We start from the raw sequence: 144,179 nt of genomic DNA, 5'->3' as shown, positions 1-144,179 counted from the left end.
TGAAAGCAAGTTGGCCAGAGACCAAGCAATCTGACCAAGAGTGACTTAATAGAATTTGCAAGAAACAACAGACAAAATCATCCAAGAAGGAGAGAAAATCACTTCCAATTTACAAACAAGGGAGAATCAGAACATGTTTATTTCAGATTTACTGAATAATGCAGCTTCTAAAGAAGATTGTCGATTATCTTTTGGTTTCCTTTTATCACTATATAGCAACAACCAATACTGTCAAAGCGTCTTCTGTATTTTTGTTGTAGAAAGCATAAAATGCCCCCAATTTATTGCTTAAGAAGGGTTTGCTCCTTTACCCTTTCACCAAACAATGTTTTGTTTATATTACCACCAGAGTGATAGGCAGTGCTGCTTTTGCTGGGGCTTGGAGCTTTCTGGGAGCAATGTGGAGTTACGGAAGCTGAGGGCACCTCTCTGACCTCAGTGTAGCAGCAGGGAGTCCTCAGCAGCTTGTTGGCTGAAAGCAAAAGATGAGCAGGGTGAAGAATGGCACAGGGAGAAGGCACCTCTGTGGCTGAGAGAGCAGTCAGGTGAGAGGGCGGGACCAGAGAGGGCTCAGCCAACAGTGGTCGTGACCGGGAAGCACATACGGCTGTGTAGGGCCATCCAAATATTTGGTGCCCCAGGATATGTCTACACTAGCCCCCTAGTTGGAACTAGGGTGTCTAATGTAGGCATTCGAACTTGTAAATGAAGCCCGGGATTTAAACATCCCGGGCTTCATTTGCATGTTCCCACGTGGGCGCCATTTTAAAATCCCATTAGTTCGAACTGACTGCCTGCAGCTACACGCGGCAGTCAGAAGTTAATCCGAACTAAATCCTTAGTTTGGATTAACTGTTACTCCTCCTGCAATGAGGTGTAACAGTTAATCCGAACTAAAGATTTAGTTCGGATTAACTTCTGACTGCCGCGTGTAGCCGCAGGCAGTCAGTTCGAACTAAGGGGATTTAAAAATGGCACCTGTCTGGGAACATGCAAATGAAACCTGGGATATTTAAATCCCGGGCTTCATTTACAAATACGAATGCCTACATTAGCCACCCTAGTTCGAACTAGGGGGCTAGTGTAGACATACCCCCAGAGTTTTGGATGCACTATGAAACTGTATATGCCTAATGATGACCCTGAATACAAGGTATTGCTCCAAATTCAGTTCTTAACATTGCAAACAGTAATCCTATCTTGCTGGTGTTTGCAATAGGAACCTGCTTTTTAAAAAGTTCGAACTAGGAGGGTAATGTAAGCATACCGCACTTGCAAATGAAGCCCGGGATTTGAATTTCCTGGGCTTCATTTGCATAAGCGGGGAGCCGCCATTTTTAAAACCCCGCTGGTTTGAACCCCGTGCAGCGCAGCTACATGGGGCACGAACTAGGTAGTTCGAACTAGGCTTCCTAGTTCGAACTACCGTTACTCCTCATTTCACAAACTTCCTAGTTTGAACTACCTAGTTCGTGCCCCGTGTAGCCGCGCTGCACGGGGTTCGAACCAGTGGGGTTTTAAAAATGGCGGCTCCCCGCTTATGCAAATGAAGCCCGGGAAATTCAAATCCCGGGCTTCATTTGCAAGTGCGGTATGCCTACATTACCCCGCTAGTTCGAACGAGCAGGGTAGTGTAGACATACCCACAGTGACATGGAAAACTGTAATACCTACCAAATTAATACAAGCCTCCACATGAATTCTATATACACTTTTACACAAGCCTCTTATTCAGTGGTGGGCAACCTGTGGCCCATTAGGGTTGTATGATGCCCACTAATCATTTTATTTACCATTGTCCATGCACCAACTTGCAAGATTCCACTGGTTTACATCAGTGTAGTTTAGTTCTTTCCAGTATCATTAAAGAAACATGTACATAAAATAGGTGCACAGGAATGAGGTGTGAGCTGACTGCCACCACCTTGATTGTAAGAGCCAGGTACTCCCTCTGCATACAATCAAAACACTGTTAGAATTCACTTGGCACACCCCAATGAATTACACTTGAACTTCTTTAATCAGGCAACCCTGGGAAACAGGGTTTGCCAGATTAAAGATTTTGCAGGGCCCAAAAGGGAGTGATGGGGATGAGGGTAGGGTGCTTTAACTGGCACTCTGCCTCCCCCGCCAGTCCCAGGCACTGCCCACCACTGCTATTGGAACAGTGGAAAAAAGCCTCCAGCAAAGTGCATTGCTGCATTGTCATTCCCCCAGCTAGAGGCTATGAGGAGCAGCAGCACACACAGCTGTTTCTGCCTCTGCCTGCCAGGGTCTGTACTACAGGTGCTCCTGAATTGGGAGCACCCAGAGTAGGGAGGTTATAGTGTATTGTGTTCAACTATTTGTTTTGTAAAGTACTACAACACACTGCAAAACTGTAACTTAATACTTGTAACTAACAAAACATTATGGGTATGTCTACACTACAAAGTTAATTCGAACTAACAGACGCTAGTTCGAATTAACTTTGATAGGCGCTAGACAGGCAAACAGCTAGTTCGAACTTAATTCGAACTAGCGGAGCGCTTAGTTCGAACTAGGTAAACCTCATTCTATGAGGACTAACACCTAGTTCGAATTAAGTAGTTCGAATTAAGGGCTGTTTAGCCACTTAATTCGAACTAGTGGGAGGCTAGCCCTCCCCAGCTTGCCTTGGTGGCCACTTAGCCCTTAAAGGGGCATCGTCTGGCTAAGGAGTTCCACAGGTTGACTATTTGCTTTGTGAAGAAGAACTTTCTGTTATTAGTTTGAAGCCTGCTACCCATTAATTTCATTTGGTATCCTCTAGTCCTTCTATTATGGGAACTAATGAAGAACTTTTCTTTATGCACCCTCTCCACACCACTCATGCTTTTATAGACCTCTATCATATCCCCCCTCAGTCTCCTCTTTTCTAAGATGAAAAGTCCCAGTCTCTTTAGCCTCTCTTCATATGGGACCTGTTCCAAACCCCTGATCATTTTAGTTGCCCTCCCCTCTTCCACCCTCTCTCTTCCCCTCTCCCACCTCCTTTTCCCAGTCTCCCCCAGTTTTGTTCAATACAGAGAGTTTCTATTTTTGAACACACGTGTCCTTTATTTTGTACATCAGGAAGGGGGGCTAGGGAGGGGTAAGTGGAAGGAGGGGAGGGAGGAATGGGGTACCGAGGGGGAGGACTGGGGTGGCTCTGTGGGCTCCTCAGGGTGGAAACTCTCCTGCAGCTCCCTGATTGACCCCCCTCACGGAAGGCAGCCTGCGGCAAGTGCAGCCGGGCTGATGGCCGAGTGCTGTGATGTGTCGAGTGTGGGCACTCAGGGCACTCCAAGCCAGGACTGCTTTGCTGTCCCTCATCGAGTTAGACAAGCGAGCGCGGAACCCCTGAGAACTGTCTGTCCGGGGTGGGGGTCGGGTCCCTTTAAGCGCAGTCCTCGGCTAGCCTGAGACAGCATCTCCACACTCTAAGTCCTAATCTGATGCCCTGCCGGCACTGCTTCCGGCCATCCTTAACCTCGGTTCAGGGTCCACTCAATGTGGACATGCTAGTTCGAATTAGCAAAATGCTAATTTGAACTAGTTTTTAGGTCTAGATGCACTAGTTCGAATTAGCTTAGTTCGAATTAACTAATTCGAATTAAGTTAGTTCGAATTAGTGCTGTAGTGTAGACATACCCTATGTCTCTCCATATTTATATCTTTATATACTTTGAATTCAACTAAACATTGTCAATTATAATTATTGCTCTCATAAAGTAGCATAATGCAGGTATTTGATTTTTAAAAATTTCTGTAGGAAAAGAGAGTATCAGAGATCCCGGCCACATCTAGAGCCACCATTTCGCAAACACTGGCCCCCAGTCTGACGCTGACTGTGTACAGTTGTATCTGCACCTGCACAGTCACACAGGCTTTATTGGTGCAGAGAGCACACATAGGACTGGGGATTGTAACGAGGTCAGCTCTTCCTCTCATGATTGCCCCTTCTTCTTTCCATTTTGTTTACACCTTTCAGTGGCTCTCAGGTGTTTTTTTTTTTCCAGCCAAGAAGCAGACAGTGTCTGCATGCGAGCAAGAACAGATCGCTTCTCAGGTATGCAGTCCAACAAGGTCTGTCTAAGTACCCCTCTGGTGGTGTCTCTCTACTCCCGCAGGAGCTATGGTCTTTAAGAAATCCAGCCATGATTTGAGTCCATATTCTCAGGAATTGCGTGCTTTAGTCAATATCTTTCTGTTGCCCTACCCATGCTCAGTCCCTTCTCAGTCCTAGCAGCCAGCCAAAAGTGCCTCCATGGTTCCTCAGGGTCCTGCTAGCAAAATGTCTTTGCTCAGTCTTAGCAGCCAGCCAAGAGCCTCTCATTCCCCTAAGCCCTGCCCCCATTAGCTGTCCATAGTCCTGCTGCTCTTCCATCCAGGCACACAGTCATTTCTTCTCCAGCTTCATGCAACTAACTACTCCTCTCTCCCGCAGACCCTTTTATATGCCCCTCCTAGCCCCTGATGGGACATTCCAGAAGCCCTCTGGAATTCTGCCTCCTCACACCCATTCTAGGATACTTGGAGGATCTCTCCACTGCTCCTTTCATGGGATAGATGTGGCAGAACTTTGAGGCCTCCACCTGGGGTTCTTGAGGCCTTGTCCAGCCTATCACACTTCATCCTTCCCAAATAGGATTGACATAGTTCTGAGTTCTACTGTGGTGACTTTATTAGTTTAGCAGGATCTTCTCTTTCTCCAAACTCTCTGGAGAGTGTTTTGCTCTGTTATCTTGACCACTCTATTCAGGTTCTACTCTCCAAGGGTATGTCTACACTACCACCCTAGTTCGAACTAGGGTGGTTAATGTAGGCAACCGAAGTTGCAAAAGAAGCCCGGGATTTAAATATCCCGGGCTTCATTTGCATCTTGCCGGGCGCCGCCATTTTTAAAGCCCCGGTAGTTCGGACTCCGTGCCCGCGGCTACACGCGGCACGGAGTAAGTAGTTCGGATTAGGCTCTCTAATCCGAACTACCGGTACACCTCATTCCACATGGGCTGCATATTTCTTGGGGCCCTACTATCCTGTTGCCCAGAGTCACACATTCCCTGGTTCCCCTGTCAGCTCTGGAGCAATGATACCTAATTTATAGGGATTTACACCCCAAATTTCCAATTTGTTGGTCCTATTCTTGGGGCCCCTTCCTTTTCTCTTGAAGTGAGCCCAGCTCTTTAAAGGGCAAAATCTTTTTATGTGGCTTGCCTTTCCACAATAAAAGCAGTTAATCATTGTGCTTCCTCTCTTCTTCTTGCCAGGCCAAGCCCTTCTTAAACACCCCAACTGTCCACATCCATAGCATCTCCCCTGGATGATCTTCAGGCCTTTGCCAGCTAAACCAAGTGTCACCAAGTGTGATGTGGCTCAAGCATATTTCTGTCCACTCCTGATCCTTGGAGTGGATCTCTCGCCACTTCTGTTGCATTGCAAACTGGCTCTCCTCTTGTTTCCATGGCTCTCTATCAGTTGAATCAGTGGGGTCTGGGTGTGCTGGGTGTGCATCACAGATAATTGCTGCTGTTGGCCTGCCATCACCTTCTCCATAATCATGCCTTTTCTTAATCATTGATCAGTCTGAAAATCCCACTTCTAGTACCAGTAACTGAGTCATCGCCTTCATTGCTCCCCCAGTCTCTGCCAGCAGATTGTCTTTGGCTCAGTCCTATCAGCTAGCTCCCCAGACCCAGTCCCTACCCCTATTTAGCTGTCCACTTTCCTTCTACTCCTCCTCCCAGGCATCTAGTGATTCCCCCTCCAGCTCCAAGCAGCAAGTAACTTCAGCATCTCCTTATATAGCCTACCTGTTCCCTGATTGGCCATTTCAGCAACCCTTCTGATTGGCTGCTTCTTTCCAATCATTCTAGGCCACTTGGAGGACCTCTCCACTTCTCCTTTCCTAGGATGGGTGTGGCAGAACCCTGACATCTCCAGCAGGGGTCTTTGGGCCTAGTCCACTTGATCAAAGGGCAATCTATGTCCTTCCACTGCTCCCTTTGTCCTACCACATCTTCACCCTCATGCCAAGCTACATGGATCCCAAATTGCAGTGGCCATTGTTAGATGTGCATGAAAGGGCAGCCCAATGGAGGCCAGAGAAATGAGATCTGTGAACAGAAGTTCTCCATTCATATCTGTCAATGGGGATTAAGCATCTGACTGCCATTTGTATCTTGGAAAAACTCCTACTACCTTCTGTTGCACGCCCTTTGGGGTAAAGTGTATAAATGCTATATAGGAATGTAGTGAGGCCTACAAATAAGTAAAGGCATTCTGAGATAACTGTATCTAAATGTAAATAAATAATGGAGTCAGGACACAAAGGATAAATGCAACCTAACCACAGCTATGTTCACTGTTACTACAACAATCCTGCAGGAACAGGCTACTATAAACATTAAAGGAACTGGCACATGAACTTGCAAGTCCATTAGCAAAATTTTTTAATAAATCTCTAAACTCAGGGGTTGTACCATTTGACTGGAGAATTGCTAATATAGTCCCAATTTTTAAGAAACGGAAAAAAAGCGACCCGGGTAACTATAGGCCTGTTAGTTTGACATCTGTAGTATGTAAGATCCTGGAAAAATTTTTGAAGGAGAAAGTAGTTAGAGAGATTGAGGCTAATGACAATTGGGACAAATTACAACATGGTTTTACAAAAGGTAGATCATGCCAAACCAACCTGATCTCCTTTTTCGAGAAAGTAACAGATTTTTTAGATAAAGGAAATGCAGTGGATCTAATCTACCTCGACTTTAGTAAGGCATTTGATACAGTACCGCATGGGGAACTATTGGTTAAACTGGAAAAGTTAGGGATTAATATGAAAGTTGAGAGATGGATAAGCAACTGATTAAAGGGGAGACTACAGCGGGTCATACTGAAAGGTGATCTGTCAGGTTGGAGGAAGGTTACTAGTGGAGTTCCTCAGGGATCAGTTTTGGGACCAATTTATTTAATCTTTTTATTGCTGACCTTGGCACCAAAAGTGGAAGTGTCCTGATAAAATTTGCGATGACACAAAGTTGGGAGGTCTTGCCAATTCAGAAAAGGATCGGGATATCATACAGGAAGATCTGGATGATCTTGTAAATTGGAGTGATAGCAATAGGATGAAATGTAATAGTGAGAAGTGTAAGGTTATGCATTTAGGGATTAATAACAAGAATTTTAGTTATAAGCTGGGGACACATCAGTTGGAAGTAACGGAGGAGGAGAAGGACCTCGGAGTCCTGGTTGATTATAGAATGACTATGAGCCGCCATTGTGACATGGCCGTGAAAAAGGCTAATATGGTCTTGGGATGTATTAGGTGAGGTATTTCCAGTAGGGATAAGGAGGTTTAGTGCCATTATACAAGGCATTGGTGAGACCCCATTTGGAATACTGTGTGCAGTTCTGGTCCCCCATGTTTAAGAAGGATGAATTCAAACTGGAACAGGTACAAAGAAGGGCCACTAGGATGATCCGAGGAATGGAAAACCTGTCTTATGAAAGGAGACTCAAGGAGCTTGGCTTGTTTACTTTAACCAAAAGAAGGCTGAGAGGGGACATGATTGCACTCTTTAAATATATTAGAGGGATAAATACCAGGGAGGGAGAGGAATTATTTAAGCTTAATACCAATGTGGACACAAGAACAAATGGATATAAGCTGGCTAGTAGGAAGTTTAGACTTGAGATTAGACAAGGTTTCTAACCATTAGAGGAGTGAGGTTCTGGAACAGCCTTCCAAGGGAAGTAGTGGGGGCAAATGATCTATCTGGTTTCAAGATTAAACTAGATGGGTTTATGAAGGGGATGGTTTGATGAGATAACATGATCTTGGTAAGTAATTGACCATTCATTATCAGTGGTAAATAGGTCAATGGAGGGATGATAGGAGTTACTCTAGAGAACTTTCTGGGTGTCTGGCTGGTGAGTCTTGCCCACATGCTCAGGTTTTAGCTGATCACTATATTTGGGGTCGGGAAGGAATTTTCCTCCAGGGTAGATTGGCAGAGGCCCTGGAGGTTTTTTGCCTTCCTCTGTAGCATGGGGCACAGATCACAGCTGGAGGATTCTCTGCATCTTGGGGTCTTCAATGTATTTGAAGGCTTCAATATCTGAGATATAGGTGAGAGGATTATTCTAGGAGGGAGTGGGTGAGATTCTGTGGCCTGCATTGTGCAGGGGGTCAGACTAGATGATCATAATGGTCCCTTCTGACCTTAAAGTCTATGAGTCTGAGTCTATTATTTGCTCTGCCGGACCATCAGACAAAAATGTCAGTAAATTGTCCCCAGTGGTCAACAAGGGCCTGCAGGACAATGGAAAAGTAGCCCTTTTGGTTAATATATTGAGCTGCTCAATGATCTGGTGCTTGGATGGGGATATGGGTCCCAGATATAGCTTCCCCGCAATTTGGGAACCCCTAGGGTGGCAAATCCAACCATGGTCGCATCCAGGTCTCTGATACAGATGACCCACTGCATCAGGAGGGAATTGACGGCCCTCACAACATGCACAAGGAGACAAAGTAACACAAAAAACAGAGAATGAGAGGGGGGTGCCTGAAGCCCTTGGGAAGTGCCTGCCCTTCTCCCCTCTCCTACCCCCCCCAAACAGCCCAGGAGACATCCCCTATGAGACCACCCCCCCAGCAGCAGGGCTGTGTGAGGGCAGGACAGCACAAGCCCCAAGGGACAGGGTTTCCCCCCAATCACCACTCCATCCCCACACCTGCAACCCCCCTTTCCTGAGGGGCCACCTTATGCAACACTCTCCCCCCCCACATGCAGGACTGTGGCCCCAGAGTGCCTTACCTCCATGAGGAGGGCCCCAACAGTGGACTTCCCCACACCGAACTGGTTACCCACCGACCAGTAGCTGTCCAGGGTGGCAAACTTCCATATGGCAAATGGCAACCCACTTCCCCACGGGCATGGCAGGCCGCAGGTGGGTATCACATCTTCAGAGGGCAGGAACGAGCCAGGCACACATGCCCAAAAAGGTGGCCTTCCGTGTGCGGTAGTTTTGGAGCCATTGCTGGTCGTCCCACCGCTCCATGACCAGCTCGGCCCACCAGTCTGAACTGGTGTTGAGCCTCCAAAATTGCCTCTCCACAGTGGGGTATGGTTTCTAGAGTGGAACAGCCGCAGCCATGGAGAGGGACCCCAGAATGAGCTTGGGGTCCAGGTCCTGCAGAACCAGGAAGGCAGCAGACCCAAATTGCTGCAAAAACTGCAGCTTGTCCATGTGGGGTCATCGTGTGCCCTGGGCAACCACAGCAGGCACTGCTGAAGGTTTGCTGTCCTTTGAAGAGGTAGGCAAGCACACAGAAGAAGCAGAGAAACAGCTGCCTAGGGGGATCTCTTTAAGCGCATGTGTCTGCAGGGCTCCGGAACAGCACTCCAAAGCAACTGGTTACCAGCTTAAACTGGTTCCAGGTGGCCTTTTTTGCAAGAGAGTGTTCAATCAGTCAGGACACTCTCTTGAGCAAAAGCGCATCGCTTTTTCGATGCTTTTTTGTGTGTGGATGCGTTCTTGTGCAAGAAGTTTTTTTGGAAGATCTCTTCTGATAAAAGGTTATTGTGCAAGAAGCCTGCAGTCTAGATATAGCCTAGCAGAATGGTTTTGATCACCTTGGCTACTTGTATGACAACATCCCCCAGAATAGATTTCTCCACTCTGAATTGATTCCCCACTGAACGCTAGCTGTCTGGCATTGCAAGTTTCCAGAGGGCTAGTTTCCAAGTTTGCCACATGCTCGTCCAGTATCAGAGCGGGTCTCATTTGGGTATTCAGATGCCTCAGTGCAGAAGCAAACTGTTCAGAAAGTTCAAAGAAAGTGGCCTTACACATTTGCAAGTTTTGCAGCCACTGCTGTTAGTCCCATCTCTGCATCGCAATTCAGTCCCACCAGTCTGTGTTTGTCTCACAGTGCCATAACCAGCATTTCTCTATGTCCACAGAAATGACTGGCAGCTGTGCTTGCATCAGCACTAGGGCTTGTTTGAAAAGTGACTCCATGCCAAGTCAAGATTTGTCTTCTTTCTGGCAGGGCGATATGCATATGGTCTTGAAATTCTGTGCCATTAGGCATACCACAGCACACTTCAGCATCAGTATGGCTTGCTGCAAACCAGGCTCCATGCTCGCAATGCTATGGTATCTGCATGGGAAACCAGGGCACAAAAAGGCATGAGCAGACTGTTTCCCATTGATCTCACTCAAGAGGGGAGGGACTAGACAAGTACATTATGGAACACTGATGACATGAGCCCATAACCACCTGATGCAGAGTTTTGGTCCCAGTGCATCACTCTCTGAGTCGACAGTAGGCTCCCTAATGGGGACACACTTCAGGCTTTATTAGATTCTTCACCACAGTGAGGACGGGGACCTTTGACTTTGCAACATTGGGTACTCAGAAATTGATCATAATAGATTCGACCTTATCTCGTAGTGTAGACATGGCCTCATTTGTCCAGGTATCTGGAAGAAAAGGAATATTATCGCTGTAAGGGATCTCTTTAATGGGGGTGGGGAAGCAATAGGGAAGTAGGGATGGTTTGAAAGGAAAGGAAGACTTTGGAAGTATATTTTTGTAGGAATTTTATAGTGGGAAGAATTGTTAGCATGGCACAATTGTATGATAGCATTATTAGCATCTAGAGTACTGATTGGTTAAAGTCAAAGTGTCACAGTGGTAGTTTTAATGGGTTCACAGCTCTGAGAGGTTGATGGACTGTAAGTTCAACTTGAACTAGCCATCTGAAAAGTAATTATTAATCTATCATATTTGTGATATTTTGAGTTCTTAGTATTAAAGTGCCAATGTAAGATTCAGGATTTCTTGTGGAAGTCCATAACCTACGAAAAATAGGTCACAGTAGCAGCCTACTTGGAGCAGTTTGTCACAACAACTTTTAGCTAGTTCCAAGATAGAATCCATTTAGTCATTTGACCAGTAAGCCAAAGTCTCTCTCTCTCTCTCTCTCTCAAACACACACACACACACACACACACACACACACACAAAATCAAACTTGCATAAATAGAATTTCAGTGTATAGTTTGTCAAAATAAACTTAAGGGCAGCTGCCAAACCATAAATTTGTAATATAGAAGATGAACTATTGATTGTGGATTGTGATGAATTTAACACGATTTATATATGTCAAATAATTAGAATAAAAGGAAAAATAAAGTGTGGCAAAGATAACTATCATGAGGCATTTTTTGTATAATGCTTCCTTTGTCATGACTCACTCTGATGTTGCTTAGCACAGATTGGGATTTAAAAAGCAACAATGAAGTGGTGTCCTCTAAAATAGCACTACTAATTTATTTTTATGCCATTCTACAGAATACTTGCAAAAAGTTATGAAAACTATCTTTAGTAACAGAGCAAAAATCAGATTTATTCACCCCTTTTCCAGCAAGAGGTAGAGAAAAATTAAGACATTTCAGTTCCCTAACAAAAAAAAATTACTTGCCCTAGGTGAACAAGTACAATTTTACAAGTCTGGTGTAAAAGAAAAATAACTGCTATATAACTGTATATAAGTAGTAATTACAAGTGTAATTCACCCTTTTATTAAACCTGCCTGATGGCTATCAAGTTCTACAATAGAGATTGATTCAAAAGTTTTTCTTTACAAAGCACACAGTCAAACTGTCGAATTCCTTGCCAGAGGAGGTTGTGAAGACCAGGACTTTAACAGGGTTCAAGAAAGAACTAGATGGATTCATGGAGGTTAGGTCCATCAAAGACTATTAGCCAGGATGGGTAAGAATGGTATCCTTAACCTCTGTCAGAGGTTGGGAATGGGTGACGGGAGAGGGATTACTTGAAGATTCCCTTTTCGGTTCACTCCTTCTGGGTCATCTAGCATTGGCCGCTGTTGGAATACAGGATACTGGGCTAGATGGACCTTGGTCTGACCCAGAATGGCCGTTCTTACGTTCTTGACACATGAATCATTTGAATCACAAACATGATTTTTATAACTTTGCAACCTTAATCAATATTTTTTTCCTAGGGTAGTCTCCATATAAAGTGAACATTTTATTAATATGGGAAAACCTTTTCTGCCACATGCATACACCTATTTATTATGTGGGCGAGAGGTCAGCAATCCAAGCTGATGAAACTGAGTCAGACAGAAAAAATGAGAAAAACAACAAATGGTCTGGTAGCAGTTTATAGACTAACAAAACATGTAGATGGTATCATGAGCTTTCGTGGGCACTGTGCCCACAAAAGCTCATGATACCATCTACATGTTTTGTTAGTCTATAAACTGCTACCAGACCATTTGTTGTTTTTTTTTCTGTAAGGGTATGTCTACACAGCCAAAACACTATTTTGAAATTAATTTGAAATAGCGGAGAGCTTATTTCAAATTTGGTAAACCTCTTTCCATGAGGAATAATGCCAAATTCGAAATAGCTAAATCGAAATAAGTGCTGTGTAGACACTTATTTCAAAATAGGGGGCCTCCAGGCTTCCCAGGGTGCCCTGGTGGCCACTCCAGCCTCAGCCAAGAACACTCCTCTCCCTCCCCCGTCCCCAGAACCCTTAAAGGGGTTGACTCTAGCCACAGTGCCTGTGCCAGCTTCAAGCCTGCCAGCCCAGAGCCAGCAGTCACTACCCCTTGCCCAGTGGCTCCAAAACATGAGCCAGCAAGACACTGCCAGCCAGCCCTCCACCACTCCCCAGGAGCAGTCTGTCTGCTCCCAGGAGCCTGACAGGGCCCGGAGAAGGCAGGCGCCTTCCTGGTCCAGGGTGGAGATCATGGACTTTATTCAGGTTTGTGGGGGGGATGCCCCCAACGTCCATGATCTCTGCACTAGATGGAAGAACGTGGCCATCTATGGAAGGATAGCTGATAGCCTGGCCACCAAAGGCCATATGCGAACCCAGGAGCAGGTTTGCATGACAATCAAGTTGGTCCAGCGAGACCCCCAACCCTAAGCTTCCCCTCTCTCTTCTTCCCTTTGCTTCCTCCTTTCAGCTCCCTCCTCCCAGGTTTCCCCCTCCTCTCTCCCACCCTCTCTTCTCCCCTCTCCTGCCTCCTTTTCCCAGTCTCACCAGAGTTCCAGTCCCTCCCCACCCCCAGTTTTGTTAAATAAGAGAGTTTGTGTTCATGAAAATACATGTATTTTAATTGACATCAGGAAGGGGGGTTAGAGATGGGTAAATGGAAGGTTGTGAGGGAGGAATGAGGCCCAAGCCCCCAGTAGGGCAGACGAGGGAGGCTCTTAGTGCTCCTCAGGGTGGAAGCTTTCCCGCAGGGCCTCCTGGACCTTGACAGCCCCCCGATGGACCTCCCAGATGACAGCCTGCAGAAAGTGCAGCCAAGCTCGCAGCAATGCATCCATGAGAAGCACCAGAGTACGCAGGGGCAGCTCTGGCTCCCTGTTTCAGAGTGCTGTGGTGTCCTGAGTGAGGGCAACCAGAGCATACAGAGGCAAAATGCTTTGCTGTCCCTCATCGAGGTAGGCAAGCAAGCAGGGAAACCTGAGAACTGGCTGTCTGGGGGAGGGAGGGTCCCTTTAAGTACAGGCCTCAGATAGCCTCAGGCAGCAGCCACACAAAGTAACTCCTGAACTGATTCCCTGCCAGACCTGGTACCAGCCGGCCTTAAATGCGATCCAATGTCCATTCAGTGTGGATGAGCTATTTCAAAATATCAAAACGCTATTTCGAAATGCATTTTGTGTGTAGACGCGTTATTTTGAAATAACTTATTTTGAATTAACTATTCGAAATAAGATATTTTGAAATAACACTGTAGTGTAGACATACCCTAACAGACTAACTCGGCTACACCATGAAGCTCCGGAAAAAATGAGCTCTGCTTCAGCATGCAGAAGGCAATTTTACAGAGAGGAAAAATATCCAGAGGAATCAGTGAAAAAGAGTTTATAAGATACACAAATACCGCAGTTTTGATTTGGCACTGGAATATTTCACACCTTTTTTCATAATTACACAATGAAATCATGGAACAGACGGTATATCATATGACCCACAGCAGCTAAAAGTGGTTACAAAGCAAACACCTTTTAAACATCAACCATTATTTGCCTATTTCATTTATAATGGGAGAAGAAATGTTGTAATGGTGCACTTTTCCTCACCTTGAATGCCATCACCACAAAGGAAATAGAACTAATGAACCTTTTCTTCAAGGTCAACTGAGTCTTTACTTAGAGTTACTGAAGATACCCACCTACTTACAGAACTTCAAGGTCTCCAAAGAGCATTGGGTACAGTAAATCAAGAACGGTATAATCAGCTTGGGGATAAATACCAAGAAGTCCAAAAGTCCAATATTTTCTACAACTAGTGATTTAAACTGAGATTAAAAAGGCTTAATATAGCCTGGCTTCCCAATTAATTTAATCAGCAAAGGGCAGATCCCTGTGTTGGTAGCCACCGCCTGAAATAAACCACTGACAACCTATATATCTTCCTTCCTTCAAGGTGATTCTGTTAAATTTCAACCAGACTGAGCATTCCCAAGCACTAGCACTCGTGTACTAGGGAAATGACAATCTATCGCAGCTGATCTATCTTTGAGACACTGACAATCAGTGCAATTATGGGAGGCAGCTTTGGCATCCCCTTTAGTCAGAATGAAACATTATTAAGCTATTAGGAAAAAAACATTTTAGTGGGACAGTGGCGAGGCTCTGCAATGGATTACATAGGAATGCAGTGTAGATGTACCCATACATGGGTAGTGGAATCTCCATCCCTAGAAGTTTTTAAATCCTTGCTTGACAAAGCCCTCGCTGAGATGATTTAATTGGGGTTGTTCCTGCTTTTTGCAAGATGTTGGGCTTGATGATCTCCTGAGGTCTCTTCCAACCCTATGGGTAAGTCTACACTCCTCTTTCGAGAGAGGAATGCAAATGCAGGTGAGAGATATTGCAAATGAAGTGCGGATTTGAATTTCCCAGGCTTCATTTGCATAATGACATCCGGGTGCTTTATCAAAATACCCTATTAAAAAATAACACAGTCTACACAGGGTTATTTTGAAAAAAAAACCCTTCTTTTTAAATAACCCTTAAACCTCATTTTTTAAGGAGTACGGGGAATGCAGTGTAGACATACCCTTTGATTCAATGGGTATGTCTACACTACAAAGTTAATTCGAACTAACAGCCGTTAGTTCGAATTAACTTTGACAGGCGTTACATATGCGAACCTCTAGTTTGAACTTAATTCGAACTAGCGGAGTACTTAATTTGAACTAGGTAAACCTCATTCCACGAGGACTAACGCCTAGTTCGAATTAAGTAGTTCGAATTAAGGGCTGTGTAACCACTTATGTCGAACTAGTGGGAAGCTAGCCCGCCTCAGTTTTCCCTGGTGGCCACTCTAGGCACCACCAGGGAAACTCGTCTGCCCCCCTCCCGGCCCCAAAGCCCTTAAAGGGGCACGGACTGGCTACGGTGCCCGTGCCAGGTGCAAGCCTGCCAACACCCAGCCAGCAGACCCTGCACCTGGCACGGCACGAACCAGCCACCCGCTGCCATCCAGCCCTCTGCCTTTTCCCAGGACCAGGCTGGCGGCTCCTGGGAGCCTGCCCAGGTCAGCAAGAGGCGGGCGCCCGCCTGGTCTAGTGTGGACATCGTGGACCTTGTCCATGACCTCTGCACTAGGCACAGGAAAGTGGCCATCTAGGGCAGGATAGCTGCCAGCCTGGTCACCCAGGAGCAGGTTTGCATGAAAATCAAGGTGGTCCAGTGAGACCCCCGACCCTGAGCCCTGAGCTTAGAATGGCCGTACTGGGTCAGACCAAAGGTCCATCTAGCCCAGTAGCCTGTCTGCCGACAGTGGCCAGCACTAGGTACCCTGGAGGGGATGGACTGAAGACAATGACCAAGCCATTTGTCTCATGCCATCCATCTCCAGCCTTCCACAAACAGAGGCCAGGGACACCATTTCTACCCCCTCGCTAATACCACTCCATGGACCCAACCTCCATGACTTGATCTCACTTCTCTTTAAACTCTGTTCTAGTTCTAGCCTTCACAGCCTTCTGCAGCAAGGAGTTCCACAGGCTGACTATTTGCTTTGTGAAGAAGTACTTTCTGTTGTTAATTTGAAGCCTGCTACCCATTCATTTCATTTGGTGTCCTCTAGTCCTTCTATTATGGGAACTAATGAAGAACTTTTCTTTATGCACCCTCTCCACACTACTCATGCTTTTATCAACCTCTATCATATACCCCCTCAGTCTCGTTTTTTCTAAGCTGAAAAGTCCCAGTCTCTTTAGCCTCTCTTCATATGGGACCTGTTCCAAACCCCTGATCATTTTAGTTGCCCCCCCTTCCACCCTCTCTCTTCCCCTCTCCCATCTCCTTTTCCCAGTCTCCCCGAGTTTTGTTCAATAAATAGAGTTTCTATTTTTGAACACACGTGTCCTTTATTTTGTACATGAGGAAGGGGGGCTAGGGATGTGTAAGTGGAAGGAGGTGAGGGAGGAATGGGGTACGAGCCCCCAGTGGGGAGGACTGAGCTGGCTCTGTGGGCTCCTCAGGGTGGAAGCTCTCCTGAAGCCCCTCGATTGACCCCCCCCCCCTCCAGATGGCAGCCTGCGGCAAGTGCAGCCGGGCTGATGGCCGAGTGCTGTGATGTGCCGAGTGTGGGCATTCAGGGCACTCCAACCCAGGACTGCTTTGCTGTCCCTCATCGAGTTAGACAAGAGAGCAGGGAACCCCTGAGAACTGTCTGTTTGGGGTGGGGGTCAGGTCCCTTTAAGCACAGCCCTCGGCTAGCCTGAAGCAGGAGCTCCACGCTCTAAGTCCTAATCTGATGCCCTGCCGGCACTGCTTCCTCCCATCCTTAACCCCGGTTCAGGGTCTATTCAATGTGGACATGCTAGTTCAAATTAGCAAAATGCTGATTCGAACTAGTTTTTAGGTCCAGATGCACTAGTTCGAATTAGCTTAGTTCGAATTAACTAATTTGAATTAAGTTAGTTCGAATTAGTGCTGTAGTGTAGACATACCCTTTGAGGGTCTTGACACAAGGCCTGTGTCAAAAGGCTCATGAGTGTCCAAACCAATGTTGATGGAGTGTGATGGGGTGTCTGCTCCACACTGGCCTAGCCATAGTTAAATCCAGCCCTGGAAGGAGTATCCTTGGCCTATCATTGATGGGCACTTATGCACATCATCTCTTTCTACAGTATCTGTATATCAGTGTCAGAAAATGGACATTGGACTACTGGACTATGGAAAATGGGCACTGGACTACTGGAAGTAATCATACAGCTAGAATTACTGACTTCTTGATATTCATATACATATTACACCCAATAGTTTCAAAAAGGGCAGTGGCACACAGCTGAACCCAGGCTCTATGCTGCGCTGCCGCTTTGAAATGCTACACGTAGCCCGGGTCAGCAGGGGACTCCCCAGCTGACCTTGGGCTCCATGCGGCATTCACTGGAACCGGAAGCTGTGCAGCACCATCTGGGAGCAGTTGCCCTGGCAGCACGATAGCATGTGACTGACTGTGCACATCTGATTGCTCTTGATGCTAGTAGTGGCTTTAGATAGTTTCTGAGTGTGGTTTTTAGACAGACAAAGTGATTACTGATTTGTTATTTTCTGTTTGCTTATTTTGGATAAGGGAAATAGAGGCAGGACTACGAGTGACAGTGAGGTTCAGAAGGAACTGGAGCTGTACAGAATCCAAGCAGCAGACATGGAGGCAGAACATAAGAGACAAATGGAGTGAAAAAGACTTGAGATAGAAGTGCAGTCAGCCCAGGAGAAAGCTGCCCATGAAGAAACCCTAAAACTAATACAACTTGAAAGAACTCAAAAAGAGTTCGCTAATGAGAGAGCTTTGGAACTGAAACAGTTTGAACTTGAATCCCTAAAAGCTGCTTGAGAGAAGAATTAAAAAGAGAGAGTGCATGAACTGGCTGTATTTGACTTCAAAAGTAAAAATCCCAATGCTGCAGAACCCTCCTTTCCCAAAAACCCAAGAGTGGCATTGACTGTATCCCACTTATGACATGTCCAGGGTTCTCACTCAATATTTCATCACCTGCAAAAGACTGTGCACCATCTATTCAATTCCTGAGAATATTGTGCCACGCATTTTGGGAAATGACGTTTTTAACGTGGATGCGTGTATCCCACGGATTGTTAGCAGTGGTAAGGAATCTTGTACTGAAATCCCAGAGTGGAAGGGAAGTGCCACAGGGGCTGTGGAGGGAGAATCTCTCTGATTCAACTCCAGCTGAACTGGACAATTTGCAACAAGAGGGAGGGGTGGAGGAAGCTATCCTTGACCCTGAATTACTGCCCAGTGTATGTGGTTTGTCCAAGCTGTGGTATGTTCATGAGGGGCATGGGAACAGCAGGAGGCAGGTCCAACCCTGGGAGACACAGAGGTGTGTGTCTTAAAGCAGGGCCTTCAGACAAGGGCTGGAGACCAAAAAGCTACTGTGGGAGCTGACGAATCGTTGGGCCTGGTGGCCGAGAAAAAGGAAAGAGTGCAGGGTTTTCCAAGAAATGTCAGGGCTGAGAGCTGTGTGCCTACAGCTGGACACGTGGCAGATGGCCCGGAGGAGAGGGAACAAGATGGTTCCTCATATTTGGCAGAGGGTGGGGGCTGGGAGATTAATTCTGGGTGTGTATCTGTAAACCCAAGCTGCCTGCCTGTCAGTCACACTTCAAGGGGGAGTGGTGAGTCTTGCCAGCCAAGGGCAACTCTGCCATTAACCTCTTGGAAGCAGAATCTGGAGGATCAGTGGAAACCACATTGATCCAAAACACTAATGTCAGACACTGAATAGGCATTTGTTTGGAGACAGAAGGGTAGAAAACACTTGGGCTGCATCTAGACTAGCATGATTTTCTGCAAATGCTTTTAATGGAAAAGGTTTTCCTTTAAAAGCATTTGCGGAAAAGAGCATCTAGATTGGCACGGATGCTTTTGTGCAAAAGCACTTTTTGCGGAAAAGCGTGCATGCCAATCTAGATGCGGTTTTGTGCAAGAAAGCCCCGATCGTCATTTTCGCCATTGGGGCTTTTTTGCACAAAACTGTTTTTACCTGTCTACACGGGCCCTCATGCGCAAAAGCATTTGCTCAAGAGGACTTATCTTATCCCTGAGCGGGAGCATCATATTATTTGCGCAAGAACACTGACAATCTTACATTAGATCGTCAGTGTTCTTGCGCAAATTCAAGAGGCCAGTGTAGACAGCTGGCAAGTTTTTCCGCAAAAGCAGCCACTTTTGTGGAAAAACTTGCCAGTCTAGACGCAGTCTTGATGTCTGTAAATGCATGGGAGTATGTGAATGGTCCGCCTGAGGGAAGAGGTGAGGAGATAGCCTCAGATAGCCTCAACAGGGGCAAGAGAACATCTTTCCATTGGGAATCCATTCCTTCCCAGAGCCTTAGGGTAGTACTTCATATTGCATACTTAGGGTATGTCTACACTACCCCGCTAGTTCGAACTAGCGGGGTAATGTATGCATACCAAACTTGCTAATGAAGCCCGGGATTTGAATTTCCCGGGCTTCATTAGCATAAAGCCGGCTCCGCCATTTTTAAAAGCCGGCTAGTGTGAACCCCGTGCCGTGCGGCTACACGCGGCACGGGCTAGATAGTTCGAACTAGGTAGTTATTCCGAACTATCTGTATGCCTCGTGGAACGATGTACACCAGGTGGTGCCAGGCAGCTTGCACCCATTGCTGGCAGGCTTGCAGCAGCAAGTCCAAAAACTGCACCAAAAAGCACAGAGTGAGCTCTGGCTCCATGGTGCCAACTGCGGCGGCATCCCCAATGGGAACCACTGACACAGACAAAAACACTTTGCTGTCCTTCGGCGAGGTAGGCAAGCAAGCAGAAAATATGAGAACCGGCTGTCCAGAGGGGTCCCTTTAAGCACGAGCCTCAGATAGCCTCAGACAGCAGCCACACAAAGCAACTACTGACCTGATGCCCTGCCAGAACCGGTTTCAGCTGCCCTTAAATGCTATCTAGCGTCCAATCAGTGTGGACGCGCTAGTTCGAATTAGCAAAATTTGAACTAGTTTTTAAGTCTAGATGCACTAATTAGAATTAGCTTAGTTCGAAATAGTGCTGTAGTGTAGACATACCCATAGCCTCCTACTTCTTTCTTTTACTTTTGGTTTAAAGCTGCATGCCTGAATAGCTATAGCAGGGGTCGGCAGCCTTTGAGAAGTGGCGAGCCAAGATTTAACTTATTCACTTCTATTTCTGAATCTGCCTGGGGGAAGAGAAGGGAGGAGGGGGCAGGAGCAGGCTGGGTATGGTGATCATATTTTCTGAACTGTCTGCAGCTGTGAAGAATGGTTTAATTTAAATTATTAAACAGATTAAGTGTTTTAACTTTCTCATGTTAGTTTATCAAACTTCATTTTATTAATTTATGTCCAGCACAAAAGGTTTCAACGTTTTCTTTATTTATGGCATCGATGGAGAGCCTTTTTTGTGTCGGGGGCCACTGACCCACAGAAAAATCAGTTGGGGAACATACAAGTGAGAAGCAAAAAAAATTTCCAAAATCTCTGAACACTCACCGATGTGGCCCCCAACTGAGACACCTCACTCCATTGGTGTTCTAGTGTGTATTCGCCTTCCTGATAACTCCCCTGCATTTTCGAGCAATATATTTATACTCCTCCCTAGTCATCTGTCCATCTCCAGATGGCCACTTGTTGATACAGCGGGCACCACTGCTGCAGTAGAGGGGGGTTGCCAGGTCCGAGGCAAAACCCAGTAGGGCCACTCCCAGACCTCAGCGCCTTGGAGCTGCCACTTCAGCACTGAGAGGGGCCACACAAAGCCCAACTGGGCGCTACAAGGCAGGGCGCACACAGGCTCCACAGGTGCAGTTTGTACACTGCCCTGTCTCTCTGTCCCCCACCCCTCCCCACTCTGCTGGGGGAGCGGCAGTACATGGAGCTACTCACTCTACCACTCTCCGCCCTGAGCCAGGTCTGGTGGGGATAGTTGGAGCTTTCTACACAGCCCCCCCCCCCCCCCACATGCCCTCCAAGCAGGAAGACAGAGCTGGTGCTGCAGCCTCACGGCTGCACGCTGTCCCCGCTGCATGGAGGTGGCTAAGCTGCCCCCCCTCCACTCTGCTGGTGGAACAGCAACACAATGATGCATGAGGTGGTGGGGCAGCTGCAATGGGTAGTGGGGGCTTTCTGGGACTCCAAAAATGCTCTGGACTCCAGAAATCACATGCCACCAGAAGCCGCCTCACTCCGGCTGCCCACCAGCAAACCACCCAGATTATCCAGCTAATTATGCACTCACTTTATAGTAGCCCCATCTAAGTTGTATTTGCCTACGTTGTGAGGGCCAGGTAGGGAGGCCAGGTATTTGCTGTACTTGTTGGAAAGTACAACAAATACTGCGCCATACTAGCCGGAGCCTGTCCCAGCCAGGGGAAGAGAATTAGCAATGAGTGGAGATGGGGAAGAGACTATTGTTCCCTGCATGCCTGATTGGGCGGGGAGGCTCCATGTGCCAGTGAAAAGCGTCGTGCATGCCACTTATGGCATGCGTGCTGTAGGTTACCAAGCCCTGGGCTATAGCATCTAACTAAGTTGTTTCTAGCAGTGAAAACAGACGGCATAAGTTTCAGACTTTTTCTCCCCCTGCCTGCGATGGTGTACAACTCTGCGTGTCACTCTCTTACTCAGTATACATAGGGGAAATTGAATATGGTCAGTAAGAAGACTTGTTCCAGTTTATGAAATTTCCCAATGCCTGGCTGAGGTAATGACATCAAACCACGTAAAGCACCCCCTCTTAGGCCTGGTTAACACTAGAGCAGGCAGGTTGGTTTATGGCACAGAACTCCAGCTACACAAAATGCATAACTGGAGCTGGCTTACCTTAAACTGAGCTGTGGCAGCACTATTGTCCTTTCAGAACAAGGAGTACTGGATGCTGGCATGGGCTGCCCTTAGCTTTTGATTTAAGGGTCTACATTAGACCCATTAAATGGAACACTGGAAGATCAGCCTCCAGAACTTCAGATACCTCTATGCATCTTGGAACTCAGAGACCTCAATGACTAGAACTTTGAGCTACAGGCTTTTCACATATTTCATTATTATTAATTATTTATTTACAGTATAAATACAGTATAAAATTATTTACAGTATAAAATTTACAGTATAGCACCTTTCAAAAGTGCATTATTATTTAAAAACTGCACAAATATACCAATCATTTCATTTCATCCACCACTGAAACTTGAACACTTTGGAGCATACTCTTTGACAATGAGATATCTACACTTCGCAGCTATTTCTGAATACTGGAGGTATCCCAAAATAGCTACCATGCATCTTAACAAGCTACCCATTATTTTGAAATATTTTCCATGAGGGCTAAAGGATATGTCAAAATACTGCTGTGTAGATTTGTCAAATTTCAGAATAAGCTATTTCAAAATAGAATCGAAATAAGATACGCAATATCTGTAGCACAAATTGTGTATCTGATTTTGAGTTTAGGGTGCTGTTCAAACACACCCTAAGTGACAGTGGATGAAAGCTATTCTATGAGGGTACATCTACTCAGCATGCTTATTTCAAAATAAGCCTTTTCAGATTTTTTTCCCCAAATAGCTTATTTTTAAATAGCATGCCTACACTACAGGGAAGACTCAAAATTACTCAGGGTATGTCTACACTACAAAGTTAGTTCAAACTAACGGACGTTAGTTCGAACTAACTTTCATAGGCGCTACACTAGCGCTCCGTTAGTTCGAATTTAATTCGAACTAACGGAGCGCTTAGTTCGAACTAGGTAATCCTCATTCCACGAGGATTAAGCCTAGTTCGAACTAGCTAGTTCAAATTAAGGGCTGTGTAGACCCTTAATTTGAATTAGCGGGAGGCTAGCCCTCCCCAGGTTTCCCTGGTGGCCACTCTGGCCAACACCAGGGAAACTCGTCTGCCCTCCTCCCGGCCCCGGGCCCCTTAAAGGGGCACGGGCTGGCTACGGTGCCCGTGCCAGGTGCAAGCCTGCCAACACCCAGCCAGCAGACCCTGCACCTGGCACGGATCGAGCCACCCACCCGATGCCCCCCAGCTCTCCCCCTCTTCCCGGGACCAGGCTGGCGGCTCCCGGGAGCTTGCCCGGGACCGCAAGAGGCGGGCACCCACCTGGGCTAGTGCGGACATCGTGGACCTCGTCCACGACCTGCGCACTAGTCACAGGAAAGTGGCCGGCTAGGGCAGGAGAGCTGCCAGCCTGGCCACCCAGGAGCAGGAGTGCATAAAAATCAAGGTGGTCCACTGAGACCCCCGACCCTGAGCCCTGAGCTTAGAATGGCCGTACTGGGTCAGACCAAAGGTCCATCTAGCCCAGTAGCCTGTCTGCCGACAGCAGCCAACCCTAGAGACCCTGGAGGGGATGGACCGAAGACAGTGACCAAGCCATTTGTCTCGTGCCATCCCTCTCCAGTCTTCCACAAATCTTGGGCAGGGACACCATTCCTACCCCCTGGCTAATACCACTCCATGGACCCAACCTCCATGACTTGATCTCACTTCTCTTTAAACTCTGTTCTAGTTCTAGCTTTCACAGCCTCCTGCAGCAAGGAGTTCCACAGGTTGACTCTTTGCTTTGTGAAGAACAACTTTCTGTTACTAGTTTGAAGCCTGCTACCCATTCCTTTCCTTTGGTGTCCTCTAGTCCTTCTTTATGGGAACTAATGAAGAACTTTTCTGTATGCACCCTCTCCACCCCACTCATGCTTTTAGAGACCTCTATCCTGTCCCCCTTCCGTCTCCTCATTTCTAAGCTGAAAAGTCCCAGTCTCTTTAGCCTCTCTTCATATGGGACCTGTTCCCAACCCCTGATCATTGTAGTTGCCCTCCCCTCTCCCACCCTCTCTCTTCCCCTCTCCCACCTCCTTTTCCCAGTCTCCCCCAGTTTTGTTCAGTAAAGACAGATTCCATTTTTTAACACAATTGTCCTTTATTTTGTACATCAAGAAGAGGGGCTAGGGAAGGGTAAGTGGAAGGAGGTGAGGGAGGAATGGGGTACGCGCCCCCGATGGGGAGGACTAGGCTGGCTCTGCGGGCTTCTGGGGGTGGAAGCTCTCCTGCAGCCCCCCAATTGCTCCCTCTCCCCAGATGGCAGCCTGCGGCAAGTGCAGCCGGTCTGATGGCCGAGTGCTGTGATGTGCCCAGTGTGGGTAGTCCGGGCACTCCAAGCCAGGACTGCTTTGCAAGCCGGGAACCCCTGAGAACTGTCTGTCCGGGGTGGGGGTCGGGACCCTTTAAGCACAGCCCTTGGCTAGCCTGAGACAGCATCTCCATGCTCTAAATCCTCCTCCAATGACCTGCCGGCACTGCTTCCGGCCATCCTTAACCCTGGTTCAGGGTCCACTTAATGTGGATGCGCTAGTTCGAATTAGCAAAATGCTAATTCGAACTAGTTTTTACTTCTAGATGTGTTAGTTCGAATTAGCTTAGTTCGAATTAACTAATTCGAACTAAGTTAGTTCGAATTAACTAATTCGAACTAAGTTAGTTCGAATTAGCTCTGTAGTGTAGACATATCCTCAGAGGCACTACCTCACTACCGGGATGTAGTACCTCTAATTAGAGCCCCAGGAGGCACTGGGGAGTAATTAGTTTGAATGGCCCTAGGGAGGAGCTATTTTGAAATAGCTATTTTGAAATAGATGCTATTCCTCATGGAATGGGGTTTTAGAACATGGATTAAACCATTTGTTATTTCAAATGTATTTCAAAACAATGGAATTACTATGTAGACACTTGCATTATTTTGAAATAACTAACTGTGCTGCATAGATGCACTCTGAAAGATGAACATTAGAACTACCAGAGAATGAAAGGTTGATCCAAGGCATAAGTCATTACTCTGTCAGGCACTGAGATGTCATTTAATGAAAATCTATACTGATGAGTCCCAAGACTCATACTATCTGTGTCAAGAGGTATGCCAGCTCTCTCTCATTATTGATTTTGTTGGATGACAGCACTGCATTTGGTGCTACACAGAGGATTTCATTTCTTTTCAGTCTTATTAAGACTGGCAATAGAGAGTGTATTTACCTTACAGTAACTAGAGTTCTTGAAGAAACTTTTCTCGACACAGACCTCACTATAAGTCACAGTATATGCACCTCATTCATATAAGCCTAGAATCTTTTAGTCAGCAATGTCCATTGAGGCTGAGAATGTACTCTAAACACACTTGCACACTCTCTCTAAGGACATAAAAGGTGGAACAGACCTACCTGCCAATCTATTCCTTTTGTAATACAGCTCTCAAAGTAAAGGGCTTTGCATCAGTGGGGAGAAGGGCATGTCATTGAATTCATATAGACAAAGGCATCTATAAAGTTAGTAAACTTTTTTCTTCAACAGTTTGTCTACACAGATCCTAGTGTAGATTTTTAAACCAGAAATTACCTTTCCCTACTACTAATGTGAATTCCTCACCTCTTTACATATGAGCCCAAGTAAGATTTAAGAGATGTTGAATTAACAATATGTCTTTGGAAGTGACAATGGAATGATAGCAAAACATTTAGTGTCTAATTGTGCAAGATAGGTTAACCATCTCTGATGAGAGACCTACTTATTTCAACAGGATCAACATCTTGGGAGGAGGGAAGTTAGCAAAAGAGTTCAATAAAAAGATGAAGTTACTGAATCAGGCACTGAAGTTAAAAAAAAAGAAAGCAAAGTCTGTGGGGCATGGATGTGGGGGAAGCATGAATAGTTGTGGTTCCCTCCTCCCCCTCATCCCCATGCCATGGCTGGAGGAGGGGAAAAGGACTGGAAGCTGGTGGGGTCAGAGTTTTTCCTCTTCTGGCCATGTTGCCCAGCTGCTGCATTGTCCCAGGCAGCTTCTGACCATAAAGCCTGGGAGAGGAGGTGGTGCAGTGACAGAGGGACAGAGAACCCCTCTCAGCCCCCAGGGCCATCCCTATGCATATGCAAAATATGCAGCTGTGTGGGGCACCCAAAAATTTGGAGCAAAACTCTTCAGTACTTCTGCAGCCATGTGCTGTATTTGCCTTGGACTGCTCTGGGACTGAGTGGGAGGGAGGTAGGACTGGGTTGCCACCCCTGCCCCTTCCTCCTTCCACCTCCCGTCCCTTGCCCCGCTTTGATAGTCCTGTGTGGAGAGGAACCCTGTGTAGCCTAGGTGGCTGCTCCAGCTCCAGCTGGCGCTGGGTTGCACATGGTGTTTCAAAGCAGCAGTGCTGTGTAGAGCCTGGGATCTGGCTCCAATCTCCATGTGGCACTGCCACTTTGAAGCACCCCTGCCTCTTTCCCCTCTTTGCTGCCTCTTTCTGATAGAGACTGCCAGGCGGGGGGAAGCGACTAGCGTGTCGACTATCTGATAAGCATTTGCTTACTGTATAGTGGACTACTCGTTCACATCCCTACTTAAAAGTAGAGGAAGAATATTAAAAATCGAATTTTTCCAAGAAGAAAAATCACTATTAAGGAAATTCACATAACTCGCTGAAGTGTAAGTTTAGTGACATATATTGACAAATACCCATCTTTTCCTGGTTCTCATTTTACTGTTCTTTTGTCTGATGAAATTACCAGCCTTTTGTACAACTTTTGTGCTAATATTAATTTCATTTTAATACAATGCACATAATGCATTTGAGAAAGTCAAATCACTCACTGAGGAAAGCAACAGGGAAAAAATTCTAATAGCCCAAGATAATGCAATGTATTATATTTATAATACATTAAAATGTATTATAAAGTGCTGTGAAATATTTATAGTTCATTCTTAAAAAAAAAGGCATTTACTACTCAGAGTTCAACCACTTATTGCATTTATTCTATGTTCTCCATTAATTTAGGGCACTTGAAAGGCACCACAACTGGAAAAATATTTATTTCAAAATTTGTGCCAAATTTCAAAATCAACTATTTTGAAATAGATTAAAAAAAAGATTCACAATTTGTGTAGTGCAAATTGAATATTTTATTTTGAGTGCTGTGCAGATGCACCCTTACAGACCAACGGTATGTCTACATTACCACCCTAGTTCGAACTAGGGTGGTAATATAGGCAACCGGAGTTGCAAATGAAGCCCGGGATTTGAATTTCCTGGGCTTCATTTGCATAAAGCCTGGCGCCGCCATTTTTAAATGTCCGCTAGTGCATTTAAAGCCTAGTCCGAACTACCTAGTCTGTGCCGCGTGTAGCTGCGCGGCACGGAGTCCACACTAGTGGACATTTAAAAATGGCACTTTCCAGAGGTGAAAGGAACTTAAAATTCTCACTGATATTATTGTATTGCGCCCCATGGGGGAGGGTCTGCAAGTAGGGAGTTGGGAGGATTGCAATACAATAGTACCTGTAAGAAATGTAAGGGTTGGGTGGAGTGTGGGGGGTTTAGGGCAGAGGGTTCTGATGAGTGTGTGGGCGGGGTGCAGGAGTCAGGCTTAGAAGGGGCTCACATTAGGGGGATAGAAGTGGGGGGTGCATGTGTCAGGCTTAGGGCATGTGAGAAGGGGCTGAGGGAGGGCATGTAGGGAGGCGCACAGCAGAGGGCTGAGGGTATGAGGATATAGAGTGCAGGAGGGCAAGGGCTCTAGTTAGCCCCCTCCCATGATTCATACTAGGAGGTTCCTTTTCTTCACTCTCAGGGTATGTCTGCACAACAGGTCTAATCTCAAAGTAAGCTACACAGTTTGAGCTACGCTGACTGCATAGCTTAAATCGAAATAGCTTATTTTGAAATTTGGCATATCTACACAGCACTTATTTCAAAATAGAGCACTCTTTCTCCCACGTCCTACTCCTGTACAATGAAGTTTGCAGAGTCAGAGTAAGAAGCCCATTATTCTGAATTTATTTTGAAATAATGGGCTTGCTGTGTAATACATTATTTCAGGATAATGTCCGTTATTCCTAAATAACACTATTGTGTAGATGTACCCTTAGGGGGTAAGAGGGAAACTCACTGTGAGTCACTCACTCCTCTGTCCCCTCCTCTCCCTTCCCCAGCCAGGGGAGAAAGGAATGCACACATGCTTTCCTAAGGGGAAGCGGAACAGCAAGCAACATCCCAATATGAATCTCGGGGGGGGGGGGGGCTTCATCTCCCTCTTCCCTTCCTAAATAGTGCCCTGGGAAGGGGCTCAGGCTGGGGCAGTCCCAGAGTGGTGAGAGAGTGCACACCCAGCCAACCCCTTTAGCCTGCCTGCCTGCTGCTTAGTAGGAAGCCTCAGGAGCCCAGCTATAGTGCCCCAGCCAGCTGGCTCTTTCTTGCCAGGGTGGCACACTGGGGTGCACGAGCTTACTTTCACCTCTGATTTTAATCATCTGTAAAGTGAGTATAAAAAAACCTAATTTCTTCAAAGTGATTTTACAAGACATAATATGTTAGGCCACATCTACACACAAGGGCTAAAGCCAAAATAAGCTACACAACCTGAGCTATGTCAATTGCATAGCTTAAGCTAAAATAGCTTATTTTGGCATTTGGCACTGTATGCACAGCAGGAAGTCTGAGAAAGAGCACTCTTCCTTCATCTTCCCTTGTTTCTCGTTAAATGAGGGTTACAAGAGTAGGAGTAAGAAGTACTCCAGCTGGAAATTATTCTGACTTTATTTCAAAATAACTGTTTGCGGTGTAGATGCTGACTGTGTTATTTTGGAATAACATCAGTTATTTCAAAATAACACTGCTGTATAGATGTACCCTTAGAATGTTTTGAGATTGTTAGATGAAAGAAGCTAAAAATGCAAATATTCAATACAGAAATAACTCTTTATAAGAGCAGAAGAAAACTGTTTGAAAAACGTGAATTTCACAATTCAGTTATCTGTAAACTGTAGGAAGCTCAGACACCTACTGTGCCACCATTTTTCCTTTTCTTTTCTTTTCTTTTCTTTTCTTTTCTTTTCTTTTCTTTTCTTTTCTTTTCTTTTCTTTTCTTTTCTTTTCTTTTCTTTTCTTTTCATGTTTATCCTTACTCTGATTTATACACTTCCTTCTCAGGTAAGATAGAAAAATATTGTAGCTGAAGTACAAAAAGCATGTTAAAAAAACTGTGAAGCATGCTGAATTATGGCTGATTCTTTTTAAGGACACATAGAAGAACATAATTTGTTGGGAAGAGTTTACATGTTTTTTTGTAAAGGAAAATCAAGCCTCACCAATCTACTATGATTTTTTGAGGGAGTCAACAAGCATAGGAACGGAGGGGATCCACTGTATATAGCATATTTAGATTTTCAGAAAGCCTCTGAAAAGGTCCTTCATAAAAGACTCTTAAGTAAAGTAAGCTGTCATGGGTCAAGAAGGAAAGTCCTCTCATGGGTTGGTAACTGCTTAAGTAATAAGAAACAAAGGGTATGAATAAATGGTCAGTTTTCACAATGGAGAGTACTGTCCCTCTGGGGTCTAAAAAAAGAGGTAAACAATGAAATGGGAAAATTTGCTGCTGACACAACACTACTCAAGATATTTAAGTCCCAAGCAGATTACAAAGAGCCACAAAACTGGTTGACTGGGCAACAAAATGGCAGATGGTACAGCCATGTTGCTAAAAGCCATGTTGTGTACCCATATCTGTAACATTACATTGGATAGTTACTGGAACTTGACTGTGTAAATGCTTAACTGTTCTCCCATAATCCAAGTGTCAGTTTTATTTTTATTGACTGTCGCAATTTATCTGTAGACAATCACAATGTCAGAACTGCAATATTATAAAAGAATTGCAAAAGGGAATAATTAAGCATTTAATTTAGTTTACACTGAGAGGATGCTGCTTGTAGACTAAAAATAAAGACTTAACTGAATTTTCTGAGGTTCCCAGTTCTGGTGAGAAGAAAACATATAAAAGCAGAACTTGAGAAACTTTGTATACTATATATGTTTCAATGTCCTACAAGTACAAAGATGTCCATAGATATTAAGGCCAGAGGGAACAATTATAATATTTTTTCTGATGTCCTATATAAACATAGGGCAAAACATTAACGGAATCATAGAATTATAGGGTTGGAAGAGTGCTCAGGAGATCATCGAGTTCAACCCTCTGCAGGATGAACCTGAACTAAATCATCCCACCAGGGCTTTGTCAAACTGGGACATAAAAATCTCTAGGAATGGTGATTCTACCACCTCCCTAGGTAACTCATTCCAGTGCTTCACCACCCTCCTAGTGAAACAGGTATTTCTAATATCAAACCTAGACCTCCCTCACTGTAACTTGAGGCCAATGCTCCTTGTTCTGCCATCTGTCACTACAGAGTACCCCTTTCAAGTACCCCTTTCAGGTACTTAAAGGCTGCTATGAAATCCCCCCTCACCCCCTTACCATGGAGAGGATAAAGGGCCTATCCGCAACAAGGGGGTGGGGCAGGTTCCCACATGGCCTAGGGGCTAGGGCACTCGCCTGTGGAGGACAGGGTCATGAGTTCAGGATGGTATGAGATGAGGGACAGCCGGACAGCCCTGAGGCAGGTGGGATAAGGGACCTCATCATGGTAAGGTGGTGGGGCAGGTTCCCACGTGGCTTAGGGGATAGGGCATTCACCTCTTCTGCAGGAGCCCAAATCCCTCAGCTTCTCCTCATAGGTCATGAGCTCCAGCCCCCTAACCATTTTGGTTACTCTCTCCAATGCTTCCACATTCTTTCTGTAGTGTGGGGCCCACAACTGGACAAGATACTCCAGATGTGATCTCACTAGTGCCAAATAAAGGAGAAGAATCACTTCTCTAGGTCTGGTGGAAATGTGCCTCCTAATGCACCACAATATGCCATTAGCCTTCTTGGCTACAAGAGCACACTGTTGACTCACAAACAGCTTCTCATCCACTGCAATCCTCAGGTCTTTTTCTGCTGAATCACTGCCTAGCCAGTCAGTCCCCAGCCCATAACAATGCTTGGGATTCTTCCATCCCAAGTGCAGGACTCTGCACTTGTCCTTCTTGAATATCATCAGATTTTTTTCCCCAATCCTCCAATTTGTCTAGGACACTTTAGACCCTATCCCTGCCCTCCAATATATCTACCTCTCCCTCTAGTTTATCATCTGCAAACTTGCTGAGAGTGCAATCCATCCCCTCATCCAGGTCGTTAACGAAGATGCTGAATAAAACCAGCCTAAAACCAATCCTCGGGGCACTCCACGTGAAACCAACCTCCAACCAGACACAGGGCCATTGATCACTACCCATTAGGCCCTACAATCTAGCCATCTTTCTATCCTCCTTACAGTCTGTTTATCCAATCCTTACTTCCTTAACTTACTGGCAAGAATATTGTGGGAGAGATATGAGAAGCTTTGCTAAAGTCAAGGTTTGTCACATCCACTGACTTCCCCATATTGAAAGAACCAGTTACTTTATCATGGAAGCTAATCAGATTGGTCAGGCATGACTTGCCCTTGGTGAATCCATGCTGACTGTTCTTGATCTCTTTCCTCCCTTCCAAGTGCATGAAAGTGGATTCCTTGAGGATCCTCTCCATGATTTTTCTGGGGACTAAGGTGAGGCTGACTGAATTGTAGTTCCCTGATTATCGTTCTTCCCTTTTTAAAAGATGGGCACTACATTTGCTTTTTCCAATTGTCTGGGACCTCCCCTGTTTGCCACAAATTTTCAAAGACAATGGCCAATAGCTCTGCAATGACATCATCCAACTCCCTCAGCACCCTCAGATGCATTAGATCTGGTCCCATGGATATGTGTATGACCAACTTTTCTAAATAGTTCTTAACCGGTTCTTTCTCCACTGAGGGCTGCCCACTTCTCCCCATAATTTGTTGCCTAGTACAGTAATCTGAGAGGTGACCTTGTCTGTGAAGACAGAGGCAAAGTAAGCATTGAGTGCTTCAGCTTTTCCCACATCATCTGTCACTAGGTTATCTCCCTCATCTAGTAAGCATCCCACACCTTCATTGGCCACCTTGTTGCTAGTGTGCCTGTAGAAACCTTTCTTGTTACCCTTCACATCCCTTGCTAGCTGCAATTCCAATTGTGCTTTTGCCTTCCTGATAGCTCCCCTGCATTCTCGAACAATATATTTATACTCCTCCCTAGTTATCCTTCCAAGTGTCCACTTCTTGTAAGCTTCCTTTATGTGTTTAAGCTCACCAATGGTTTCCCTGCTAAGCCAAGCTGTTCACCTAACATATTTGCTTTTCTTACTGTGCATTAGGATGGTTAGTTCCTGTGCCTTCAATAAGGTTTCTTTAAAATACAGCCAGGTCTGCTGGACTCCTTTTCCCTTCATAGTAGCATCTGCCCATCAGTTCCCCGAGGGAGTCAAAATCTGCTTTTCTGAAGTCCAGGGTGTGTATTTTGCTGCTCTCCTTTTTTCTTTTTGCCAGAATCCTGAAATCAATCATCTCATGATCACTTGGGAAATCTCCACCCTCAGGTAAAACTCTCCCCCTGCTCCAACCTCTGTTTTGTTTGGCGTTGGGAAAAACAGAGGGGATCAACAGACAACAATGGCATCTGCCCTTGTAACTAGGCTGAGTCCTAAGGACACAACAATCAACCAATCCCGGTTAATTAGAAAAGAAAACAATCCTTTATTATCAAAACAACACTACAGTTGCAAGCATAGTAAAGTAGCGAGATGGGAAGAGCCACCAATTGATATAGATACTCAGGGAAAGTCCCTGGGCTAAAAGCTTAGTTACAAAAGGGAAAAAAAAACACTTAACAAGCTCAGACATTATTTCCACATCCCCAAACAAGGAAAACAATAAATCCTGATGGACTAGCTAAACTTTTCCCTAATTACACCTTGTAAGAAGTCTGGTCTTGGAGACAAAAGTTTCTCCCATCTCCCTTAATACGTGGGAAAAATCGCTCTGCCTCTCAAACAAAGAACAGACAAAAAAAACCCTCTTTTCCAGTTTGAAATTCCTACCTCCATTGTTATTAGCTGACCACTTGATACCTGGCTTGGTACAGAGTTATGTGTAGGTATATTGCTAAGGAAAAATTTCCAGCAATAGAGAACGAGAGGTGCACACGCAGGGCCACTAACTCAGGAGATAAAAGAAGCAGTTGTCTCAGGTCCTGGTGATTCAAAAGGGTCCATGACTCCTTACTGCCATCACTGCTACTACAGTAGCAGTGGCGGATGAAGCCCCAGGCCTTTAATGTTGCTGCCAGGGCAGTACACGTTATGCTCTAGAAAGCACTGAGGTCTGGGGGAGGAGGGGGAGTGCAGAATGCTTTGGGCAGACCTGAAGGCTAACTTCCCCCAGTCCTGACCCTTCTGCTTCTCCTCATTCAGGAGCATGGAGCCAGTCTCTGATTCCTTGCCCAGGGGCCTGGCAATTCTGTGCCCCCACTCCCACCCCAGGCACACACCTAATGTAATGGACATATGCACTCACTGAAACAAGGAACCTTCTTCCTCAGCTCGCCTTCTCTGACCTTGCCTAGTCCGCCCCTTTTCATTTCCTGCCCAAAACTTCCAGTGTGGCTCTCCGACTCCACTCTGAGTCCCTTTTAAACTCCTGCTTTGCCCTCTTTCTCTCATTTGGGATTTTTGCATTTCTGCCCTTCTTTCAAACAAGTTGAGGGAGGTCCCCAGATCTGGCCAGCACATTGTAATTCTGGTGTTTCCATCTGAGTAGGGGTTCCTTAAGTCCTCACAGCATACCATTGCTGTGTAAACAATGTAATGTACCCTTGCCAGCAACTGGACATAGAGACAGAGAGGCATTCCACAATACAAAATGTCATAACAGTGTTGTAATACGAACAACCTAGATTATACAGATAGATTCCCTAAGCACTGCACCTGCAAATAATTTCTTTCCCCACCCACATATACCTAAACCACCCTCTGGTTTATTCATTATTTCACTTCTTCCTTTTCACTCAGACTCTTTTTTCCCTCTGTCTCCTAATTAATCTCAAACTGCTCCATCCCAGGATACTGTCTGTATTTGGCATGGATGATGTGAACAGGTATGAAACCTCAAGCCCAACTTAAATGAAGTCTGGATGGCTCCCTGACTCCAAAGAGGAGAAAGGGAAAATGGATTTGAGAATCTGAGCTTTGTTGGACAGTGGCATTTTGCAGATCAAAACAGAGAAATAGTAGGAAAATGGAGAACAGTAAAGGTAGGTCAGAGGGGAGAGAGCAAAAATACTGGGTATAGGGGAAAATGCTCCATTAACTTTGGATCAGTATCCACATTTTTCAGAACTTATCCAAACTGAACCTCATTCTTTAGAGGTTTGAATTCCACTAACAGTTATTTGAAAGAGTATTTAGAAAACACAGATAACTCTGCATAAGATACTTCCATGACAGACAAACTGAGTGTTTTTTTCTAATACTATTACTTTTTTGTGCTACAACATAATGTGCATTAGTATTCAATATTTATAATACACTTCACTCAGTTCTGTACATTTAATGCTCATCTAATAATCTTGATGATACAATGAATTTTGTTAAAAACATGTTTTGATGCACACTATCAAAAGAATGGTTTAAAAAAAATCCCACTCTTTTGCAGAGACTGTAAAAAGGGCAAGGGCATGTTTACATAGGCACTTAGCCAGGAAGCATTATGTTTTTCACAGATATCATCATTTAGGGAAGGTTTCTACTCTGATTTTTATAACACTCTTTTTTTGAACCCATATTTAGTTAATGATACAAGAAATGCCACCCCTAGTTAAGAAAATATTTCATACACTACAGCACAATGTATTTTAAATGCTTTCATTTTCCTTAGGTAAGCACCTTGAAACGTAAGGCTATTTATAGAAATGTCACATACTAAAGTGAGTTCTACTGCAATAAATGTGGTAAACCTATTAAGGAAAATGGGAGCTACACGATACTTTCACAGTAAATCATTAGCAAAACCCACATAAATAGTTCACCTTTCATAATTTTGTAGTGAAATACAGTATTATTTATTACCAGGCTTCATGCAAAATCTCATAGGAAACAACATTTTACTGCTTTATTTGTATGTGCTTCCCTGAATCTTAAGTTGCTGCCTAAGATCCCCCAGGATCATGTGAGAGTAGGTTATATCTGGGAGGCTGTGCTATAGTGCTGTCAGTATGTAAGCTTAGCAACTGGGTAGTGGTATGGTAGCTGCTTTCCTGTGCTAAGCTGATTTACTTGTTTAAGGTCTGACCTCAGCATCCTGTCAGTATGGATTCCCACCTATACTGTTAGCAGCAGCTTAGCATTGGCTTGAGGTGCTAGCAGTGTATTAGTCAGAAAAAAGAGGGCTACTGGTATTTGTTCTTTTGTTGTCTTTTCTTAAGAAGAGGCACTGGAATACAAGCGATAACAAAGAATCCATTTCCTTTCTAAAAGAATAGGCTTTTGTTCTCTTTTCCTGCAAAAATGTCAGTTTCTGGAAAGAAAGAGTTTGATGTGAAACAGATCCTAAGGCTACGCTGGAGGTGGTTCAGTCACCCCTCACAAGCTTCCACAGGCACTGGAAGCTGCCTTCAGGAAGGATATGAGCATAGAGGCACACCAGTTCAGAATAGGTTGAAGAGCCACTCTCGGGACAGAAATGGACTGAAGAAAAACAACAGCCCTGTCCACCAGAATATACCGGCACCAGTGCCAGGTCCAACCCCTGTGCACCACCGTTCTATTGAAACCTGGCATCAACAAAGCCTGATAGAACAGCTGCAAGCAAATGAGCATATCCCCAAAGCTAGCACGGATGAAAATTGTGTCAAAGAAGATTCAAGTAAAAACATACAGGAATTGCAAATGATCACAGATGAAAATACAGATGAATCCACTGAGAGGTAGGAGTTTTAGATGTCTGCACTATAAAGGATATATTCCTATCCAAATTATTGCTAAATAATGTCTTTTGTTTTTAACTAGAGTTGCCTACTACTTTCTTTGAATGTGCAATGTAAAATATTACTGATAATTGAAAGAGTATTTCTAAACAAAAAAGCATTCAAAATGAATGTGAACCTTGCTCTGCATTTTTATAAATATTTATGCTTCACATTTTTTCACATTTATCCACTAATTAATAAAATCTGCCACAGATTCTTGTTATGAATACAGCAGCTCTGAAAAGCATGTTAATTTGTTGTCCTAATTTCTTATGCATAAACACAACAAAAATAATTCACCACAGTCCACATTCTGATTTTATCAATAAGTACAACTTTGAGAAACAGAAAATGTTGGAAATGTACCACCAATTGGTTGTTCCCATCAATCTGTTAGCATCTCCACTGCCCCTTTTTACTGCCTCCTTGATAAATATAATTAACCTTGAACAATGTGGAAAGAGAGCTACTTGGCCTGGCTTTTAAAAGGTCCATTTCAAATCGTATTACCTTCACAGCTAATTTGCTACAGTGAGAAACTAAATACTCTCTGCAATCTCAGGTAATAAAATGTTACTTACAGCTATGAGATCTTAATACAGAAAGCACAGGGTATGAGTTATTTTTTAAATGTTAGTACCGGAGGCTAAGGTATTTATACAAGTCATTTGAGAGTGACAGGTAATATTATTATTTTATTTTTGTTGATTTTTTCTAAGCACATACCAACATTATTTATATGCATGCAAATAATTTTATCCAGGCTTGGACAATTCCCCATAAAATGAGATTCAATGAAATGTAGATTTTAATGTGGCAATGCATTTGTTGTATTTTGTGTTTTTTATCGCTAACAGGAAAATTGAGGATCTTTACACTGCAATGAAAATGCAAAACTAGTTTACTTATAGACACTTTCTGGCAGGAAGACACAGTTGATAGTTTGTGTGTTTTTAGCAATTATTTGTTCAAATTGTGATATTTGGCATATAGGACGTCTGTGATTCCTTAAATATGTTTGTACAAAAGAAGATGAATTCTGAATTTTCTTATCCTGAAACTTCATTTCAACTAGCATCCTTGCAGGCAGTGTTTATTATAGAAATTAATAACAAAACAAAATCAAATAGGGAATAGTGTATGTAAACAAATTACTGAAATTTCAAGAGCAATCAGGTCAAATAAACTTAGATGAAAACACGTTAGCTTGGTCATTATTTTGTAAAAATTATAATCTTAAACCTAAATTCACAACATGTGTTGCTGAGATAATATTAACTATTTGCAAAAGTTATGTCAAAGTTTCCTAAAAATTTAGTGAAAGTATATATTTGCTGAGAAACTATGTGAATGAAAACATTACCAACAAAACATGTATTTCATCAGAGGAGTGTCCACTGACTTTTATGAAACTACATGGAGCACCATTAAAAAATACATATTTCAGCATTCTGTCCCTATGAAATAAAGAAGAAAATGAATTGATCAAATTCAATTAGAGATGTTATTAAGGATCTGTCTCTCAAAATAATATATTCACAATACTTACCCTTTTGTATATAGAAATTCTATCATTATCTGACAAGGCTCTATGACCTAATTTTTCAATCAATGAGTCATTTCAAGAAATTGTAAAAGTACTAAAGACTACTTTTTACTTTAAAAAAATCCTCTCTCTATAAATATATAGCATATAAATGGGTGCACAAAGTGAAAACAAACCTCTGTCTTGACTCTTTTCCTGTTACAGTCTTTTGGAAATGTTTTATACCGAGACAGCATCATTCTTTTTTCCAAATACTTGGGGGCTGCCTCCTGCTTGCTACGCTCACCACCCCCTGCTCACTATGCTCACCAACCGGAGAGAGCTTGATGTCATGCAGCCAAAGTCAGGAAAAACTTTTCATATAAATATATATATATATATATATATATAAAGAGAGAGAGAGAGAGAATGACTACACTACAACATTAATTCGAACTAACTTAGTTCGAATTAGTTAATTCGAACTAATTGATCCAGACTAGAAAACTAGTTTGAATTAGTGTTTTGCTAATTCGAACTAGCATGTCCACATTAAGTGGACCCTGAACAGGGCTTAAGGATGGCTGGAAGCAGTGCCGGCAGGGCATCAGAGGAGGACTTAGAGCGTGGAGATGCTGTCTCAGGCTTGCCGAGGGCTGTGCTTAAAGGGTCCCGACCCCCACCCCGGACAGACAGTTCTCAGGGGTGCCCCGCTTGCAAAGCAGTCCTGGCTTGGAGTGCCCGGACTACCCACACTGGGCACATCACATCACTCGGCCATCATCCCGGCTGCACTTGCAGCAGGCTGCCATCCGGGGAGAGGGGGCAATTGGGGGTCTGCAGGAGAGCTTCCACCCCCAGAAGCCCACAGAGCCAGCCCAGTCCTCCCCATCAGGGGCTCATGCCCCATTCCTCCCTCACCTCCTTCCACTTACCCTTCCCTAGCCCCCCTTCTTATTGATGTACAAAATAAAGATAACGTGTCTTCCAAAACGGAATCTGTCTTTATTGAACAAAACTGGGGGAGACTGGGAAAAGGAGGTGGGAGAGGGGAGGGCAACTAAAATGATCAGAGGTTGGGAACAGGTCCCATATGAAGAGAGGCTAAAGAGACTGGGACTTTTCAGCTTAGAAAAGAGGAGACGGAGGGGGGACAGGATAGAGGTCTCTAAAAGCAGGAGTTGGGTGGAGAGGATACATACAGAAAAGTTTTTCATTAGTTCCCATAAAGAAGGACTAGAGGACACCAAAGGAAAGGAATGGGTAGCAGGCTTCAAACTAGTAACAGAAAGTTGTTCTTCACAAAGCACAGAGTCAACCTGTGGAACTCCTTGCTGCAGGAGGCTGTGAAGGCTAGAACTAGAACAGAGTTTAAAGGAAAGTGAGATAAAGTCATGGAGGTTGGGTCCATGGAGTACTATTACCCAGAGGTTAGGAGTGGTGTGGAAGGCTGGAGAGGGATGGCACGAGACAAATGGCTTGGTCACTGTTTTCCGTCCATCCCCTCCAGGGTCCCTAGGGTTGGCTGCTGTCAGCAGACAGGCTACTGGGCTAGATGGACCTTTGGTCTGACCCAGGACGGCCATTGTAAGCTCAGGGCTCAGGGTCGGGGGTCTCAGTGGACCCCCTTGATTCTCTTGCACACCTGCTCCTGGGTGGCCAGGCTGGCAGCTCTCCTGCCCTAGATGGCCACTTTCCTGTGCCTAGTGCGGAGATCGTGGACGAGGTCCACGATGTCAGCACTAGCCCAGGCGGGTGCCCGCCTGTTGCGGTCCCGGGCAAGCTCCCAGGAGCCGCCAGCCTGGTCCTGGGAAGAGGGGGAAGGCTGGGGGGCATCGGGTGGGTGGCTCGATCTATGCCAGGTGCAGGGTCTGGCAGGCTTGCACCTGGCAAGGGCACCGTAGCCAGCCCGTGCCCCTTTAAGGGGTCCGGGGCCGGGAGGGGGGCAGACGAGTTTCCCTGGTGTTGGCCAGAGTGGCCACCAGGGAAACCTGGGGAGGGCTAGCCTCCCACTAGTTCGAATTAAGGGGCTACACACCCCTTAATTCGAACTATCTAGTTCGAACTAGGCTTAATCCTCGTAAAATGAGGTTTTTCTAGTTCGAACTAAGCGCTCCGCTAGTTCGAATTAAGTTCGAACTAGCGGAGCGCTAGTGTAGCGCCTATGAAAGTTAGTTCGAACTAACGTCCGTTAGTTCGAATTAACTTTGTAGTGTAGACATACCCAGAGAGATAAGCTTCTGATGAAATATGTAGCTATTCAAGGCAGTGTTTTTTCCAAATACACATTAGAAGAAAGTCTGCTTTGTTTTATATATATATGTATCTTGTTTTATATATATATAATCTTCCGGGGGTGGGTGGGTGAGGGAGGAGGAATACCTTAAAAGAAATTTTAACACATCCAAGCAGTTTAAATTTAGCTCCCACATCTCAATTTACACCATCCAAAAAGCTCTCATATTTCAGTTTACATAATCAAAAAATTCCAAAATATTGTTTCCACTCCATATAACACCATACAGAAACCACAGTAATTCATGTGGTTATTGCAAGAGCAGAAGTCCAGCACTCTTGGGACCTGACCAGTACTGGACAAGGCCGTTGCTGCACAAGGGAAAGTCAGGGAGTAAGGAAGGGGGGGCACCAACCTTCTTGTTGGGTTCCTCCCTGTAGACTCCTAGCCAGATCTCCTGGCTACACAAGCTTTGGCAGCCTTGCCAAAGTTCCTGACCCTGCAAGCTGTAGCAGCCCCTCTGGATTTCCTGGCAGCCCCACCGACCTTGCAATAGCCCCACCAGAGCTTCCAGTAGGCCTGCTGCCCTGCCAGAGCTCCCTGTGGCCCCTCTACCTTTGTGGCTACTTGCCAGCCCATCAGACCTCCTGGGGGTCCCACCAGCTAAGGGTTCCACTGCCCCATAAGCTCTGTCCCCGCCTTCAAGCTCTGGTGCCACATGGGCTGCTGGCCAGCTCTGCTCCAAGCCAGACCACGGGAGGTCAATATTCTTTAGCTGCATTACCAACACTTCCACTGCTTACTGGGCCCTACAAAGACTGGGCTGTTACAGCGAGATAACAGCACAGAACATTGAGAGCTGTAAACAAACCTTATGGGACTGCTGGAAACTTTGACATCTGGCTAAGTACAGTGATGCTGGGCCACAGATGTCTCCAGACCAGATAGTGCCAGACTAGAGAGGTTCAACCTGTACACACATTTTCTGCTTTTTAATGCTCTAGTTATCAAAGTACCTTTGAAATCAGTCATCTTAAACCATACAGAGCCTCATTTTCCCCCAGAGATGCTAGGAAGCCAACATTTCGGTTGAAATCACTGGGAACTGCCATTGCTCAGCACTTCTGAAATATCCAGTCTTCTGGATCTGCATAATACATTTTACTACACTGTTAAAGCTATGGCAGATTGCCTCAACATACCACAACTTTCAGGTTTGTGTCTGAATCCATACAAAAGGTGTAATCAACAATAGTTCTTCTTTTAGAAGGGTACTGCCTCCACAGCAGTGTCTTGCCACTCAGTGTGCAGTCACATAGCTATAGAATTACTATACTAGTAAGTAGCAAACAGAACGAATACAAAATTACTTTAATCTCAGTATTCAAAACACAAAGTATCACGTTGTCTCTAACCATCCCTCCGCTACACTCTAGATTCAGAAGCCCTGTTTGTAGCTGGAGAAATAAAGAAGAGGGGAGGGGGAAGAGATCTTAAGGAACATTTTGACTATACCAGGGACAGTAAGAACTCTATGATAAATGTGAAAGGACAGGAAGCCATGTCAAGACCTTTACCATAAACACTATGTCAAAACCACTTGCATTTGGCAGTGTAATTCTTCCTAATGGAAAGGTTTTGAGACTGTAATATGAGTGTCTTGATCTCAAAAAAGCAAAGATATCTTGTTTTAGAAATCCAGCAGTGGGAGATATCTTTCTGGTAGCTACTCCTGATGGGTTGAACAGGCTGGAAAGGGAACCTTAATTATACCATAGGTGCAATAATACCTAAAGAAATTAATCTGAGCTACGGAGTGTGATATCAAAGGTCTAACAATTATAGTGGAGAAAAAATGTAGAGATGTGTTGAAGATATAAGTTCATTTCACACAAGATTTAAGATTATTTAAGATATTAAAATGTGGCTTCATTACAAACATATATCCCCCAAATTTAGAAGTTTTTTGCAAAGGAATATTCTGTGGAAAAATCAATTTGAGTCAAAATATTTCATTTTCACAAATTCAAAAAGTCGTTTCAGAACAAGAAAACAAAATGTTTAATTTTGAAAGTACAGAAGGGAAGTGAGAAATGGCCATTATACAAAGCCAGCTTCCCTTAGGGTAAGTCTACACAGCATGACTAAAGTCGAATTAAGCTACTCAACTTCATCTAGATCAGTTGTATAGCAGAAATCAAAATAGCACAACTCAGCTTTAGGCACTGTCTATGTAGCAGGAAGTCAAAGAAAGAACACTCTTCCATTGACTTCCCTAACAACTCATGGAATGAGGATTACTATGACTTGGAATAAGAAGTTCTCCAGATTGACAGTATTTTGAAATAAAGGCTTGTAGAATAGACACGCTCTTTGTTATTTTGGAATAAGGTTGCTATATAGATGTACCTTACTTATCTCAGAGAAACAGTGGAAATAGTTGACATAAGGAAGTAGCTTATATGTTTTAGTTCCCCTTGCTCTGGCAGACATGAACAACAAGGAGATCTGCTCTTTTTCTTTCCCCCTATGGGAGCCGTGAAGTACTTAATATTATTTTCTCTCACCAAGATATGATACCTTTGCTAAAATATATGTGCTAAAATATATGTGCATTAAATAAAGAAAAATGTATGGGTGAAATTTTATAAATGGAAAATAAAAATAAAATACATACAGGCAGTCCCCGACTTACGCGGATCCGACTTATGTCGGATCCGCACTTACGAACGGAGCTTTCTCGCCCCGGAAGTCGGGGCGAGAAAGCCCCGTTCGTAAGCTGCTCCGGTGCCCCTGGTCTGCTGGAGACCGTCTCCAGCAGGCCAGGGGCACCGGGCGGGTTCCCGCGCTTCTGAGGCTTTGCCAGAGCAAAGCCTCAGAAGCGCGGGAACCGCTGCTGCTGCCCCTTGAGACCCGGTGAAAGGAGAAAATTTCATCAAACAGTCTTTATTTCTGATTAATAATTCAGTAGAAAGGTAACAGTGGAAGCATGACATTCATGCCATGAGATGGATGAACTTTAAATAGAGAGATGTGTATTACTTATTTATTGACTGCCAATGAGGGATATATACAATAATTAGTATACATACACTTTCTTGTATAAAGTGCAAATCTGTTCTTGAATGCAGATCTTCTACACCCCAAGGTAATGTGCTGCCACTTTATTAAAATAGATGTGCTAATTTGCATCACTATAAAATTGTCAAAATGTGTCTGCAATTAGTTAAAAACATCCTCTTCAGAATCAGTAACTCTGGGACCACTAAGTGATATCAAACATAGGTCTGAAAAACTGAAGAAACTTTGATAAAACAAATGCATCATATGGACCTGAGACGAAAGTTCATTTTAAACATATTAACTGTTGTTTGTAAACAGCAGTTTTCCATTTTGCATGATTCAGATGGAATTCAAGGAAATGTTAGTTTCAATTTTTCCTCTCTAAACAGTATCTGAGATTATATAAACAGAAAATAATTTTAAGATTGGAAAGCCACCACCCATATAGAGCCAAATCCTGGTTCTACTTGGAAGCACGAACACAGCCATTGACTACACTGAGCATGCTGATCTTAATGAGAGTTGTGCCAAGTGCAGAACAGGACTTTTAGGATTTTTAGATCAGAATCTAAGGAACAGATTGAATCATAGAATATTAGAGCTGGAAGATACCTCAGGAGGTCATCGAGTCGAGCCCCGATGGAATGGAAGGGAAACTCTTACTATCTCTCCACATGAGCAATCCTCACAGACTCTGTCCCTTTCTTTTTTAGCATGCTATAGCTTTCAAAACTCCAGTAACCCTGGTAGAATTATCTTGGGGAGAGAGAGAAAAGACCAGGAATCTAGAGTGAGCAAAAGGAGAAAAGAAGAAAATGTTCAGTGGGGAGGAATGAGAGTCTACTGAGGGTTAAGTCTCCTCTAATGTTGCTAGAATCATTGGTGTTACATTTCAATTCCTTCTATAAGAAGGAGACATATCTGACTGAAAGTATGAGCTATGTGTCAGCTGTGGGGGTTGTGAACAGGGTCTTTCTGGAGCATCACCAATGAGTACAGGTCTCGAATGTTTTGCCTCATGGAGGTATAAACATTTTTAAATATGTTAAGCTGTAATAAAGGAGGATTCTGGGGCACTGCTAGGAGGGTCAAATCAGGGTGAATTGCTCACAGAAAGGGCTACTTATAACTCAAGACTGGAGGTTGTTTATTAAAAGGCACAGCAAACCAGTGAAAACCACAGAATCCTAGGGCTGGAAGAGAACTCAGGATGTCATAGAGTCCAATCTCTGCCCAAAGCAGGACCACCCCCAACTAAATCATCCCAGCTAGGGCTTTGACAAAGCTGGGACTTGACCTCTAGGGATGTAGATTCTACTATCTCCCTAGATAACCCATTCCAGTGCTTCACCACCCTGCTAGTGAAATAGGTTTTCCTAATATCCAGCCTAGACCTCCCCCACTGCAACTTGAGAACATTGCTCCTTGTTCTGACATCCATCACTTCTGAGAAGAGCTTTTCTCTGTCCTCTTTGGAACCTCCCTTCAGGTAGTTAAAGACTGCTATGAAATCCTGCCCCCTCCCACACATACTCTCTTCTCATCTGTAGACTAAATAAGCCCAAATCGCTTAGCCTCTCCTCATATGTCATGTGCCCTCTGCTGGACTTTCTCCAATGCATCCACATCCTTTCTGTAATGGGGGCCCCAGAATTGGATGCAACACTCCATGGCTATGTCTGGACTACAAGCCTATTCTGAGAGAGGCTTTTTTGAAATAATCTTTCCAAAAAGCCTCTTTCGAAAGAGAGCATCTAGACTGCAACCACTTCTTTCGAAAGTGAGCCGCTTTTTTGAAGGAGATCACCCAGGCAGTCTGGATGCTCTCTTTTGAAAAAGCCCTGGTTGCATTCAAGAGTGCCTTTTTTCGAAAGAGTACTTTTGAAAAAAGGAGTTCTTCCTCATAAAATGAGGTTTACCACAGTCTAAAAAACCACTGCGTTCTTTCATTTTAATTTCGAAAGAACGTGGCGGCAGTCTAGATGTAGGGGAAGTTTTTTTGAAAAAAGGCTACTTTTTTCAAAAAAAACCCTGTAGTCTAGACACACCGTATGTGGTCTCCAGGTTTCCCTCTAAACTGCAGGGCTGCACAGCTTCACAGGTGATTAATCAGCCTGTGATTGCTCAATCAGTCAGCTCCGTGCATGGAGCCCAGAGCCTCTGACACGGCAAGGCTGATTAATCACCTGTAAAGTTGTGCTGTCCCACAGCTTAGTGGGAACACTGGTGGACTCATGAGTGCCAAATAAATGGGAATAATCACTTCCCTAACTCTGCTGGGAATGTTCCCACTAACGCACACCAATATGCTATTAGATTTCTTGGCTTCAAGAGTACACTATTGACTTGAATCCAGCTTCTCATTCACTCTAATCCCCTGGTTCTTTTTTGCAGATCTGCTATTTAGCCAGCCTGTAACAGTGCTTGGCATTCTTCCGTTCCACGTGAGAGTTAAGACTCTTCACTTGTCCTTGTTGAAACTCATCAGATGTCTTTTGGCCCAATTCTTCAGTTTATCTAGGTCATGGTGGACTCTATTTCTATGCTCCAACGTATCTACCTTTCCTCCTAAATTACTGTCACCCATGAAATTATTGAGGGTGCAATTCATCCCCTCATCCACATCATTAATAAAGACATTGAACAAAACTAGCCATAGAAGCAACCCTTGGGGCACTCTCCTTGATACCAACCACCACCAGAGCTATTGATACCCATTGAGCCCAACAATCTAGCCAGGTTTCTATCGACTTTACAGTCCATTTATCCAATCCATACTTCTTTAACTTGATGGCAAGAATACCGTGGGAAACCATATCCAAAGCTTTGCTCAAGTTAAGATATATCACATCCACTGCCATCCCCATGTCCACAGAAACAGTTTACCTTGCCATAGAAGGCAATCAGGTTAATTAGGCATGACTTGCCCTTGGTGAATCCATGTTGACTGGCTTTTTCTGTTTTGCTTCTGTTGCTGCTTTATTGTGTAATTCTGATTTGAACTGAGGTGTGTGGTTGACTAGTCATTTCATAGCTCTAGGATTCATAACTTTGAGGTTTTATTGTATTTAAAATATTTATCCACAGTGGAACTGACATGAGGCCTCAGAGAGAATACATTCTTTTGCAGATCCCATTCCTTTTGATTTCGATATATTTAGGATTTTAAATGAAGACTATTAGGACACATCTTCTGATTACCAGAAGATTAAAGTTCTGGAGACAGATCTTCTGGAGTTCAATTTAGTGGATCCAGTATAGACCCATAAATCCCACTGGTATCGGGTGCTCCTCCCTTTGTGAGGAGTAAGGGAAGTTGATGGGAGTGTTTGCTCCTATTGGTCTCCCACAGTGTGGATGCTACTAAGGCTTGTCTTAAGATAAACCAGCTCTAGCTATACATTTTATGTAGCTGGAGTTGCTTACTTTAAGCTGACCTTCTTGGTGTAGTGTAGCCAGGCCTTAGGGCCTATTACAAGTTTTATTGTTGACTTCCTCTATAAACTTGAGTGAATAATTCAACTTCTCTGTACCTCAATTTACCCATGTTAAAGGTAACTTTCAAATACCTACCTTTCAAGCACATGGGACAGATTAATCAGTGTTTTCAAACACCCATCTTTAAATGAAAGAAGACACACAGGTGCAAAGTATTTGAATAATATTAATTACTAAACTATGTTGATTTAAAAAAAAACAATAGTCCTGTAGCACCTTAGAAACTAACAAAAATATATAAATCATCTCATGAGATTTCATAGGCATAACTCACTCATGACAAATATTATGGAGCAAGGGGCACAGATTTTGAAATATAAAGCAGAAAAAGAGGGAAGAGCGAGTGGAGAAAGAAAGAGAAAAAAACCCTGTCAATTAAAGTGTCCTTGCTAAATGAGGCTAATAGAATAGGCTGTAAGTGCCTGATACTTAGCCTTTGATGTCATTTTGGTGTTGAATATAATGGCCATGTATTTCTTTAAGCCGTGCGGGAAAACCTCAGATCTGAATATGAAGGCTAGTTCTGCAGATTTTCTCTTTCGTTGATTCCTAAAATTGTTTTGTAATAGAATAACCACCTTAAATCCATTAATGAGTGCCCAGGCAAGATAAAATGTTCTCCAACAGGTTTCTGTGTGTTACCATTTTGAATATCTGATTTGTGTCTATTAATCCTGTGTAGTAAAGACTGTCCAGTTTGGCCAATATACATGGCAGAGGGGTACTGCTGTCACTTGATGGCATATATCACATTAGTGGATATGCAGTTGTATGAGACTCTGATGTGGTGGCTTATGTGGTTAGGTCCTGTGAAGATGTTACTTGTGTAGGTGTGTGGACAGAGCTGGCAGCGTTTTTTTTTTTTTTTTTTGCAGGAGTGGGCTCCTGGATGAGTATGTTTGAGGTATGATTCGTGGTTACTGGAAATAATTTGTTTCATGTTAGGGGGTTGTCTGTAGATGAGGGTTGGCCTGTCCCCCAAGCCTGTGAGAGTGATGAATTATTTTCCGGGATAGGTTGTTAATGATGCGCTGGAGGGGTTTAAGCTGGGGGCTGTATGTGATACCTAGTGGTGTTCTGTTATTTTGTTTGTTGGGCCTATTTTGAAGAAGCTGATGCCTGGGAATTCATCTGGCTCTGTCAATCTGTTTTTTACTTCCTCATATGGGTATTTAAGTTTTAAGAATACCTGATAGAGATCTTGTAGGTGTTTGTCTCTGTGGGATTGGAGCAACTATGCATCACACCTCAAACATACTCACGTAGGTGCCAACTCTGTCCACACATCTACACAAGTGACATAATCACAGGACCTAACCACATAAGCCACCACATCAGAGGCTCATACAACTGCACATCTGCTAATGGGATATGCGCCATCAGGGTGCCCCAATGCCCCACTTCCCTAAAGACACATCTATACAACAGTGTTATTTCAAAATAACAAAGTGAGCCCCTACACAGGAAGCCCATTGTTTCAAAATAATTTCAAAATAATGGACATCTTATTTGGAATACTGTAACCCTTAGTTTGCGAGGAATAACACCTATTCCAAAATAGTTATTTCAAAATAGGGTGTGTGCAAATTGGGCATCTGGAGTTATTTTGAAATAAGTGGCCTCTAGGGCTTCCCACAGATGCCCTGGTGGCCGCTCTGTCCACATTCATCTGAACTCTATAGTTCCTCTCCCCGTGCAGCTCTTAAAGTTGCAGCCACAGGGGAAAAGGTTTGTTGCACAAAGCAGGACCTGCTAGCCCTGTGCCACACAGCAGCACCTAGCTCTGACTTTCCTCCTGCCATAGCAGACCTCAGCATGCCTTCAGAGCCCTCCACAGCAGCCAGCAAAGCTGCAGGCTGCTCCTAATCCCCTGCCCAGGGGAGGAAGTGGCGTGCACCAGCTTGGTCAGGTGCAGAGATCCTAGATCAGAATCATCGCACCAGACATGAATGCCAAGCTCTATAACTGGACGGCCAAGAGCCTGGGCCACATGCTCACTCAGGAGCAGGTGTGCACGAAAATCAAGTTGCTCAGGAAGGCTTACCAAAGGGCCCGGGAGTGCAGCTCCCATTCAGGGAGGGGACCCCAGACCTGCCCCTAATTTGACCAGCTCCACCATATCTTGGAGGGTTGTCAGTCTTGTACCCCCCTTGTTGTGGACTCTGGACCCATCATGACCCTCTGAGAAGGCAAGCCAAGGAGGAGTCAGAGAAGCAGGACCAGGCCAGTGACACCATCATGCCTGCCAGACAGGTGCTCAACCAGTCCCTAGAGCTGGTACTACCCTCCCAGGATGAAGCCGAGGAAGGCTCATCAGGTGAGCTCCACTACTTTCCCTAGACACACATGAGGGGAGGCAGTGGGCAGCGAGGGGCTGTGAGTTCCTCACTTGGCCTTATTGGCCTGGGCATTTTACAGCAGCCTGTGCACATGGTAGCATGTGGAGTGCCAGTCCAGAGCAGACAGTTCCTATGAATCTGCTTCAGAGGACCCTTGTGCTTCTGCTCACAGGGTTGCTGGAGAGGCCTGCTTTACTCCCAACTCTGAGGTGGGACACTTGCCCCCTACAAGCCACCAATAAGACAGATGGGGTCAGGGACACACATATGCACAGCAGTAAGAGACACACATATGCACAGCAGTAAGGGACACACATATGCACTCACGTGGGGCATCATCTGCTGCTCATACACACCTCCCTCACCACCCTTCCCCCCTCTCCTCCAGCAGGCAGGGATAGAAGTCCTCTCCCTGCGGCTTGCTGCCGATGCCAGACCCAGCGTGTGCATAGCATGGAGGGAAGCCAAGCAGCCTGGCCGGCACCTTCCCATGTCTACTTATCCCCGGGATGTGGAAAAAGTGAGGCTCCCCCTGGAAACATCTGTGCCACTGCAGGAAGGGGCCCACTATATAGGTCACAGATGTCCTTGCTCCAATTATATCACCTTTGTCTGACCTTCAGTGTTGCCTCAGAGATGAGGGTTGGCTTCATACACCCTGTTTCCTGGACTGACTACCCTGCTCTTTGTTCTTCACAGCTGGACCAGCTGTGAGTGAGCCACAACACCTCCTGTACCAGTTTTTAGACCCATGGGAGCTACCGCCACAGATGAGCCTGTGTGGACCTGGAGCAGGAACACATTGCCTGCTTGCATGGCCTCCAGGGTCTCTGGAGTGGCAGGACCAGTGGTGGGAAGTGGACCAGGAGCTGGGCCATACCACCTGGCAGGAGCTGGCCCAAGAGATCTGCAGCATGTATGTGGCATACATGGCTGCCATTGACTGCATGTTCACAGCTATTGAGCAGTCCAGCAGCTGCCCCCTCTCCCACTCCTGCTCCTGCCTCAGCTCCCACCCCAGTTCCCGCCTTTCTGGTTTCTCCCCTCAGCCCCCTGCTGTGACCGCTGAGGGCCCACACACAAGGCGGTGGGACCGCCCAAGACAGGCGCAAGTCCCAGCCCCATCTCTGAGCCTCTCCTCGCCCATCCTCTCTCTTCCTCCCTCTTCATCATCCTTCCCAGGTTCTTTCCCTAGTGCCTCCCCAATTTTATTTACCCCAATTAATAGAGTTTACTGGTTAAAAACAAAAGGTCTTGTTTATTTTATCAACAGGGGAAGGGGTGAGGAATGGAGGAAGGGAGGAGGAAGAGGAGAAGGAAGGGCAAGGGAAGGGAGGGGTGTGGGAGGAAAGGCACAGAGAGGCAATGCACAGCCCCCTTGTGGGGAGGCCAACGAGAGAATCTCACAGGTGTCCTTGCACAGTTTCTGAAAGGCCCTTGTGAACTGCTCAGTCTCTGCCCTCAACCCTGGAAGGAACGTCTTCCCCTTGTTCTCACCAATATTATGGACTAGACAACTCACCCCATTTTCCAGCAGAACTTTGTGAAGGTGGAACTGAAAAGTCTGCCAGAGAGGGAACTTCCATACCCCCTAATTCTGGGTCACTGAGAACGGAAACGATGCTTAAAATTGTTGATTGGCTCTAGTTTTCAAGATATGCTATTGGGTCAGTATATACGACCCTTGACTTGCGAATGGCGGAGGATAAGTGAGTTATAAAGGGAAGGGATCTCAATTTAAACCAGAAATGACTAAAATACATCTTTGACTGGATCTATGAATAAATCTATGACTGGGTTTGGACAGTACTTGCTTTTTAGGCAAAACAATGAATGATGCAATCTGAAGCTGGTATTGTGTCATACATGATATGAATTGCATCATGTTATTCCTAGAAGTCATGGATGATGCAATCATAACGAAGCTTACATCACTCTGCTGAACAAATTGCCCTATATCAGCTCTAGAAATCATACAGTGCCGTGCTCTCTTATTTGTCAGTGTTTGATTTTGCAAAGGGACACGTTTCTGTTTAGCCAAAGTGAGCAGAGATGCCTCGTACTTGTGTGAACAGCGCAGATAACTTCTGCTATGTTTGTGGTGAAGTGACTTTTGCATCACAAAACCTCATTGCAGGAGGAATACCAGCTAATTCGAGTTAGGGCTTTATTTTGGAATCCCGTTTCACTGCTGCGTGTAGATGCGGGCAGTTACTTCAGGCTAGTCAATTTCTAAAATGGCGACCGGCCTGGAACATGCAAATCAAGCGCAGGATATTTAAATCCCACGCTTCATTTGCAATTTCAGTTGCCCTCATTAGTCTCCCTAGATCGATCTAGGGGGCTAGTGTAGACATACTCTGAGTGTTTTTAGTGCTTGTTGTTTTTAATGAAAGTTATGAAAATTCAGCACCTTTTAGAATTGGGCAAAACCTACCTGGATGTAAACAAAAACTGATGTGTGAACAACTTAAAAGGTATGAAATCCTAAGTGTGGAAGAACAGCTATTCTCAAATCTTTCATATAGTTTCTGTTGCTAGGGAAACCTTTTCGGGAAAAAAACCCCACACTGTTGTTCAGCAGGCTCTGTGTATCTTATAATATTAGCTTGCACTGACTGATTAATTATATTCTAACCATATCTTGTGTTTGCAGGGATCTCTCTAGAGTTTTGTATCTTTTGCAACATACATTATGATTTTCTGACTTTTAGGACACAAGCTTATTTTAAAAATTGCATTTAAAGCTGTCAGGTTGGAGTTTTATGAGTTGTCACAGTGCAAGTGTTCACTCAAATTTTCTGAAATTCTGATACACATTATCAGGGCTCGACAAATTATGGAAAACCCTACTCACCAGACAAAAAAGGGACTCGCCACCCACCCCCAAAAAAGTGTTTTTTTAATGGCATAAATTCCTAATAATAAGAAGAACAGTAATTACTAATACGTTCTTAATAAATATCACCCAAGTTATTAATAAATATCTTATAAATGTCTACCCTTTTCCCTCTGCTGCCATAATCTCCTCCTCTTGCTCCATCAGCTCCCCTGGTGCCTGCTGCCCCCCCCAACCCCTCACTCTCCTCTGCTCTCCCCACTGCCCTCAGCCCTCCTGAGACCTGCCCCTCTCTGCCAGCCCTTCTCTCCTCCCTGTGCCCACTCCTCCAGTAGCCACACTCTGATCATGTGAGTTACCCCTCCTCATCCCCTCTCCTAACACCTCCCTCTACACCTGCCCTGCCTCTCTCCTCTGGTGCTGGTTCATCCCCTGCAGGTGCCTGCCCTTCTGCTTCACCCCCAGAATCTTCTGGCACCTGCACCCTCCTGGTGCCTCCCCCTTCCCTCACTGCCCCTGCCCCCTTTGCCCTCTTTTTCCCTGATACCCACCCCCTCAGCACCTTCTGCCCCCATTCCCCTCATGCTCCTGTGCCCTCACACATGAATTGCTCCATCTCCACCTTCCTCATGCCCACCCCTTCTTTCAAGCCTTCTCCCAGCACTGTCCCCTTCCCCCTTTAACCCCCAGTGCCCTTACCCTCTCCTCTCCCACTGACACCTTCCCTCCTGCCCTTTTCCTCATTGTCTCCACTTGGCCCCCTGGGATTTGTCTCTCCTGCACCCCTGTCCCTTGGTGCCTCCCCCTTTCCTCGCCTTCTCCTGACCTCCTCTCCTGCCCTCCCCTTCCCTCCCCTCAGTACAAGCTCCTTCCCCATATTTTCCCCTCCCCTCCTCTCCCCAGAGCCCAGCCCAGCCCCTTCCCCTCCCCCAGGGACATCTCTAGGTTTTTTGCTGCCCCAAGCAAAATATCCCCCCCTTTTTTTGTTTTCTTTTATATGTTTGCATTTTGCAATGGTTTTTTTTTTCATTTTTCTCCCAGCATTTTAGCCCTATAAATAGCAAATAGCATTTTCATTCATTTTTTTCCATAAAGGCAAAGGTGCTTCAAGTGAACTCCTCCTTTCACTCCCTGCTGGGTCACAGCAGGCTTTTCCCTGCCCTGTCCAGCCCCTCCCTCTGGAGAAGCACCCCTCACTCCCAACCCACAGGGGAGACAGGGTACAGGGACAGCACAGAGCCAGACGGGTGCAGGGAACAGTGTGCGGGGGGAGGGGACAGAGGTGGCGCGGGGAACAGGAGGCAGATGATGCCAAACTGTTTAGGATAGTCAAGACAGAAGCAGACTGTGAGGGACTCCAAGAAGATCTCACCAAACTGAGTGACTGGGCAACAAAATGGCAAATGAAATTTAATGTGGATAAGTGTAAAGTAATGCACATCGGGAAAAATAACCCCAACTATACGTACAGTAAGATGGGCACTAATTTGGCTACGACAAATCAGGAAAGAGATCTTGGAGTTATCGTGGACAGTTCTCTGAAAACTTCCACACAGAGTGCAGCGGCGGTCAAAAAGGCATATAGGATGCTAGGAATTATTAAGAAAGGGATAGAAAATAAGACCCAGAATATCTTACTGCCCCTGTATAAAACTATGGCACGCCCACATCTTGAATACTGTGTAGAGATGTGGTCTCCTCACCTCAAAAAAGATATTTTGGCCTTGGAAGGGTTCAGAAAAGGGCAACTAAAATGATTAGGGGTTTGGAACGGGTCCCATATGAGGAGAGGTTAAAGCGACTGGGACTTTTCAGTTTAGAAAAGAGGAGCCTGAGGAGGGATATGATAGAGGTCTATAAAATCATGAGTGGTGTGGAGAGGGCCGATAAAGAAAAGTTATTTATTAGTTCCCATAATAGAAGAACTAGAGGACACCAAATGAAATTAATGGGGAGCAGGTTTAAAACTAATAAAAGAAAGTTCTTCTTCACACAGCGTGTAATCAACCTGTGGAACTCCTTGCCAGAGGAGGCTGTGAAGGCTAGGACTATAATAGAATTTAAAGAGAAGCTAGATAATTTCCTGGAGGTTAGGTCCATAAAAGGCTATTAGCCAGGGGATAAAATGATGTCCTTGGCCTCTGTCTGTCAGAGGCTGGAGAGGGATGGCAGGAGACAAATCACTTGATCATTGTCTTCGGTCCACCCTCTCTGGGGCACCTGGTGCTGGCCACTGTTGGCAGACAGGTTACTGGACTAGATGGACCTTTGGTCTGACCCAGTACGGCCGTTCTTATGTTCACAGAGCCAGAGGGATGCAGGGATCGGGCGGGGGGGAGCAGTGTGCAGTGGAGGCACAGGGAATTGGACGTGGGGAATGGGAGGGGCAGAGGGATCAGGGTCTAGGGGCAGTGCAGGGAATGGGCAACACAGAGCTGGGGGGACAGAGATTGGGGGGAGCAGGGTATGGGGTGCAAGGGCAGCACAGAGCCAGAGGGAGAGCAGGGGGTCCAGGGTGGAGGGGCAGCGTAGGTAATGGGTGACAGGAGCCAGATGGGGCGCGGGGCAGGTGCAGCGAGCCGGGCAGTCGGCTGGGAACAGTCTCTCTCTGGCAATGCGGCTGGGGCTGTGGCAGGACTGGAGCCGGTGGGGTGGGGCCCGGCTGCGCTGCGCGCCGCAGCCAACTGCCGGGGACAAGCAGCCAGAGCCGAGCTGCCGCGGCCCTTTAAGATCATCTGCTGGCGCCCCACCTCCTCGCACTGCACCTTCCCCCTCCCTGGCAGTGCTGTGTTCCTCCGCTCGGCCCGCGGATCGGATGGGGCCACGCCACCCGTAGTGCAGGCTTCGGCCAGCCTGTTACAACGACCCCACAATCGAGAATTGCCTCTCCCCTTGTGGGTTCCTGTACCAGCTGCTCCAAGAAGCAGTCATTTAAGCCATTGAGAAATGGGTCATCTATACTGTGCACTTTGGAGGGGAGTGGTTGTGGTTCCTAGTTAAGGGACAAAACAGCTGCTTGTACCCCTTGATGATCCTGCAAGGGATCCTTCACTGATTTGGGATGATAGACAAGAGGTCACTGGGGGCATGTCTACACTCAACATTACTTTGAAATAAGTTATTTCAGAATAATAACTCCTGAAATAACTATTTCAAAACAAAGCATCCACATCAACACTTCCTGTAGCAGCTGCTGGAGACTAGCTGAAGCTCATGCTTAAAGGGACTCCCCTCTACAGCCATGTTTCAGACTCTTCACCTTTACTTACCTGCTTAAGGGACATCAACATCACACTGCATGATCTGGTTATTCCTTGCAGATACCACAGGAGTCTCAAAATGGAGCCAGAGCTGCCACAAAGCAGTCACCAGCTATTATCATTTATTTACAATATTTTTAGCCCGCCTCACTATTTAAAAAAATTGGAGGCAGCTTACAACATTTTTTAAAAACACAATAAATAAATATATATAAAGTAAAATACAAGATCCCAAAGTGGGGAAGGGGACATAAAACCTGCTAAAACACCTTAAGAGGAGGGACACACACACACCTAAACACCAATTTCTCCCAGAATCATGTTTGCTTTTTTTGTCACAGTGTCACACTGTTGACTTGTATTTAACTTGTAGTCCACCGTGACCCCCAGAACCCTTTCTGCCATCCTCCTTCCTAGACAGTCACTTCCCATTCTGTATGTGTGAAATGGATTGTTCTTTCTTAAGTGGAGTACTTTGCATTTGTCCTTATTAAACTTCATCCTGTTTACCTCAGACCATTTGTCCAGTTTGTCCAGATTATTTTATTGGTCCAGACCATTTTGAATTATAACCCTATCCTCTAAAGCAGTTGTAACCCTTCCCAGCTTGGCATCATCTGCAAACTTAATAAGCATACTCTTTATGCCATCGTCTATATAATTGATGAAGGTATTGAACAGAACCAGTCCCAAAACAGACTGCCTTGGAACCCCACTTGTTATGTTGTTATTATTTTGAAATAAGCACAGCTGCGCCATCCACATTCGCCTTATTTCAAAATAGCTGTTTTGAAATAAGCATTAACCCTCATGAAATGAGGGTTTACTATTTCAGTGTAAGAAGCCTGTTATTTCAAAATAATGTTAAAATAATGGGCGTGCTCTTGGATTCTCACCTTGTTATTTCGGAATAATGTGACTTATTTTGAAATAATTCTGTAGTGTAGATATACTCTGGGAGATATCTGGGGAGGAGGCAACTAATTAAATTGCTGGCCCCTCCTTGTGGCAGATATCCAGTATAGATACTCCATAAGGCATACAGAGACGAAATAAGGACTTAAAAATAGGTGCTGGTTAAGAGAACACAGTGGGAGAAGGGGTTTAGAGGGGCAGTGTTCTAACATTTTCCATCCTTGAGTGTGTTGAATTTTCTTTTGGGCAACACCAATATTGAAGTCATATCAGTACAGACAAAAATTCTAGATATCTATGTAGCGCCCCCTCTCCACCTGGTTACCTTCTTTTAAAGCCAATCTCCTTCGGGGTTACACTCTCCCTGTGCGAAAGTTCTTGCCATCCTCGGCAAGGGTAATTTAACCACAACACAAACATGCAAGGTCCTTTCCATCAGGTAATAGTATACATTGTTTAGTTGACAATAAATATTATTAGCCAATAAGTATTGCTGTGTCCACATACAATATTAATTTAAACATTAAATTGTTATTCAATTTACATTAATAACATTCTTACTATATTTAAATAAATGACTTAACCTTGGAGTCTCCATTGTTAACTATCAGACACAAACAATAATAGGCCACCCGCACCCATCTATTTACTAAATGCAGAGGGACAGAGGTGGAGGACCCTGGAACATCATAGGTGAGTTTCTGTACAGGTTTTCGCTCTCGTTCTGAACGTCGAAGTACAGGAGCTTCTTCATTCTCAGGGTTCTCAGCAGTAATGACTGCAGGACAATCAATGATTTCCCTCTCTGCAGGTTGCATGGCTTCTCCCACATCCTCTACAGGTGGAACCATCCTAGCTGGTAAACCACTTGCCTCTTCATGCTGTATTGTTGACTGAGGGGGTACAAAGGGTGCAGCTTCAGGGTTAAGTATTTGAGCTAGAGGAGGCTCAGATTCTCCCTCTCTAACAGTTTCTACCTCACATAGCTGCTCATGAAGCATAGGAGGTATTGGATAATAGGGGAAGAATTCCTCTTCACTGCTACTCTGTGAATGAGGATCATTTTCTCCAGAGGAGGTTAAAGACTCACTGTCTGCCTCCTCAGCAGATTCAAGTTGTGCAGTAAGGGTTCTTTCTGCAGGAACTTTCTTCCTTAGTCTTGAACGAGTAATGGGTCGCCGGGAGGAACCACATTCACTATTTTTCTCTTCACCTATTAACTGTCCCACTGGCAAGAGGTGGTTTCGGTGAATAGTCTTACAAACATTTTTTCCATTTTCCATCCTAAGGCGATATACAGGCAAGTCTGGTAGCTTATCAACCACTATGTAGGTGTCTGCATTCCACCGGTCAGCTAATTTATGCTTTCCAGTGAGACCTAGATTTCGGATTAAGACTCTGTCTCCTACCTGCAGATCCTGTTCACGGACCCGACTATCATATCTCTGCTTGTTAGCAAGGTTGCTTTTTGTGGCTGCTTGGGAGGCCAGTCTGTAAGCTTCCCGCAAGTCATGCCTGAGACTCTGAATGTACTGGAGATAAGTTGTTTCGCTAGCTTCATCAGAGGATATCCCAAAACATAAGTCAATTGGTAGCCTGGCTTCTCTGCCAAACATTAAATAATAAGGCGAAAATCCAGTGGACTCATTTTTAGTGCAGTTATAAGCATGCACAAGGTAACTGACATGCTCACTCCATCTGGTCTTTTGGGATGGATGTAGTGTTCCCAACATGTTTAGCAAAGTCCGGTTGAATCTCTCCGGTTGTGGATCTCCCTGGGGATGGTAAGGAGTGGTTCTGGACTTCCTTATTCCCAGGGTTTTTGTAAGTTCACGAATTAGTCTGCTTTCAAAATCTCTTCCCTGGTCAGAATGGATTCGGGCAGGGAAACCATAATGTACAAAGAATTTGTCCCATAAAATTTTGGCCACTGTACTGGCTTTTTGGTCTTTTGTGGGATATGCTTGGGAATACCTTGTAAAATGGTCAGTAACTACAAGTATACTGGAGTGGTTCTTTCTATCAGGCTCCAATGACAAAAAGTCAATGCACACCAATTGCATGGGTGCATCTGTAGCGATGTTCACCATAGTCGCTGCCTTTTTTGGCAGAGTCTTCCGCTTAACACACCGAGAGCACCATTTGCAGTGGTCTTCCACAGATGCTGTCATTTTGGGCCAATAAAACCGATCTCTGACCAGTTCCAAAGTCTTATCTACCCCCAAGTGACCATGATCATCGTGCAGAGACTTCAACACCATCTCCTGGTATTCTTGGGGTAAGACCAGTTGTTTCCGCACATGGCCCCTTACAGTCTGGATGGTCCGGAATAACAAACCTTTGTTAATCACTAAACGATCCCACTCTTTTAAGAGAAGAATTGTGCCGGGGGAAAAGTTAGCCTTAGAGATGGGGTTTTCACCCTTTTCTACAGCTTCCAGCACAGGTCCAATATTTGAATCTTTCCACTGAGCTCTTCTCAATTCAGTCGGAGTTAACTGGGGCAATTCAAAAGTCTTTAGCCCAACGAGGTTTGCATAAATGGTAGGTATAGCCTTCTCAGACAACCCCAGTGTGTCAGCATATCTTTCCTCATTTACATAAGGGGACTGCACTTTTCCTATTACAGCCTTGCAGGTGGCACGAATAGCAGGAGATGGTATCTCCATCCACTCAGACTCTTCCTCGAGCGGGTTATGAGGGCGACGGGACAATGCATCTGCGTCTGCATTGGTCTGACCCGAACGGTACTGCAGCTTAAAGTCATAAGCAGCCAAGGCAGCCATCCATCACTGACCAGTAGCATCTAGTTTAGCCGTGGTCTGCACATAAGTAAGTGGGTTATTATCTGTTTTTACTACAAAGGTCGCTCCGTATAGATAATCATGAAGTTTGTCCACAACAGCCCATTTGAGAGCTAAAAACTCAAGTTTGTGCACGGGATAGTGTCTTTCAGAGGCAGTCAACCCTCGACTGACAAACGCCACAGGTTTCCATTTATTCTCATAATTCTGATAGAGAACTGCTCCTAATCCATCAAGACTGGCATCTACATGTAGTTCATAGGGCTTGGTAGGGTCTGCAAAGGTTAACACTGGTGCAGTGGTGAGTTTCTCAATAAGGGCATGGAAAGCGCTGTTGCATTCCTCAGTCCAACGGTCTCCAAATGGTTCATTCACCTTGAAATACCTCTCATTAGGACTTGCAAGCTTATGTTGGGGTGATCTCTTCCACATTGGGGGGTATCCCCTTGTCAAATTGGTGAGCGGTCTCACAATGGAGGAGTAATTTTTTACAAATCGGCGGTAATATCCACAGAAGCCTAGGAAAGATTGTAAAGCTTTCAGGTCTTTGGGTACAGGCCAGGTGGTTAATGCCTCAATCTTCTCGGGATCAGTCGCCACACCTTCTTCTGACACAATATGGCCTACATATTTTACTCGGGTCTGACAAAATTGACATTTATCAAGTGACAGTTTCAACCCACTAGCGTCCAGGCGGTCTAACACTTTCATTAGTCGGGCTTCATGCTCTTCCAGAGTTTTCCCAAAAACAATTAAGTCATCCAAATACACCAGCACTTCTAACAAATTCATATCCCCCACTGTCTTCTCCATCAAACGCTGGAATGTAGCAGGAGCTCCCGAGATACCTTGGGGCATCCTCTCAAACTGGTAGAATCCCAAGGGACAAATGAAAGCTGTTTTCTCTTTGTCTTCAGAGCTCATCGGGATCTGGTAGTAGCCGCTTCGTAAATCTAAGACAGAGAACCATCTGCTTCCTGCTAGGCAAGCTAAGGCATCATCTACCCTAGGTACAGTGTATTGATCTGGGATGGTCCTTTTATTCAGTGTGCGATAGTCCACACACATGCGCACAGTCCCATTTTTCTTCCGCACCACCACAATGGGGGATGCATAGGGGCTACGGGATTCAGAAATTATTCCTGCTTCCAATAGTTCTTGGATATGCTTTCTCACATCCTCAATGTCTGCAGGTGCCAGTCTTCGGGACCTCTCCCTGAAAGGCCTGTCATCTGCCAAACGAATGGTGTGTTCCACGTTAAGGGCACACCCCACATCCCATTCTTCAGTGGAGAACACATTAGGTCTCTCGCTTAACTGCTTTTTTAACCGGTCTTTCCAACTGGGAGATACAGGAGAATCACCAAAATTAAAAAGATCAGGATCCAATGCCTTACAGGGCTTTCTGGCTGCAGCTGCAGGGCTCATAACACTCTCTACTCTATACAATCGTGCCAATACCATTCCTCTCCTGATGGCTATGGGATGGTTGGTTTCATTTCGTATTCTGACCATAATGCCAGCTTCTTCCAGCTGTGGTAAGGACAATAAACCTCTCAGAACCATCAGACCACTAGGGAGGTTATCTCCATCAGAGGACTCCATCATTACTGTATGAGGAAGGCTGCTACTGTGCTTCTCAAGTTTTCCCCTCAAGTCAATCATGTGGGGGTATGGACAAAACAGCTTTGGATACTCTTACTACTTTCCCTAGAGATTCATCGTCAGAGCTATCATGGTCAGAAGGCATTGTGGATGAGCCCAGGGTCAGTTCTCTCCATGAAGGGCGAACCACATCTGGGGTCTTCTGGCCCAAACGACCACAAAGTGTGGCCAAAGATTGGAACATGTTGCTGTTGGTTCCAATCAATATGGGAATGCCATCAGAATTTTGTGTCTCAGGACAAATCAAAGCCAGAGTATCACAATCCTGGAGACATCCAGCCAGTTCTGCAGGAAAACATAAAGTCACTAGTACATATCCATCGTATGGGTAACTAGCATTGCTAAGGCCCCATATTGCCAATCCTTCTAGAGGATGGATCTTCACTTGAGGGAGGAATTGCCGATGGAATTCTCTAGTAATGATGGTGACCTGAGATCCACTGTCCAGCAGGGCCCTACAGGGAATCCCTTCTACCATCACATTAACTACCGCTGCTGGGCCTATCAATCCTTCTGGGAATGGGCTCCAGGAAGGCTGTTCATAACACAACTTAGTGGAGCTCTGACTGTAATGGCTCCCAGTATGCTCCATTTTTCGTTGCGCTACCTTCTCTTCATTCCTTGGGTTGTCACACTGGGTGGAAATGTGCCCATCCTCGCCACATCGGTAGCAGAATCTCTTGTTCCTTGGGAGGGTCACCAAGGTTTTCTTTACAGGTTCTCTGTTGGGGTCCCTTCTCCCTGGGTGAAAAGGAGGGTACTTCCTTTCTGTCAAAGTTGGTGGAAGAATATCGCTAGGTGACCTCTGAGGCATCTTACTCGTCATAAATTCAGTGAGCTGTGCTGTCAGGGTTTTGAGCTGTTGATGGAGGTCCTCAGTGGTAGGCAGACAAAGGTCATCCTTCAGTTTCTGAGGACCAACGGTCTGGCTCACTGAGATCTTATTCCTCTCTCTAACTGTTCTCTTTTCCTCCTCCTCCCGGACTTCTCGCAGCAGTTGGTGGAATTCTGGAGGACTGTCCAATCGGTCTGCAAGTTTAAATTTCATAATTAGAAAATCATCATAAATGGCACCTCGTATGACCTGTTCTAGTCGTACTCGGTGTTCCTTGCTCCTTTCAGTGCCTTTACGGCGGATGCACAGTTGAAGGGATGGTTCCAATCTGTGAAGATAGGAAGATAGTTTTTCACCTGAATGTTGGTAACAGGATCGAAACTGAAAGTAGAGGTCTTCCCCAGTCTCTAGGCTCCCAAAGGCATCCTCCATCGCCGAGAGATAGTCATCAACAGTGGCAGCAGGCTTGCTGGCTTTTAATGCACAGATTACATTCCCTGCAGGTCATCGCAGGCTTTCTGCCACACGTTTCCTCTTTTCAGCCTCACTACATTGCCATTCCTGCATCACCTGATTTAGTTGATGCCTCCAAGTGTCATAGTCATCTTCCCCTACAGGCACAGGTTTAATGCCTGAAAAGAACTTCAGTTTTCTGTAAGGGCCTGATTCATATGCTGTCTTTATGGACTCCCCTATTGCTTTTCCCATAGCAAAAATTATTTGGTCTGTAGAACTGGAAGGAGGCACAGGACTACTTCCCAAAAGAGTCCTTAATTCAGTCATGGTCTTCCCTTCCTGCATAAGGAAGTTCCCCAATTTGGACTGAAAACCATTAGTTTCAGATGGTGGGGCAGATGGGGAGGGAAAACGTGATTGTGTTTGAATGGTCACCTTCCATCCGTCCTCCTCTCCATCTGGCAGAATTACATGGGGAGTCGCTACAGTAGACAGTATAATCTTGCTCTCTACAAGAAGAGATAAAGTAGCTTCCCCTTGTGCTTTCATCTGACTCCGAACCACACAGGTTCCCCATTCTCTGACATTAGCAATCTCATCTTCAATTTGTCTAATTTCCCACTCAGTGGGTACATTAGTGAGCAGAAAGTGGCGTTCAGGGTCAGCTCCCTCCAGCTCACACCAAACTATAAGCCTCTTCTGATAATCCATACTGGGAATTTACTTAATATCCCAGGAAGACAGCAGGAGTGTATATAAGGTATGAGTTTAAAAGATGGGATCCCAGCGGTGCCTCCAATGTAGCGCCCCCTCTCCACCTGGTTACCTTCTTTTAAAGCCAATCTCCTTGGGGGTTACATCTATAAACTGCTTAAAATATATAGTTGTATGGAAGATGAAAAATATTAAAACAAAGCATAATTAAACAGGAGCCATAGGCTTCCCCTGTCAACCAATCCGCATCTTGACTCACGCGCTGTGCTGACGATCAGCTGAGCTGGCACAGCATGGCAGCCATTTTTATTTTAATGAAGTGGGGATATTTAAATCCCTGCTTGATTGGATATGTCGGGGAGCCTCTTTTACAGCAGAGGCATGTAGTCTAGATATACCCTAAGAGTCTGGGTATGTCAACACTACCCCCCTAGTTCGAACTAGGGGGGGTAATGTAGTCATACGGAGTTGCAAATGAAGCCCGGGATTTGAATTTCCCGGGCTTCATTTGCATAAAGCCGGCCGGCGCCATTTTTAAATGCCGGCTAGTTCAGACTGCGTGCCTAACCCTAATCCGTGTAGCCGCATGGCACGCAGTCCGAACTAGCTGGCATTTTAAAATTGCGCCGGCCGGCTTTATGCAAATGAAGTCCGGGAAATTCAAATCCCGGGCTTCATTTGCAACGCCATATGACTACATTACCCCCCGTAGTTCGAACTAGGGGGGTAGTGTAGACATACCCTCTGATTCAAATGAAAATATCTTAATTTAATTGTTCTGAGATATATTCTATGCTGTCAATAACTGCAGTGTGGTCCCCCTCCACAACTCCGGTGGTCATTAGTATAAGCTACATATTGAAAAAAATGAAAAAAAATTGTTTGACATGGCCATAAAAATTACATCAAGAAGTCAAATGTACACAGCGTTCAGCAGGGGACTAATGGCAGCACCACACATTACCACAGAGAAGCATGATGACAGTACTAGGTGGAACCACAAGAAAATGCTAATATTAAAATGGAAATTCACAAAATCTCTGGTGTTCTTACTAGTGCCTTTTTGGCTTATGCAAGGTCTTTAATTCTCATCTTCTATTTCATGCAGCCAGAAGTTTGGTGCAAAAAATTTGAATAAGACAACACAGTGTCTCATATGCTTATGGCATTGATCTTTAAATATAAATTCTCTTATCCCATAGGAAGTGAACATATGGCCATTAGAGCATATTGGTGGGTGTGAATCCAGATTTTTATTTATAAACTTCAAGGGAACAGAGCACTGTGTCTCTGCTCTAGAAAACTGCTTAAGAATATAACTAACTTTAAACCCAAAGCCCAGTGAAGTCAATGAGAGACTTTCCATGGACTTTAGGCTCTCGATTAGAATCACAATTTGTTTTAGACAACACAATCACACATATCCTTAATAAAGGAGATAAGTTATTTTAACCAATTCCAACACTGAGAAGTTACAGAAGGAAAGCCCTTTTCGACTGATCCTGTAAACCTCGTTGCACGAAGCATAAGGGATCAGTCGGAAAAGGCTTTCCTTGTCAACCAATCCCCGTCTAGACTGCTCATTTTTGCTGGCAAATTGCCACGTCGACAAAAAGCGGTGGCCATTTTTATTCTAATGAAGCACGGGATATTTAAATCCCCGCTTCATTAGCAATTTCGGTATATCTAATATACATCCCTCTGGTGACAGAGGGATGTAGTCTAGACATACCATTAGGGATAGTTATTTGCAACTTTCCTGACTAAACCCTAAAACAGCAGCAAAAAATCACTTCTGTGTATGTTGATACATGAACAAATAGTTTATTCCATTGGTATTTTATTATTGTTATTAGAGATTTGTAGTTGCCATAGCCAAAGGAGAGCACTTTTCATTTTTTCCCTTTTGCTCAATCAAAACCCAGGATAATTTTACATTGTGTAGTGTCCTAGTTCTATAGTATATCCTAGAAAGCAAACAGTTAGTATAAAACTATAATGCAGGCACAGGATGGCCATACAACCCCCTTCTCCCCACCCCAAACATGCAGGTTTAGATAAAGGACTTCAGGTAATTGTCCATGCCCATATTTGAATATCCACAATCGGAATATCGACAGTCATTAAGAAGCTACATGATCGTCATCCTGAACATTAATTTTTACAATTAATCACACAGTTAGCTTAATCTCATCATAAGAGTTTGGGTACAGATTCCTATGAGTGTTTCAGGTAAAGTTATGTATTTTTGTGTTTTCCTGATAGCTCATAGAATGAACACTCTGTTTATTATTTTGCCTGTTTATCACTTTATGGGAGCTCTAAATGTTTCCTGCTAACGTTTGCAGCTTTTTTGTTTGTCAGTAGACTCACTCCAGAAATGAAATGCACTGGTTAAACCACTTTAGTCCGGCACTCTCTGATCCGGCAACATCTGTAATCTGACATAATTTTATTAGCTGGCTGTCCATTTATCATGGGTGTGGCCAAGTTTCCCGTGGTCCGTAAAATTTGTTTACAGCCACCAGTCCTGGCTCTTAGTTTTCTGTGCTGTTAATTAGCTCTAATTTACCTCTAAATGCCTTTTAAGAGCCAAGTAAACAGTGGGGCTGTGTCTACATTGGCATGCCTTTCCGGAAAAGGGATGCTAATGAGACACTTCGGAATTGCAAATCCACGGGGGATTTAAATATCCCCCGTGGCATTTGCATTTACATGGCTGCCACTTTTTTCCGGCTCGGGGTTTTTGTCAGAGAAAAGCGCCAGTGTAGACGCAGTGTATTCCTACTTTCAAGGGATCCTCCGGAAAAGGGCTTATTTTCCGAAGAATCGCGTCTACACAGGCGCTTTTCTCCGGCAAAAACCCCAAGCCAGAAAAAAGCGGCAGCCATGTAAATGCAAATGCCGCGGGGGATATTTAAATCCCCCGTGGATTTGCAATTCCGAAGTGTCTCATTAGCATCCCTTTTCCGGAAAGGGATGCCAATGTAGACACAGCCTGGAAGTGTTCGAAATGTTGCTAGAAAATATTGACCTCCCGTGGTGCTTGAGTGAGTATGGGTATGTCCACACTACAACATTAATTTGAACTAAGCTAATTCGAACTAACGGATCCAGACTAAAAAAACTAGTTCGAATTAGCGTTTTGCTAATTCGAACTAGCATGTCCACATTAAGTGGACCCTGAACCGGGCTTAAGGATGGCCAGAAGCAGTGCCGGCAGGGCATCAGAGGAGGACTTAGAGCATGGAGATGCTGTCTCAGGCTAGCCGAGGGCTGTGCTTAAAGGGTCCCAACCCCCATCCCAGACAGACAGTTCTCAGGGGTTCCCCGCTTGCAAAGCAGTCCTGGCATGGAGTGCCCGGAGTACCCACACTAGGCACATCACACCACTCGGCCATCAGCCCGGCGGCACTTGCCACAGGCTGCCATCTCATAGTGTGCCCTTCCCTTTGCATGTTATAGAAAACTGTCCTTTCCCCAGACCTTTCAGTTGTTCTGGAACAACCAAATCCTGAGCTTGCTTTAAGTTAGGAGAAGAGGAAGCTGCATACCAAATTTGGTGGCCCTAGCTCTCACCATTTAGAAGGAGTTCTTGAACAAATGGACTCGCAGACAGACACACAGACATGCTCTACAATATATAGATAGATAATGTACACATATGTATAATGCTACGAACACTACTAGCTACTGGCCAGAAAAATACATAATATGAATTCCTGAGAGCTCACTGTAGCTTCAGAGATGGCAGGAAAGATAATATTTTAATACTTTACAAATCTTTGTGCTCACATGGTTATTTGACATAATACTCAAATTATCATTTAGGTAAAGGATAAAACAAGTGGTTAAATGGCAAACACGTCAATTCCTTCAACAATACAACCATTATGTCAGCATAAATGTTAGTAGAATGCTTTAGTAGAAATGTATTCAGTGGGAAAATCATCACTGTATGTGCATTTGCAGGTGCTAAAACATTAAAGACACAAGGGTTTAAAAAAGAACTTATCACACTTAACTTAAATACCAAGTAAGGAATTTGAGTTAACACTTCTAGTTAAAGCAGAAGTGTTCTTTACTCAGTAATAATGGTCAGAATAATGTAAAAGTATAATAGCCTACAAGAGTGGAATTTAGTTATTTTGAGGGGTGAGAAATGGACTCAGAGTGGAGCCATTTCAACATACACTGTATTTAACCGTGTCAACTTTATCTGCAGCCTCTCCATTTTTTTTCTTCTAGTCAGTGAGGGTACATCTACACAGCAGTGCTATTTTGGAATAATGTCCATTATTCTGAAATAACTATGTGAGCGTCTACACAGCTAGCCCATTATTTCTGAATAATTTCGAAATAATGAGTGACTTATTTCAGCATTGGTAAACCTCATTCCATGAGGAAGAATGACTCTTCTGAAATAGCTATTTCATAATAGCACCTGCTTAGATAGGGTGGTTGGAGTTATTTGAAAATAATTGGCCTCCAGCCCTTTTGACTGCCCTGCTGACTGGCTCTGTCTACACTCATCAAAACTCTGTAGTCCTCACTTCCCTTGGAGCCCTTGAAGCCCTTGAAGCTGAAGCCTTAGGGGAAAGGGCTGGTGTCAGACAACAGGCACTGACAGCCCTAGGTCACCCAGCAGCTGCCACTACTTCTAGTTAGCTCAAAATGAGCGACTCTGCTATTCCCACCGTGCCCTCCACTGCTCCCAGGGAGCAGTCTGCCAGCTCCCAGGACCCTGCCTGGAAATGGTCTGGTGCAGAGATCCTGGAACTTATTGAGATATGGGGTGACGAGACCAACCTTCAGGATCTCTGCACCAGATGCCAGAACGTCAATATCTATGGCCATGTGGCTGACAGCCTGGCCAACAAGGGGCACATCCACATCCAGGAGCAGGTGCAAATGAAAGTAAAGGAGCTCTTCCAGGCATATCTCAGGGCTTGGGTGCTCAGGTCCCACTCCAGGGCAGAAACCCACAGAAACCCCTAATATGAGGACTTGCACTGCATACTAAGGGGCAGGGCAGTCCCTTTCCCCCACCTTGGTAGTGGACTCAGGGCTCAAGATGCCCATCGTCGCTCTCACCAGGGGCAGATATGCAGAGAAGGAGGAAGAGGAGGAAGAGGAGGAGCCGGACGAGGCCAACATAATAACCTTCCTGACCCTGCAGCCGGTACCCCATGCTCTGGACCTGTCCCAGGCATCATCCGAGGCTGGGGAAGCTACATCAGGTGAGTGCCATCACATTCCCTGCACACACACAGGGTGGAGGGGGGGAGGGGCAGCTGTGTGCTCCTCACTCAGCCTTTGCAGCCTTGGGATCATGCAGCAGCCTGTGCACATGGAGCGCCGCCAGTCCGGGGCACACAGCCCCAAGAGGCTGCAACAGAGGACCCTTGTACCACAGGATGTCTGAAGAGGCCTGTCATACTCCTGACACCGAGGTGGGACACCCTACCCTCCCTCCACAAGCCACAACTACAAGGAGGCGGCGGACATGGAGACACCCAAACACATACACATAGCTGTGCTGCATATGGCACATGGGCATGCCTGCACTCTTGGGGACAGCACGGCAAAGTGCAGGAGCCTCTGCCACTCACACACACCTCCCCCTGACACCCTGCCTCTTCCCCCCAGTGGATAGGGATACAAGTTCTCTCCCTGCAGGATGCCACCACTACTGGAGGCAGTGTGTGGAAGCCCACAGAGGGAAGCCCAGCTGCCCCATGACCTCCTCCCATCTGCAGGAACCTGTCTGGCCAACATCTTCACATGCTGCTTGTCCCTGGATGTGGGGATAGTGAGGCTCCCCCTTTGAACTTCTGGGCCCTTGCAAGAAAGGGCCCACTGGGTAGGCCACATGTGGCCTTGCTCCAAACACGTTGCCTTCGTCTCAACTGACAACTTCAGGTGGAGATGAGGTCTAGGCTTCAGGCACAGTGTCTCCAGGGATGACTGACTGTCTCTCTGTTCTTCACAGCCAGACCAGCTGCGAGAGGAGGGCGGTTGACACCACCCATGGCAGCTTCCTGACTCAGAGGGACCAACCAGCACAGTGGGAGCACCTCACAGCACTCAAATCCCTGGAGCAGACCCTGGACTAGAGACTACAGAAAGACATTCAGCTGCGGTGAGACACCTGGTGGGAGATGCTGGACCAGGGCTGCACTATGTGCACAGCAGTTCAATCCCTGATTGACAACATGCTGCCTGCTCCTGCTCCTGCCCTCAGTTCTTCCCCTGAGGCCCCCACACCTGTGACAGTAGGATCACCAGAGTGAGGCACCACTCCCAGCTTCAGTCTTAAGCCTCTCCTCCCTCTCCCCCATCCATGATTCTTTCCACAGTCTCTCCCTAGTTACTTTGACCCTAAATAAAAAAGCAAATAATTTTTTTTTCAAAACAAAAAGTGTGGCTTATTGTCTCTGGAGTGGAGGAGGTAAAGAGGGAGGAAGGAAGAGGGGTGAGAGGAAAGACACAGAGGGACAACGTACAGGCCCGTAGTGGAGAGGCCCAAGGGAGAGTTCCACTGGGGTCCTTGTGAGAAATTCTCCATCAAGGCCTCCTGGATGCACATGGTCTCTTGATGGGCCTGCTGGATGGCAGCCGTGTGCAGCACCTTGAAGGCCCTGCTGAGCCGGTCAGCCCCTGCCCCCCACCCAGGGAGGAACATCTCCCACTTTTTCTCCCAAATATTGTGAAGGACACAGCATATGGTCATCACTTATGGGATGTTCTGCTTCCCAATGTCCAGCCAGGTGAGGAGACAACAGAACCTTTCCTTCAGATGCCTGAAGGCACTCTCCACCACCATTTGGGCCCTGCTGAGCCTGGCACTGTAGCATTCCTTGAAGTGGTCAAGGTGGACATTGTAGGGCTTCATTAGTCAGGGCTACAGAGGGTAGGCTGCGTCCCCCACAATACAGAGCAGAATGTCCATGTCCCCGACCCTGATGGTGCGGTGACGGAGAAAAGTGCTGGCATGCAACTTCTGGAACACACTGGAATTGTGGAAGATGCGGGTGTCATATGCCTTTCCCAGCCAACCAATGTAGATGTCTGTGAACTGGCAGTGGTGGTCCATGATGGCCTGCAGGACCATCGGAAAGTACCCCTTCCAGTTTATGTACGCAGATGCCCAGTGGTTGGAAACCTGGATGGGGATATGGGTGCCATCAACAGTCCACCCACAGTTGAGGAAGCTCATGTTAGCAAAGCCGGCGATGATGGTGTTCACATCACCAAGGTTGATGACCATGAGCATCATGATGGTGTTGATGGCCCTGACCACCTGTACAAGGATACAAACAAACAGGGAATCGCAAGGTTGCCAGAGCCCTTGGAAGGTCCCTGATCCTCCTTCCTCTCTCACAGCAGGAGCAACCCCCCACTTACCTCATCCCCTGGCAGGGCTTTGTGAAGGCGGGATTGAAAAACCTCCCTAGGAGGGAGCTTCCACCACCAACCCCCCATTCCAGCAGTCTACCACCTTCCTGGGACAATAGACCGAGAGCACCATAGGGGGATGGACCAAGACCCCAATAGTCCACCTCCCCATACTGAACTGGTTCCAAATGGATCGGTAGCTGATGAACTTCCACAGAGAGAAGGCAACCCGCTTCTGGAGGAGGATGGCAGGTCACATGTGAGTGTTCCATCGCCTGAGGGCAGGGGCAATCTACTCCCATAACTCCAGAAAGGTGTCTTTCCTCATCCGGAAATTCTGGAGCCACTGCTGGTTGTCCCACAGCTCCACAATGAGTTGGTCCCCACAGTCTGCACTGGTGTCCAGTCACCAGAAGTGGCAGTGTACGGTGTACAGGGGATGGTAGGTGGGATCCAGCATTATGAACCACTCCCACAGAGAGTTGATGAGGGTCTCCAAGGTGAGCAGGGGGGTTGGGTTCCTGCAGGGTCTGGGAGGCAGCCTGCAGAAACAGCTGCATGAGGTGCAGAACAAGCTGCAATAGTCATCAATTGCCCAGAAGTAGCTCTGGCTCCATAGGCAGAGTGCTGAGGTGTCTGCAAGGGTGACCAGAGCAGGAAAAGGAATGGGTTTGCTGTCCCTCAATGAGGGTATGTCTACACTTCCACCCTAGTTCGAACTTGGGTGGCTAATGTAGGCAATCGAAGTTGCAAATGAAGCCCGGGATTTAAATATCCCGGGCTTCATTTGCATCTTGCCGGGTGCTTCCATTTTTAAATCCCCATTGGTGTGGACTCCGTGCCCGCGCTACACGTGGCACGGAGTAGGTAGTTCGAATTAGGCTTTCTAATTCGAACAACCTTTACTCCTCGTAGAACGAGGAACGAGGAGTAATGGTAGTTCAAATTAGAAAGCCTAATTCGAACTACCTACTCCGTGCCGCGTGTAGCCGCAGGCACGGAGTCCGCACTAACGGGGATTTTAAAATGGCAGCGCCCGGCAAGATGCAAATGAAGCCCGGGATATTTAAATCCCGGGCTTCATTTGCAACTTCGATTGCCTACATTAGCCATCCTGGTTCGAACTACCCGGAGGTAGGCAAAAGAGAAAAACCTGAGATACGGCTATACTGGGGGGTCCCTTTAAGCATGAGCCTCAAATAGTCTCAGACAGCAGCCATGGGAAGAGAGTGCTGTCTTGATGCCCTGCCTGAAGTGCTCCCAGGGGGTCTTAAATGTGATTCAGTGTCCAATGAGTGTGGCCGCTCTATTTTGAAATAGTGCTACTTCTATGGGCGTTTGGTGTGTAGACACGCTATTTTGAAATAAGCTATTTTGGAGTGTTTCTTCCATAACAGCTTATTCCGAAATAATTGTGCAGGGTAGATGTAGCCTGGGGGACTAGTATTAGCCTATTGCCTGGTCCGATTCTATCTCTGATGTTTGATTTTGCTATACTGTGTGCAAGTCTGTTTAGATCTCTGGAGGACAGGGAAAGTATAAATATTGATTTATACATTATAAAAATGACCCAAATAGCTTGTATATGCATTTGTATATTAACTTCTACACAGCTGTGATTAAAAAGAAGAAATATTTGTTTCTAATTTTATTTAAAAATTAGCGTCTGGCAACTGCTCAGAGACTGATCATTTGAGGATGCATACTCATTTGCCTCCTTGCCATCCTCCAGCTGTAGGCCCATAACATTTGTGATGCTTCTCACTTGCCTACATTGGCAAATTGAGTCAGAAGTGCTTTCTCCTAATCATAGCCAAGCAGAATACATTTTTTATTTTTTCTGCCAAGTGAGAGAAGGGGTGTGTCTAGACTACATCCCGCTTTCAATAGATTAACAGGATCTTTCAAAAAAGCCTTCCCTTTTCAAAAGAACCGCATCTAGACTGCATTTTTACTTTCAAAATAGCTCTTTTTCAAAAGAGCGCCATGACATGATTATGCAAATGAAGCACGAGAAATTCAAATCCTGTCTTCATTTGCAATTTCGAAGTGCCTAATTTACATCCCTCTGTTGAAAGAGGGATGTAGTCTAGACGTACTCAAGAGCTCAGGCCTTGTTTACATTGGCTGTGTTGTGTGTGGTAAATGTAGCTACATGCTATGGTGAAAAGCAAACTGTGTCCATAAGCAGCACATAGCTATACTGGTAGTGAAAGGCTCCGGCCAGGAAGAGGCATCAGAAAAATATTCCAGCACCAGGGAGCTGCCAGGAATCTATTACTGGAATCTCTCACTGAAGCTATGTCCACACTGTTTCCCTCTTCCGCAAAAGCCTATGCAAATGAAGCATGGATTAGCATATTGCCATGCTTAATTTGCATAATTAATTAGGAGCCGTTTGTGCACAAGATGTTTTTGTGCAAAAGGTGCCATCTACACAGCCCCTTCTTGCGCAAAACCCCCCTCTTGCGCAAGAGCCATTCTTCCTGAAAAAATAAAGAACAGCTCTTGTGGAAGAGGGGTTTTTTGCGCAAAAATGGCTCCTAATTAATTATGCAAATGAAGCATGGCAATATGCTAATCCATGCTTCATCTGCATAGGCTTCTGCAGAAGAGGGAAGCTGTGTAGACGTAGCCTGAGGTGTTGAGAACTTCTGACAATATGGAGGGAGTGGGACACTACACTGGAGACAAGGGATGCACTGCTTGGGTGTAGGGAGCACCATTTAGGGAATTTTAAAAGACTTACTTGGCATTATACAGGTCCTTCAGGGAAGGGAGCTGATGGGAGAGGGTTCAGGAGTCCGGGTGGGATGTTGAGGAGGGTGGGGGGCTGAGGATGTGGGGGTGAGAGAATGAGGTCTAGGGCTGAGGAACTCAGGGCCCTGGGTCTCACTCAGCAGGGTGCTTTCTCTCCTCCCAACAAGTTTACACTACAGATCCATGTCAGTATAATTATAGTTGCTTAATGATATGATAAATCCATACCCCCAGGTGACAGTTATATTGACCTAACCCACCAGGTAGATAGTACTATGTTAATGGGAAAATGTCCCCCACTGACATAGCTGCTTTTTGGGCAGGTGGATTAATTATGCCCACTAGAGACTTCTTTCCCACTAGTTTAGAGCATCTTCATTAAAGCACTACAGCAGAGTAGCTGCTAAAGCATTTTAAGTGTACACTGCTCGAAGTGAACCGGTTTTATACAATATAGGGATAGTGCCAACATGTGAACAAAGCTTAATAAATTAAAGTGGCATTAGAAAACTTTTCCAGGATAGCAATGTCAGTGAGGGATGTAATTTTTGAACATCTATACAGGTGAAATCACTGATGTAGGTGCAGCTCTACTAGCTTTTCTAAGTGTAATGAGAAAAACTGGTAAATGCTGTATCAGTAACAGAACTCTTGGCTACATAAGGTGCATGTATACTAAAAGGGTATGCTAGTATAAACATACTTGCAAATCTCTTCTACCACAAACCTGGCCTAATGTGCACACACAATAGCAACAACACTTCAGGACTAAAATGTCATGTTATGAAGACTACATTCAAAACAGTAAGGGTATGTCTAGACTACATGGCTCCCTTGATGGAGCCATGTAAAATAATTTACTCGGCATAGTCAAAGAAGCGGGGATTTAAATAATTAAATAATTCACGAGGCATACCGGAGCAGTCGACAAAGGCTTCCCTTGTCGACTGCGCCGCATCTAGACTGCCATGCTGTGCCGGATCAGCTGATCGTCGGCACAGCGTGGCAGCCATTTTTATTTTAATGAAGCGGGGATTATTTAAATCCCTGCTTCTTTGACTATGCCGAGTAAACTATTTTACATGGCTCCGTCTATGAAGCCATGTAGTCTGGACGTACCCTAAAAGTGAGGCATTTCTTTTAAATGAAAGCTTTGATTCTACCCATGTATATGCTTGCTAGCACAAATAGTTCTCTAAGGGTGTGTCTAGACTACAGGGTTTTGTCGACAAAACTATACCTGCATCCACAGTGCCTTTGAGTTATGTCGACATAATGTCGACAAGACTCAGTAGTTTTGTTGACGTATGTAAACTTCATTCTACGAGGAATAACGCCTTTTGTTGACAGAGTTCTGTCGATAGAAGGCATTATTGCATCTACACTGTCCTTTGCATCCACACTGTTATGTTGACAAAGTGGCTTGCTTTGTCGACAGAACTGGATGTAGTCTAGACGCTCTTTGTCAACAGAAGCTTTGTCGACAGTATCTATCGACAAAACTTCTGTCGACAAAACCCTGTAGTCTAGACATACCCTAACTGATGCCCATGGAACTGCTCTGGATAGAAATTACCAGACTTTGCAGATTCACAGGGAATGGTTCTAAAATCAAGTGTTTTAAATATCAGTATATCATTCATATTAATAAATTGATAGACATACTTATGACAGTTACCTAAACACACATCTGCTGAGCAAAAACATTTTAAAATAATTGAAAATAAGGATTGGAATGAGAAGGGAGTAGTGTCTAATGGGAAAAAAACTCAACCCAACCCATCCCTGAATCATATCATTTTACTCAAATCTGGAATCTTTTACTTGACTTCACAGAACTCATTAAAATAGTGCAATATATTCTTAAAACTATTTGTTTGCCAGATATGAATGCTTTCTCCTTTTATTTTGTTTTTCTCTCCTAGGAAACATTTATTATAATTACAATAAGTTTTAAGATACCAGTTTATAAAAGAGCTGACGTATATTTGAAACAACTGGAAATGACACTTTAGCTCCACTCTCAGCAGATTACTATATTGAAATACTTTCTATTATACTGATTTTTTTCATAGCTCAGTGAAAGGTGAAGGGATAAGCATTCTCAGGTTTGATAATACTATAGTAGCCTTATTTTCCTCTTTCTTTAACAGGATATCGATAGCTAGCTGTTCACCCACGGGAATGAACACCAACGGTTCAGATGAATATTTCCAATCTATAAATCATGCAGAGCAGACATTCCGTAAGATGGAGAACTATCTCCAGCAGAAGCAGCTGTGTGATGTTCTTCTCATTGCTGGAAATCACAAGATTCCAGCTCACAGGTGGAATTTTTCTTATTGTTTAAGAAGCTTTTATAGTCTGACAGTTCTAAGAGTTCAGATAATATGAGTTCTCTGTCCCTGATTTGTTCTGAACGAATGATTACAATATTAGCACATCAGCAGAAGACAGTGAAATGATCTGATCATAGCTTCAAATTCATTATTATGAATGGAAAGAAATTCAACTATGAACAAGTTTTTCTATTTTATTACAGTCAAAGTATAAAGAGATGAATAAAAAAGCACAAAGGCCCCCTGAAAGAAAATTAAATACTAATTACTTAATTACCCTTTTAACTTAATAATTAATTACCATTTTAACTTCACTGCTCACCACTGTATCAATTAAGTATTAGGCAGAAGATATGTTTCCACTACACATACAAATGAATTGTATAATAATGGGCTGAATTTTTGCTTCTTATTGAGATTATGAACTAATTTAGATTCCCTAAACTATTTCTGTTTCAAGATTGGTTCTTAGTGCCGTGTCTGATTATTTTGCTGCAATGTTTACTAATGATGTGCGTGAAGCAAAAGAAGAGGAGATCAAAATGGAAGGAGTGGACCCAGAAGCACTGAAAGCTTTGGTTCATTATGCCTATACAGGTAATTCCTATTTTCCAGTTCTGTAAAGAAAAGTGAACACTATCCAATGTACAAACATATTCCACGTCATCCATTTTATACTAGTGTTTAGGTCATGGGTGGGCAAAAGGGCCTCCACGGGCCAGATCCAGCCCTCCAAGCAGGTGGATCCGGCCTATGGAGGCCCTGCTGCTCCCCTGCCCCCCATGCCAATTAGGGCATGAGGGCGGGGGAGCACGCAAAGCCTCCTCCCACCCTGCCAGGAGCATGTGGTGCTTTGAAGCACTGTGCGCTGCTCGCAGGGTGGGGTTTGGGGAGAGCGGAGGAGGCTTCACATGCTCCCCTGCTCCCAGGCTGTAATTGGCATAGGGGCAGGGGAGTGAGGAAAGTCTCCTCCCATGCCAGAGGCATGGGCAATCATTGTCTGGGGGTGGGGAACCTATAAATATCTTGGCCCCGCCCTTTCTGTTCAATGCTCCACCCCTTCATGTGCAGCCCGGGGGCCACACAAAAAATTTCTGTAGTGGCCCCCGGCAAAAAATTATTGCCCACCCCTGGTTTAGGTGCATACATCAGATGGGAAAATATATATGTGAAGTATTTTATTCATGAAATATGTTGAAAAAATAAAAATACCCCACAACAACCTTGCTCTTATTGTGAAAAAAAATCTCAAAGTTACAGAGTAAGCTATGCTTTAGACCCTTTTGTGTCCCCTAACATGAAAGTTCTAGCTTCATCCATCTCTCTGAAGGGTGGAACAGTGTGATTCAACAACTCAGGAAGTGAACCTCTTTGTGGCAAGTTTCATTCAGTCCACTGCCCTCCATCTCAGCTGGGAGAAGCAGACTGCCTTGCTGTATTCTTTCCCTCCTTCCCTGCGTCTGCATCAGCATCTCCATCTGCGGCAACTTCTGACAACTGATTCAATTCCACTTCTGACAGATAGATAGATAGATAGATAGATAGATAGATAGATAGATAGATAGATAGATAGATAGATAGATAGATAGATAGATAGATAGATAGATAGATAGATAGATAGATAGATAACTCCACATCATACATGACAGATAGCTTATTCTATTCTTGGACCAACATCTGATGGTGAAAGAGAGAAGCTTCTACAGGTTAAGAAGAGCTCTGCATAACTCAAAAGCTTCTCTCTCAGTCTTCCAGAATATGGCAGCACAAAAGAGAACCTACTGCAGAAGGCTATACAACGAAAGTTACAGCTATTCGGGCATATCTGCAGAATGAACAATCAGCGAAAAGTTAAGACCCTGGTATTCAGCATAATGGATGTTCTGAATAAGAGAGGCAGACCCCACAGAGAATGGGTAGATGATATAGTAGGTTGGTGTGGAGGTAGTCTACAGAAATGAAGCCACTCCGCATTGGACAGGGAAAGATGGAAGGGAATATTGAGGGAGGCATCGGACGCCAACGGCGTTGAGCACATTGTTGTTGTTGTTGTTGTTGTTGATGATGATCATGATAATGATATTTCAAAATAGAGCATCCACATTGATTGGATACACTAAGTCGTACTGAAGACCACCCGGAATCACTTCAGGCAGGGCATCAGGCCTCAGTTACTTCTAGGAACTATGCCTGAGGCTTGTGCTTAAAGGGACCCCCCTGTACAGCCTTTTCTTGGGTTCTTCACCTTTGTCTACCTCCTTGAGTGACAGCAAAGCCTTTGCTCTGACTGCTGTGGTAGCCTTTGTGGACACCTCTGCTATCCAGCCATGCAGCCACAGCCACCTCTGAGAAGTCGATGGCCCTCATTAGTTGTGCTGCAGTTTCTGCAGCAGTTTTTGCAGGATGCCCTCCTGGCCCTGCAGGAACACAACCCTAATCTGATAGAGGAGATCCTTACCATCTCTCTGAAAGCATAGCTCTTCTAGATGCACCCCACTGTACACCACCGCTTCTGGCGGCTGCATACCTATTCCGACCGGTAGGACCAGCTCATCATGGAGTGATGGGATGACCAGCAGTGGCTCCAGAATTTCTGCATGCAGAAGGAGACTTTTCTGGAGCTGAAGAAGCAGGTTGCCATCGCTGTGTGGAAGCTCATGATGAAGGACAGATAGAGATCCATTGGCAACCAGTTCCGCATGGGGAAGTCAATCATCGTGGCCCTCGTCGTGCAGGTATGGTTTTTCCAGGCTAAAGTCCCAGCAGGGGGGGTGAACTGCTAGGAAAAGGGGTGGGAGAGAGGGAAGCCTCCTTCCCCGGGCAGTTTTTCAGTCCCTCACACAGCCCTGCTGAGGGATGGGTCATGTAGGGGGTTGTTCCTGGTATTTGTGGAGGGGGAGGGAAAGAGAGGGGTGGGCTTGGGGACCTCCCAAGGTTTCTCGCACTCCTGTGATTCTCTGTTTGTTTGTATCCCTCTACAGGTAGTGCAGGCCATCAACACTGTCCTGCTGTACAGGGTCATCAATCTTGGTGACATGGATCCCATCATCGCCGGGTTTGCCGACATGGACTTCCCCAACTGTGGTCTGGATGGCAAATGGATGATGCCGTCCCCCTTAGGAGGGAGTCCCTGATCATGACCACCCATCTCCTTCTCTTGAGAGTGGTAGTCCTGGATCCCCCATCTCTAGCACTATGCATTCGTGTCTTCTGGTCGATGGGGCCTCCTTCTTATCCCTTCCATCAGAGGTCTCTTCCAAAGCATTCTCCACTGTAGTACCTGTGCAAAGAGCCTGAAAATGGTTACTTATATCTATCTGGAGAGAGGATACCTGAGTTGTCGTTCTTCTCCTGGAGGTCACATGTTGCTAATTTTCTTCTCTGTTCTGCATTACCCTCTCTGGCCCTTCAGCATGCTGTACCCACAGTATCAAATGCTGACTTCATTTTCTCTTACGGAATGCAGGGTTGATACTTGGGTTTCTAGTCCTTTAACCTTCTCTTCCAATATGGAGACCAGCTTGCATTTTGTAAAGACAAAGATTATGCTCTGGAAGGAGGACAAACATGTGCAGATCGCAACAGCTGATCCCTCATTATCCATATTGTATTCCTTCTGAGAGACTCCTTAGCTGTTGTATTTATTGTGCCCTGAAGTCTGAAGGGGAGAAGAGAAAGAAAAAGCAAGAAAAAACAAACAACCCCTCCAACCTCTGTGGGGCTTCCCTAAGGCAAACTCCCAAGCAAACTGCCTGGCTGTGTCTAGACTGGCCAGTTTTTCCGGAAAATCAGCTGCTTTTCTGGAAAAACTTGCTAGCTGTCTACACTGGCCGCTTGAATTTCCACAAAAGCACTGACTTCCTACTGTAAGAAATCAGTGCTTCTTGCGGAAATACTATGCTTCTCCCGTTCAGGCAAAAGTCCTTTTGAGCAAAACTTTTGCACAAAAGGGCCAGTGTAGACAGCTCAGATTTGTTTTGCGCAAAAAAGCCCTGATTGCAAAAATGGCAATCGGGGCTTTTTTGCACAAAAGCACATCTAGATTGGTCACGGACGCTTTTCCGCAAAAAGAGCTTTTGAGGAAAAGCGTCCGTGCCAATCTAGACGCTCTGTTCCGAAAATGCTTTTAACGGAAAACTTTTCTGTTAAAAGCATTTCCGGAAAATCATGCGAGTCTAAACGTAGCCCCTCTGTTTGCTGCTACTTTGTTTGCTCTGGCTGCTTTTTTATAAAGCTGCTGACTTCAAGAAGATTCCCGAGCTCAAAGACTTGCCTCCAATCCAATCATCTCTTCAAGGTCCACCTTGAACAAAGCACTCCCAATTTACACTTTTCAAGCAGACAAACACACAATCAAACAATCCCTGCAACAAGGTCAAACAAATGGTCAGACAGACAGGCACTTGGATACTTATTCCACCACCTCTCAACACAGCCCTGCTAATGCCACACTCACCTTGCATCTCTCAGTTTGATTCTCTAAGCACCCATAGAAATATTAGGTCTTATGTAAAGAGATCATTGTCAAATGAGAAAAGCACAACCTGAAATGCAGATTTTACATTAATATTCTAATTATATTGATATTATGGAACAAAATTAATAAGCATGATTCAAGGAAATGAATTAGTGCAATTATGTGGTTGGTACAATAAAAAGAAAATTTGATTAATATAAATTAAATTTATTCCAACTTTTTAAAAGTCAGATATAGGAACGCTTTAATTAATAATTAACATTAGAATTTATATTAACATAGAAATATAGTAATTTATTTGAAAATGAATGCATAACATATAAGCATAAAATAAACGTCTCAATACTATCTTTCATTAGACAGTCTACCAACCTAGTTCAAAATTACCAGTTTTCTAGGTTTTCTGTTAGTGGGTAACTCAAACAAGATGCTATGAATCTCAACATTAGCTTTCTTCCCAAGCTGGCTGTTTCTAGGTTTTCCCTGCAGAGACTCCCCATCCTAATCCCTTGTTTCCTCTTTAAACAGATACCCTTTAAACAGATACAGTACTGACCCAATGTCAGAATGATGTGACCAAAAAAAATCCATATCTTGACTCAGAATTAGCATTCTGAGAAGTGTATCAGAAATTAGTGTAGTAAAGGTTGACAAGTAGATAAACTTTGGTCATTGACAAAAACACACAAGTTGTATAGGACATCAGAAGGCTCAGTTGCAACCTAAACTAGTGGCTACTGAGGGCCAGTGATTCAACCTGAAAGCTTGACCAGTTTTTCCACAGATTTTTCTCAATAACTCATGGGGGAGGGAGGGAATGCAAATAGATACATAAGGGATATCTATTCTATGAGTTACAGCTGTGAATCCCAGCATGCATATACATACTTATGCTAGCTCTCATCTGAGCTAGCAAGCTAAAAAGAGTAGCGTAGTCATAGCAGCAGGTAGTGCTGGTATAGGCTAGTTGGCCTACATACAAAACCTTCTGAACACTGTGGGTATACACTCGGGATGGCATGCCCATGCTGCTATCTGTGCTACTACAACAATGCTATTTTTAGTGTTCTAGCTCAGTTAAAAGCTAGTACAAGTATGCATACGGGAGCTGGGAATCACTCCCATTTCTCATAGTGTAAATGCAGCTTTAGGTACAAGGAAAATGAATGGCAAACCAATTAATATATAATTTTCTTCATCTAAACCACACAGGTGTTTTAGAGTTAAAGGAAGATACTATAGAAAGTTTGCTGGCTGCAGCTTGTCTTCTCCAACTGTCTCAAGTCATTGAAGTATGTTGCAACTTTCTCATGAAGCAGCTCCATCCTTCAAACTGCTTAGGGATTCGATCCTTTGGAGATGCGCAGGGTTGCACGGAACTTCTGAGGATGGCACATACATTCACTATGGTAAGATTAATAAACCAACAGTTTTGAAATGACAGTATGAAAAGCAGGCACTAATACTAAATTGGATCCTGAAAAATCAATTGTGTGATGGAAAGGCAGCAAGGAGCTAATGGAGCAGAACTAGTTGAGTGCAGAGGATTATGGATACTGCAATCTCACAGACTGATGTAGAGGTTGTAGTCACCATTTGAGATCAAGAAATACTGAGCCTTACAAAGTTACTGTGCTTCCAGGAGCTACCAGTGCAGGTGTATCCTGCACAATGCCTAACGTGAAATATGTGCCACAAACCATCCTCAAAAGGAAAGGTAAAGGGGTAATTATTGGGATGAAATTGGAACTGATAAAAACAATAAGACACATTTGGTTTTATGGTTTATAGTTTTGACTTATGTAATTACTGGTATTAAAAAGAAAAAATATGGACAGACATCATTTTTATATTTGAAGAAGATACAATACAGATTGCATATGATGTCCTTTGAAAAGTGAACTGGATTCTGGACAAGCTGATGTCAAGGAAATACCACAGTTCATCTCTGACTTACAGTAGTGCAAAGAAAAGTCCAAAACAGCTTTCAAGGTGTAAGCAAACAGAAAGAAAGATGAAATAAAGTATATGAGATTTTAAAAAAATACAAAAAGTGGCAATTACAGCATAATTAATATAAAAGAAAATACACCGAGGAAACAAATTGCAATTTTATTCTCAAAATATGAACACGAGACCATTACATTTAGTAGCAGCATTTAGTTCCAGAGGCAGAATGCTTTTGCATGCTAAAGTAAGTTAATTTGGACATGGTGGCAATTAAGGACAAACTCTGATACATTTTAAATGACAGGCTACAACTTTATTAAACTTATCACTGCAGAGGGACATTACCCTTCCTCAAAACTATACTCTCACATACCAGACATTTTAAGTGGTTTCATTGCAGGGCTACTGGGCTCCCACAATATAACCCCTCTGAAACTCATAACCCATAGACAGGATTTTTTTAGCCTATCCCAGGGACTCAGCTCAGTCTTCAGAATCCTATCACTGCACCCATTTCCCTGTGAAGGGGACAAAGAGTACTAAAGGAGGGACCTCAGCCCTCAAATCATAGAATCATAGAAGTCCACAAGGTCTGCCCCTGTTCCAGGAACACAAGGCACACCAGCAAAATGTCTTTTTTACATTAGTATTTCTGTGAGCTGTTTTTTTCCTTTAAAAGAAGGAAACAGGTTACAAAGTTGTGACAAATGTACATCCCTACCAAGTACTACCACTAAGTATTCTTATTTAACTCCTCCAAGATGCTCTGAAGAAGACAAAATACTTACTAGGCCTACACGAATTTGGTCCTTATGGGAAGAAAAAATACCTTTCTGATGCCAAACAGGTCAGCCTGGTAGCATCTGCAATATGCTGCTCGGAAGCTACCAGTTTATGGTGGGAAGTATAGAGCTTCTGAAATGAGGAAAAAAGGTTCCACGTGCTCTTCACAAGAGTTTAAGTTAGTGTGAGTGCAGGAGACTGCTCCCTTCAGGCACTGGGGCATGTGTGCAGGGCGGCCATCCACAAGCAGTCTGGGCACACAGCTCAGAACAAGCAAGAGCAGCATTTCTTGACGCAAAGAGCCATATGCGGCTCGAGAGCTGCGGGTTTGCCACCCCTCCCCTACAGCTTAAGCTATAATAGCTCCACAGGTCCTAGTTTCAAATCTATCTGGTGGTGGTTGCAAGTGGGGGCTTGTTCCAGGTCTCAACTGGGTCTATGAAGCTCTGGATGTGCTTCCTTAGCTAGGGGAAGTATCTAATCCGTGCAGCTTGCTGTCCCATGTAGTGGCATTTAGAGGAGCTCTACAGCCTAAAGTGAGCGCCAGCTGGCTTTATAGCTCAAGCTATAGCAGCTCCTGTGATAAGCTCCAAAAGTCCCAGATTCAAATCTATCTGGTGAGGGTTACACTTAAGGGCAAGAAAGGAATACATTAAAAATCAGTTTAGGACTAATTCAAGAACATTTGTTTTAAGTCAATTGAACTCAATCTTACAATAATAATTGAGGAAATTAGGTAACACTGTACACAGCCTGAACGTCAGGGGAGGAGACAGAATAAAAGGAACCGATTTTGGCCCATCTCCAGTTCAAACATTTGAAAATATCCTAATTAAAGGAGCTATTTATAAAAGCTTATGGCAAGGAGTGAGTTTGCTTTCAATATGAGATAACTGTAAATAGATTCAAAAATCAAACCAAAATCTGAACCTCTGAACACAAAACCAAACCTGAAAACTTTTATTCAGTTACTTTAGTTATTGATATGAACTTTTAACAGTACCCTGCCTGGTATCTTTGTCATGCAGATGACGCCTAGTCTGATAAACAGCTTGTACTATTTTTGTAACTAAAAGTGAACTTGTCTTCCTGTTCCCTGGACTGTCACAAAATTAAAGCCGGATGAGCATTAAGGAACAAAGTGAATGTTTTCTTTAAATCCTCAATACTGTTGTTTTTATATCTATTTAAATACAATTACTTTTTTTTTAAGTTTGATAAGACTAAAGTCTCTAATGTTACTATGATAACGCCTATAACATACTGTATGTATAAGCAATATGCATGATATTGTCAATGCTGAAAATATCTTCATCTCCTTGCTCCAAGTTGCATTATATTTTCAAATATGAAATACAACTTTATTTAACAGTAGATATTAATTTATAGTTCAAGTACATCCATTCTATGCACGCATACATAGCAATTTGCATTTTTCTTTGGCTATGTTTGCACAACATAGTATTGCTTTAATGTCTTTCCTTAATATTGACTTGTAAATAGACATTGTGAAGTCATATTTTTTGGAAAAATAAAAATATTCTTTTGTATGAAAGATTTTAGGACACCAAGATTCATGGCCAATTCTTGCAGTCTATGGTAAATTTTACCTGAGTAAGAATTGCAAACCTGAGTCCAAAAACATTTTAGATATTATGGCAGAAATATATAACCAGAACTGATAAGTGTGAGTGCTACTTTGCCTGCTGCGTGGAGTAAGGGGTTTCCCATGCCAGGGCTTGCACCTACAAATCTTTCTGCCTATACATTTCCAAGGGTTGAGACAGTGCTGCAAAGCTGAGCATAACCCATCTTTTTTGCATGAGTTTCTGACCTTGTTCCTCCCCACACCAAAGCACCACTGTCTTCTTCCAGCACCCCTTAGGGTTGCCAGGTGTCCAGTTTTGAACTGGACAGTCCAGTATTTGAGCTTTCTGTCCGGGAAACAAATTGAGAAAATACCGGATATATAAATGTTCGGTATTTTCTAATTTAGTAAGTTTTATTGTTATCATGAGTATCAGTATGTAGTTAAGTACTGTGTGAGCATGTCTAACAGCCAGGCAGTATGCAGCTATGCAGTAGAGAGGAGGGGGACGAGGGTGGGACCAAGGTGGGATGGAATCTCCGGGGCCGGACTCGCCCATGCACACCACCAGGACCATGTGCGGGACGGGCAGCACCCTGGGGATCTGCATGTGCCCAGGTCAGCCCCGCTCCCCGCTGGTAGGTTCCCCACCAGCCAGCCCCGTTCTGTGCTGGCCGGTTCCTCCCTGGCCAGCCCTGCTGCCCCCCAACCCTCTCCCGGCTAGCCCCACTCCCCTCCCAGCTGGTCCCCCTGCCCCCTGTTCCAAGATCATGTGTGTCTGGTATTTTTTTGAAAGCCATCTGGTAACCCTAGCAAGCCTTGACAACACCTCTTCCCCTCTCCCCCATTTCCAAAGCAGGGGAGGCACTGTCTAACAAGAAATATTGTTAGACAAAAAAAAATCACAAGCTTGTAAATTCTGCTTTTTTTAGATATGATCACCCAAGATTCTTTACTAGACTCTTAGCTTTGTAGTGCCAGTCTAGTCTGAGATTTCCAGGGTCTTAGGTTTTTGACACTGACAAATGAGCTTTTCCCTGGGTACCTTTTCATTTCCATCTCTCTCATCTAAAATTTTCTAAATTCACTTCAGAGGATGCTCCCCTAAAATTGCCAATTCACCAAGCTGCCTTTCCTTCCCTGTGCTGAGGTGTTAAAGGAGGACCATTGAACCTGCTAGCTGTTAGTGTGCTAAGGCAGAAACAACATAGTTTTTCTAGCTCAGGGATGGCCAACCCACGGCTCTCGAGTCGCATGTGGCTCTTTGCTCAAAGAAATCCGGCTCTTGCTAGTTCTGAGCTGCATGCCCAGACTGCTCATGGCTGGCCGCTCAGTGCATGCACCCAGCACCTTGATGGGGAAGCATGTGACAGTGGCAGTCGCTCCAGTGAGACGCAGGCATTAAGTTAGAGCAAGGAGGGGGGTACCTGGCTCTGGAAGAGGGGTGGGAGTTTGGGGAGGGCAGGGAGCTGAAGGTGCCTGGCTCTGGGGGAGAGGTGGGGCATTGGGTTAGAGAGGGTATAGGGGCGGGGACTGAAGCACCTTAAATTCAAAGTCTTCATGGATGCAAATTAAGGCAGCCAATACAGATGTCATATTTAAATTCCAGGGCAAAAAAAGAATCAGCATGTACCCAGTTTACACTGTTTTTTTTAAAGAAAATTCAAAGGCTATTGTTTCCCAGGCTGAAGCAATTGTTCTGAGATATGAGTCTCTCCCTTATTGTTTTTGAACCTCTCATATTTGCAGTCTGGGATAGACCTGAATTTTTAGAACTATAAAAAAGTCATGATCTTCATAAGAAAAAAAAAAATTAGGAAACCATATCAGAGACCAACAAGCTGGAGTGAAACAGGCACTTCAGACTGTGTTAATTTACTTCTCAGTTCAGTTTAATTTTAAAAAATTCACAGGACAGAATAGGGCAGTAGTGTTAAATTTAAAATACATGGTGGGGATGCTTTTTTGTTAGGCTATATATAGACTGCAGGCTTCTTTTGGAAGAAGCTTTTCCGAAAGACATCTTATGAAAAAACTTCTTCTGAAAGAGAGCTTCCACACTGCAAAAGTGCATAACAAAGCTTTCTGCTTTTTCAAAAGATAGCGTCCACTCTGAATGGACGCTATCTCGCATTTCAGCTGTGATTGCTATGTGCTTTTTCCTCTTTCCTCTTCTTTAAAAAAAACTCCCTCTTCCGTGTCCACACATGCCTTTTCTTCCGCATAGAATGAGGATTACCAATGTCAGAAAAACCCCTCTGCTTTTTCGATTTTCTTTCTTTTTCGACAGATCCCTTATGCCTCCTGTAAGGAGGTTTACAGGATCTGTCAAAAAAGGCTTTCTTTTTCGACAGATTTCCCCCCCCCCCCCCCCCAGACTGCTGCTTTTTGCCGACAAAGTGCTGAGCCGGCAAAATGCAGCAGCCATTTTTATGTAAATTAGGCATGGGATATTTAAATCTCTGCCTCATTTGCAATGTCGACCTGCCTAATCTGCATCCCTCTGCCAACAGAGGGATACAGTCTATCCATATCCTAAGTGTGCGAGGGGAATGTGGGGGATGCCTTTCTCCTTCTCAGTCAGAGGCCACATCCAGTGAGTTGTGGGTTTTTTTTGCTTTTCACCTGTGTGGGGCCCCAACCCAAAAAAGGGTGTACTACTACATATGTACAACTGTACACTAGGGTGTACAGTTACAACATATGCTTTTAGAACCATTTGATCTTTGTTTAGGGTAAAATTTACCAGTTTACCAATTTGCCAATTTCCACCATGCCATTAATTATCTTTTCCATTCTTTTCCAACACTTTCCCTCAACATTTTTCTTATTTCCAAAAGCAAATTTCCCTGCATACCTTCCTGGATTATTTGAATGACCAATTGAATTGCTGACTTATTTCCTGGGCCTGTGTACAGGCTAATGCTAGGGACACATTTACTTGTATTGATCCCATAGTTCCTGCTAACAGTAACAAATCCTTTTCCTCCTGCTGTTGCCATACTGGCAATATTATAGAAAATAATTGTTGTTCCATTCCTAATTTTGACAAGGATGCACTGATAGACTTTCCCAACTCATGTATTTCAGCTGTAACATAACTTAGTAAGTTTGTTTGTCAATACCTCTATGTTAGTGGCATCCAACTCATAATCCATTTCCATCCAAAACAGTTTCTAATACACCCCTTGGGGTTCTTTTTCTTTTGAGTTTGCCAATATACCATAATTTTAGCCAGGCTGTCCACCCCTTATGGAATGTTTGTACATTTGGAGTGAACTGAGGTATCACCTTGGACACATTTAATTCAGTAAGGTCCCGTTTACTTTGATTTAGAGAATGTATTGGTGATATAATGATTTGTTCTCTGTGATCCAGCTTTACTACTACTCATTTAATGAGTGTCTTCTTGTTTTTTGCTCGGGCTTTCCCCCAGAGACAGTTTAATTCCTCTGGGAACCCAGGGTTTATAGATTTTGTGGGGCCCCTAGGCTCTAGGGTAGGGACAACAATAAGGGGTTCAATATGTGGAAGGGGGCTGCAAGGAACAGGCTGGGGATGTGGGGTCTGGGAAGGAGGAAAGCGTAGAAGAGAGCTGGGGAGTCTCAGTGGGAGCTGGTGTGCAGGAACAAGGTGGGGATGAGGGTGCAGGATGTGGTTCTTGCCTTGGGCTTTGTCTTCTCCATTCTGTATACTAATGGAGGGATTCACATGAGGCTAGGGAAGCTTTCAAAGGGGTTTAGGTTAGGGATGTAAGCAACTAGTCAACTACTCAATAATTTTAGGCTTATTGGGTAGTCAAGTTGACTACTCACTCCTCTCCTCCTCCCACTGCTTCTGTATCAGAGGCAGCAAAGGGAGAGGTGGGGAAGCAGGAGCTGGTGCTGGTTAGAGCTGGTTTAAGAGCTGGGTCCCCTTAACACCATCTCCACATTGCTGCCTGAACCCCCCACTCCTATCAGAGGCAGCAGCGTGGGGCAGGAGGGGAAGGCAGAGGAGGCTTCCAGGAAGCAGCCTCTGCTTTGGTTCAAGCAGACACGGGGTGGAGAGATGTCTTTCATGAGTCAGATAAGCTAGATACTATGCCCTCATTCCCCAAGAACACAGAGTTGGTAGGATAAAACTTGTGCTAAAAAAAAAGAAAAAAAAGTAAAATAAACTCCAAGGTACAAATCAAGGTGCAAAAACCACAGCTGGTATTGCTAAAACCATTAACTACTAGTAACAAACTATTTTGAACATTAGCTATTACTATTAAAATAAAAATGAATAGTACAGTGACTTGCATTGCACAGATTAATAAAAATAATAGAACTAGCATTTGCAAAGGAGCACAACTGTAATTAAAATGGTTTACAAAGACAAGAGTGCAATTCAGGGAATCACAGCAGCTGATAATACTGACTCTCATGAGACTTTACAATGACATATAAAACTGGTAAGAGACTTCTAAATCCTCAAAATGTGTTACACTCTCCCTCAAAGGCTGCATGTGAGATGTTTACAACATTCAGTCCCCTGTGCTATAGCATTGCAAAGGCAGAGAGGCTCTGCGGTGGTAACTTTAAGAGCACATCATAGCTGCCCTGGACTCTGGTACACCTCTACCTTTCTGTCTCCCTCCCCTTCTTTTGAACACTTGGCAGGTGGCTCATCCCACTGGGTAATTGTTACCCTTCCCCTTCCTGTATGGGGGCTGGCAGCATCTCTCCTTCCCCAGTCACACCCCAGATCCTACCTTCCCCCCACCTGATTCTTCCCCTCCAGCTCCACTTCTGCCTCACCCTAAAGTCACTTGACACCCCAGACCAGTTAATTTCTACTCCCTGCTCACACCCTGGCCATCCCTCCACTGTAATTTGCCCTGAACCTCTTCTTAATGTGAGCCAGGAATACTGTGTGAATCCACAAATGTAGCAGTCACACTAGCTCTTACTGAGCATGTTCCATTCCAGTGAGCATGCTCAGTACACTCTAAGCAGTCAATTATGACACAGGGAAGGGCTGACTCTCCTCATGTTTGGGTGACACTGGGGAACTTTGGGGGAGGGGTGTTTGCACCCTTCACACGGCTCCCCTCAGCATACAGGCCTGCTAAAGTTAGTCAGTTTCCTCAAAGTTCTCATGGAGTAGTCATGGAGGGAAAAAAACCCAATGCACAGTCTTTGTAGGGGAGCTCCTTTGCTAACCACAAGGGGACTGGGTGACAGAAGATTGTAGAGGGAGCTGAGCTAAAACGGAGCACACAACTCAGAACCAGCTACCAGGGTCTCAGAAAACAGATGTAAGATCCAGAGGAATTCTAATTGTTCTTGTTGATACTGGTGTATACTATTATTATGGCAGTTTGGACAGTCCCTGTTCTCTAGATCTAACAGCCTCTGTAGCAATAATCTTGTTCATATAGTACCTTTTAAAAAGGCTAAAACCACAAAACTCATTTTGATATCTCACTTATGTCATAAGTCATTGTCTGGAATTCACAAGTGAAAGGTTAGTATACACAATAGAAATCTTGAAGACCTTTCCTATAGAATTTTCAATAGAATTCTACATTTCAAGTTATCTTCATATTTCTTTTTAGGAATGGAAAATAATTTCTTACAGAAAATAGTTTTGTCTGTACTGAAAAAACCATATTCGGTTCAATGATCTGTAGAACATTTGCCTTGATTCTAATAGAAACAGGAAATAGGAAACATACAATCCATGCAAAACATGCATTCTCGGCTCAAATATTGTATCAGGGTGGCAATACCATGAATTCATTAAATCTATTCTTTTCTAGGAACACTTCACAGAAGTAATAAAGAATCAGGAATTTCTTTTGCTTCCTGCTAGTGAAATTGCAAAACTCCTTTCTAGTGATGACATCAATATACCAGATGAAGAGGCCATATTCCAGGCTCTAATGATGTGGGTGAAACATGATTTGCAAAGCAGGCATCAAGACCTAGGAATGCTTCTCTCTTACATTAGACTACCACTACTTCCACCACAGGTATATGAATGTACATTATTAAGGGACAATAGCTCTAAATCACTACCTGGGAAACAAATTTTCCTTGCTGTGACATACTGTTCTGTATACTCCAGAACAGTAGTGGGATGTTTCATTACAACCTTGGGTGCCTTGCTGCAGTAGCTTCGATCTGAGCCACTAAAGGTGTGTCTGCACAGCACTCATACCTTGAAATAATCTATGCAATTTATGCATATCTTATTTCGAGGTTATTTTGAAATAGCTTATTTTGAATTTGGGCACTGTCTACACAGCACCAAATTTCAAAATAAAGCACTATTTTGACAAATCCCTTAACCCTCAAGTGTTACAGGGATGCTGGAATAGTGCACCCACTGTTTTGAAATATATTTTGAATTAATGGGTGCATTTAAGGAAGTGGTATTGCCATTTCAGGATACTTCCGGTATCCCAAAATAGCCCCGCTGTCTAGACGTAACCTAAGAAGCAGCCTTTCCACTGAAGGTCTGTGTGTAACTTCATCTGACAGCCATCTTTGGCTTACTCTCTGGTTCTTATTATGCAGAGTGATCTCAGTTATTATGCAGAGTGACCTCAACACACACTGAAGCTTTTCCCACAGAGCTGTATGTCCTGTATTGCTCAGCCATCTCCAGAATGTTAAAAATATTTAAAACCTGTTATTCCTTTAAAGGAAAATATTCCATCTTATTATCCCAAATAATTCTTCATACTTCTCAATTTAGATAACTCCAGATTAGATAAAACAGTAAAAAAAACTATTAACTACAAAGAAACTGATTTAAATATAAGTAATGAGGCATAAAAGTCAGAAAATAAAGATACATATTAAAGCCTAACAAAACATTATATAAGATTCAAGCAAAGTTTCTGATAATATGCTCCATAAAATTACTGGCAAAACTCTCAGGTCAGGGCCCCTCACCCAGATCTAGCACTGGTTTCCTTTTCTCTTCCAAGACAATGAATGCATAGGCAGGGGGAGAAAAAGGGTCCCTTGGGGTGTTTGCTCCTCCTTTTTGTAGATTCAGATGTGGAAGGATGTTGTCTGTTGGCTTTATCTCATCCGGCTGAGTCTTCTTTTTTCCCCCTCTGCTTGTCGATCCCTCTCTGTTTATTGCTTACATTAAGACAAGCACACATTCCTTTCTCTAAGACATTCCTATTTGTTGAGTTCTGCTTGGGCAGAGCAGTGGGGTTTGGAACATGTGTTAACAAAAACATAAAGATAAATCTTCTAACTGTAGATAAATTGTTGCCACACACCCTGATCACTCTGGTCTGCATATCAGAATATGAGGTGCTGATCAAATCTAGACTCCACACACCATATACAGGTTCCCGAAGAGCGTAAGGTTCTACAGTTGCATGTTGGATATCAACATATTGCACATATTTCATTTAAAAAAGACATAACAGACTTTTAATTACTTCCTCTATTAGTAAAGTTTGCCTTCTGAACTGTAATGGTCCAGCTTCTACTACGCATGTTAAAGGGAGTTTTGCCATTGACTTCATTGGGAGCAAGATTGAGTAAAAGTAATATTTAAAATATTTATTTTCTTAAATACAGTACTTTGCACCAGATTATTTATTTGGATTATGCCAAACCTCAAATAAAAGATCAGCCCAAAATAATTAGATTTCTGATTTTGCTTCAGATATTAAGCTATATCCCACCTTTTAATTGAGTATAGATCAATGCAGTGGTTCCCAACAGATGGTCTGCAGACTGGCGGCGGGTTGTGAACCCTGACTTGCCAGGCCATAGCACATTGCCCAGCCATGCCCCCAGCTTTCAATTAGCTCTGCCCACTGTGGTTCCCTATCAGCAGCAGGGTAAGTAGGGCAGCGGGCAGGGCTGGAACCAGGGCCATCATGAGGCTGTCCCCTACTGGAACAGTCTCACTGTGCCCCTGGTTCCAACTTCAACAGCTGCTACATGGTCCAGCTGGCAGGGCTATGTGGAGTGTGGCTGCAGTGCTATGGGTGGGAGAGGCCACAGCTGTGTGGTGAGTGGCTGGGCCTGTTCTGGCAGCCGGAGGTGGGGCCTATGCTACAGCCACGTGGTGAGCAGCCGGGGCCAGTTTCAGCAGATGGGGGTGGGATCTGAGCCATGGCTGCATGGTGCGTGACTGGGTTCTGCTCTGGCATGGGGATTGGGACCAGTTCAGGAGAAGATAGGGGGGCTGGAGCCTGCTGCTTGATGGGAAGGCTGAGACCTGCCACGGCTGCGTGACGCGGGAGGCAGAGGCCTGCTGGGGGTGGAGACGGGGCTGGGATCTGCTGTGGGGAGGAGGGGGACCGAGCCTGCTGCCTGGCAGGGGGCTGGGATCCATCCAGTGAGTGGTAGCTCTGGCCACTGGGACTGAATAAAATAATATGGGGCAGCAGGAGTCAGATTTAGAGTGTATGAAGGGGTGAGGGTACAGATTTTGGCAAGCAGGAAATGTTTTACTTGCATATTTGTTATTTGCTGCAAGTTTGCAAATGGGTTTGCTGGTCCCCAGTATAAAAAAGGTTGGGAACCACTGGATCAATGTTTCATTTCTCAGTTACTAGCAGATCTTGAAAATAGCCCAATGTTCACGCATGACCTTGAGTGTCAGAAACTTCTTATGGAAGCTATGAAGTATCATCTCCTACCAGAAAGAAGGTCCATGATGCAGAGTCCTCGGACTAAACCTAGGAAGTCGACAGTGGGTGCACTTTATGCCGTAGGAGGCATGGATGCTACTAAAGGCAAGTTCAGAAGTTGTTTTCAGTTATTTTAGCAACACCCAGATAATAACTGGCAAAGAAGTTATAGGATCATTAGGAAGTTTCTAATAGAAATACGGGAATTTAGGGATAAGAGAATAAAATATCCATTCATTCTGTGCTCTGTCTTCTAGCAGAAAGTAATAGTTTTTTCCTCTCCAAGTTTTGACTTCAAATCCAATTCAGAGGAACACTTAAAATTTAGAGTATTACAGTACAGATTTCTGCAGTAATTATGAGACAGTTTGGAAACACAGTGAAACAATTGTTTTTATTTTGTTTTGAAACTTCAAACTCTAGTCTCAATCAAATCCTGAACAGTTAGAAAGAAAAATAGAATAAACAAAAAATTTCAAAATTATTAGATCATATAAAAGTATAATTTATTACTGATCATTTTCTAAAATGGCATACCTTCTAAACAAAGCTAATCCATATTTAATGAAAGTGAATCTTTAGTTAGACTTTTGATTTTTTCACTTTTGCAACAAAACATAACATTTTTTCAGTACTTCAATGAGAATTCATAGAGTTTGTCACTGAAGACTAATTGTTACAGCTGTGTTCTAGATTTTGGGACGAATTGTCTATCATTATAATCAAACCCCCTTGGCTGTGGGGAAGATGAAAAAGCCCATCCTGACTTGGGAAAAATTCCTTCACAGCACCCAAGGAGAAAGGGAAACTTGTACGATTCCCACAAAGGATCATGAAGGGACCCTGCTTCTCTTTCTAGGGTTCATCTACACAGCAGTGTTTTTCTAGAATAACATCCATTCTGTTATTTTATCAGAAAGTAGAAATAAAGGATGGCTTTTTCTGATGGCGGTAAACCTCATTCCACAAGGAATAAAGCCTTTTCCAAAAAAGCTTTTTTGGAAAAGGGTATGTGTTAATGCAGAATAGGGAGTTTTGTCGAGAAAAGAAAGGCCTCCAGGAAATATCACAGGTGCCCTTCTGGCCACTCCTCCCACACTCATCACAACTCTAGTTCCTGTACCCTGGAAGCTCTTAAACATACAGACACAGGGGGATATCTCGTGGCAGGAAGCAGGTCCTTACAGCTTCCAGCACCAGTGTAGCTACCAATGCCACACATCTGGCAAGGTAATCCCTTGCCTGTTCCAAGGAGCACTCATAGGGCTCCCAGGAGCCTGACAGGGACTGCAAAAAGCACGTGCCATCCTAGTCTGGGGTGGAGATCCTGGCCCTCCTTGAGGTGTGAGGCAATGAGGAGAACCTACAGGATCTCCACTCCAGATGGTGCAATGACGACATCTACGGCCCGACAGCCTGGCCATGAAGGGCCACACCAGGGCTCTATAGCAGGTCCGGAGTGAATTGAAGGAGCTCATGCTACAGTCCAGGACCCCACTCCTGCTCCTATTTTGAGGAACTGCACTACATCCTGGGGGCGGTGTAGCCCCTTCCCCACTCCTGGTGGTAGACTCAGGGCTGGAAACACCCATCGTCACCTGCCCAGGGGTCCCAGCCCATGAGGAGAAGGAGGAGGAGGAGAAAAAGGTGGAGGACGCAGCCAACACGGTGACCACCATCACCCTGGAGCCGGTACCCTATGGCCTGAATGCATCCAGGGCATCCTCCAAGGCCTGAGAGGGATCATCAGGTGAGTGCTCTTATTTTTTCACACACACAGAGTGCGGATGCCGGGCACTGAGGGGATGTGGTACGATCTTCACTTGGCGTTCTCAGCTTGGCTGTCACATTGCAGTCCATGCACATGGATGCATGTGCAGCACCAGTCTGCGCCATGCAGCCCCAAGAGGCAGCACCAGAGCACCTCTGGGCTCCTGCTCACAGGCTCTGGGGAAGCCGCCCACATTTCTGACCCCTGGAAGGAGGCTGGGGACAAGGGGACACACACACATGCACATAGACTTTGGAGTGTCACACACGGCACATGGGCATGCCTGCACGCTAGAGGCAGCACCTACTCCCAGGGACAGTGCTGCCAACTGCAGGAGTGTGTGCAGCCCTAATGGAAGGCCAGGCTGCTCAAGGCCCCATTCCTGTCCATTGGATCCCATGTTCCTTATGTTCTTATGGTCCCCCTTTCGAGATGCCCATTGTCATCCTCAGGGCAGAGAGAGACGAGCAGGAGATAGAGGAGGAGGATCAGTCAGAGGAGGCCAGCACCAGCACCCTCCTGACCCAGGAGCCAGTACCCCTCCCTGTGGACATGTGCCAGGCATTGTCTGAAGCTGGGGAAGTAGGGAATTCCTTTCACACGGGGGTGGAGGGGATGCTGGGCACTCTTTGCTTGGCCCTTGTGACATGGCGATTGTGCAGTGGCTTGTGCATGTGGGAGCACCTGTCATACCACACAGCCACACAGCCCCAGGAGTATGCCACAGAACTTTGTGCTATTGGCCACAGGGTGCCTGGAGAGGCCTGCCATGCTTGTGACTCCCTCTACAAGCCAACTCTAGAAGGGGGCTGGGGTAATTCACATGGCACACAGAAGTCCCGCCCATGGCACATGGCAAGCCCACACTTTCAGGGCAGCACCCATTCCCGGTGACATCTGGGCCTCTGTAGGAATGGGCCCACTGGCCAGAGTACACATGGCCTTACTCCAAACACATCACCTTTGACTGAGCCGAGAACAGCTGCTCTCAGCTCACGGATGAGGGCTAGGCTTCAGGCACAGTGCTCCCTGGGATGACTGACCATCTCTCTTTATTCTCCACAGCCAGACCATCTGCGAGAGGGGGACAGTTGACACCACCGAGGGCAGCCTCCTGACCCTGAGAAACCTGCAGGCACAGGAGACCAATGGATGAGTTCAAGAGGCAGCATCCAGAACTCTGATTCCAGGAGCTGACCATTGACCACAGGCTCCAAGAAGACATCCAGCCATGGCAAGACACCTGGTGGGAACTGCTGGAGCAGGGCTGCTCCATGTGCATGGCTGTGCACTACCTCCTTGCCACCATGATGCCTGCTCCTCCTCCCACTCCTGTGCTTGCTGTAGCTCCTCTCACTCCCTCTCCCATTCCTGTGGTGGTGGGATCACCAGGGCCAGGCACTACTCCCAACCTCATCCCTGAGCCTCTCCTCCCCCTTCCTTCCCCTTCCAGCTTCCTCCAAGATTCTTATTCCCCCTGCTCCCCATTCTCTCCTCCCATCTCCCAGGTTCTTTTTCCAGTTTCTTTGACCCCCAAATAAAAAGAAAAAGAAATTTTATTTTTTCCAAAACAAAAATGTTGTTTATTTTCTCAGCAGGGAAAGGGGGAAGGTGGGGAAAGGAGGGGTGTAGAAGAAAAGGCAGAGGAGGCAAAGCACAGGCCTCTAGTGGGACAGCCCAGGGGAAAGTGTCATTGGCCCCCCGGGGGAGAAACTCTCCATCAAAGCCTGCTGGATGCACACGACCCCCTGATGTACCTGCTGGATGGTAGCTGTGTGCGACTGTTCAAAGGCCCTGCAGATGCTGTCAGCCTCCAACCCCCACCCTGGCAGGAATGCCTCCCCCTCCACTCACACACATTGTGGAGCACACAACATGCAGCCACCATATGAGGGATGTTGAGCTCCCCAAGGTCCATCTGGGTGAGGAGGCATCTGAAACATGCCCTCAAATGGCCGAAGGTGCCCTCTATGACCATGCAGGTCCTGCTGAGCCTGGCATTATATTGTTCCCGAGAGGGGTTGAGGTGGCCGGTGTATGGCTTCATGAGCCAAGGCAGAAGAGGGTAGGCCACATCCCCCATTATGCAGATAGGCATGTCCATGTCCCTGGTTCTGATGGTGTGGTAGGGAAAAAAATTCTGGCATTCAGCTTCTGGAACATGCTAGAGTTTCTAAAGACACTGCGTTGTGTGTCTTCCCCGACAACCCAACATAAATGTTGGTGAACTGGCCCCAGTGGGACCATTGCAGAATGTTTATTTTCTCAGCAGGGAAAGGGGGAAGGTGGGGAAAGGAGGGGTGTAGAAAAAAAGGCAGAGGAGGCAAAGCACAGGCCTCTAGTGGGACAGCCCAGGGGAAAGTGGCAGGACCATTGAAAACTATCCCTTATGGTTGATGAAGAGAGATGCCCAGTGGCTGGGGGCCTGGATGGGGATGTGGGTGCCAATAGCACCGCCGCAGTTGAGTTGGGGAAGCCCATGTCGGCAAACCCAGCATTGATGGCATCCACATCACCGAGGTGGATGACTCTGTGCAGCAGGATGGTGTTGATACCCCTCATCACCATCAGAAGGAGATAAACAGAGAATCACAGGGGTGTCAGAGCCCCTGACAGTCCCTCCAGCCTACTGCCCTGATCCTCCCTCTCCCACTCACCAGGAGCAACCCTTCACCCCTCACGTTCACCCCAACCCCCAGCAGGGCTTTTTCAGGGTGTGAATAAACCTCCTGCAGAGGGGGCTTGCACCACCACCTTTCCCTAGGGAACCCAATTCCTGCAGTCCACCCTCCCTTGGAGCAATAGCCAGAGAATGCCATACCTGCATGAGCACGGCCCCAGCATTCCATCTCCCCATGCTGATCTGGTTCCTGACAAATTGGTGGCTATCCAGCATGGTGGCTTCCAGAGGGCAATGGCAACATGCTTCTGGATGGGGATGGCAGGTCTTGTGTGAGTGTCCTGTCACCTGCGGGCAGAGGCAAGCCACTCACAGAGTTCCAGAAACATGTCCCTCCTCATCCTGAAATTCTGGAGCCATTGCTGATCTCCCCACTACTCGATGACAATCTGGTCCCACCAATCTGCACTGGTGTCCAGACACCAGAGGTGTGGGACATGGTGTCCAGGAGAGAGTGAGTGAGATCCATGTGCATGAGCCATGCCCACAGAGATCCAAGGAGGGTCTCCCAGAGGAACTGAAGTCTGGATTCCTGCAGGGCGTGGCCTGCAGAAACTGCTCCATGATTTGCAGCACAAACTGCAATAGCTGAAGGCTGCCCAGAGGCAGCTCTGGCTCCATGTCTGGCAAGCTGAGGTGTCTGCAAGGGCAACCACAGAAGGCAAAGGAAAAGGCTTTGTTGTCCCTCAAGGAGTTAGGGAAAGAGATAAAGCCTGAGACACTGCTGTACAGGTGAGGTCCCTTTAAGCAAGAGCTCAGATAGCCTCAAGAAACAGCCACACAAAATATCTGCTGACATGATGCCCTGCCTGAAGTAGTTCCAGGTGACCGTAAATGTGAGTTAGTGTCCAATCAGTGTGGATGCTCTGCTTTGAAATAGCTAAGCACTAGTTCAATGCGCATTTTGTGTGTAGATGTGCTATTTTGAAATAAGCTATTTCAGAAAATATCTTCTAGAATAGCTTATTTCAAAATTAATGTTCAGTGTAGACGTAGCCTCAGACTTTTCAAACTACTTAAAAAAGGCTGGAAGTAAAGGTCACATGTTTTTATGTCTGTCACTTGAAAAATTGAATAATTCATACAATAGGGAGCATGCTAATTAATATTGTGCAAAATCATATCCTTGCATTTACTGTGAGTAAGCATGGAAATACAATTATTCCAAAATGTCATAGAATTACATTACAGATCTCCCATTCTTCAGTAAATAAGTAGATAGATAGAATGTTATAAGGTGTTTCAAGTCTAGTGATTTGCTCCTTTATTACATTTAGCTGTATGAAATAATATTAATAGTATTTCAAGACAGTTACTCATTTCACTTTTAGGTTTAAAAAGTATTAAATATATTGAGCACCTTAAAAAATGACAGCTCGCCTCCTGAACATAAAATATTCATAACAGCTAGTGTTATGAAGAGCAAGAAAATATTTAACTTGATTGATTTGTGTTTCCTTGAGAGTTTGAAATAATTGCAACTTTACAATTTGTTGAATGTGAAACACATCACTAATTGAAGGAAAGAAACTGGGGCTCTTTTCTGAAGTCTGTTTTATCAAACAAAATTAAGTTGTAGTGGCTGGAGTGAGTCTTTGTTTTGGATTGAATTGTGAACTCATCTGCTACCAAGAACTGAGAGTTTAAAGATAAACTAGGGTTTTTTCCATGAAAAAAAAAGTTTTTCCAAGTAAGGACTATAAAAAGAAAGGACGTGTACTTCCCATCAATGATTCTTTTCACTCATTATCTTGGAAAAAAGTCCATTTGTTTGAACTTTTGCCTTTTGCTGGTTAGGAAGTCAGTATTTCCTCACTTCCCCACTTTTCCATGACTGCTCTGACTCACATCTTGAGCTGAATTCGATTTGTAAGAGCAAATCAACACTGAACTAACTAATGTACAGTGCTAGTGCAACAACATTGGGCAGGGGAATAAATTATCATGTCTACAAATAATGCATTTCTGTGATTAAAGGAGAACATCCCACTATCTGGAAATATCCCCCCTCCAAAAACAACCAATAACAGTGCCAGGCAGGATTTTAGTGTTTATCAAAGGATATCATAAACAGCTCAAAAAAGATCAAAACTAAGCACTTTTTGCTGAAATGTTCAGAGTTGCCAAGTTCCCAAATCACATCGAATATGAATGGTTGCGAGGTGCCTTTCTCCTCTCAGCTCTTCTGAAAATTATAGCTAGAATGCACAGATACACTGTACACACAATTAATATAATTTCACCTACGTTTAAAATTAGTGGACTGAATGGTTCTTTAATCTTTTGAAATAATCAGGGAGGATTTGGGAAACCTCACCCAGCACGAGACCAGAGGGACTGGGGGAGGGTCAAAGGTAAGAGTAGCACATGGCAAGCAAAATGAAGAGAGCAGTAAAAGAGAGAGTGAGGAAGATATAGAAATTCAGAATAAAAGATAATAGGAAAGAGGAAGAATGTTTAAATTTAGGAAAAGGGGACAAGATCAGAATGGAAAGATGGGAGGAGTCAAACTATGAAAAGGACAAGCCATTTTAAAATGTTAATATAAACTTCTTTACTCTCATTGCCCACTATTCTGCCAGGCTGTGTCTAGACTGGCCAGTTTTTCCAGAAAATCAGCCGCTTTTCCGGAAAAACTTGCCAGCTGTCTACACTGGACACTTGAATTTCTGCAAAAGCACTGACTTCCTACTGTAAGAAATCAGTGCTTCTTGCGGAAATACTATTCTGCTCCCGTTCAGGCAAAATCTTTTGCGCAAAAGGGCCAGTGTAGACAGCTCAGATTTGTTTTCCTCAAAAAAGCCCCGATTGCAAAAATGGCGATCATGGCTTTTTTGCGGAAAAGCGCGTCTAGATTGGCATGGACACTTTTCCGCATAAAGTGCTTTTGTGCAAAAACGTCCGTGCCAATCTAGATGCTCTGTTCCGAAAATGCTTTTAATGGAAAACTTTTCCGTTAAAAGCATTTCCGGAAAATCATGCCAATCTAGACGCAGCCCCAATGTATTTGGTTAAGCATTTCTAAACAGGGTCTCATAGGAAACAATATTTTCCATGGCATTATTCAAAGCAGTAGAGATAAGGCAGATTAATTTCAAAAGTAATTAGATTTTGAAAAGTTTGCAAAAATCACCAGAGGGAAATAAAGAGAACATTCAATATTGTATTGGTTATTTCAGTAAACTTAAAAAGTACAGAGGTGGAGTCATTCTGGACTAGATTTGTGAGGGCACTATGCAGCAAATTGAAAACCTTCTTTCCAGTTTCTTTCTGCTGGTATTTTGGTGGCCCATAAACCATATCTTAGTTGCTAATTGCAGGTCATGTGGTACTTGCCTTCACTTCCATCAAAATTAGTAGATTTTATTCACATTAGGGGACAGGCAGAAAATCAGTTTGCTTTTTCCATATGATTGTCTTCAGGATCATGTGAACGAAACTTCCCAAACCTCCCAACCATGCTAAAAGGGATCTTTGGAATCAGAGGTGTGATTAACAATTGCCTCCTGCCTACCTTAGTTATTGAGCAGTGGCCTCCCTGCTGTGATAAATCAGAGTTATGGAAGCAACAGCAATTACTGAATTTCTGACAGGAGCCATTTCTTTAAAAAGAGTAATGGAGAGGGAGTTGTCACAAACTACTAATGTGAAACACTAAGGATCACATGATGCAGTTTAAAGTTTTGATAATTATGCTTTTAACAGGTACTACTACAATTGAGAAATATGACCTTAGGACAAACAGTTGGATACAAATTGGTACCATGAATGGCAGACGATTGCAGTTTGGAGTAGCAGTAATTGAAAACAAGCTTTATATTGTGGGAGGAAGAGATGGCCTGAAAACTTCAAATACAGTTGAATGTTTCAATCCAGCTACCAAAGTCTGGACTATAATGCCTCCAATGTCAACACACAGACATGGCTTAGGTAAGAGAGTTACTGTACAATATATATTGCACCACATTTACAGATTAATAATACTGGTTTTAAGATGATACAAATAAATACCATTTTTCTTAAATATTTACTGAATATAAAACAGTGTTTATACAGGATATTTTTCAAAACCAGCTACTTTCCCACTGGTATAAAATCCTCCCTCCAGTGTTTGTTATTTATCTAAAAGGGTATGTCTACACTACAGTGTTATTTCAAAATAGCTTATTTTGAAATAACGCGTCTACACACAAAATGCATTTCAAAATAGCATTTTGCTATGTGTCCACCCTGAGTGGACTCTGAATAGTATTTAAGGCTGGCCGGAACCAGTTCCAGCAGGGAACCAGGTCAGGAGTTACTGTGTGGGGCTGCTGCCTGTGGTCTGTGCTTAAAGGGACCCCCTTCACCCTCCCGGACATCCAGTTCTCAGGTTTCCCTGCTTGCTTGTCTACCTCGATGAGGGACAGCAAAGCATTTTGTCTCTGCGTGCTCTGGTTGCCCTCACTCAGGACACCACAGCACTCTGCAACATAGAGCCAGAGCTGCCCCAGGGCACTCTGGTGCTTCTCTTGGACGCATTGCTGCGAGCCTGGCTGCACGTTTTGCAGGCTGCCATCCAGGAGGTCCATCGGGGGGCTGTCAGAATCCAGGAGGCCCTGCTGGAGAGCTTCCACCCTGAGGAGCATTAAGAGCCTCCCTGGTCTGCCCTACTAGGGGTTTGGGCCTCATTCCTCCCTCACGACCTTCCATTTACCCATCTCTAACCCCCCTTCCTGATGTCAATTAAAATACATGTATTTTCATGAACACAAACTCTCTTTATTTAACAAAACTGGGGGTGGGGAGGGACTGGAACTCTGGTGAGACTGGGAAAAGGAGGCAGGAGAGGGGAGAAGAGAGGGTGGAAACCTGGGAGGAGGGAGCTGGAAGGAGGAAGCAAAGGGAAGAAGGGGGAGGGGAAGCTTAGGGTTGGGGGGGTCTCGCCAGACCAACTTGATTGTCATGCAGACCTGCTCCTGGGTTCGCATATAGCCTTTGGTGGCCAGGCTGGCAGCTATCCTGCCATAGATGGCCGCGTTCCTCCATCTAATGCGGAGATCCTGGATGTTGGGGGCATCCCCCCCAAAGCTGAATAAGGTCCATTATCTCCACCCTGGACCAGGAAGGCACCCACCTTCTCTGGGCCCTGGCAGACTCCTGGCTCTGGGCTGGCAGGCTTGGCACTGTGGCCAGAGTCAACCCCTTTAAGGGCTCCAGGGAGGGGGAAGGGAGAGAAGTGTTCTTGGTTGAGGCTGGAGTGGTCACCAGGGCACCCTGGGAAAGCTGGAGCCCCCCTATTTCGAAATATGTGTCTATACAGCACTTATTTTGAAATAGCTATTTCAAATGTGGTGTTATTCCTCGTAGAATGAGGTTTACCAAATTCGAAATAAGTGCCCCGCTATTTCAATTTAATTTTGAAATAGCAATTGGCTTGTGTAGATGCTAGGAAAGTTATTTCAAAACAACAGCTTTTATTTCGTAATAACTTTGCTCTATAGACATACCCAAAATCTTGCACTGGCCTTCCATTGTAAAACTACATATAAAGGTAAAATAATAAATTAGTAGGAAATTCTAAAGTCCCTCTGACTATCTAGGGATCCATTTGCAATACACAATGATCTTACAATGTCATATACTTCATAGCACCGCTGAAAATAAGGCCCTATGACACATTAATTAAATATAAATATGCAAAATCCAATCTATTTACAAACATCCTATAATCAACATACTTCACAAAACCCAATTAATTTGTCTTTTCAATTTTATTCAGAAAAAAACTATGCTTTTACTTTACCAGTTATCTCATTGCGAGAGCTTATAAAACTTAATGTGCCTTGAGACTTGATATTGTATATCAAATCAACAATTGCAAACAATCAAAACAGGGACAAATTTAAGGCTGGATGTGCAATATAAGCAGGGGTTCAAAAAGTTGAAAATCCTTCTTTGGGATAATTTGTAGTATATGAATTAAGAGGGCTTTGATTCTAGAAACAACTTTTTCATGAAAATCTTTGAGCTGTTCATAAAGCTAGGTATTATTGTAAACACAATAAGAATAATAATTTAAAAAGTAAAAAAACCTGGTGATTTTGATTCATAACCAATCAAGCACCCCAGGCATGTATTACCATTCTACAAAGTACTCTGTGCTGACCTCACAGCTTAATGCTCTTTCAGCTCAACTTTGCAACTATTTGCTTTGAGAAAACAATGGACAATAAAACAGGTGAAATCCTGGTCAAAATTAAATCAATTGGAGTTTTACTATTGATGTTAGTGGGGCAGGATTCACCCACCATATAGGCTATAATATTAAAACCCAAATGTTTAAAGTTAGGTTCTTAAATTAGACTGATTTTCAAAACTGTCTTGCACCTCTAGCTACTATTAGCTTGAGTGAGATTTTGTGCCTTTTGAAAATTGGGCCATTTATATTTAGGTCTGTAGATAGGGATTTAAAAGCCTAATTTTAGGCATCCAAATTCAAATGAAACAAAGACATAAAGACATAACATAAAGCTTTCATATATAATATGAAGAACTATTCATTCCTAAATGGAATTGAGAAAACAAAGCTGAATAATACTTGTTCCTGTACCTAAATGCATAGCATCTATGATCTTATGTGTAAGTTCTAAACATATACTATTACTAACCTGAAGTGTTTGGTACAAATGGAAATGGCAAAACTCTGGAGACGGGAGTCTTTGAATGAAAATCAGTAATTTCCCAGCAGAAATTCTGAAATTGCATTAAGTGTATGGGACTTTCATTCTGCTCAGTGTCATGAAGCTTTATGATGGTAGAAATATATGTGGCCTCCCTCCCCACTGTTCCCAGGACTGGGGAGGCTCACGCCATGCATCCTCTTCCCTCCCCACTGCCCCAGGGATACTGGGGTGTGCTTGTGCTCTTTCCTTCCCCATGGTTGTGGGGGGGTACACATGGCCTTCTCCTTCCCCGCTGTTCCTGGGGGCGGGTAAGCTAGAGCTGTGTGGGCCTCTTCCCTCTCCACTGCTCCTAGAGGCAGGGGTGAGGAAGGAGCTGGTGCCATGCATCATTTTCCCTCCCTGCTGTTCCAGGGATGTTGGGGCACATGCACTCTTCCCCTCCCTGTGATGTGTGTGGGGTGGTGCATATGTGGCCTCCTCCCCCCCCCCCCCCACTTCTCCCAGGGCAAGGGAGGCTTTGGCCAGCTCGGGCTGCGGGACCTCCTCCCTCCCTGCTGCTCTGGGGAGGCTGGAGCACACGCACTCTTCTCCTCCCTGTGGTGGAGGAGGCAAGCATGTGCTTGGTGCACAGCTCCTCTTCCCCTCCCTGTGGTAGGAGCGGTGCATCAGCAGAGGGGGCAGGGCTGTAGGAGGGTGTCATGGCTAAGGAGAAGTGGCATGGCTAATGATAAATGCAGAAGTGGGGGCCAGCAATTACCCCAAAACCTTATCTACCAGGATTTGGTATAAAACTTCCCCCCAAAATCTTAAAAGTCTAGATTTTGGGAATAAAACTTCCGCTGCCACCACCCAAATTAATAAAGAAACCAGGAGAGAGACCATTTGGGAAAATCTCACCCCTAAAGTAAAAAGCAGGACACCACCATTAACCAATAACAGGTTACTAAAAGGAAAAGAGAAAACATTTATTATCACCACAATATTCCTGTTGCAAGCATAATGCCTAGATGGAAAAGTAACAAAATATACTCCGGGAGAACTCCATGGGCCTAGAACTTAATTACAAAGAAAAGCCAAAACATCTTTTTAAAAGTGCACAGACAGCAGATCCCATACTCAAACCATAAAACAATGAAACCTAACGGATTTATCTAAACTTTACCCTACTTACAGAAAGTGAAGAAAGAGTCTTTTCTTGGAGGGAAACATAGGGTATGTCTATACTACACCCTAGTTCGAACTAGGGTGGTAATGTAGGCAACCGGAGTTGCAAATGAAGCCCAGGATTTGAATTTCCCAGGCTTCATTTGCATAAAGCCGGGAGCCGCCATTTTTAAATGTCCGCTAGTGAGGACTCCGTGCCGCACAGCTACACGCTGCACAGACTAGGTAGTTCAGACTAGGCTTCCTATTCCGAACTACCATTACTCCTCGTTTCCTCATGTCTGTCCCCCTCAATAGCTGGAGAGAACTGCCCAGAGCAAAGGAGAGAAAAACCAAAAAATTCCTTTGTCCTAGTTTGAAATTCCTACCTACATTCCTACCTACATTCCACCTGGCTAGGTAAGGGAGGGTATGTCTACACTACACCCCTAGTTCGAACTAGGGGGGGTAATGTAGTCATACAGAGTTGCAAAGGAAGCAACTTTCCCGGGCTACATTTGCATAAATCCGGATGGCGCCATTTTTAAATGCTGGCTAGGTCGGACCCCGTGCCGCGCGGCTACACGTGGCACGGACTAGCTAGTTCGGATTAGGCTTCCTAATCCGAACTAGCTGTACACCTCATTCCAAACTAGCTAGTCCATGCCGCGTGTAGCCGCGCGGCACAGGGTCCGACCTAGCCGGCATTTAAAAATGGCGCTGGCCGGCTTTATGCAAATGAAGCCCGGGAAATTCAAATCCCGGGCTTCATTTGCAACTCCATATGACTTCATTACCCCCCCCAGTTCAAACTGGGGGGTAGTGTAGACATACCCGGACATAGTGAACCCCTTAGTCCCCAGGCTGCTGGCTAACCCTCATGATCATGACAGTGGGGTTGGGGGCCTGCCTCCCCCTAGCAACTTCTCAAGTCTTCTCAAATGTTTTCTATGACAGATAGTGTGATGTACGCCTCTTTTTTTATAATAGTATAAATTAACTAGAAGACTTACCCAGCTTTTCCTAGGTCTTTCAGGGCAGGGAACTGGCAGTGTGAAGGGTGCAGGAATCCAGGGATGGAGGGTAGGCCAGGGCAGGAAGCTGGGGGTGTGGAGGGGTGCAAGAGTGAGGGTTGGGGGGATGAGGAGGAGCTTGGGGCAGGAGGTCCCATCCAGTATAGCTTTCTTTCCTGCACTTGGCTGGCAGGGCCTTCTGTCTCCTCTTAGCCCTGCTTCCCCATCAAGGACTTTCTCTCTCTCCTCAGCCCCACCAGCCAGCTGGTCAGGGCCTTTCACACACATGCCCCAGCGCTGTGCCCAGTGGCTAGGGGCAGCGGGTTTGGGGTAGAGGGGATACTGACATTGTCTGGTGGCAGGCAAGATGGCGGAGCTCCAGCTCTTCTGGCCACTCTCTTGGCGGTGCGGCTGCCCCCAGTGGACACTCTGTATATAGCTCTTCCCTGCTCTTGCTGCCCCCAGTGGCTACTTTCCATATCACCTTCTCTCTCTTGTCCCCTTGTGGCAGCATATATACACCCTGTCACAGGGGCAAGGATATTCAGGGATGTAGACACCGCCCAATTGGCTGCAGGGTCACCGGCCGCCTCTATAATCCATAAATCTGCGTTTGCAGATCAGGGTAGCCAAGCACAGTGCTCAAGGTCAATGGTGTTATCCCTTTTCTCAGGACAGTACAGTCCACTGGTCAGAGTCCACTGTGGTCAGCCCTCACTCAGGGGCAGTATGGTCTAGTGTCCAGAGTCAGTAAGCAGCTCTGTTCTCAGAGTAATATAACCTAATGGCCAAAGTCAGTAGGCAGCCCTCATGTCAGAGAGCAAGACAGAGAATCAGAAAGTACCTTTGGTCGCAGGGCTAATTGTTAGAGTCAGCAAATAGCTCGTGTCACAGGGCAGCATGGAGAGTCAGTAAGAGCCTTTGTTACAGGGCAGTATGGCCCAATGGCCAGAGTCAATAAATAGTCCTTGGCTCAGGGTAGTATGGCCAAGTGACAACAGTCAGTAGGGATGGGGCAAGCACTCTGGTAGGGGGACCTGGGCCTACCCTGCTCCACCGTGTCCCAACCTAGGGTCCTGTGAACAGTAGAATGGTCTACTGCTCCTTCGGTGAGGAATCCAGCTGAAACACGCCGAGTACACCTGGCTGGGAGAGACTGCTCCAACACCTTCCCTGGGTCACTTCCTACCAGTGCCGACATCCCATATAGTGTCTGGGTCTCCCAGTTCCCCAACCATGGTTTCTCCCTGGGACTCTGCATGGGTTGTATAGCAGCATTCTCCTAGGACTCCAGTTCCTCTGGACTAAGTCACTGGCTACTGCAGCTCAGGCACTCTGGCTGGGGGATCTATCTCCTTCACTGGCCCACCCAGACTGAGCTGCTCTGCTGCCTTTTATGCTGACCCAATATTTGGAGCATTCCCAGTATGGGTGAAGGGGTGGAACTTCTTCCGCTCACAGGATCTTAACCCCACCTGCTTCTGTGCAGGGTGTACACACACCGTCATACCCCTCCCTTTCCACATTTGGAAAACAGTCCCATTCCTGGCACTTCCCATTTTCTTTACAGAATCAAACCTTGCCTTACCTTTAAGTTATGATAAGAGGAAGCTGCATACCAAATTTCGTGGTCTTAGCTCTTACTACCTAGGAGGAGTTCTTGAACAAACAGGCTCACAGATGGACACGCATTTCATATCTAGATATAGATATGAAACAGGAAAAGCCATAACTATGACTGTCAATGAACAAATATTAGTTACTGAAATGTTCTGATATCAGATCTATTTTTGTCCCTAATTCTATTTTTCAAAGGGGTAGCAATGCTTGAAGGACCAATGTATGCTGTTGGTGGTCATGATGGATGGAGTTATCTTAACACAGTAGAAAGATGGGATCCCCAAGCACGACAATGGAATTACGTTGCTAGCATGTCAACTCCTAGAAGCACAGTGGGGGTTGCAGCATTAAATAGCAAGTATGTAAACAGACAAACCAGAAGGGTGGAGTAGAGGGTTGTTTACTTACTTTTGCTCCGCTTTGTGTGTGTTACAATTTACTTTTAATATTTAATAATTTCTTTTCTGAAGAGAACTTTGTAATATTGCATAATAGCAGAAAGACATAACATGCTAGACCACTACTCCTCAAAATATTATCTTTATGGTATTTTACCTATTCATAGTTATGCTAATTTGAAATACTACCACGGTCAGTTTTGAATTTTAGATTTTGGTCTATTCGCTTTTAAAGAAATGTTATCATTTTACTTCTTCCCTTTAAAATCAGCCACAGAGTGATGGTACATTGTCTAAAAGGAGCCACACAGCAAGCAATAATTACCCACAAAATACATAAATATTGTAAACCTAAGCTCCTATTTCCTAGGAAGCCCAAAATAAAGAATAGCAAATGAAATGAAGGGAAAATACTGAATGCAGAGCCAAGGAAAGGTTTTAATCACCAGGTTTAAAATAATTTCTACCCAGAGCCATATTTTTTACTCTTGTCAGGGTTTATATAGCTTTTCCTCTATCTAACTTAGAGAAGCTGAGTTCCATGTAGTTTATTGTGCATGGGTTTTTCAGATGAGAACTTAAAATAGGTGTTGCGTGTTTTACTTCAGAGTATCAGAAACTTTGAACAAAAATAGTTCTATCTATGCGTCTTTGGCCAAAAATTGCCCCTCCTCCCAGTATCGTGCAGTGAGACACACTTTTTATTTTCTTGCATTTTTCAATTCAATAAGGAGCTGCATCATTTTTGCAATTGATGAAGCATTTCCTAGATTGGTGTACAGTAGGATCAATTTTATCCTCCTTTCTCTACACAATAATCAGGAAGGAAACTGGAAAACCAGGTGAAATGGCCCAGCAGCTTTTGGTGAGAGGGGTTTGATTCTATGGAAACCTCTAGGTAAGATGTTTTATGGGCCATGGATAAACATGAAAAGATCCCTTAGACTACACCTCTCTGTATGCCTATGTTGTCACATCCATTTATATAGCTTTGAAGCAAATTATAACCCAAAAATGTGTAATGGAAGAAAGAAGCTGTCAAATGATCTTTGGTACAAACTTTCAACACACAAAATTGAGGATGTTACATTCAGACTATATAAAAGAATTTAAAGTACAGTATGGCTACGTCTACACTGGCCCCTTTTCCGAAAGGGGCATGTTAATTTCACAGGTCGTAATAGGGAAATCCGTGGGGGATTTAAATATCCCCCGCGGCATTTAAATAAAAATGTCCGCCGCTTTTTCCCGGCTTTTAGAAAAGCCGGAAAAGAGCGTCTACACTGGCCCCGATCCTCCCGAAAAAAGCCCTTTTCCGGAGGATCTCTTATTCCTACTTCAAAGTAGATTGATCTCAAAATAGATTGAGATCAAGTGAGATTGATTTAGCTCCAACCACTGTCTTCCAACTTGGTGAAAGGCTTCCATGTCAATTTTAAAGAATTTGTTCCTTGTTTCTCCATTGTCTAATTTTTTAAAGTGGTGCTGCTGAAATTAGAATATTTGACTAATTACTAACCACACCAGAAAACATTTTAATTGAGTTTCAGTACACACAATGTGTTTTGCCCAAGTAACACTTCGCAGTAGTATTTTGTCTTTTCCCATCAGAGAAAGGGAGAGGTACATTTTACATTTATTTTTAAAATATATCCATTACATTGCAACTGGGTATATATTCTTACATTAAGAGAAAAATATTATTCAGGTATGTACCTCCTCTTCCAAAACAGCTGTGCAAGAAGGTGAGGTTTATCCATTGCCATGAATTAAAAAATGCAACCATCACAAAATCTAACCAATGAAAAGAGTGTCAGACCCAAAGAAACTGCCACAAGCATACAAATGTTAAAATGTAAGTGGTTGAGAGTAAGAAGTTTGGTTCCAAACAGCATTTCCTTGCTAGGTTTTGTGAAAGTATATCATAATTTCACCTGTAAAGATGATGTTTGTGTGAATAGATAACGATTTCTCTGGTGTGTAGTATAAAGTCATTCAAGGTTTGAAAGATCTATGTGAACTTGAGCTATATTTAAAAGTGAATAGGAATCTCGTGCAGTATTTCAAGCACATCTTCCATTTTTCCTGTGTCAGGTACTATTAAGTAAATACACTTCTCTCTTCCTCACATATGTAATATCTGAGCAATTTTCAAGTAGCAATTGTAGAAGTCTAATAACTCAAAGAGAAAGCAAAGAGATAATGTTCATATCTGAATTAAATTCTCACACTAATCACATCAAGCAACTGCAGTTGCTAAGCAATCCTTAAGAATCAGCTGGAAATCCAAAAGGACCTTAGGATTTACAAAAGTCAAGCACCATTGCCTCCATACTTTCTGGGTGTGTCTCAACTACATGGTTTTTTCGAAAAAAGTAATCTTTTTTCGAAAAAACTTCCTCTGCGTCTAGACTTCAGCCACATTCTTTTGAAAGTATATCGAAAGAAGGCAGCAGTTTTGTCACTTGCGGTAAACCTCATTTTATGAGGAATAATGCTTTTTTTCGAAAGTACTCTTTCGAAAAAAGGCACTATTGAATACAAACTGTGCTTTTTCGAAAGAGAACATCTAGATTCTTTCGAAAAAAGGCATTTTTTTGAAAGATTCTTTCGAAAAAGCCTCTTTGGAAAGAGGCTTGTAATCTGTTTCTCCCAACTAGTCAGAATCATTTGCATGTTATCTGGGTTGAACTTTAGACAGGTCATTTTAATCCAGGCCCTAATGCTAGCCAGGCACCTGGAAAACAAAAGGCACCATGCTGTTGAAAGAAAAATGTCATCTCAATATCAATGGCAAGACAGTGCAAACTACATCACTGTGGTCTCCACTGCTTCAGGCACATGTAATAGAAGGGATGATATAACTATTCTCTTCTGAAATAGAGGTTGAGGTCTTTCAGACTCAGGGAATGATGTCAAGTAATTAACTGATGTACGATGCAGTTATTATAGTTTTAAATTATTAGTGGAATAAAAAGACTGTTTAACAATACTTGCTTAACAAGTCAACCATAAAAAACCATCATTCATATTATTTTTAAGACTATCTGTTTCCTGTTTTGTCTTTTCAGATTATTATAATGAATAGCTCATGTGGAAAAGATTCTTTAATCTTATTTTGCTGAACTACTTCAAATACTTAATAGTGAGATGTGCAAAAATGCAGTAGCACCTTTCCCTTTGAGACTAGTATCAAATTCTCCAAAAGATTGTGGAAAAAGAATCTTAGTGCAAAGTTTGTTCCAACTCTCCTTCAAAGAGATTATTTTAACATGTTTTAAATTAGGCTAAACAAATGACACCTCTATTAAAATGAACGTATAAAGACATAACATGTGTTTACAGCACTGGTTCATCCTCATGCTGAATGTTATAGATTGTATGCTGTTGGTGGACGGGATGGCAGCTCCTGCTTAAAATCCATGGAATGCTTTGATCCACATACTAACAAATGGAGTATGTGTGCTGCAATGTCTAAGAGGCGAGGAGGTGTTGGTGTTGCGACATACAATGGATTTTTATATGCAGTAGGAGGTCATGATGCACCTGCTTCCAACCACTGTTCTAGACTTTCTGATTGTGTGGAAAGGTAAGAAGTTTTGTTTTATTTATTTCTTTATTTTATTTTTAAGTCCCTGCACAACAAAGGATATAGCATAGCTTGGAGCATCACATTTGCAAAATTTATTACAATAGTAAAATTATAAAAATGCCAATAGGCTGGCAGAAGTAAGGAAATTTGTAGCACGTAAGGTGTTCTTCCCTATATACACATTAGTACTTCTAGATTTGCATTATAAAATCTATGGCTACATGCTTTACCTATCTTATGTTTTTAGCAGTAATAATGAAAGGATCAGAGTTATATAGGTGTTATATTAGTTTTATAGCCACTATAGCCGAATGTAAAATCATAGAATCCTAGGGCTGGGAGAAACCTCAGGAGGTCATTGAGTCCAGCCTCCTGCCCAAAGCAGAACCAACCCCAACTAAACCAACCAAGCCACAGCTTTGTCAAGCCGAGATTTAAAAACCACTAGGCTGGAGATTCCACCACATCCCTCAGTAACCCATTCCAATACTTCACCCCACCCCCAGTGAAATAGTTTTTCCTAATATCCAACCTAGTCCTCCCCCACTGTAACTTGAAACCATTGCTCCTTGTTCTGCCTTCTGTCACTACTGAGAACAGCCTCTCTCCATCCTCTTTGGAACCTCCCTTCAGGACATTGAAGGCTGCTATCAAATCCCCCCTCACTCTTCTCTTCTGCAGACTAAATGAACTCAAATCCCTCAGGCTCTCTTCATAGGTCATGTGCTCCAGCCCCCTAAACATTTTGGTTGCCCTGCGCTGGACCCTCTCCAATGCTTCCACATCCTTTCTGTAGTGGAGGGCTCAGAACTAGACACAATACTCCAGGTGTGAACTCACTAATGTCGAATAAAGGGGAATAACAACTTCTCTAGATCTGCTGGAAATGTTCCTCCGAATGCACCCCAGTATGCCATTAGCCTTCTTGGCTACAATAGCACACTGCTGACTAAGATCCAGCTTCCCATCCACTGTAATCCCCAGGTATTTTTGGCTGAACTGCTACTTAGCCAGTCAGTCCCCAGCCTGTAAGGGTACGTCTACACTACAGCGCTAGTTCGAACTAACTTAGTTCGAATTAGTTAATTCGAACTAAGCTAGTTCGAACTAACGCGTCTAGAACTAAAAACTAGTTCGAACTAGCGTTTTGCTAGTTCGAACTAGTAAGTCCACATTGAGTGGACTCTGAACAGGGCTTAATGATGGCCGGAAGCAGTGCCGGCAGGGCATAAAAGGAGGACTTAGAGCATGGAGATACTGTCTCAGGCTAGCCGAGGGCTGCGCTTAAAGGGTCCCGACCCCCACCCCGGACAGACAGTTCTCAGGGGTGCCCCGCTTGCAAAGCAGTCCTGGCTTGGAGTGCCCGGAGTACCCACACTGGGCACATCACACCACTCGGCCATCAGCCCGGCTGCACTTACCGCAGGCTGCGATCTGGGAAGAGGGGGCGATCTGGGGGCTGCAGGAGAGCTTCCACCCCCAGAAGCCTGCAGAGCCAGCCCAGTCCTCCCCATCGGGGGCTCGTACCCCATTCCTCCCTCACCTCCTTCCACTTACCCTTCCCTAGCCCCCCTTCTTATTGATGTACAAAATAAAGATAACGTTTCTTCCAACATTGACTCTGTCTTTATTGAACAAAACTGGGGGAGACTGGGAAAAGGAGGTGGGAGAGGGGAAGAGAAAGGCTGGGAGAGGGGAGGGCAACTAACATGATCAGGGGTTGGGAACAGGTCCCAGATGAAGAGAGGCTACAGAGAGTGGGACTGTTCAGCTTAGAAAAGAGGAGACGGAGGGGGGACAGGATAGAGGTCTCTAAAAGCAGGGGTTGGGTGGAGAGGGTGCATTCAGAAAAGTTCTTCCTGAGTTCCCATAAAGAAGGACTAGAGGACACCAAAGGAAAGGAATGGGTAGCAGGCTTCAAACTAGTAAGAGAAAGTTGTTCTTGACAAAGCAAATAGTTAACCTGTGGAACTCCTTGCTGCAGGAGGCTGTGAAGGCTAGAACTAGAACAGAGTTTAAAGGGAAGTGAGATCAAGTGATGGAGGTTGGGTCCAGGGAGTCCTATTAGCCAGAGGGTAGGAGTGGTGTCCCTGCCCAAAGTTTGTGGAAGGCTGGAGAGGGATGGCACGAGACAAATGGCTTGGTCATTGTCTTCGGTCCATCCCCTCCAGGGTCCCTAGGGTTGGCCGCTGTCGGCAGACAGGCTACTGGGCTAGATGGACCTTTGGTCTGACCCAGTACGGCCAGTGTAAGCTCAGGGCTCAGGGTCGGGGGTCTCAGTGGACCCCCTTGATTTTCATGCACACCTGGTCCTGGGTGGCCAGGCTGGCAGCTCTCCTGCCCTAGCCGGCCACTTTCCTGTGCCTAGTGCGGAGATCGTGGACGAGGTCCACGATGTCCGCACTAGCCCAGGAAGGTGCCCGCCTCTTGCGGTCCAGGGCAAGCTCCCGGGAGCCGCCAGCCTGGTCCCGGCAAGAGGGGGTGGGCTGGGGGGCATCGGGTGGGTGGCTCTGTGCCGTGCCAGGTGCAGGGTCTGCTAGCTGGGTGCTGGCAGGCTTGCACCTGGCACGGGCACCGTAGCCAGCCCGTGCCCCTTTAAGGGGTCCGGGGCCGGGAGGGGGGCATAGAGTTTCCCTGGTGTTGGCCAGAGTGGCCACCAGGGAAACCTGGGGAGGGCTAGCCTCCCACTAGTTCGAACTAAAGGGCTACACAGCCCTTAGTTCGAACTAGCTAGTTCGAACTAGGCGTTAGTCCTCGTAAAATGAGGTTTACCTAGTTCGAACTAAGCGCTCCGCTAGTTCGATTCAAATTCGAACTAGCGGAGCGCTAGTGTAGCGCATAGGAAAGTTAGTTCGAACTAACGTCCGTTAGTTCGAACTAACTTTCTAGTGTAGACATACCCTAACAGTGCTTGGGATTCTTCCATCCCAAGTGCAAAACTCTACATTTGTTCTTTTTGAACCTCATCAGATTTCTTTCGGCCCAATCTTCTAATCTGTCTAGGTCACACTGGACCCTAACCCTGCCTTCCAATGTATCTACCTCCCCCGCTAACTTACTGTCATCTGCAAATTTGCTGAGGGTACCATCCATCACCTCATCCAGGTCATTAATAAAGATATTAAACAAAATCAGCTCTATAACCAATCCTTCAGGTACTCAGCTTGAAACCAACCACCAATCTGACATTGAGCCATGATCACTACTCGTTGGGCCCGACAATCTAGCCAGCTTTCTATCCGCCTTACAGTCCGTTTATCCAATCCATACTTCCTTAACCTCCTGGGAAGAATATTGTGGGAGACCATATCAAAAGATCTGCTAAAATCAAGATATATCACATCCACTGACTTCTCCATGTTGACAGAGCCAATTACCTCATCATAGAAATCAATCAGATTGGTCAGGCATGACTTGCCCTTCGTGAATCCATGTTGACTATTCCTGATCACTTTCCCCTCTTCCAAGTGCTTCAAAATGGATTCCTTGAGGATCCCCTTCATGATTATTTTGGAGACTGAGGTAAGTCTGATTGGTCTGTTGTTCCCTGGATTGTCCTTCCCTTTTTTTAAAAATGAGCACTACATTTGTCTTTTTCCAGTCATCCAGGACCTCTCCCAGTCTCCATGTCTGTGTCTACACTGGGCCACTTATTCCGGAAAATCAGCCGCTTTTCTGGAATAAGCTGCGAGCTGTCTACACTGGCCCTTGAATTTTCGGAAAAGCAACGATGCTCTACTGTACAAAATCAGCCGCTATTCCAGAAAACTGTTCCGGAAAAGGGCCAGTGTAGACAGCCCAGTAGTCTTTTCCAGAAAAAAGCCCCGATCGAGGTGTACCAGTAGTTCGGAATAGGAATCCTAGTCCGAACTACCTAGTTCGAGCCCCGTGTAGCCACGCTGCATGGGGTTCGAACCAGCGGGGTTTTAAAAATGGTGGCTCCCCGCTTATGCAAATGAAGCCCGGGAAATTCAAATCCCGGGCTTCATTTGCAAGTGCGGTATGCCTACATTACCCCGCTAGTTCGAACTAGCGGGGTAGTGTAGACATACCCTCTATCTGTTCTTTCTCCACCAAGGACTGCCCACCTCTTTTCCATACTGAGTTGTCTAGTGCAGTAGTCTGGGACCTGACCTTGTCTGTGAAGACAGAGGCAAAGAAATATTGAGTACTTCAGCTTTTTCCACATCGTCTGTCACTAGGTTACCTCCCTTATCCAGTATGGGCCCCACACCTTCTCTGATCACCCTCTTATTGCTAACATGCCTCTAGAAACCTTCCTTTTACCCCTCACATTCCTTGCTAGCCGCAATTCCAGTTCTGTTTTTGCCTTCCTAATCTCTCCCCTGCCTTCTCAAGCAATATATTTATACTCCTCCCTTATCATCAGTCCAGGTTTCCACTTCTTATAAGCGTCCTTTTTGTGTTTAAGCTTGCTAAGGATTTTCCTAGTAAGCCAATAGGGTCATCTTGCATATTTGCTTTTCTTATTGCACATCGGGATGGTTTCTTCCAGTGCCTTCAATAAGGCTTCTTTAAAATACTGCCAGCTCTCCTGGACTCCTTTCCCCCTTCATTTTAGCATCCCAAGGGATTCTGCCCCTCAGTTCTCTGATTGAGTCAAAATCTGCTTTTCTGAATTCAAGGATGTGTATTTTGTAAATGTAAATAGATTGGTTTTGGATGCTATGGTTCATATAGAACACAAATGAACAGTACCTTCAAGTTTGGGTTTGTGTATCCCACAGAAGCAGAATTCTGCAAAGGTATGTCAGCCCTATTCAAGTTTTACTTTAAGAAGGTAAATCAAATTAATTATATTTTCACCAACTCCCTAGGTTCATGGGTAATGGAAGACTCATTTATTCCTTTACATATCTGGCTTAGGAGCACATTATAGAATCATAGAATCATAGAGCTGGAAAAGCCCTCAGGGGGTCATCAAGTCCAGCCTCCTGCCCAAAGCAGGTCCAATCCGAGCTAAATCAACCCAGACAGGGCTTTGTCAAGCCGAGACTTAAAAACCTGTAGGGATGGAGATTCCACCACCTCCCTAGGTAACCCCTTCCAGTGCTTCACTACCCTCCTAGTGAAATAGTTTTTCCTAACATCCAACCTAGACCTCCCGCACTGTAACATGAGCCCATTGCTCTTTGTTCTGCCATCTGCCCGTACTGTGAAGAGCCTTTCTCCATTCTCTTTGGGACCTCCCTTCAGGAAGTTGAACGCTTCTATCAAATACCCTCTCACTCTTCTCTTCTGAAAACTAAATAAGCCCAAATCCCGTCACTACTGAGAACAGCCTTTCTCCATCTCCTTTGGAGTCTCCTTTCAGGTAAAGGATGTTATCAAATCCCCCCTCACTCTTCTCTTCTGCAGACTAAACAAACCGAAATTCCTCAGTCTCCCTTCGTAGGTCATGTGCTCCAGCCCCCTACACATTTTGGTCACCATCCGCTGGACCCTCTCCAATGCATCCACATCGTTTCTATAGTGGGGGTCCCAGAACCAGGCACAATACTCCAGTTGTGGATTCACCAGAGCCACATAAAGGGGAATAATCATTTATCTAGCTCTGCTGGCAATGCTCCTCCTATTTCACCCTAATATGCCATTAGCCTTCTGGGCTACAAGGGCACACTGTTGACTCATATCCAGCTTCTCATCCACTGTAATCCCCAGGTCCTTTTCTGCCAAACTGCTACTTAGCCAGTCGGTCCCCAGCCTGTAACAATGCTTGGGATTCTTCCATCCCAAGTGCATGACTCTGCACTTATCCTTGTTGAACTTCATCAGATTTCTTTTGGCCCAATCCTCTAATCTGTCTAGGTCACTCTGGACCCTATCCGTGTCCTCCAGTGCATCTACCTCTCCCCCTAGTTTAGTGTCATCTGCAAACTTGCTGAGGGTGCAATCCATCCCCTCATCCAGGTCATTAATAAAAATGTTGAACAAAACTGGCCCTAGAAATCAACTGCCAAGCTGACATCGAGCCATTAATCACTACCCTTTGGGCTCAACAGTCTAGCCAATTTTCTATCCATCTTACAGTCCATTTATCCAATCCATACTTCCTTAACTAGCTGGCAAGAATATTGTGGGATGCCATCTCAAAAGCTTTTCTAAATTCAAGACGCATTACATCCACTGACTTTCCTATATCTACAGATCCAGTTACCTCATCATAGAAACTAATCAGATTGGTCCGGCATGACTTGTCCTTCGTTAATCCATGTTGACTATTCCTGATCACTTCCCCCTCTTCCAAATGCTTCAAAATGGATTTCTTCTAGATCCCCTCCATGATTTTTCCTTGGACTAAGGTGAGGCTGCCTGGTCTGCAGTTCCTTCTTCCCTTTTTTAAAGATGGGCACTACATTTGCTTTTTCCCAATCATCCGGGATCTCTCCTGATCTCCAGGAGTTTTCAAAGATAATGGCCAAAGGCTCTCAAATGACATTTGCCAACTCACTCATTACCCCCAGATACATTTGGAATGTTCCCTCCATAAATAATTGTTCTTCAAAGGTGAGCTTCATTCAAATACCTGACACAAGGCCTATTCACCATTTAACTCCTACATTAACCCTCAAAGGTTTTACAGTAAAAGCTTTGCTATCTCTAATGTTGGGAGAGTGGGAGTGCTGGTTTCTCAAATATTCTGGTTAACTATAAGGCTACGTCTAGACTGCAGGGTTCTTTCAGAAGAAGCTTTTCCAAAAGACATCTTACGAAAAAACTTCTTCCAAAAGAGAGCTTCCACACTGCCAAAGCACATTGAAAAAGAAAACTGCTTTATCAAAAGATAGTGTCCACACTGAATGGATGCTGTCTCACATTTAAGCTGTGATTGCTATTGATGCAGTGGCCACCTGTGCTTTTTCCTCTTTCCTCTTCTTTCAAAAGAACTCCCTTTTCCCCATCCTCACAAGCCTTTTTCCAAAGGAGCTCTTTCAGAAAAAGGCTTCTTCCTCATAGAGAGAGGTTTACCAATGTAGGGAAAACCCCTCTATTCTTTTGATTTTTTTCCCAAAAGAATGCGATTGCATTGTGGACGTAAGTGAAGTTTTTTCAGAAAATCATCTGTTTTTCTGAAAAAACTCTGTAGTGTAAGACATTGCCTAAGAGTTTGGAGTGTGGGATCTGAGCTAAGGGAGTGAGATGAGGTGTGGGAGGGGTGTGTGGATCTGGGGAAAGAGGGTGACATGCTGCTTACATGGTGACTTATCTGAATATTTAACTAGCAGTATTGGTAGTACAAATACAGAGAACTATTTAGAGCAGGGCAGGCCGGCTCGCCAAGCCTTTTAATCCAGCCTGCAGAATTCCTAGCCAGGACTTTTGGCTTCAAGTTGCTCAATGCAACTGACATGTGGCTCTCTGTGCTGTGCACAGGGAGGGGGGAGCTTCATGCATTGCCCCCGCCTCCTTCACCCAAAGTCCCTTTCAGACCCTACACCCTGGGTTGATCTAGACTGCAGGCTTCTTTCAAAAAAGGCTTTTTCAGAAGAGATCTTCCAAAAAAATTCTTCCGAAAGAGAGCGTCCACCTGCCAAAGTGCATCAAAAAAGTAATCTCCTTTTCAAAAGATGGCGTCCACACTGAATGGATGCTCTCTCGCATATAAGCTGTGATTACTATGGATGGAGTGGCCACCAGGGCACCTGTGCTTTTTCCTCTTTCCTCTTCTTTTGAAAGAACTCCCTCTTCCCCATCCACACATGCTTTTTTCTGAAAGAGCTCTTTCAGAATAAGGCTTCTGTTTCATAGAAAGAGGTTTATCAATGTCAGGAAAACACCTGCATTCTTTCGATTTTTCTTTCTAAAGAATGCAATAGCAGTGTGGACATAAGTGAAGTTTTTTTTTCAGAAAAACACCCGTTTTTCCAAAAAAACCACCTGCAGTCTAGGCACACCCTCTCTCCTGCCCCCCAGCCTCTTATCCTGAGCTCCCTTCTGTACCCTTGACCACTTACTGAAATCTTGGTGTGGCCCCTTATAAAAAATTATTGCCCACCCCTGGTTTAGAGTCTCTGTCATTGTGATGCTTTGATAAATGCATGAGAAACATGGATGAACATGCAGAATACTAGAGGGGATAGACAGAATAGCTAAATTCTGCTTTCAGTTACACTGATGTAAATCTGGAATAACTATTTATTTAAGGGAAATTTAGAGATTATATAGGCCATAGAAAATTTACAGTTTTACACATGTTAAATTTACAGTATGCATTTTGAGTTGCCAAATTTATAAAGGTAAATATTTTAATCAAAATAAAATACCTACTTGAGAGATGTTTCACTTTTTCAATGAAGTTTACTTTAAATGTTAACTGTGACTTGAAATAGCAGATGCATGTTTTATGAGCAAAGGGGAAGAAGAATACATTTAAATTTGTAGCAATTTATCTCATTAAGCTACTGTCACAATATAATTGCTGCACATTTCATAAGACCAGGCATGAAATAATTGTATCTAAGCAGATTAGAGAATAGACAGACTGTAACTATGTCCTGTAAAATCAGAATAGATTTTTTTGTGTGTTCTTAAAGAGTCCTCTAGTGGCTAAATAAAACATTAAACTATTTTTCCTCTCTGTCTCTTGTTCTGGTGGTAACTGATTCTGCTTGGAGTGTTTCAGGCATTTTTTTCTACATTTGTAATTCAGCTAATCTGATTTGATTATTGTTTTCTAAAATTCAGAACATTACCTTATCTGTGATTAACTGTTTTCTAATAACTGTCAAAATATCCTAGATATGATCCTAAAACTGACACATGGACAACAGTGGCACCTTTAAGTGTACCACGTGATGCTGTTGGTGTCTGTCCTCTTGGGGACAGATTGTATGCAATAGGAGGCTATGATGGACATGCTTACTTGGACACTGTGGAATCTTATGATGCACAAAATAATGAATGGACAGAGGTAATCTCCTTACTATATAGTTTAGATATGTGAGTGTGTGTGTGTGTGTGTGTGTGTATGTCCATTTGTTCAAGAATTCCTCCTAAACTATGAGAGCTAGGACCATCAAATTTGGTATTCAGCTTCCTTTTTATCCTAACTTAAAGCAAGGTCAGGATTTGGTTGTTCCAGGACAATGGGATATGCCTGGAATTTGATTGTTTCTCAAAAAATGGAAACAAAACTTTAAAAAAACAACGAACAGTTCTGCAGCATCTTAGAGACTAACAAAATCATAAATGGTATCATGAGCTTTTGTGGGCACAACCCACTTTTTCAGATGGTCTGGCAGGAGGGACAGGGACAGTTATACTGCAGAATGACTGGGGGGGGAGGGGCGCAACACATGTCCAGAGATGGGAACTGGGACAGCTATAACCCCTTTGGGCCAGGAGGGGGCAACGGTGGAGAAAGGGACAGTTATCAACTATATATTTTGTTTGTGTGTCTGTCCATCCTCCAGCTGAGGGACTTACACCTCTCCCACTGCTGTGCCCACTGCAGCAACCATGGACAAGTGCTTCTCATCTGACCCCAAGATGCTACAGTGAGAGAGGGCTGAAGTAGTCCTCTCTCCCAGGGCAGCCTGCATACTGAACCCCTCGTCCCCACTCTTGAACAATGACTTAAATGAAGAAAAACAAAACTTATTTGAGCTAAGGGCCCAGCAACACTGGGTAAATCTTCTATATTTTTTAGAGAGTTTGTTTGTCCATTTGATCAAGAACTCTTCCTAAATGACAAGAGTTAGGACCACCAAATTTGGTAAACATATCCTCTTATCATAACATAAAGCAATGTAAGAATTTAGTAGTGACAGGAATATGGGATGCCTAGAATGGGATTGTTTCTCATAAAATCAAATAGTAAAGAGGCAGAAATACCAAATCAAGTACAGTCCTCAAAACTGACATAATTGAAAGAGTGTTGAAAGAGACTGAACTGAAGATGAGCCAGAAAAATAGGATGAACCTGGAAAGTAACATCTGACAACATTAAATTCATGCTATATTTAAAATTTAACATCAAGTTAATTTCCAAATAAAAATTATATTAAGATGGAGTTACTATTGAAAGCATACATTAATAATTTACAATAACACAATATATGGAAATGATCATCTGAAAACCCAGTATTATGAATGTAGGAAATTTAGAGCATTAAAAGAAATCAAAGCATTTTGACATTTAGCAGTCCACAGTTAAAACACAAACAACTTTGACTTTGCTCTGTATTGACATTGTGCAATGTGCATACAATTAACATGAATGTATATTAGCATTTGTGGTCCCTAATTAGATAAAACTGATTTTTAAAGACAGGTGAGGTTGTTTTAATGTTCCTTAATATACAAACAAGTTCACACTTTTTTTCCTCAACATTGGGATCTGATCACACTTCTGCTGGCCTTAGTCCTATGCTCTGTTGAACATAAGAATATTACTGAGATCATATGCTAATTAACACAATCCTCCCCCCTTTTCCAAGCAAGTGTAAGCACAGCCATTTTCAGAATATGGTGAGCTGAACAACTTAAGTATAGTCTGCAGTTGTTTGATCACAGTAATGATTTGCCATTTAGCTGTATTATGTCTCTACATATTGTGCACTGTAATTATGGAACTTTACACAATGCTAATGTGCTGAAACAATCTACAATATTTTGGAACATACAAGAAAAATGGCAGAAAAATGATAAAATATCAATAAAAACAGCTTTAATTAATGAAATCTATTTGCTCCCCTCCTATCAACTACAGTGAAAATAGAATGGAAGGGTCAAAGCAAATACTCTCACTTTATAATGAACCTACAAATTCTTTGAGTTCTATCTTTGTTCCTAAAAGTTAAATTCCATGTAGATTCATTGCATTCTGTGGAATTTTACTTATTGTTCAGAATACTGAATCTAATCATAGATTTAATATTGTTTTGATTACTAACAGATTTTTTTTAAGGTCTACTCAACTTTATAACTTCCAGACAGTGGCTTTCAACCTTTCCAGAATACGGAACCCCTTTTAGGATACTAAGTGCTTACAAAAATCAGACAAAACCACAAAAGTATCACAGCACGCTATAACAGAAAAATTACTTACTATCTTAATTTATTTTATGACTATAAGGTACAAATAATTGTAATATAAATACTGCATTTCAGTGTACAATATCAGAGCAGCATAAACAAGTCATTATCGGTATGAAATTTTAGTTTGTACTGAATTTGCTATTGATTTCTAGGTAGCCTGTTGTAAAACTGGGCAAATATCTAGATGAGTTGATGTACCACCTGGAAACTACTGTATACACCACCCAGGTACACATACCACTGGTTGAGAACCACTGTTCTAGACCAAATCATAAATGGTTTTTAGTTGTCAGAGATCCTCTTGGCTAGCATGTTCCATGCTTCTGGACCACAGGAAACTGTGTACTCGCTCCAATAACAACTAAAAAGTCCTGGATAGCCATGAAATCATGGCATCTTTCATTAAATTATGCTAACAGCAATTTTTTTTAAAAAAAATCACTTTTGCATAGTTTTAGTTAAAGACATTTAATTATTTTACATATGCTACCATACATCTTTTTTTACATAAATCAAACTGCTTTCTTTTGAATCTTTGGGTGATAGATTACATGAAGTTAACTAAGTAGAAAAATGTGTTTCCTCCTTGTAGGAAGTGCCTGTCAACATTGGAAGAGCTGGAGCTTGTGTTGTTGTGGTGAAATTGCCATGATGGATGTCCCTGGTATGAAATAAGCCCTGACTACAGTTCCATAAAAATCATGTGACAGGAGAAGAAACAAGTTCCCAAACATAGTACAAAACTACTTTACAATCTTGCAGTTCTTGACACGAGGAACACTCAAATCTGAGCCATTTTGTGGTTTGAGCACAAAACTGAAGTTTATCTCCATTGCACAGACAGGTTTTTGCAAAACATGAATCAAATGCGACATCAATATTTTGTTACACTTGATATTCAGCAAATACAATAATATATTGAAATGGTTCAAGTTTATTACAAAACTGTACATGTTATTAATAAAATACAACAGTGGCTAAAGTGAAAGATATGTATCACTGTAAGATTTGGTATAACTTTTCTTGGCCATATCGGCAGCAATGTTAATATATTTAGAAAACAAATTCTTATTTAAGTAAATGAAAAGCTGATCCTGGATAAAAAAGTGTTCAGTAATAGATAACTGTACAAGAGGCATTTGCATTTGAGAAATAACAGTGACAACAGAAAATTGCAGTAAAAATTCCTTTTAAAGTAAATTTACTTTAATTTCATCTAATTTCACAAATGAGAATGTTTAGTGATTTTCTTTAAAAAATAGAAGCAAATTAAATCAGAAAACTAATTCTACACAAAATTACAAAACTGAATTTCCAATTGTGATACTGTTTAACATTTTATTATTAAACACTATGACAGAATAATCATTTTAGCAATAAAGGAGATTAAATTTTCTAACAAATTTTTAAAAATAGCAGGCCAAAGAGTCTGAAGACATCATTCTTTTGTTACATTTGTGGCATTCAAATACAATTTTGTTTATACAAAGATAAAAAGATTGCTAATGTAATTTGTAGTATCTAAAATTGGTACTTCGATATTGCATTGATATTCACTACCATTTTGCCAGTCACACAGTCAATTTATTGCCCTCTGACTATCTGTCAGAATATATTACATACATTTGGCTTTTCTTGAAATAATCACCATGCATTAGACTTGCTGCTGGTAAAATGTTAGTGTAATTATATTCAGCAAGTATATCTTACATAATGGAAAATGTATATCATATTGATATAACAATCTATGACCTCAGCTAAAAAGTGCCAGATTCTGCACATGTCCAGTATAAAACATTGTAGTGAAGGAACATGTGCCGTGTGTAACATTATGTACCATTAAAATAAGCATGTTTACATTTTATCTGAAACCATCTAGCATGCTAAGAATGAAGGTAAATTTCACTGAATCAAGGAATCACTTGAAAAACAGTACATAATATTCAACATGAATAACATCTCTTTTATGTGCCAGGTTTTTTTTTCGTTTTTGATTATTTTTTGAGTGCTGGAATTATACATTAGGGAATGTTAACATGTATGTAAAGCATTCTACACTGTAAAACATGATATCTGAGTAGTGTCTATTTTAGCCTTTAAAACTCATTTCATTATGAGAAAAATTCAGGGTAAAATAGTGACTAATGTGCTTTATAAATATGTAGACAACTTTGGGGATGGAATGTTTCATTTTCAGAATGCTGCAATATAATATGTAGAAAAATTCTAAGATATAGCAACCATGGGATTATTTAAAAACATATTTTTAAACCTGCAAATCAATTCACACAAATTATGTTTATAGTATGGCATGCTCAATTAAAATAAATGTTAGTTTCTCTCTAGAACGTCTCTATGTAATTTCTGACAGTATTCCAACAATTGTGCTATTCTTAACTGTATGTTTTCTACCAGTACATTTTCTTTTAAAAGTAATTTTATATAGAAGTCCCAATGTTGCTCATAGTAGCAAACTTCTCTCCTCTCCTGGTAATGCTGTATCATAGGTCATGTGTTCCTTTGAGTAGGTGAAAACTGATATTTTAAGAGGAATAGAAAATTTTCCTAGCCCTCATCACACTAGGCTGTGATCTTCATCAGGGATCTGTGCTAGTCATCCTGCTATTATTCTTTTGAGATAATCTCACACTCTTGACATAACTGTACTAGGTTCAGATAATAAACCAAGATCTACTTTTCCCCTCTGTCCAAATCCTGTTTAGCAGCTTTTACCAGTCTATCCTAATATCCAAGAAGGTTATTACGATGCTAATGCAGTTAAATGAGAATCCCATTTCTATGGATGTAGAAAGGCTGTCAAGTGCTCAGTCCTTCTACATCAGGCCCACATGGTTCACTTGCAAAGAGCTAGGGGTTGCTATTTGAAAATTTTACATAGATGGGTCACTGCACACTAGGGATGTAATAAGATAACCACATACAGAGTCCATTGATAAGTCTGGGCTTATTGGTTACCATGAATGGTTACATGTAAGTTCCTGCCCTGTTCCCAGAGAGCCAGCTGCTACCCTGTGCTGCCACCCCTGTATCAGAACCCAGCAGAAGCCAGCTCCCTGGGAGTGGAGTGGGATCTAGGAGACAATATGTGCTGGGAGTCAGCTTAAAAGCTGGCTTCCAGCATGCATGGGCTCCCAGGGAGCCGACTACCCCCCTTCCCCCATCCCTTGCTCTGTCTCTCAATCAGAGGCAGCAGGAGAGGATGGCAGCCAGCTTCCTGGGAGCAGGGCTGGTGTGCGGGAGCCAGTCCATGCTGGGAGTCATCTTTTAAGCCAGCTGCCATTGTACACCGGCTCCTGGGGAGCTGGCTGCTGCTCCATGCTGAAAAAATTCAGCAGATACACAGTTAACTAAAAAAATCAGCAGTTACACAGTTATTTAATTATCCATTTTTTAACATCTCCACTGCACACATGGAATCTCACTCACTAATTGACAATTTTTAACAGATTTCAAGTCTTTAGGTTCCTAAAACCAAATAGCTGCAGATATTCATCTCACAAGAGCCTAAGCAACAATAGAGAATTTTTCTGCAAGCTAATTTTGTGTGATTTCGTCTTATTGCTATTCATAGAGGATTTAGTTTTTATAAATATTTTAAATTCTTAAAAAAATCTTAACTATGTTAGTTGCCATAATTGCCTCTTAGTGCTCTGTCATTTGATAACATGAAAGCGCTACAGAGGAACTAAAAGAGTGCTACTTGCTATTAAATTTGAAATGGAAACATGTATTCTCCACCTTCTCATGTCACATATTACTGGCATGGACTTATACTGTAATCCGGGGTAACAAAACACTTTTCTAGGCCCTGGGGGGAATTGGCTCGGAACCCTCCCCCACCCCAGAAAGAGCTGGATGGAAGGGGAGGGGCTATGGAAGGGGCTTCTGTGTTGCTAAGGCTGCAAGGCACATGTTGTCATGGGCTCTGGCAGTGATTTAAAGGGGGTTTTGCTACTGCAGCTGCTGAGGTAGAAGTGTCCAGAAGTACTGGGGCCTTTTAAATCATCAGGTTCCAGGCCAGCTGCCCCCTTTGGCCCTCCTTTTTGTTAGTGGCCCTGAGTATAATTAAACAGAATCAAATATTCACAGTTGTCTTGGGCCCTGAAAGGAGTGAGTCTTGTGACTCACCAGAACTTACAGCCATGGAGTCTTTGCAGCTAGAGGGCATGCAGCCCTTTGCTCAGAAATAGTATGTCTAGCCCACTTGCAGGAACTGTGTCAAGAGAAAGTTTTGACCTCTCAAAAGAACTACATTTATGGTGTCAAAGGCTTTGTCCAGAAGAATGTTCCAGATACTCATTAACTTCAGCCCTGTTGAAAAGGACAAAGATGCTTCTACAAAGAGGAAATAATATTTATTATATGTTAGAATGGTGTGAGGGATGAAAATCAGTAAAGGGCTCATGTAATCTTAATTCTTCCCCCTTCTCACTGCATTATGATTTAGACTTTTATTGTGATCACAATCTATTTTTTCCCCACATAATCCTTAGCTTCCTGGATGAAATGATGGACAATGCTACATAAGTGAAGCAGCTGTTAAATGTTTTTTATCCCCATCTATCTATGTGTGGGCCTGATACTTTATTTATTGCAGCTATCAAGGGATGTAAAAGGTAACAAAAAAGGTTTCCACATGCATGTTAGCAATAAGAAGGGATCAGAAAAGGTTTGGGATGCTTACTGAATGGGGAAAGTAACCAAGGGACAAATGATACTAAGCTTGGGAGAGATAGATCTGCTGGAGAGTAGGGATAAGATGCAGAGTAACCAAGACACATTGGAGAATTGGGCCAAAACCCAGCCCCACCCACAGAAGGCAGAAAGGTGGGGCCAGAAGTATAAAAGCAGGGGCTCAGAGATAAGTTGGAGCCCAGTGGCAGAGCGAGTCAGACACTCTTCCCAAGCTCCCAAGGAGAAAGACCCGACTGCCCTGCACTAGGACTGGCCTGGGCCACCAGGGCCACTGCCGGGCCCAGAAAACTAGTTTGGGCTGCTGCAGGCCCACAAGACTGGCCTGGATGGCCAGGGCCTCTGCCAGGCCCAGGAGATTGGGCTGTGCCACCTGGACCACAGCTTAACCAGGACCCAGAGCCTACTCTTGACCAGGACCCAGTGTCATTATTCCCAGCAGAGCCCAAGAAGCAGAGGCTGAGCCAGGTATATCAACGGGGGAACCAGGAAATAGCTGATCAAGTGTTGGCTGAGGAGATGGGGGTCAACTGGGCAGCACATTGCATCCAGGATCCCTGCTGACCTAGTGACCTGGTCAGCATGTTGCAGGCAGGATCCCCATTGACCCAGTGGCAGCCAGTGCTGCCACTGTTGGGGGCCCTGGGCTGGTATGCAGTGGAGAGGGCGGGCCTGAGTCCACCCTGCCACCTCTCACCTTGAGTGGCAGGTTTCCCCTGTTGGGATAAACCCCCTGTGCTTGTTGGCTCTCCGCCAAAGCAAGGACACATGACCTACATTCAGCCTGCAGACAGTCCTGAGATTCAGACTGTTTAAACTGTTTGTATTTGTTGCCTGCCCTGACTAAGTGCTCAGCCCACAGCTAGGCTTGAGGTCTTACCTTTTGTTGTAGTCCTGCCATGACCAAGGGCTTGATTTTATAAATTGTTGCCCAGCCTGCAGCCAGGAGTGGGCTCTTAACTGCTTGTTACCCTGCCCTGAGCATGGGCGGGGCCTCTGAACTATCGCTCGGCCTGAAGAAGGCCCTACCTTTACTTTGTTGTTTGCCCTGCCCTGAGCAATGGCTGGGCTTGTGGACTAAAACTCGGCCAGCACCTTGGCCTGAGTCCCAGGACATTTGATAGCCTCACCCTGAGCTGGAGGCCTGGACGCTAGAATTACTGTTTAGCCAGACTATAGGCCGGAGTTCCTAGACTGTGGTGGGGCTTTATGGGCCTTGTAACTGGTTATTATACAGTGTATTGAGGCAGCTTGACCTCCCTTATACATGGTGGAGAATGTGGGCAATGCCCACCCTCTGACGTTAAGGGCTTGCTGAAATCCAGGAACAAGCAGTTGGTCAAGTTCCTAGTGGAAAACCAACTACAGCAGCAAACAGCAATAGCTGGCTACCAACAGCAGCAGCTCCAGCAACAGCTGACAACCCAACATTTGAAGCAACAGTAGCAGCTGGCAGCCCTAGTTCCCCAGCAGGACAACCCACCAGAGGAGGATGACAGGGAACGTCTGGCTGCACTGCCTCCAATCTGGTTTTCTAAAATGATCCAGAAGCCTTTCTTTTGTGAGAGTTGCCACTGTTGCTGGGTGGGCCAATGGGCAGTGGGCCACCATTCTGCCACCATACTTGGCTGGCCTTGCCCAAATTGCCTATAGAGGCCGCCCCTTTGAGGCTGCCCAAGCCTATGCACAGGTGAAGGAGGCCATTTTTCATGCACTAGACTGAACCCCAGATTCCTTCTGACATCACATGAATGGAGCGAATTATTTTATTCTGGTCGTATTATTTTCTGTTTTAAAATATTGTTGGCATCAAGTAAAATTGTAAGTGTATGAGACTCATTCTCCAAGTTAATTGTGGGATATTTCTCCCTCAGCGGTCATATCTTCATCCCACTATGAATCCACGCTCAAGATTATGGGTTTAGGTGAGATGGTTACTGATTATGTGCTTGCAGCCTTATTGCTAAGTATGTTCACAATAGATCACATATCTTTTCCTTCCATATTCTCTCACTTGTTAGCTCCCTGAGAAGATGTGTATATATTTTAAGATGTCCAACAATGTCTTGAGCTTTTTCACTGACCGTAGTCTATTTCCTCTCTTTGGACTTCAAAGAAATTCCTGATAACAAACTATTAGATTTTCTGTAGCAGCTCAGTCCGTTTCTGGTCCCTAACAATATATATGCTCTTCAGAGAGTTAAAATACAGTAAAACTACAGTTGTCCGGCATCTAGTGGTCTGGCACTCCTGCTAGTCCAGCACCACCTGGAAACCAGAAGTGCTCCAGGCAGCCGGACAATTGGAGATGCTCTGCCCTGGGCTTCCCCGAGTCAGCTGTTGGTCAGTTTCAGCAGCGGCTGACTTGGGGACGCCTGGGGCAGAGCAGCTGGGGTGCTTCCAGGTTGGTCCCATAGTGCCGCCCCTCAGCGCTGCAGGACCAACCCGGCAGCACTCCAGATGCTCTGCCCTGGGCATCCCCAAGTCAGCCGCTGCTGAAACTGACCAGCAGCTGACTCGAGGGAGCCCAGGGCAGAGCAGCTGGGGTGCTACCAGGTTGGTCCTGCAGCACCGCTCCCTCATCCCCCACACTCCACCCCACCCCAGACTCCTCATAGCCCCCCCTTCTGATAATCCGGCACCCCCTGGGTCCTAAAGGTTCTGGATTATCGGAAGTTTACTGTAGAAACGGACAAATGTTCATAAAATGTCCCAGTGGCTGCCAATGAGTGTAACATTCTGTACAAGTATAATGGGAATTCTTTTTAAAAATGTAGCTCTTGCTTACCATGAAGGAGAAAAGGAAGATGAAACAAGATTCAGTTCTGCACTGTGCTCATCCACTTCATTGATCACAAAGTAAATAAATGAATGAATCTTATTTTTCTCATACAAGATGTAGAAGTTTCCTAAGTAACAGATATTTAAGCTCAATATTTCATAAACATTAGGGCTGTGTCTAGATTGCACCCCTTTCCATAAAAGGGATGCAAATTAGATACAGTGCAATTGCAAATGAAGCGGGGTTTTAAATCTTCCCCGCTTCATTTGCATAAACATGGCTGCCGCTTTTTTCCGGCTCGGGGCTTTGCCAGCAAAAAGCGCCAGTCTAGACGGGGATCTATTGGAAAATAAAGCCTTTTCCGAAAGATCCCTTATTCCTCTTAAAATCAGGAATAAGGGATCTTTCGGAAAAGGCTTTATTTTCCAATAGATCCCCGTCTAGACTGGCGCTTTTTGCCGGCAAAGCCCCAAGCCGGAAAAAAGCAGCAGCCATGTTTATACAAATGAAGCGGGGAAGATTTAAATCCCCGCTTCATTTGCAATTGCGCTGTGTCTAATTTGCATCCCTTTTACGGAAAAGGGGTGCAATCTAGACACAGCCTAGAAGTGGGCCCAAACTAAAATCCTGCAACTTTGTCATGTTTGGATTCGATATAAAATTTGCAGTTCAAATCAGCATCTGTATGAATATATTAACCATGTGGCCTTTAGCTTAGCCATACATTTTGCAATAAAAAATTTGCTCAGAAGATGGTGCTATGTGATAAGATTTTTTATGAAACCACATCTTACCATGAAATCATTACATTATAATAAGTTATTTTAAAGTGTGAATAAAATGGACAAACTAATCTCCCCATTTTATAATAGTTCATCTACTCCCTTCTTGTGAAAGTTGTCTCCTCAATTTCTCTATATTTGGCTCAGGTATGTTGTTGAATTTTTAAAAACAACTTTGGACACAATGCCTTGCTCTGCTGAAATTTATACTAGCTTCTTAATTTTCCCATGATTGTCTTAATGTAATATTAAGCATGGATGATTTTATACACATTTGGAGAGGTGGGGTGTAGCTTATTGATAGTTAATTTCAAAATATATTATTTTGTAACCACTATTCTGCAACATCTCTTAATCCTTGTGGAATGAGGTTTACAGGGACTTTGGAATAGTGTGTCCATTATTTTGAAAGATTTTTCAAAACAATGGGCGAGCTGTCAAGATGCCGAATAGCTATTTCGGAATACTTCCGGTATCCCAAAATAGCACTGCAGTGTAGACGTACCGTTCACTGTACATTCAGCAAGCTCAAAGTAGTGTTTGAGTTTTTCCTTTCACTAGACTATACAAATTACTAAAATTGTGAATTGGAAAGATAAGAAAAAACCCCACTTCCAAAACAGGGGAAAATATTGGCTAATCACAAAAAAATTAATCAAAATGAACAAGGTGACAACTACATAATGCATAACAATCCTGAATACCAAATATTCAAACTGTTGGTTGATAGTTGAACAAATTGAATTTATTCATTTAAATCAAATACTTAAAACATTTTTAATGATTCATTCAACATATTATATACAGACAAGCATAGACAGGAAAGGAGTTTTCAGCAGTGAATGTAGTCTATATTATGGAAATTTATTTCAATCCTCCATTAGTTTCCAGTAACACAAAGCCCCATTCATGGACTATTTATTCTGGTTATTCTTCTTGTTATCTGAATTTCTCCTATTCTACCATATAAATTTGTTTGCCTTCTATTTCCATTCCTTCCAGATCCCACAACACCTTTTATACAGAAAACACATTCACCATGTATGTTTCACTGTTTAGGCTATCCAGAGAGACTCAGGGTATGTCTACGCTACCCTCCTAGTTCGAACTAGGAGGGTAATGTATGCATACCGCACTTGCTAATGAAGCCCGGGATTTGAATTTCCCGGGCTTCATTAGCATAAGCGGGGAGCCGCCATTTTTAAATCCCCGCTGCTTCGAACCCCGTGTAGCGCGGCTACACGGGGCTCGAACTAGGTAGTTCGGACTAGGGTGCCTATTCCGAACTACCGGTACACATCGTTTCACGAGGAGTAACGGTAGTTCGGAATAGGACCCTAGTCCGAACTACCTAGTTCGAGCCCCGTGTAGCCGCGCTACACGGGGTTCGAAGCAGCGGGGATTTAAAAATGGCGGCTCCCCGCTTATGCTAATGAAGCCCGGGAAATTCAAATCCCGGGCTTCATTAGCAAGTGCGGTATGCATACATTACCCCGCTAGTTCGAACTAGCGGGGTAGTGTAGACATACCCTCATATCCACTCATCACTCTAAAATATAACTGACAACTTTGATTCTCAGCTCTTCTCTCTAATGACGACCATGCCTGGAGGAAACCTAACCACGCCTCTGAAGGTGGTTCTGGGCAACTTGGCTAGTTCTGAAAATGAGGCAAAAAGTACGTTGTCATTCCTTGACCAGAGGTCCTTCTTACTTTCGTTTGTTCTGCTTTTTAAAATTTGACCTTTAGAAGCGCAAAATATGACAATAAGTTTTGAAATGTAACAACAAATTAGCAAAGACACCTCCTACAGCGGAGGTGGGGAACCTATTTTGCATTGGGGGCCAGTGACCCACAGAAAAATCAGTCGGGGGCCGCACACAAGTGAAAAGAAAAAAAAAGTGATTGTGAAAGACCCTCCCCACATTCTCCTCCCACATCAGCCTAGTGGTTTTTGTGTGCTCCAGCCCCATGGTGAGGCAGTGGGGGAGGGGGGGGAAGTGCCAGCATGGACTCCCCAATGCTGGGGCTGGCCCTGAGCCTCAGGGGTCACATACAGGCAAGCTGGGGGCCACATCTAGTCCCTGGGCCTGAGGTTCCCCACCCTTTCCTTACAGAATAGCTGTGCATGGGCTTCCTGAATATGGAAAATGCTATTTCAAAAGCAGCTGTGCTTATTTCAAAATAATTGGCCTCCAGGGATTCTAACAGCTGCCCTGGTGGCCACTCTATCCACACTCCTCAAAACTCTATAATTTCCCTTCCCCTATATGCTTTAAAGCTGCAGGCAGAAGGGAAAGGGCTTGTGGCATGACACAGGCCCTGGTCTCACAGTGCCACACAGCAGGACTCAGCACAGCCTTTCCTGCTGCCATGGCAGACCCCAGTGACAAGGGCACCAATTTAATGCTTGAGGTCCACCTAAAGCCCATCTCCTGGCTCCAGAGACAGTTTTTAAATGCAACAGAGTTTGAGCTGCTTTTAGCTTTGCCGTTAGGGAAGGGGGGTTGTTATAAAAAGAGAGAGACAGGTGATAAGAATAACAAAAGGCTGGGCATTCAAACAATTGAAGGATTGTTAGATCATCATGAAAACATTGCCGGGTACTCCACTTAAAAGATGGGGGTGGGGGGGGGGAGTAGGAAGCTGTTGTGCTCCTGGAATCTGCATTTGGATCACTGCTGTGAAACTTACAAACATTCTTGGAAAGGGGGTGAACTGGGACTAATCCAAAGTTGACTGCAAAGAGTTACAAAGGGATCTCACAAAACTGGGTGACTGGGCAACACAAAGGCAGATGGACATGTGTGGAAGAAAACAAGCCTTCACTCTGTGTTTGTAAGCAACAAGTAGCCAGAGGCAGTTTTATTAGAGCTGCAGCAAGGGAAAAACTGACTTGGGCGGGGGGCTCTCCCCCATCTGAATCAGTTTTTCCCTTGTTGCAACTCATAATAAATCTGCCTCTGGCTACTTGTTGCTTACAAACTCAGAGTGAAGGCTTGTTTTCTTCCACACATGAAAGGTTGGTGCAGCCTTGGCTGGGGGAGGCAGGCCCCATCCCCATCTACAGCCCTGCCCACTCTGCTGAGGCTCCACCCCAACCACGTTGAGGGAAGGAGGTAGGGCAGTGCTCTGAGCACATGCGCCCCCAACACCACCACAGAGAGGGGAAGAATGTGTACATCCTAGCCTTCCCGGAGCACTGAGGAAGGAGGAGGCTTCGTGACCTGAGTCTTCCTGATCTACAGAGCACTGTGAGTGTATGCACCCCGAGCCAGCCTGAGCCTCCCTGGTCCCCAGAGCACTGGGAAGTGATGAGGCCTACGGCCATCCTGCTTCAAATGTATTTAACATTTTGTTTTGCTGTTAGTTTTTGTCTTTTGCTAGTTGCTCTTCAAAATCTTGTTAGCTCCGCCCACATATATTTGTACACTTGATTTGCCAGAATTTGTGCATCTTTCTATTTTTATCAGTATGTTTTGATATCTAGTTTTAAAAGGTGCTATTTTACCTCTAGCCACTTCCTCTCCTTCGTTTAGCATTTTTCTGTGCTTTGAACTATTTTTTTAAAATGTGGGGTATATGTTTAATTTTAGCCTTTTAATATGAGTTTTTTACAGTTTCCCTGCAGCTTGCAGGTATTTCACATTTGTGACTACTCCTTTGAATTTCTGTGTAACTAGTCTCCTCATTTTGGGTGGCTTTCCTTCTTGAAGTTGAATGCTCCTGGGGTGGGTTTCTTTGGTATTCTCCCACCCACAGGATGAAAGTTTAATTGCATTATGATTGCTATTAGCGAGCAGTTCAGCCACGTTCATGGGACCAGATCCCATGCTCCACTTAAAACTTACTCAAGAATTGCCTCTCCCCTTGTGGGTTACAGGGATAGCTGCTCCAAGAAGCGGCCATTAATGGTGCCTAGAAAGTTAATGTCCAGATCCTATTATGAAGTGATGGGTACCCATACAGGGGACAGCTGAAATCTCCCATTATTACTGAGGTTTCTAGTTTGTAGGCTCTCTAATCTCGCTATGCATTTCACAGTCAACATCACCATCCTGGTTAGGTGGTTAGTGGTACTTCCCTACTGCTCTCTCTCATGCTTCAAGCATGGCGTTTCTGTGCATAGAGATTCAATGGCAGAGTTTGAGTCATTTGAGATTTTTACTGTATTTGACTTTTTCTTTTACATACAGTGCCACTCCCCCACAAGCATGACCTATTCTGTCATTCCCATGTATCTCATATCTTGGTATTACTCCATCCCATTGAATATTGTGGGGAAAATCAAATAACTTCATTTGTGTCTAAGGGGGGACTGTGCAGAAATCAAAACTCTCTAAAAGAAAACTGCTGTAAGGGTTAAGTTTTCCAGACCTCTCTCCCTGTATCAGAGTGAAATCAAATTAACTCTAATCAAAGACCCTTACAAATGCCTATCTCAAATTCATGGATACTCCTAGTCTGTCACAAATTATCATATATACTCTTATCTTTGTCACAGTTTGCCTTGTAAGACCACTCACTCCACATTCTCATGTGCCTTTGTTTTGTAAAACTTACTTCTAGCACTCCTGGAGTGAACAGAAGTCTCAGAGTACGTCTGCTGAGACTTTGATATGTTAAAGAAAAACAATCCACAACTGAACTGTCTAAGCATTCTGTATAAAGGATCCAAAAACCTGTAACTCAGGGCTGACTGCGATGGCTCTGCTGTCAGCCTGCATGCATGCATAATAAAGTTTTCCTTTCTAGATTTCTCTCCTGCCTCACTGATTTGACCTCCGGCCTTGGACCCTTCTGGGGTCTCTGTACCCCAGGGGAACGAGATTTCCCCTACATTATCATAGTCTACCAAGTTTCTGTGATACCCATTATATCTTCATTTAGGGTATGTTTAGACTACATTTAAAAAAAACCTGCCCCTTTTTCAAAAAAACTTAATCTGCATCCACACTGCAACCGCGTTCTTTTGAGATTAAATTGAAAGTACGCAGGGTTTTTTTCGACATTGGTCAACCTCACATCACGAGGAAGAACTCTCTTAAAAGAGCTCTTTTGAAAAAAGGCATGTGTGGCCGCAGAACAGGGACATTTTTCGAAAGAAGAGACCATCGAGAAAAGCACGTGTGCCCTTGTGGCCATTCTGAGAATAGCAATCATGGCTTGCTTTCGAGAGTGTCCATGCAGTCTGGATGCTCTCTTAAAAAAGCAGATCACTTCTTCAATCCAGTTTTGAGGTATGGATGCTCTTTTTCGAAGGAAGCTTTTTTGAAAGAACTCTTTCGAAAAAGCTTCTTTTGAAAGAAGATTGAGGTCTAGATGTACTGCCAATATCAAGCACATGAATTTGCCAGTGTTATTACCTAGACTTCTAGCATTTGGATACAAGCACTTATCAAATCTGTCAATATTTCATTGTCTGCCTTCATGTGATGCAACTGAATGGTACTCTTATTTCATGTGACTGTTTCTCTTCAGTTCCTACTTGTACTTTATTAACTTACTTCTAAGTTCTCCTTTTTACTGAGATGTGGAGAATCCCATTAATAGATGCTTCCCTAAGGGACATCTTTGTCAGAATCATGTGCTCTCTGTACATTGTTTTTTCCCCAGTCCTTAGTTTAAAATCTCCTCCACAATCTTTTTAATTTTACGTACCAACAAACTGATTCTGACCCAGCTTTGGGTCACAGACTACTGACACATACTAAGCTCTGCTGGTGCAAGTGTGTGTGTGTGGGGGGGTAATTGCACAGGCAGAACATATACTTGCATGTGCATGATGATTTTGTACAGTTTTGTCTTTTAATTTTCAAGCCAGTGTCTGTCTGTCTGTCTGCTGGTACTTTGCTCTTTCCCATGGTATTTGTTCACCATGATGGGGGTTTAGCCAAGAGCTGGGGTTGGTGTTAATGAAAACCATGCAGCTAAACTCTTGTGTGGGAAGGTGTTGTGAAAGCACCCTGGCTTGGCAGATATGCACCTCTGCTACTGCAAATCCATGTGTGAACCGGAACAGTGAGAACTTCTCTCCTTGTTTGAAACCCCTCTGGTGGAGCTCTTAGGTCTTGTCTTTGTGTCATTGCAAATACTGATATTGCTGCCAGGGGCCCCCCAGCTGCATCAGGGTCCCATTGTGTTGGGTGGGTCAAGAACAATCAGGAAATTCCCCTGCTATGAATTGCTCCTGGTCTAGGAATCCTCTCCCCACTCTCCATCTACACACACAGTCACCTGGAGACATTTCCTCTGCAGCCCCTGCTGTCTGTCAGGGCCTTCCTGCACCTGCCTGTTTCATTGGCACTCCTGTTCATTTCATCTCTCAGCTCCCTTGCCTCTGCCATTCAATTCATCGCCCCCTGTGTTACTGGCCTGAATGCTTTAATTTCACTTTTTTGTAGTTTATCCCTTGTGTGATCTGTTGTCTTGGATTATTTAATTCTGTAGAGCACTGAGGGATGCCATGTGCATGAAAGATGTGGTACACAATATTGTTCTATTGTATTGTCAATCAGGTGCTACTCTCCTGGATTTCTAATTATTCCCATGCTGCTGTTCTTATTACTTATTATTTTTGTTCTGTCTATCTGCCAACCCCATAGTCGGATGGGGCTGTGTGGCGATGGGCATTACAGAACCATACCTGACCCCTGGGGCATGTTGTCCAATTGTGCTGTGATTTGCTGCTATGCGTTCCACGAGGCGTACAGATAGTTTGGAATAACTACATAGTTTGAACTATCTAGCCCGTGCCGTATGTAGCCGCGCGGCACGGGGTTCGAACAAGCCGGCTTTTAAAAATGGCGGCGCCGGCTTTATGCTAACGAAGCCCGGGAAATTCAAATCCCGGGCTTCATTAGCAAGTGCGGTATGCATACATTACTCCGCTAGTTCGAACTAGCGGGGTAGTGTAGACATACCCAGAGGCTGCTTGGATGCCAGCAATTGCTGTTGGAAGGTCCTATTTTGTAGTGAGCTGAGGCTCTGGGCAGTGGGGCACCCAGCTCAGGGCCTGGTGTGGCAGGAGGTGCAGGGTTCAAAAAAGAGCTAGATAGATTCATGGAGGATTGGTCCATCAATGGCTATTAGCCAGGATGGGTAGGAATGGTGTCCTTAGCCTCTATTTGTCTGGAGATGTTCCCTCCAATTGGGGCATCTGGCATTTGCCCTTTTCCCCTGATTTCCATGTTTTCAAACATAATGGCCAAAGGCTCCTTGGTCATCTGTCCAAGTTTCTTCTTCTTATAAGCTTCCTTTTTATGTTTAAGCTCACCAAGGATTCCCCTGGTAACCCAATCTGGTCGCCTATCACATTTGCTTTTCTTACTGGGCATCAGAATGGTTTGTTCCTGTGCCTTCAGTAATGCTTCTGTAAATACAGCCAGCTCCCCTGGACTTCTTTCCCCTTCATGTTATCATTGCAGGGGATCCTGCTCATCAGTTCTCTGAGGGAGTCAAAGTCTGCTTTTCTGAAGTCCAGGGTGTGTATTTTGCTTCTCTCCTTTCTTCTTCCTTTTGTCAGGATCCTGAAATCAACCACCTCATGATCACTACTTCCCAGCTTGCCACCCACATCTACTTCCCCTGCTAGTTCCTCTCTGTTTGTGAGTAGCAGGTCAAGTTAGAAATGGTCCCTGATTGGTTCCTTCAGCACTTGTACCAGGAAGTTGTCCCCAACATTCTCCAAAAACTTCCTAGATTGTCTGTTTATTGTTGCATTGGACTCCCAGCAGATGTTGGGGTGATTAAAGTACCCCATGAGAAACAAGGCCTGTGATCTGGAAGATTCACTGAGTTTCTGAAGAAAGCCTCGTCTACCTCATCCACCTGATCCAGTGGTCTATAGCAGACACCAAGGACAACATCATCCCTGTTGCTTCCACCTCTAAACTTAACCCATAGACTATCAACAGGCTTTTCTCCCTCTATATACTAGAGCTCTGAGTAATCATACTGCTCTCTTAGGGTATGTCTACACTACAGCACTAATTCAAACTAACTTAATTCGAATTAGTTAATTCGAACTAAGCTAATTCGAACTAGTGCATCTAGACCTAAAACCTAGTTCGAATTAGCATTTTGCTAATTCAAACTAGCATGTCCACATTGAGTGGACCCTGAACCGAGATTAAGGATGGCCGGAAGCAGTGCCGGCAGGGCATTAGATTAGAACTTAGAGCGTGGAGCTGCTGCCTCAGGCTAGCCGAGGGCTGTGCTTAAAGTGACCCAACCCCCACCCCGGACAGACAGTTCTCAGGGGTTCCCCGCTTGCAAAGCAGTCCTGACTTGGAGTGCCCTGAGTGCCCACACTCGGCACATCACAGCACTCGGCCATCAGCCCAGCTGCACTTGCCGCAAGCTGCCATCCGGGAGGGGGTCAATCGGGGGGCTGCAGGAGAGCTTCCACCCCGAGGAGCCCGCAGAGCCACCCCAGACCTCCCCATTGGGGGCTCGTACCCCATTCCTCCCTCACCTCCTTCCACTTACCCCTCCTTAGCCCCCCTTCCAGATGTACAAAATAAAGGACACGTGTGTTCAAAAATAGAAACTCTCTTTATTGAACAAAACTCGGGGAGACTGGGAAAAGGAGGTGGGAGAGGGGAAGAGAGAGGGTGGGAGAGGGGAGGGCAACTAAAATGATCAGGGGTTTGGAACAGGTCCCATATGAAGAGAGGCTAAAGAGACTGGGACTTTTCATCTTAGAAAAGAGGAGACTGAGGAGGGATATGATAAAAGCATGAGTGGTGTGGAGAGGGTGCATAAAGAAAAGTTCTTCATTAGTTCCCATAATAGAAGGACTAGGGGACACCAAATGAAATGAATGGGTAACAGGCTTCAAACTAATAACAGAAAGTTCTTCTTCACAAAGCAATTGTCAACCTGTGGAACTCCTTGCTGCAGGAGGCTGTGAAGGCTAGAACTAGAACAGAGTTTAAAGAAAAGTTAGATAAATTCATGGAGGTTGGGTCCATGTAGTGCTATTAGCCAGGGGGTAGGAGTGGTGTCCCTGGCCTCTGTTTGTGGAAGGCTGGAGATGGATGGCACAAGACAAATGGCTTGGTCTTTGTCTTTGGTCCATCCCCTCCAGGGTACCTAGTGATGGCCACTGTTGGCAGACAGGCTACTGGGCTAGATGGACCTTTAGTCTGACCCAGTACGGCCATTCTAAGCTCAGGGCTCAGGGTCGGGGGTCTCACTGGACCACCTTGATTTTCATGCAAACCTGCTCCTGGGTGGCCAGGCTGGCAGCTATCCTGCCCTAGACAGCCACTTTCCTGTGTCTAGTGCGGAGGTCGTGAATGAGGTCCATGATGTCCACACTAGACCAGGCGAGCGCCCGCCTCTTGTGGACCTGGGCAGGCTCCCGGGAGCCGCCAGCCTAGTCCCGGGAAGAGGCGGAGGGCTGGGTGGCAGCGGGTAGCTGGTTCGTGCTATGCCAGGTGCAGGGTCTGCTGGCTGGGTGCTGGCAGGCTTGAACCTGGCATGGGCACCGTAGCCAGACCGTGCCCCTTTAAGGTGTCCAGGGCCAGGAGGGGGGCAGAAGAGTTTTCCTGGTGGTGCCCAGAGTGGCCACCAGGGAAAGCTGGGAAGGGCTAGCCTCCCACTAGTTCGAATTAAGTGGCTACACAGCCCTTAATTCAAACTACTTAATTCGAACTAGGCGTTAGTCCTCGTGGAATGAGGTTTACCTAGTTCGAATTAAGTACTCCGCTAGTTCAAATTAAGTTCGAACTAGCGGTTTATATGTGTAGCGCCTATTAAAGTTAGTTCGAACTAACGTCTGTTAGTTTGAATTAACTTTGTAGTGTAGACATACCCTTACATACAGTGCAACTCCTCCTTTTCTCCCCTGCCTCTCCTTCCTGAACTGTTTATGCACTTGCATGACAGTTCTCAAATTATGAGAGTCATCCCACCAAGTCTCCATTGTTCCAACTGAATCACAGTTCTTTGACTGGGCCAGGGCTTTTAATTCTTCCTGTTTGTTTTCCAGGCTTCTTGCATTTATGTACAAACACCTTAGATAACCAGTTGATTGCCCTATCTTCTCCATTGGAATCAGGGGTCCTCCTTCATTACTCCTTCTTCCTTATGTTTCTTCCTGGTATCCAACTTCCCCACTTATCTCAGGGCTGAGATCGCTATCCCCTGACAAACCCAGGGAACGAACACGTCCAGCCACCTGGGCGCCCCAGTCATTCGCGCTTTGCTGTGCCTCTCTGCAGGTGATCGAGGCCATCAACCGGGTGCTGCTCTGCAGGGTGGTCCATCTCGCCGACCCGGATGCCATCATCTGGGGGTTCTGCGCCCTCGGGTTCCCCAACTGCGGGAGGGGGGCATCAATGGGACGCAAATCCCCGTCCATGCCCTGGAACACCAGGCCTCCCAGTATATCAACTGAAAGGGGTACTTCTCCATCCTCCTGCAGGCCTTGTGTGACCACCGGGGACAGTTCACGGACATTAATGTGGGCTGGTCCGGCAAGGCACATGACGCCAGGCTGTTCTGCAACTCCTCCGTGTGCCAGAGGCTGCATGCTGGACACTTCTTCCCTGACTGCCACATCAGGGTTGGGGACGTGGACATGCCCGTGTGCCTGGTGGGGGATGCAGCCTACCCCCTACAGTCCTGGCTCATGAACCATACATGGGGCACCTCAACCCCTCCCGCCAGGCCTTCAATGCTAGGCTCACCAGGGCCCGCATCATGATCGAGGGGGCCTTTGGATGCCTGAAAGCCAGATTTAGGTGCCTCCTCACCCGCCTCGACCTCGCTGAGAACAATATCCCTCCCGTGGTGGCAGCATGTTGCGTGCTGCACAATTTGTGTGAGCGAAAGGGGGAGGCTTTCCTGCCAGCCTAGATGGCTGAGGCTGAGCGGATGGGTGGCTAGTACGCTCAGCCCTGCACCGCCGCCATCTGGGAGGCCCAGCGGGGGGGCCGTCTGTATCCAGGAAGCCCTGCGAGAAAGCTTCCAGGTGGAGGAGGAGGACTGCACTCTCCCTTCATGCCCCACTGGGGCCTTCTTCCACCCTCCCTTCCTTCCCCTTTCCTCTCCCTAACTCCCCCTTCCTAATGTCAAATAAACACACCTGTTTTGACAACAAAAATGTCTTTTATTTTACAAAACTGGGGTGGAGGGAGGGAGGGGGAAACCTGGGAGGAGGGAGCTACAAGTGGGAGGAAGGGGAGGAAGGGAAGGGAAAGCTCAGGCTTGGGGGTCCTGCTGGCTCTGCCATCTCACAGCACTGCGGGTGCGGGGACATCGGGGGGAGTGGGTGTGGAGGGTGGGGCAGGAGGGATGTGGGGTGCAGAGGAATCGGGAGGGGGAGCAGGGGTGGGAGGAGGAGCGAGAGCTGGGACGGCTGTAGGGGCTGGAGCAGGAGGAGGCAGGAACCTGTCCACCAAGGTCTGGAGGTGTCCTCTGAGGGCACGGCCCTGCTCCTCCAGCACCTCCAAACTCCACTGCCGCAGCCGCAGGTCCTCCCAGACCCAGTTGTCCTGGGTGCAGAGCTGGTGCTCCAGGAGCCGCAGGTGCTGCCGCTGGTACTCCTCCTGGTTCCTGGTGTGCCTGCTGGCCTGTTGGTGGTTGTTGCAGGTGAGGTGGTGCGCGCTGCGGTCCCAAATGCTGCGACTGTGGTGAAACAAGAGCAGTGGTCAGTTCTCCCTGGGGACACGGTGGGTGAAACCCAGCCCCCCTCTGAAAGGCCAGGGCCCCTGCATGACACCCAGCTGCTGCTCCATGATGGGCAATGCCCAGGCGCACGGTCCCTGGGCTCCCTCTCCTCCCACCCCTCTGTACACATAAGGGGAGCATGATGGCACTCACATGCGGAGCCCTCCTCAGCCTCAGACGACACAGCTGATGTGTTCTGTGGGATGCCTCGGGGGTCCTGAGTCCTGTGCAGGCTCCCTGCAGGCTCCTGGCTCTCGGCATCCTCCTCCTCCTCTTCTGTATCAGGGACGGGTCCCTCTGCCCCAGGGTCAATCACCACCCAGGAGGCATGGATGGCATGAGCCCCGCGGATGCGGTTCAGGGCCTCAAAGAGGGGGCAGGCCTCCAGGTCGGCCCCTGGCTGGGAGGCCCTGGAGTAGGACTGCTGCAGGTCCTTGATTTTGCAGCGGACCTGCTCCTGGGTCCACATGTAGCCTCTGGTGGCCAGGCTGGCAGCCATGTGGCTGTAGACAGCCACGTTCCTGTGGCTAGTGCAGAGATCGTGGATGTTGGAGGCTTCCCCCCAAACCTCGATGAGGTCCACGATCTCCGCACAAGACCAGGTGGGTACCCGCCTCTTGTGGCCCGGGCAGGCTCCTGGGAGCTGCCAGCCTGGTCCTGGGAAGAGGGGGATGGCTGGGTGGCAGCGGGTGGCTGGCTCATGTTGTGCCAGGTGCAGGGTCTGCTGGCTGGGTGCTGGCAGGCTTGCAACTGGCACAAGCACTGTAGCCAGACTGTGGCCCTTTAAGAGCTTCAGGGCCGGGAGGGGAACAGAAGAGTTTTCCTGCTTTGGCGCACAGTGGCCACCAGGGAAAGCTGGGGAAGGCTAGCCTCCCACTAGTTCGAATTAAGTGGCTACACAGCCCTTAATTCGAACTACTTAATTCCAACTAGGCATTAGTCCTCGTGTAATGAGGTTTACCTAGTTCGTATTAAGCGCTCCGCTAGTTTGAATTAAGTTTGAACTAGCGGCTAATATGTGTAACGCCTATGAAAGTTAATTTGAACTAACAGCTGTTAGTTCAAATTAACTTTGTAGTGTAGACATACCCTCATAGAGGTCTGGAGTGAGGAGTTGACTCTCCAGGATCTCTGCACCAGGCATAGGAATGTTGACATCTATAGCTGGATGGCCGCAAGCCTGGCCCAGAAGGGCCACACGCGCATGCTAGACCAGGTGTGCATAAAAATGAAAGAATTGTTCTAGGCCTACACCAAGGCCAGAGAACAAATTTCCCATTCTAGAGTGGTGCCCCAGACCTACCACTTTTACAAGTAGCTGGATGGCATCCTGGGAAGGGTGTCGGTCTCTCCCTACGCTCCTCCATCATGGGCTCTGGCCTGGACATACCCATCCTCAGCCTCCAGGAGGGCAGGGCTATGGACCAGGATGATGAGGAGGAGGAAAAGGAGAAGGAGGAGCAGAGCAACCTGGACACCGTGCCCGCTAGCCAGGAGGTGGTCATCACCCTGAAGTCAGTCTCTCCTCCCAGGATGTCTCACAGTTTCGGATGAGGCCAGGAAAGGCACATCAGGTAAGTTCCATGACTTTCCTTATCCTCCCTAGCCTGTGGGGGGAGGTGGGCTACAAGGGGCTACATACTCTTTGTTTGGCTTTCTTGGCCTGGGGATTGCACAACAACCTGTGCATGTGGGTGCACATGGAGCACCAGTCCAGAGCACACATCTCCATAAAAAGCTGCAACACAGGAATTAGTTTCTCCTTCTCCCAAAATTCCTAAACAGGCCTGCCTTGTTCCATATGCCGTGGAGGGATACCTTCCCACCACAAGCCACCACTAAGGAACCACACAGCAGTGCCACACATGGCACAGGCTCATGCCTGCACTCTTGGGGCAGTATCCAGTCCCGATCAAGCATGGTATGGCAGAGGACACCAATCCCCTGCAGGGAAGAAAAGGAGATCCGAGTAGCACTCTCACTGCCGCTCATGCACACTTCCCTCCATACCCTCTCCTCTCTCTTCCAACGGGCAGGGATAGAAGTTCTCTCTCTGCAGGACACTGCCAGTGCCAGACCCAGTGTATGCAGGACACAGAGGGGAACTGAGTTGCTCCGTTTCCCCCGCCCTCCTAGACTACAGGCTCCTGGCCTAGCTAGCACCTTCTCATGCCTGCTTGTCCCTGCCCATGGGGGAAGTGAGGCTCCCCTGAGACATCTGTGCCTCTGCAGGAAAATGCTCACTGTGTAGGCAACAGATGGCCTTGCTCAGAGCACGTGACCATTGTCTGAACTGAGACCTTTGGTGCTGGCTCAAATATTTGGG

The 144,179-nt window shown here is 44.8% G+C and overlaps 1 protein-coding gene across 4 annotated transcripts; it reads left to right on the top strand.

Annotated features, from left to right (window-relative positions):
- The first annotated feature begins 35,113 nt into the window (after positions 1-35,113).
- Positions 35,114-124,239, top strand: KLHL4 (kelch like family member 4). Of its 4 annotated transcripts, none has more exons than XM_006121432.4 (11): positions 35,117-35,827; positions 74,330-74,503; positions 74,976-75,112; positions 80,205-80,401; positions 89,102-89,314; positions 91,873-92,059; positions 100,111-100,335; positions 107,042-107,204; positions 110,621-110,833; positions 119,597-119,768; positions 122,490-124,239. In XM_006121432.4, the coding sequence occupies exons 1-11, from the start codon at positions 35,409-35,411 to the stop codon at positions 122,547-122,549; spliced, it is 2,160 nt and encodes a 719-aa protein (XP_006121494.1). In that variant the 5' UTR covers positions 35,117-35,408; the 3' UTR covers positions 122,550-124,239. The 4 variants fall into 4 exon arrangements, with proteins under 4 accessions (XP_014428191.1, XP_006121494.1, XP_014428192.1 ...); XM_014572706.3 differs by lacking the exon at positions 35,117-35,827 and adding an exon at positions 68,047-68,160; XM_075940742.1 differs by lacking the exon at positions 35,117-35,827 and adding an exon at positions 69,038-69,675.
- The last annotated feature ends 19,940 nt before the right edge of the window (positions 124,240-144,179 follow it).

Source organism: Pelodiscus sinensis, chromosome 13 (assembly GCF_049634645.1).
Source record: "Pelodiscus sinensis isolate JC-2024 chromosome 13, ASM4963464v1, whole genome shotgun sequence".
NCBI lineage: Eukaryota > Metazoa > Chordata > Testudines > Trionychidae > Pelodiscus > Pelodiscus sinensis.
Note: the sequence above shows the minus strand (reverse complement) of the source record. Positions and strands in the feature narration are given on the sequence as shown.

Bases quoted from the DNA above. Each gene is read 5' to 3' on its own strand.
- KLHL4 (XM_006121432.4), top strand. From the start codon at position 35,409: ATGTCAGTTTCTGGAAAGAAAGAGTTTGATGTGAAACAGATCCTAAGG. The intron at 92,060-100,110 runs GCAAGTTCAGAA...TGCTTTTAACAG, and splicing joins AGGCATGGATGCTACTAAAG to GTACTACTACAATTGAGAAA. The intron at 107,205-110,620 runs GTATGTAAACAG...TGAATGTTATAG, and splicing joins GTTGCAGCATTAAATAGCAA to ATTGTATGCTGTTGGTGGAC.